At 33.1% G+C, this 144,179-nt stretch overlaps 12 protein-coding genes and 1 long non-coding RNA gene across 18 annotated transcripts; 6 read left to right on the forward strand and 7 right to left on the reverse strand.

Moving 5' to 3' along the window:
* Positions 1–4,606: 4,606 nt before the first annotated feature.
* On the forward strand, positions 4,607–6,235 carry LOC11407622 (F-box/kelch-repeat protein At3g23880). Its single transcript, XM_003594460.4, has one exon. It carries the CDS (start codon positions 4,766–4,768, stop codon positions 5,981–5,983), a length of 1,218 nt encoding a protein of 405 aa, XP_003594508.2. The 5' UTR covers positions 4,607–4,765; the 3' UTR covers positions 5,984–6,235.
* A 5,239-nt stretch (positions 6,236–11,474) lies between these two features.
* Positions 11,475–16,806, reverse strand: LOC11414411 (beta-glucosidase BoGH3B). 3 transcript variants are annotated; one of them, XM_003594461.4, is made up of 12 exons: positions 16,649–16,806; positions 16,028–16,281; positions 15,127–15,331; positions 14,863–14,953; positions 14,610–14,755; positions 14,183–14,426; positions 13,911–14,015; positions 13,583–13,765; positions 12,943–13,147; positions 12,270–12,762; positions 11,784–11,863; positions 11,475–11,668 (listed from the first exon to the last, which is right to left on the reverse strand). In XM_003594461.4, exons 2-12 carry the CDS (start codon positions 16,251–16,253, stop codon positions 11,664–11,666), a joined length of 1,983 nt encoding a protein of 660 aa, XP_003594509.1. In that variant the 5' UTR covers positions 16,254–16,281; positions 16,649–16,806; the 3' UTR covers positions 11,475–11,663. The 3 variants fall into 3 exon arrangements, with proteins under 3 accessions (XP_003594509.1, XP_024633024.1, XP_024633023.1); XM_024777256.2 differs by lacking the exon at positions 16,649–16,806 and adding an exon at positions 16,592–16,611; XM_024777255.2 differs by lacking the exon at positions 16,649–16,806 and adding an exon at positions 16,402–16,537.
* A 15,221-nt stretch (positions 16,807–32,027) lies between these two features.
* Positions 32,028–32,390, reverse strand: LOC11417427 (S-protein homolog 5). Its single transcript, XM_003594467.2, has one exon. It carries the CDS (start codon positions 32,388–32,390, stop codon positions 32,028–32,030), a length of 363 nt encoding a protein of 120 aa, XP_003594515.2.
* Positions 32,391–37,050: 4,660 nt separating this feature from the next.
* Positions 37,051–37,914, reverse strand: LOC11426603 (S-protein homolog 5). The gene has a single exon (XM_003594469.4). It carries the CDS (start codon positions 37,813–37,815, stop codon positions 37,384–37,386), a length of 432 nt encoding a protein of 143 aa, XP_003594517.1. The 5' UTR covers positions 37,816–37,914; the 3' UTR covers positions 37,051–37,383.
* A 12,787-nt stretch (positions 37,915–50,701) lies between these two features.
* LOC11412427 (homeobox-leucine zipper protein ATHB-14) lies at positions 50,702–56,029 on the reverse strand. Of its 2 annotated transcripts, none has more exons than XM_024776833.2 (18): positions 55,547–56,029; positions 54,701–54,866; positions 54,438–54,550; positions 54,245–54,335; positions 54,055–54,150; positions 53,846–53,959; positions 53,660–53,743; positions 53,421–53,576; positions 53,263–53,337; positions 53,078–53,184; positions 52,747–52,933; positions 52,454–52,642; positions 52,283–52,363; positions 52,038–52,172; positions 51,614–51,930; positions 51,415–51,526; positions 51,182–51,331; positions 50,702–51,076 (listed from the first exon to the last, which is right to left on the reverse strand). In XM_024776833.2, the coding sequence occupies exons 1-18, from the start codon at positions 55,741–55,743 to the stop codon at positions 50,930–50,932; spliced, it is 2,517 nt and encodes an 838-aa protein (XP_024632601.1). In that variant the 5' UTR covers positions 55,744–56,029; the 3' UTR covers positions 50,702–50,929. The 2 variants fall into 2 exon arrangements, with proteins under 2 accessions (XP_024632601.1, XP_003594520.2); XM_003594472.3 differs by having other exon boundaries at positions 50,930–51,076; positions 54,707–54,866; positions 55,547–55,743.
* Positions 56,030–64,902: 8,873 nt separating this feature from the next.
* On the reverse strand, positions 64,903–67,704 carry LOC11412928 (translocase of chloroplast 159, chloroplastic). Its single transcript, XM_003594473.3, has one exon. It carries the CDS (start codon positions 67,633–67,635, stop codon positions 65,071–65,073), a length of 2,565 nt encoding a protein of 854 aa, XP_003594521.1. The 5' UTR covers positions 67,636–67,704; the 3' UTR covers positions 64,903–65,070.
* A 3,024-nt stretch (positions 67,705–70,728) lies between these two features.
* Positions 70,729–78,215, reverse strand: LOC11413865 (nuclear transcription factor Y subunit A-7). The gene is made up of 6 exons (XM_003594474.4): positions 78,054–78,215; positions 76,568–76,627; positions 74,889–75,028; positions 72,312–72,416; positions 72,048–72,212; positions 70,729–71,409 (listed from the first exon to the last, which is right to left on the reverse strand). The coding sequence occupies exons 2-6, from the start codon at positions 76,593–76,595 to the stop codon at positions 71,224–71,226; spliced, it is 624 nt and encodes a 207-aa protein (XP_003594522.1). The 5' UTR covers positions 76,596–76,627; positions 78,054–78,215; the 3' UTR covers positions 70,729–71,223.
* Positions 78,216–93,706: 15,491 nt separating this feature from the next.
* On the forward strand, positions 93,707–97,245 carry LOC11414418 (ferredoxin--NADP reductase, root isozyme, chloroplastic). Its single transcript, XM_003594478.4, has 5 exons — positions 93,707–93,964; positions 94,154–94,210; positions 94,941–95,276; positions 95,510–95,729; positions 96,408–97,245. The coding sequence occupies exons 1-5, from the start codon at positions 93,941–93,943 to the stop codon at positions 96,905–96,907; spliced, it is 1,137 nt and encodes a 378-aa protein (XP_003594526.1). The 5' UTR covers positions 93,707–93,940; the 3' UTR covers positions 96,908–97,245.
* Positions 97,246–98,747: 1,502 nt separating this feature from the next.
* On the forward strand, positions 98,748–99,604 carry LOC120578037 (uncharacterized). Its single transcript, XR_005643990.1, has 2 exons — positions 98,748–99,180; positions 99,508–99,604. It is a non-coding gene; the product is annotated as an uncharacterized lncRNA (long non-coding RNA).
* Positions 99,605–100,170: 566 nt separating this feature from the next.
* Positions 100,171–100,797, forward strand: LOC11412249 (uncharacterized). Its single transcript, XM_003594480.4, has one exon. The coding sequence runs from the start codon at positions 100,225–100,227 to the stop codon at positions 100,654–100,656; it is 432 nt and encodes a 143-aa protein (XP_003594528.1). The 5' UTR covers positions 100,171–100,224; the 3' UTR covers positions 100,657–100,797.
* Positions 100,798–101,929: 1,132 nt separating this feature from the next.
* On the reverse strand, positions 101,930–109,896 carry LOC11412939 (probable ADP-ribosylation factor GTPase-activating protein AGD13). Of its 2 annotated transcripts, none has more exons than XM_003594481.3 (9): positions 109,738–109,896; positions 109,319–109,433; positions 108,521–108,602; positions 108,253–108,328; positions 106,864–107,027; positions 106,502–106,625; positions 106,100–106,216; positions 103,316–103,411; positions 101,930–102,528 (listed from the first exon to the last, which is right to left on the reverse strand). In XM_003594481.3, the coding sequence occupies exons 2-9, from the start codon at positions 109,365–109,367 to the stop codon at positions 102,247–102,249; spliced, it is 990 nt and encodes a 329-aa protein (XP_003594529.1). In that variant the 5' UTR covers positions 109,368–109,433; positions 109,738–109,896; the 3' UTR covers positions 101,930–102,246. The 2 variants fall into 2 exon arrangements, with proteins under 2 accessions (XP_003594529.1, XP_024632204.1); XM_024776436.2 differs by having other exon boundaries at positions 109,637–109,818.
* Positions 109,897–110,396: 500 nt separating this feature from the next.
* LOC11412250 (2-succinylbenzoate--CoA ligase, chloroplastic/peroxisomal) lies at positions 110,397–115,304 on the forward strand. Its single transcript, XM_003594482.4, has 10 exons — positions 110,397–110,687; positions 110,878–110,950; positions 111,088–111,256; positions 111,367–111,465; positions 111,831–111,928; positions 112,113–112,306; positions 112,519–112,646; positions 113,054–113,439; positions 113,768–113,970; positions 114,056–115,304. Exons 1-10 carry the CDS (start codon positions 110,503–110,505, stop codon positions 114,183–114,185), a joined length of 1,665 nt encoding a protein of 554 aa, XP_003594530.3. The 5' UTR covers positions 110,397–110,502; the 3' UTR covers positions 114,186–115,304.
* A 20,353-nt stretch (positions 115,305–135,657) lies between these two features.
* LOC11416789 (WPP domain-associated protein) lies at positions 135,658–142,536 on the forward strand. 2 transcript variants are annotated; one of them, XM_013607558.3, is made up of 6 exons: positions 135,658–136,002; positions 136,204–138,548; positions 139,023–139,149; positions 140,202–140,303; positions 141,354–141,434; positions 142,178–142,536. In XM_013607558.3, the coding sequence occupies exons 2-5, from the start codon at positions 136,267–136,269 to the stop codon at positions 141,414–141,416; spliced, it is 2,574 nt and encodes an 857-aa protein (XP_013463012.1). In that variant the 5' UTR covers positions 135,658–136,002; positions 136,204–136,266; the 3' UTR covers positions 141,417–141,434; positions 142,178–142,536. The 2 variants fall into 2 exon arrangements, with proteins under 2 accessions (XP_013463012.1, XP_024632029.1); XM_024776261.2 differs by having other exon boundaries at positions 136,257–138,548.
* Positions 142,537–144,179: the final 1,643 nt, after the last annotated feature.

Raw genomic sequence — 144,179 nt, forward strand, 5'->3', positions numbered from 1 at the left:
GGCATCAAAATCCGATTAACGGTTTGCATTTTACGCGCGAAATGGTGAAAAACGCACTTTTTGGAAAATCTGTAAGCGAACAGGCCAGAAGCATCCTTCAGAAGCACCCTTCAGAAGCATGCCAGAAGCTTCTCAAGAAGCGAAATTGCCAGTTCCAGCATTCCCTGTTTCGCGTTCTTGCGTCTTTTTCACCTATTTCTGTTTCGAATTGGCCTTTGGTGTAAACATGAAAGTTTTAGATAATTATGTTAGTTTTCTAATGGCTTTGGTTTGACGTCCAAATGATTTTTAGAACTTGAGTTATGATCAAATTACTACACATGGGTCATGTGAATTTTTGTGAAAACTTATCATAACTTTTTCTTTGAGCTGTGGAACTTTTCCAAACTTGAATTTGGGTTTAATAAGGTACTTAGAGTGAATAATTGAGTATGCATGTATATGTTTGAGGTATGATGACTATCGTGAGAAACGTATGCTAATTGCTTGGAATATAAGAATTCTTGAATTGGTAAAATCAAACGTGATGAGTGATGTTTGTTGATTATTGAAAATCATGTAATTGATGTTGGATGACATTGTTGATTATTGGTAAATATGTTGATGTGTGATGATGAATACTATGATTTATTTGTGTGGGCATGTTTTCTTGATAATGCAATGTTGTGGAGATAATCAATATAATTGGGTGTTGTCCTATATATTGAGTTGAGATTGTGAATTGTTGTCGCATTATCGAGTCCTTATACATGTCCATGCATCATAGTCGTTGTTGCTGTAAAAGAGTTGAACTCTTTTACTTCGAGATTATTGTAAGGCAGGTGTGAGCCCTTACATTCGATGTGCAAGTGGCATCGAAAGGTGACGACCTTGTTGAGATTTGGTACCGCATGCATTTATGTGTCCATAAGTGCATATCATAGCATGAGTCCTATGTGAATTGTGTGATTGGTGATGATTTGAGATGAATGAATGTTGATAATGATTGTCTATGATTGATGTTGTGAATGAATATTTATGATTAGATAATTATTCATGTGATTGATATATGTGGATACGAACTATCAAGTTGTGGTATAAGTATTTATGCATGATTAATATTATTCAAGTACATGATATTATTTGATTTGATTATTATCTGGATTATGATAATGTAATGCTTACCCCCAGTGGTTTTAACCGCCTACTTGCCTGTATGGGTGAGTAGACGTTGTGCAGGAGTAGTCTCGGTGAGTCTTTGCGTGGGATATCGGGAGCTTCATCCGATATCGGTGTTGTGTCGGCTCTGATCTAGGCTTGTCGTGCCGGTCTAGATTAGGTTGTTATAATTTTCCTTTGAATTATTATTTTGTTGATGACTACCCGTATGTTTGGGTTTTGAGATTTATCTTTGGGATATGATTTATTTGCTCATGGCATGTATATATTTGATCACTCTGATTTGTATTCCGCTGTAACTGTTGAGGTTTACATACATGTCTATCGTTTTTTGAATTTTGAATAAGACGTAATCTCTATTTCTTGAATAAATGTATTATTCGCATGTTTAATTGCTTTAATAGAAATAGGAGCGTTACATTAATATTTTTGAGTCGTGGTTGAATGAGGCGGCTTCGGTGTTAAGTTGTAAAGTGAGCAAGATTCCTTTCATGTATTTTGGTTTACCTATAGGGGGCAATCCGCGTCGTCTTTCGTTTTGGGACCCTGTTGTGAATAGAATTAAATCTAGACTGTCAGGTTGGAATAACCGGTTTCTCTCGTTCGGTGGTCGCTTGGTCCTTTTGAAAGCAGTTCTGACTTCTTTGCCTGTTTATGCTCTTTCCTTCTTTAAAGCTCCATCAGGTATAGTCTCTTCCATTGAATCTTTGTTGAATAATTTTTTTGGGGGGGGGAGTGAGGACCGTCGGAAAATTACTTGGATAGGTTGGAATACTTTGTGTTCTTCAAAGGAGTCTGGAGGGTTGGGGGTTAGGAAGTTGAGGGAGTTTAATTTTGCTTTGTTAGGTAAATGGTGTTGGACGATGTTGGTAGATAGAGTAGGTTTGTGGTATAGTGTTCTAGTCGCCCGTTATGGCGAGGTTGGAGGTTGGGGGCCGGAGTTGTTCTTATTGGTGAAGGGAGGTAGGGAGGATTAGAGATGGTGATGCTAGAGTAGGGGGTAGTTGGTTTGGTGATAGTGTGCGTAGGAAGGTGAGTGCTGGTACTGATACGTTGTTTTGGTTTCACTGGTGGTGTGGAGGGGCGCCTCTTAGAGAGCAGTTTCCCAGGTTGTTTGATTTAGCTGTAGACAAATATATTATTGTGGCTAACATGTTGTCCTTGAGGTTGACGCAGGGTGGGGAGGGGTGGAGTTGGAGGCGGAGGTTGTGGGCGTGGGAGGAGTGTAGGACTTTACTGCTTGATGTTTCTTTGTTTACTAATATTTCAGATTCTTGGATTTGTTTTCCTGACCCTATAGGAGGTTATTCAGTTCGAGGTGCTTATGAGGTGTTAACAGCGACTGTCAACTCCAACATGGATAGTACCGTGGTTTTGGTTTGGCATCATCAGGTTCCTTTGAAGGTGACAATATTTGCTTGGCGTCTCATTAGGGATCGGTTATCGACGAGATCAAATTTGGCAGCAAGAGGTATCTTACAGTTAGACACTGCTCTTTGTGTCATAGGGTGTGGTTCGATTGAAACATCAGATCATTTATTTCTTTCATGCCCGTTTTTTGCAGATTTATGGGAGCAACTACGACTCTGGATAGGTTTTGTGGGGGTCGACTCCAACATTATTTCTAATCACTTCGTGCAGTTCACTTGTTTGTCAGGTTTTGCCAAAGCTAGGCGATCGTTTCTTCAGTTAATCTGGCTTTTAACTACTTGGTTGATTTGGAGTGATCGTAATAATCGTTTGTTTAAAAATGTTGTAACTGAGGCTCCTAGATTGCTTGATAAAATTAAGTTGTTATCGTTAGTGTGGCTGAAAGCTAAAAATATAACTTTTGTTTTTGGAACTCAGATGTGGTGGTCAAGTCCTTTGGTTTGTTTGGGCATTGGCTAACCACCGGAGGGTGTTTTTTCTCTTGATATTGTTTCCTTGTGTGTTGGTAGTAGTCTTTTAAGCACACCTTGTGCGAAGAGATTACTATTGTTTTTGGTAATATAATTTCATTTTGCCTTGTTAAAAAAAAAAAACATTTTTACCACAAATCTGATATCATCTGTCTTATAGCCAATTTGGTTTGGCGGTATATCTACCAAACGTACGTCAAATGGTGAAAAGAAAGAAGTTAGAAATAGTGGTCTCTATATCAACGCGATTTCCTGCCACAATTTCTCACATTGCAATGCCACACCATACACAATATTACTTCTTCATCCTTGTACAACTTCTCTACAATTTGATCATTATGTTTCTCATATTTAGCTCGAACTAGTTTCATTGAATGACCCACTAGCCACAACTAAAATCAACTTGATTTGTTCAACAATTTTAAATGAAGATATTAGTAAAGTTAGAGAAGGGTTTGGAGGACTGAACTAAGGCATTTAACAAAAAGATTTTGAATGTTGAGGGACTAACTATAAATTGTTGTTTTATTTGATACTTTGATCAAACGAGTCAATTCAATTAATAAATGAAATAAATAATTAGACGGAGAAACGGTTTAAGAATATTTTAACTTTTATTATGCTTTGTTTAGTAAAAAATATGAAATTACTAATAAGCTAGTTAGTATTTGGTAAAATTATCTATTGAACTAGTTTATGAATATGAAATGACGAAAAAATAATAATATATTTTTATTTATTTATTTTACTTAAGATTTGAGGGGATATAATTAAGATGAAGGAAAATGATAGATGGACCATCTTTCATTTGTACAACCTTGTACCACTGCTGATGTAGTACAAGGGTGTATATTTATATAACTTCATCTCACAACGCTATCTTTCATCTTCTCTCAATTAACCGGTCCAAACTTCACTCCTCCCTCTCATGTCTCCTTCTACAACCCCTCGACACTCCGCCACCGCTGTGGCCGTTCTCCTCATTGATCCGTCGTTTTCAGATCTGTCGTTCTCCTCTTTCTACCATCGTTCTCAAATCTAGACAACACATCTCAGATCTAGAAAAAACAAACAGATGATTTGAGAGAGAGAGAGAGAGAGAGCAGCGATGAGAGAGAGGAGTTCGACAACGGAGAACAAAAATATGGTGAGTGCGGCGGTGACGAGGCGGAGAGTGGGTGGTTGGAGAAGAAAGTGGAATGAAGGGAGAAGGAGAGAAAAGATAACGTGAAAGAGAAGTGTGAGATAAAAACTGAATTGGCAGGGTTATGGTGATGCTGGTGGTGGTGAAGTGGGTGGCCGATGGGGAGAAGAGAGAAGTCAGAGAGCCGAGAGAGAGCACAGAGAAGGGACAATTAATTATTATTAATATTTTTGAGCTGGCAATGTTTGGAATATTTTATTTATTTTTTTGACATGTGGAAGTGTATATATGGATGGTACACCACATAAAGGTGTCCACGTATAATCACCCTTAAGATGAATATAAGTTATAAGTTGGTTAAAGATTTGAGCTTATATTAGTTGTTATTGATCCACCCAAAGGAGAAAACTACACTTACCAAACAAGTTTATTTTTTTATTTTATTAAAAATAAGCTTATAAAGTTATAAGACTCTTGAATATATTGATTCGAGTGATCAAAGATTCTTCATTTTGGTATGAACAAACTTCATTTGGGATAGTGTGCATAACCAGACTCAGAAATGGCGCCAAGTGAAGACGCCGACGCTGCTTTATCTGATCCACTTACGGAGGAAACAACCGCCACCAAGCGGCAGCGTTTGAACTCCTCCACCGAAACCCTGTCGTCCCTAACCTCACCATCTTCATCTTCCTCATCAACCATTCCGACTCTTCCATTCGAGATCGTCGCGGAGATTCTCTCCAGGCTGCCAGTCAAATACCTCATGCAACTCCAATCCGTCTGTAAGTCCTGGAAATCTCTCATCTCCGATCCCAAATTCATCAAAAAACACCTTCACGTGTCCACCACGCGCCTCCATCTCGTCTTAGCCTTCGCCAATTCCTCTCGCAAATTCGCCCTCTCAGCTTATCCTCTCTCCTCCTTCTTCACCGACGTAACTTCCACCGCCACACAGCTAGATTACCCTCTGAACAATCGAATTCGAAACCTTTTCGATCTCATCGTTGGCTCTTGCCATGGTATCCTCTGTTTCGCACTCGATCAACGTTTCGCTCTTTTGTGGAACCCTTCCATTAAGAAATTTACGAAATCACCATCTTTGGATAATCCAAAACGAGATGGGAGTTACACAATTTATGGTTTTGGCTATGATCATGTCAATGACATTTACAAGGTTGTTGCTGTTTATTGCTTTGAATCTGATAACGGGGATTACAAAACTCAAGTGAAGGTCCATACTTTGGGTACCAATTTTTGGAGAAGGATTCATGATTTACCTTTTGGTGTCCCTTTTGATGAATCAGGAAAATTCGTTAGTGGAACTGTTAATTGGTTGGCATCTAACGATTCGTCATATACTTCATCGATAATTGTTTCTCTTGATTTGGAGAAGGAAACTTATCAAGAGCTGTTGCAGCCGGATTATGGAGCCAAAGCGGTAAACGTGGTTACTAAGACCTTAGCAGTGTTGAGGGATCGCATGTGCATTCTTGCTCATAGTCATACTTTTTTCGATGTTTGGCTTATGGAGGAGTATGGAAATAGAGAAACTTGGACTAAATTGTTCCGTGTTCCTTACATAGGGAATGTTGGGCGTTGTCCTTATACCAATGCACTTTATGTTACTGAGGATGATCAGGTGCTGCTGGAGAATCAGTTCGAGTTGGTCGTTTACAATTCTAGAGATGGTACTTCTAAAACTCTTGAATTTCCAAACATCAAAGGTTGGATGGTCCTTGAAGTCTACCAAGAGAGTTTGATATCACCATGTTCTTAATAATAGTAGAATGCATGTAGTAATGAGGATGTTATATGCTATGTTATGTCACTTGTGCATGAGGTTTATGAAGAACCGGGATTCTTCAACTCCCTAACTGCAACCTGTATGTTAATTTCTATTTGTGTTATGTACCTTTTGTTTGCTGATTACTTCATGGATTATTGTTCATTATTAGACGATGAAATATGTTGCCTGAGGAATTGTGGTGTTAGATTTATTTTATTCGATGATTAGAGTTTTTTTGATCGATTCTTTAATTGTGCACTTCATTATGTGGTTAGTGATTTGGTTTTCTAAGATTGGAATTAGGTTCCATGTCCTTTGGCTGTCACTTGTCGTGTGTTAAAATGTTTGATGACTGTTACACAAATTTTATGATGTATGCTGCAAAACCGCTTGTTGCTGGGATTGCTTGAAGCAATGTGAAGTTTCTTTATCTACAGTTGGCATGACATATTTCTGCCAAAAACAATGAACTGTGATCCAAAAGCAATGAATTGTGATTCTAGATTATTCATTATTCCTCCACCATTGCAATGATAATATGTTTCCTGTCTTTCTCCCTCACTGAATTTCTTTTATTTGTGATTATTTTATAATGATTTTCAATGCTTATGTTGGATTTCATTGTCTAATGGAGCTTTGGTACCAAATATGAACCATATCCTAGAAGTGCTTGGTTCAATAGCCAACACTGTAATTTTATTCAATTGAATATTTATCACATTTATCTTCTGAAATCAGAGAAAATAGGGATTAGGTGTATGACTTCTGCAAATTGTGTCGACTGCTTGAATTAGTGGCAGTTGATTTGCTTGAGAAATTATTCTCTTTTCAGTTCTGTTAGCTCAATTCCTTGAATCTCTGTGCAACTTGAGTTTGTTGAAGTTATTAGACACAGAGTTTGTTTAGGCTGGTTGCACTTGTTATAAGTTTTGTCTCAACACTCAACATGGAAGTCACTTATATGCAGTCTCTTGATTGGAAAGTGCTCATGTGCCCGCCTTGCTCTCTCTTTTTTCGTTGCATTTTCAGTGGCAGATTTTTTTACAACCGCCATGACCAATTTGTGAAGGATGGCGGTGCCACGGGTGTTTTATGGCGGATAAATATTACTTTTGGGAGGTTGACTTTCTTCCTAGGATTTTAATTAGTTTTTGAATATTCAAGTATACAACATTGTAATGATGTGATGAACTATAAATTCTATATTTTTTATCATTAGGAATCGAACTCGTTACCCTGGTGTTCTTGACAGTTCTTTTTCTGTCACTTCCCTCCCATGCTTGACTGGGTTTGGTATGTTCTTGCTGATTTTTTTTAATCACACTGAGTACCCACTGACCTTGAAAATTTAAACTCCTCAAAACAGTCTAAATCTGCAAGCAATGTGTTAAGAACTATTATTATCACTGTATAAAGTTTGGACGGACAGAAACCAATTTATCATATAGGTTGTATTCGGTTAACAAAAGCTTCCAAGCAAGATGTTGACGTAAGTCATTCATATACGAAACTTGCTCTTTTAATTGGTTATGGGGTCTTCAATGTTTTATGCAGTAACTAACTGTAGTAGTTTTCAATTATATGTTTAGCGTGATGATGGCTTTTGGGCGTAATAATAGTCATGGATGGTGTCTTTACTAATATTTTGTGACATCTTTTTGCTTCACTATCTAGAGATTTTTGTGGATGAAGGTCTATTTAATGTCAATCCATAAGTGGTATTTTCAAGTTCTCCAACTCATAATAGTGGTTTTCTCTATTTTGACTTAGAAGTTGATTGAGTTTTGTGATCAGAAGTTGAAGATTAAGCTTGATAATGAGTGTCTTCCTATAGAACATCTAACCAAATGTATAATGTTTCTTGATCATGTGCTTTGGAGAAGAGTTGTTTATCCAACTCTTGGGTACACTGCAACTGATGGTAAGATCATTAGTGAAGTGCTCGTTTGGTTACCCATTTTGTGGCACAAACGTGAGTCAGGAGCACTCAAACGCAGTTTTTCTATTTTTGTGGTGTTTGGATAACTGCAAAAGTGATTTAGCCAAACGTGATTCAACCCCTCAAACTCACGTCTACCAGAAGCTAAAAGTTGGAGCTTTTCAAAAACAATTTAGGAATTCAATTTTTGGTGGCTAATGTGCTTTCCCAAATTACCCATGATATTCTTTTTCATTTTTCGACAAAGTTGTATAAAACACAGCCAAAGTGATGAATTTTTTGTTGCTCAAATTCTTTCTCGACCCTGTTTCTGCCTTCATGTTATCCTGCATACTTCAACATTCTCTCTCTTTCTTTGAGAAGAAGATGGAATTGAGTTTGTATTTATTTATTTTATTTTAATTTTCACAAAATGAAATTGGGTTCTAAAGGCCCGCTAGTTAATTTCTCCTCTTATGCAAGCCCGTTAAATTTTTTACAGATTATTTTTTAAGAAAAAACCGTTTGACAACATTTGTTATTTTTTTACAAGAGAAAAAATTTGTTAATTAATATGTGTAAAATATTTATATAATATACCTAATTCAAATTAAACTATCAAATTAATCTGCATTTTATTTTAGAAGTTTTACTAATCTACAAATAATTAAATTGATAATGCAACATAAATTTGAATAATTATATAAAATAGAAACAAAATCTAATTTTAAATAGATATTAATACCCATTTTGGTAATTATGCGTTCAAAATCAATTATGAGCCAAACTATCCAAACAACAAGAATTTTTAAGAATCAATTCTAAGTGAATGTATTCAAACATAAATCAATTCACATTCAACTCGCTTTTTTCCAAATCAATTTTGTTAAACCCAATTAAATCAAAATCAATTCTCTCCACGGCTGAACCAAACACAAACGAAAAGGTGTAGGATACTTTTGTCTATCACCGCAAGCTTAAAGCAATGCATTAGGCAATTTCAAAAGTTGAGTTTTTTGAAGGGTGATAGGGATCCTGATTCACAGTCTTGCTTGAGGATGTTTCATGCCACTCAAGCTCATACCAATGCTCAAATTAATAAGTTTTTGTAAACCATGGTTGAGTGGTATAGGTTTGCAGACAACAGGAAGAAGATTGTGAACTTCTGTTCTTATATCATAATAGGCTCACTTGCAAAGCGTGCGAAAGTATATAAGATTGGTGCTCGAAACCCGAACCTCATCGAAGCCTGGTACCTAAAAATGATGATAATGAATTTTTTTTTTATAAACCTTACCAAACAAAAACATTTAAAAATGAAGTCATTTCAATTAAATTATTTGCATTGTCTAAAATTTTAAATTATCTAAAATTTTCAAATAAACATGTGTAACTTACATATGATAGAGTAAAGTGTGCTTTATTACCATTCAGACTCACTTTATCTAAGTTAATGTTATGTTTATCTCTTGATAAATGGTGAGAGATCACACTTTACTTTTCTATGTGTAAATTACACGACATAAGATCCATTTTCATAATTAAGTGTGAATCTTCCCATGTTGAAACTTTGTATAACTGTCATGAAATTTAAAACATGATAGAATCATAACATTTTCTTAGATGAAAGACAAAAAATCATGACATTTAAACATGACATAAGAGAACTGAAATTGCCAACGGTTATAAATTACAATAATCATTGCAAGTAATTGGATACAAAACGATTCACAGTGAAAGTTCTATAAATCCAAGTAAACTCTGTGATACTCATCAGCGGTTGAGATGGTAACCGCAGTCACTGTAGACACCTTAAAATCTATTTCTAACATGTCAAATTCCAACATAAATCCATTCCTATATCATAATTAATAGTAATTTTTTGGGTGATAGTTCTTTTACGAGCATCTTCAATGGGCATAATTTAAGTAACTCATTCCGGATAATTTATCTTTTAATTAGTGAGTTTCATTGTGCCATACCATATTTATACAACCCGCTATAATTTTACTACAATGGTGCATATTTTCTTGGTTGACACACGGTGCATATTAAACCATAAATAACTCACGTTTTTACATGTTTTTATTGCAAGCATAACTAATATAATATTCCAATGAAATAATAGCTTAAATAATGTATTATAGATTTTTTTTTTCTTATGAAATTCACATTGCCTGCTGCTCCAACGGAAACAATAGATTGGAAGACTTGCATAGTGTTTGAAACTTACTAATAAAGAAATGTCCAAGTTCATGAATAATAATAATAATAATAATGTCACAATACAATGAATTGCACTAAAATAGGACTAATATAAAAAGTATCCCAAGTTAGTTCTCTAGCGTCCACCTCCAATAAGCTCTCTCTATCCTATCAAATGAACAAACAACCAACCATTTGTTGCAGCGATGCAGCAATTCTTGCTTCTTTATCCATACCCGTTTACACTGGTGTGGGAAACGATCTACTATTCACATTATCAATAGAGTTTCGATTAAATTTTACGTTTTTCTGGCGATCGTCTAACACAACCCTCTACTTTTTTTTTATCCGAACTTGAGTTTATAACTATACATAGCAAGATTAACACATGCTAATAATCGTGAATCAACATTAAGTGTGTGTTGATAATTGAATCACAAATATGATACCCTCTTGATCTCCCAATATAGTATCTTTCATTTGTACTTTCCATGTCATATGATGTCAAACAGATCCAACATCTCCATGCACAGCAGTAGGCCCCTTCAACACAACATCCAATCAACCTAAACAAGATTTTTGTGCCGACCAATTGTTTCTACCCCACTTTCAATTCTTTCTAAGCTTGGCAATTGGCACATGAGAAAAAGTTAAATATTTGCTACTACTTTTTTTCCTCTAAAATAAAAAGTACTACTTTTTTTCCTGACAGAATGAGTGTACTTAATTATTTCTAGGCAAAAAACAAATACACCAGGACCAATGAATTCACTAAGAGCAAGTTGAAATGATTAAAAAGAAAAAAATAGTGAAAGGAAAATTAACGATTTACAGGGGAGAATCTTTTGTTTTCCTTTATTAAATTGTTACGTACTTATATTTTATATAAGTTACTAGCTTTTTAGCTATGAACTAGTGTGTAGATTAATTTTATCAAACAAATCTGAAGTCTTAAAATAGTATATTATTAGTACTGTATTTCTTTTATTTTTAACTTGTAAAAAAGAAATTAAAGATAGAAGTGATTGTAAATTGTAATGCATGAGTTGCATTCAACTAGTACCCCAGACTAGTAATTAAAGATTGTTGTGAATCCTCCCATATTGAAATTTCACATAACTTTGTCATGAAATTTTTGATACACAATCCAATAGGACCAGAATTTCATGTAGTTGTAAACTTGAATACTCTAAGTAATTGGATACAAATTAAACTGCTCACATTGTAAATTCTCTATGTTAGTTCCAACATGAATCCATTCCTGTATCACAATTTTTTATTTTTTTTTGGGTGATATGTTCTCTTATGCCATGCAAATTAAATTTTCATCAAAAGGAAACCAATGCTTGAAGCATAAACTAAAGAAAAATAAATCAATAAATACCAGGGAATAAATAAATTATGTGTGTGTATAAAAAAAGGGTCCTAGTTCATGAATAAAATGTCATAATATAATGAATTGGACTAAAAAAAGCATAATCTAGAAAGTATCCTAAGTTAGTTCTCCAGCCACCAGCTCCAATAAGGTCCCTCCGATAAACGCATTGCTTAACCTATCAAAGTGAACAAACAATCATTCGTTAACTTAAGAGCATTATTATGTTGCTTTCACTTGAAGAAAAATAATAATAAACTTAATTTTGACTGAAGTAACAATCAGAAACATACCAATTAAATATAAGCTGGTGAGTAGTGTCGCCATAATGGTAACTATACAAGCCCTTACAAATTCAGCAGTTGAGGTTGACCTGCACAATTGATAATTTGATAGACCCATCAATATATAACAGAAGCAACTCTTGTCAAACGAATAGTTGTTAATGGCCAACAAAGATATCGAACAAGAATGAATTGCAAATGAAGAGTTGATTGATACAGATTTCAATGATATTTTTCAGTGAAATTAATTTTCTATGAGTATGGGACATGGACTGTCGGTGTAAATTTTACGTTCAATGAGAAACCAGTATTTTGCAGCATTTTTAAAACAGGGTTACAAAGTGTGCTTATATGGCAATATGATGCGTTCTCATTAGATGTCGGATTTACACTGACAGTACATTTTCGTTAAACTATAATTCTATTGTCATGTTTCATTGAGTTGTATTTATGTTTCTTTGGAAATGTTTTATAAGAAATGTCATTGAAAATTACCTTGTTACTAGGTCTCTGACAGATTCAGAAGTTAGTCCAAAACCATAAGGAAAAAGTGGATCGTAGTGAGGATCTCCAACATTCATTGGGAGTTGATCGACAGATTTGAACCATGTCCTTGCAAGTTTACCAGTGAAACCATAGTCACCAAAAAGAACATCTGCCACACCTTGTCCCTCAGATCCTGGTAACCATGCTGCAACCAATGCATCTATGGAGGAAAGATATGGTTCAATCACAACAGGTCTGCCAGTAACGGTGACAACCACACACTTGACAGCTCCACATACATTGTTGATGATATTTGGACCAGGATCCAAGATTGTAAGGGCCGTGCTGTCCCCGGCAGTCTCGGCATAAGGAGGCTCGCCAACAACAACAATGGCATATTCAAAGTTGTTGGATTTAACAAAACCAGCGTCAGGGTTCTCGCGAAATACAACTTCTGTGCTTGGATCAACTGTTGAATTTATAGCACTGAGAATAGTAGTACCTGCCCATGAGAAAAAATAGCTTCATTACTATTATAGCTTAGTAGCAGAAAAACAGGCAATGGCATGTCTGTTTGTCAACATTTTCTATATTATTGAAAAATAATTATGTAAAGCCTAGAATCTCATATGCTTCCATAGGCAAGACCTCAACTTGCTACGAGTGTCTAAGAGTCACTTACCGCTCGTGTCACCATTGCCGATGAATCCTTGCCATTTGATAGTCCACCCACCACATTGGTATCCCAAATTATCGGCATGAGTGCCAGCAACTAAGATTTTTCGGGCTTTCTTTGGAAGAGGAAGGAGTTGAGCACTTTGGTTTTTCCCATTTTTAAGCAGCACAAGTGATTTTCTCACCGCTTCCCTTGCAAGGTCTCTGTGTGCCTGATTAAACAGCATATTTGAAAATCTCAAAACTCTTGATGTCTTAATTGTGATAGGATATATTCTAAATTGTACAAGTAACAAGAAATATTGATAAAATTGCATGCTACTTTTGTCCTTAATCTACTTGTAGGAATTAGATTAACTTTATACAGGAAGGTATATTAGCAAAGAATGACAAGTTATAATGTTTAGTTTCTTAATAAAAAGTAGGATTCAAGACGTTCTTGGTTGTCTAAAACTGGTGTCAACTAAAACTATACGCAGAGGCTTATTATCGTTTGAGGAATTGTCAAGACATTTTCATTGAATTCAAATATACCGTGTTCATCGAGAATGAAATTGTCATCTTTTATTGTTCAGATTGAACTAAAAAACAAGTCAAATTTGTTACTGAATATCCATTTCAAGGTTGGGATGGTTTGAATGAATTACCTGGCTTCCAAGCTCATTGACCAAGCTGAAATCGGCTAGAGGATTCTCAAAAAGACCCATGGTGAACTTTACAACCAAAATTCTCTCAACAGCATCATCAATACGATCCATCGGAATGATATTATTCTTGACCAAGAGTGTAAGGTCCTTAATGAAATCTTCAAATTCGTATGGTACCATCACCTATAAGTTAATTAACAAGAAAAAAAAAATTGAGTTCTACAATCTCTTGTTCGGTAAGAATTACATTGTTTCATAAGCTACACTCGAGTAGGAACTTCATTCACTACAAGCATGCAGGCAATTTGAGTATAAAGAACGTACTAACCATATCAACACCGGCTTCAATGGAAGCCTGGACGGAGTATGTGTAGTTTGAACCGGGAGGTGTTGTGATTTTGTCAATACCTTGCCAATCTGAGATGACAAATCCCTGACAAATAAGTGAATAAAATTGAAGTTAGACTTAATACTGAATTCAATAGTTCTACTAGTTGATGATGCCAAATGATATTTTCTTTCCTAACAAAGAACTAAATCTCCGCGTTTATTATGTAATTATGTATAAGAAAAAAGGAAGAATATAGAGAGACCAATCACCTTAAACTTAAGAGTATTCTTGAGGTAGCCAGTAATTAGATCACGATTCGCATGCATCTTCACACCGTTCCAACTTGAGTATGAAGCCATAACTGTAGAGACCCCCTTAATAATGGAATCAATATACGCAGGCATGTGAAGGCTCATCAATGTATGCCAATCAACCACCGCGTTGTTCTCATTTAGTCCCTTGGTTGTACCACCATCTCCAACAAAGTGCTTAGCACAAGCCGCTACCTTTGTCCTACAAGAAAAGAATAACTTTATTAGCCTAGTGAATGATAGAGGAACAGCATGAACCATTTTTAATAAGTGACATAAGTAACTACATAAAAATACAAGAGAATTATTCAATCATGATCTTTTTGTTCATTTATGTGCAACATAACAACGGTGGTTAATGTTTGTGATATTAATAATGTCATACTTGCCGCCAACATATGGAACTCCCTTCCTAGCACCCGGCGGGATATCTCCTTGTAGACCAGGTATGATCTCTGTCATTTCTCGCACAATTTTAGGATCCTCGCTATAGCTTTCATAACACCGACCCCATCTAGGATCTCTACAGACCTATAGTTAGGAGTATCAGTAAAATTAAAGAAAAATAATACATATCTGTCAACCTCTGTCTAACAAATACTAGTTTTTAACAAGTTTATCATTAGTGTATAACTTACCGCAATGCATGGAGCAAAAGCATAAGGAATCCCTGTTGCTCTGATTTCAAGAGCAGTTGCAGCACCAATTCTTCGTGCCAAATCAGGGTCCCTGATTATCGAATATTATTAGAACAAAGAAAATATTGGATGCATCTAATAAATACACTTGCAATTTAAACAAAAATGATAAACATATATCGAGTTACATGAAAATTTTGGCATTAACGTTGTCCGTAATTCCTATGCCGAAAAAATAAATAAAAAAATAAAAAATCAACTTGCCTGGTACATCCAAGCCCAACATTATGGGGAAATATGGTAGCATTATAGACATTATTGTGTCCATGAACGGCATCAATACCATACATCATGGGAATGCCCAATCTACTTGCCAGAGACCCTTTCTGAAATTCATTAATCATATTCACCCAATCTTGAGCAGTAGCTTTTGGAAGCGGTTCACTGCCACCACCACTCAGTACACTCCCTGCACACATTTAAAGGAATCAGTAAGTACAAATAGAATTAAGGTAACATTCAAATACTATCCTAAGTTGGGATCCAATTAAAAAAGGGCAGTCCAAAGCTCCGGCATACGTAGGGTCCGGGAAGGGGTCACACACCACAATAATGAAAAACTAAATCACACAAATTTTAATTAACATTACAAGGGATATCAAGCAAATATTTAGTGACAGGATATTCATCATCACCACTAACACATTTATAGTTTAAAAGGTTTGAGTTGTCGAGTAAGGGTGACACAGATGCAAGTTAATGCTTCCCAAAATAGATCCGTGATTCAAACAGAAAGCTTTATATATACCACACAAAATTCATAGCCAATAAAACACACAGTTTAAAAGATTTATATAATGCTGACAATCACAGATTGCAGAAAATAACGGTTTTGTTCAAATTTTGCTATGCTACACGAGAGTATAGCACTATTTGACAATAGCGACCTGTTCATATTCTGTTATGCTATAGCATAGCTATTTTGACAAAACTGGATTTATCAAACAAGCAACAACCAAATGCATAGTGTGTCAAAATAAAAACATCACATAAAACTAAGGTTGATTAAAAAATTAATCTTTTTTATGACTGAAAACGAAAGTATACATATTTTCAATTAAAAAAACATTAATTATGAAAGTATAACAAAGTTCTTAATTCTCACCAATAAAACTATTTTTCATAACATTGGCATTGGCAACACTCCTATCAATCTGAGTCATCTGACCAATCTTCTCCTCCAAAGTCATCCTACTCAACAAATCCTTAACCCGAACTGCAACCGGTTGCTTTGGATCTTTGTATTTCATCTCATCAACTTGAGCATCAGCAGTTACCACCAACCAACAGCATAGCCATAAAACAACACCTAACAACCGAATCCTAGACATGTTGAAAATTTTCCACCTCTTGTATCACCTTCAGAATAAAAAACATCAAAGGTAAGAACACAACATATATAACATTATAAAGTAACAAAACAAAACAAAACAGACCCAATAGAGATTAAACAATAAAGATTTAATTTTGGAGTTATACCCCACTTGGTATCAAAGGAAAATCAAAAGAGAAGTAAAAGAAGCAAAAGAAAAGCATATCCAATGAAAAGGGTAATCAGAAATCTGAAACCCCATTACTTAAAAAAGCAAATTTTTGAGTAAGCAAGTAAAAGGGTATACGAATATAGTATAAATAACAAAAACAACAACGACAAGAAAATCAAACACACGTTTTTAACAATGTTATGCAGCAAAGTGCAAGAAGTGTGTGTGCGATGATGACTCACTATGAAAGCAGCAATGATGCGATCCAATGTGAAAAAACTGTGACTTGATGAGATTGAACGTGGAAAAGAGTGAAGTATTTATAGAAAGAGTGTGAAGAGAGAGTAGTGGGAAACATAAAGCACTTGTTTCCGATAGTTTCTGTTTGTTACATTAAACTGATAAATGGATAACGACAAAATAATAATGTTATCTTTTTTGTTTGTTACAACTTGAGTTGAGTTCATCAACCTCAGTCAAAACCAATATCAACGGTATAAAGAGAATGCTCCACGTTAAAACTTAATATTTTTGTTATATTTTTATAATTTTTTTTTTTTTAAAATATGAACAATCTTTGTGTGACTTTCACACGGTAACAAATTTTCTTCTTGAAAAAAATTGTAACAAATTTAACAAACTGTGTTTATCTTGTTCATAACAATAATTTATGGTACATGTTAAGAATTTCACTAATAATAATTGTGTTAATTTATTACTTAAGTTGTTTAATACTAATTCTTTTTATTAAATTCTTAATATTAATAGAATGAAATGCAAGTTAACATGACCATTTTTTTAATAACACACCAATAATATAAAGATTACTTTGATCTTATCCACTAAATATTTAATTTAAATTTCAAATTAAATTTTAATTTTTTTTTAGGGAAAATTAAATTTAATATTTAGTAGGTAAATATTCTTTCAAAAAAAAAAATATTTATTAGCATAAATATCTCAACAAACTAGACATAAATATTTATTATAATCAACCAAATATACATTATTATTTTTTCCTTTAAAAAAACCATATTTCAAATTTCAATTTTTTTGATGGAGTTAAATTTAAAATTTTGTTTTTATCACTTTTGTTTTAGTTTTTCTTTAACACAATATTTCAATAATGTTAATTATTTATTCTTTTTTTGGAAGGAATTAATTAATTATTTATTCTTAATCTACATTATAATTTTTCCTTTATTTAATTTTATTTTGTACACGTCTCGCTCCATTGAAAGGAAAAAAAATTGTTTTATTTTTTGTGAATTGGATATCTCGTCGTGCAACTACAGAGACTAACCTTTGAGCCGGATAAATTTATAATGAGTGACAAATCTCTCAAAATATATATGTTAATTTGATACTACCATCTTGATATTTTGTTTTGTTTTTTAATTGATTTCTAATATTTTATGTAGCATAAATATTTTTTATAAAATACACATAATTTTTTAAAAATACGAGTCATCTCTCTTATATATCCAACATTAAGTAAATTCATAATTGATATGGGACTAACCACTCACACTTGAACCCCAATCATTTTTCCTCAAGTATATCATGATGTACTCGAATTTCGATATTATGATCCAATACCATGATCTCACTCTCTCGCTTGTCCCACACGCTGGTAGAACGACCACGAACAGAAAAGCTATCTCTCAAGAGTTTTATGGATAAGATTATATTTGAATTCATAACATCTAGTTAAATAGAAGAGGCCTAAACCATCTATTAAGGAGCTTTAGGATTGCAAGATAATAACTTTGTAGTCAATATTTTACCACTTGAAACTTTTCTTCAACTTTGTAGCTACTTTTTTCTTCGAATGAGTTTAGAGGCAAAACACACAAATTAAGTACTATGATGTTAGAAATTACGTGTTAAACTCGTACCCCGACGTATCAAATGTTACCACAGGCTACCATCTAATCTGTACTTGCATGGCACTTTGTAACTAAATCCTATATAATAAGTAGGAATGTCACTATTTCGTCAGTAAGCTGGTTTTTTTTTTTTTTTTTTGGGTACCACAAGCTAGTATAATTACAACATGGAATGAAAGTGTTACTATAAGATTGGTGGTTTACCAACATAAAAAAATTAGCACAAAAAATCTTATGGTTATAACTTATATGGTATGTGACTGGGTGGTTTTAGAAATGTTCTATAACTTTAATTCATGTTTTGGCTTGGTAAAAGTTGAATGACTGTGCAACCAAAAGCTTCATCTTTTGAATTGATAAGCGGAAAAATTATAAAAAAAGGTAGATTCCTTAACATAAAAGACAAGTAATATTATGTAAAAAGTTTTTCATAAAAAAAGAAAAAAGATATGGATATGGATCTTGTGGTAAAAGTTTTAAATGGTTCCTGTAGTGTGGTACCATGTCCAAAAGTATGGAACATGCAAAGAATAACTTGATTAATGAAAAATCACCAGCTTTCATATCATGTTGACTTTAAATTAGAGAATCGGATTCTCCCATAACCTCATTTTAATTATGAGTTTAATTAACCATTACATTTCGTCATTTTGTTTAATAAGTTCATTCCCTTTTAGTCTTTGGGTTGGTCAGATTGTTTTCATGGATTTGTATGTAATAAGAAAGTGTGAAAGGCCTAGATGACGAACAAAATGATACATGAAAAAAAAAAGGAAAGGTAAATGATTTTTTTAATTTAAACAATAACTTTTCAAGAAACCCACTTAGGTTGGCTTAGTGGTATTGGCTTGGGACTTGGAAGTGTGCTCCTCCTCAAGGTCTCAGGTTTGATTCTCTCTGGTGTCAATTTAGGTGTGCTAATTTAACTTATTCAAAAAAAAAAAAATTCAAGAATTGTTTAAGAGCAGACAAAGTGTGCATGATTCTGTACTAAGCGCCATGGAGCCATGCGTTACAATAGAGGATGGTAAGGAGTTAATTAAGTCTTGGCCATCCTCTATTGTAAGGAGTTAACAGTGTATGTTGTAGAATTTTTAAATAGTGCTCCTTAGATAAATCTGGATGTACAAAAACAAGCCTTAGCCTATATAAATTCTTGAATGCATTTGATGTAGATTAGATTATTTTGGTTTAACTCTTGCAATCTATTTTCCATGTGTAATGGATTTAACTTTTAAAAAGTATGATCAAATTGAGTAGTTTCTATGACTAGTACACTCAATCCGATATGTTGTTATTTATCTTATTTTACAGGCAATAAGCATTTGATGTGATGATGCTTTCCTTGAGGACATGAAGTATTCTAGTTGTACTTCGATTGTACATGCAATTAGTATGTGAAACGTAAGCTTACTATGCAGAAGCTCTCTTTTGTAAAGGGTTGTTCACTGAAGTAGTATGGTTAGTAGGGTCAGCAGGTGTTTGTGTCTGGATCTGGTGTGTGTCGGTCTTGTTTTCCAGCTGCAGTTTTAGGTTTGGATAGCTAAGTTTTTTGTTTTCAACTATGTTTATGATGTGCGGGTTTTTGATGCTCTGACTGCGGTTAGTTTATGCTTCTCGAGGTTCTGTTATAGATGGGATGGTGATGCGGTTTTTCCATTTGTTTATGTTGATGTTTAGACTGGTTTTTATGGTCTGATGGTTGGATTTATGATTAGTGGGAGCTGCCTGTTTTTTTATCGTGTGGTGACTTAATGTCTTTTGGATATATTCTAGTTTTTGGATGTTTAATATTAATATCTTTATGTGGATCTTGACTGGAATTCTTTAGTTGGTTGTTATTGTCTTGGCATTTTATGTAGCTGTTCAGCCATTGATTCTTGTTAGTATTACAATATCTTCATTCTACATTTAAAGTCAATGACAATAGTTTTTAATTATTATTTTATTAGCATAGATATTGGTTTAGGCAACAGTAAAATGTGTATACTGGAAGCAATGGCGACATTTCTTTTTTCTTTTTAAAATTTATAGGCAACGGTTTTAAGGTGTTGTAATGCCCATATATAATAAAAGCGTTGATAAAATAAGACAACGCCTTAGACTACAACGGTGGAGAAAGCATTGTTGAAAGATTAAGCAACGGTTTTATCATTTTAGGCAACGATTTCAGTCGTTGTGAAAGACCAAAAATGATGTAGTGAAGTGTCTTAAGGGCATTCTTTAAAAACTTTAGCTAATAAGATTTTGAGTCTTGCTTATTTGTGCTTTTATGGCACAAGATAAGAAACTAAATGTGGTAATTTAATCTTAGAAATTGTGAATTCATAATCTTAAAAGTTTCAAAACTTATCTTTTCAATACACCATTTATTTTCTAATTCTATTTTTAGATCCTTATCTTGTGCCCTAAGGGCACAAGTTAACATTTTCTTAAGATTTTATGAAAACACATGCATTCAATGTATCGAAAATTGAAGTAGTAGACTTTTTCAATTAAAAGTTTCTTAATTATAAATTTTTAAAGATTTTTCCTAGGGCACTTGTTAGTAAGACTCTATATATTATTCATATCACTTATTTTGACCATATTTTTTAATTAATACTCTTTCATTCTAAATTTGTTTTTGAAGAAATCAAAATGGAATATATTAAACCTACATGACTATCCCTCCAGTATAGACATGGCAACGGGGCGGGACGGGGGCAGGTTTTAACACACCCGACCCCGACCCCGTTTGATGGTACCCAACCCAGCCTCCAGATCCGGCGGGGATAAAAAGTTCACCCCCAGACCTTCCCCCAACGAGGACGGGTTTCCCCGGCCTGCACCCACCCCCACCCGCGAAAAGTGTATTAAAAAAAAAATAAATACAATAAGCCTGTTTTTTCCATAAAGTAAGCCTGTTCGGATATTAGTGATGCTGCTTCCCATAAAGTAAGTTTTTTTCCAGTGTATGCATTTCAAGTAACAAAAATACTAATGTTGGTGTGAGATAATAATCAATCCCAAGAAATTACTTCAAATTTTGAACTGTAGATAATGATGTTTTGTTGTAACAAGTAGAGATGGTTCAAAGAGGATGGAGGACACCAATCAATATCTTATCACTATGTACTAATAGGCCATTTAGTTTCCAAAATTGCTAGTAATTAACAAGATCATTCAATTTTCGTGAGTGGGAACAATACTAGCTAGTAATAGTAATTTTCGTGAGTGGCAAAGGAAATTAGGTTTCAGACTTTCAGTTTCCTTCTCTTTATATACCCCTTTCTAATTTAAGAAAAATAAGGATAATAAGGTAAATTCTCATACACGGGTGCGGGGTGGGTGTGAGTATCCCCCGAACCCGCATTAAACCTGCGGATTTTCCCCGGACCCAGTTAATTCGGCTTTTCCCCGTTAAAATCGGGGCGGGGGCGGGTGGGACCCAGTTAATTCGGCTTTCCCCGTTATAACTTTGTTGTAGTTGTGGTTTGGTGTGAACTTTTCAATATTGATATTGATTTGACCATTAACTTATCTTTAAAAATATTTTATTTCACTTGAAGTTGTATTAAAACAACTTATAATTAGTTTCTTGCACATGTTTTATACTTAAGATATATGCATTAAATAATAAAGACACACACTTGCACACATACAAGCATGCACGCACGCACGTGCCCACACGCCCGCTCATAAAAAAGAGGGCATCAAAATCATAATTCATATGAGGCACTCAAACTTTCATGAACGACTCTGAGAGTATGACTATGTATACCCCTAAACATACCTATTTATTAAATAGTTGCATGTTGCATACACTAACTTGTACCACATATCAAAGATAGTTGTGAACCGCATGACTATGAGTTGTCACCCCTCCGACAAATACTTTTGGTTTGGGAAGCCTCGATTTGTTCTTTATCTTCTCCATTTTTCCTTGTTTGAGGTATTCAATCTGTTAAATTCATCTAAAAATAAGATAGAGGGAGTGAGAGAAGATCCAGTAACAGGGAAAGAAAACAAAAAAAAAAGTAGAAAATACCGTATAAATATACGGTGGTGTCTGTATTGTGTTGGTTTTTTTTTTGTGTTCACTTATCATTGCTGTTTCAAAAAACCATAATAATTGAATGTAACCATATGTATTACTTTTGTTAGTGTGCTACATAGTTTAAGATATGCTTTCAACATATGTTAGTGCTACATAGTTTAAGATATTCTAATGCACATGCAGACAAACAAGTAGGGAAAATTTCTAGTTCAATCTTTGCATTAATGAGAGCAAATTATTTTGAGGCGTTCAATTTTGGAGTTGTTAATATTTGTAACTAATTAATAGTCTCTAATCTTGCAGAGTGCTTTTCAAATAGCTTATTACATATGGCTATAAATAAATGAGCATCTTTACACCTTAAATATTGTTAATTTGTTATTTTGTAGTATGGTAATTGGCTAATAATTAATGATGATATCTTAATTTGCAGAGTTCATTCGGTCGGATTGCTTGTCTCGATGTTGGTATTACGCCTTCAATATTCAAAATAACTTTGGGGTATGTTTGATTTCAAATTCTATTTTTTCAATAAAATGGCATGCTGCAATATGCATTTCAAAATCTATACTATAATCTTGAAATGAATTTGATGAATGTTTTGAAGGTTTGGCAAGATATTCATCTGCAACTACGTTTCGCTGCCCTTGTATGCTCTGGTTACATAAGTACCGTACACACTTTCGTTTTTGGAAGTTATTTACCATCATTATTAATATTTCAAGGTTGTAAAACTTTTGCAGATCACAGGAACAAGGAAAAGATCAACATCTGATGAACTAGGAGTGTCAAGCGTGGGAAGCATGCACGGAAGCATCACCAATCACTCAAGCCGCTTTATTGATGGAAGACCAACATCAATGGCACTTATGAGATACATCTGGACCACAAGGCGCGGGATGAGGAATGAGGAATTCGTTGATGAGATGCAAGTAGATGATGACGTTGGGGGTTCCTATGATACCCAGACCCCAATCAGTAGATCCATCATTAGATGAGATAATGCTGACAAAGACTTAATAATTTGAGCTTAATTGAAATATAATTAATTAAATAATTAATGTTTTAATTAAATTTGAATTAACGATTTAATTAATATTTAGTTTAATTAATCAATCATTTATTTACACGTAATAAACAAAAAAACAAAGAAGGAAGAAAAACTAAAAAAACTAAATGAAAACAAAAACAAAAAAGAAATTTTACACAAAAAGACAAAACCAACTAATTCTTCTCCCTATTTACCTTCTTTCTAGTCAATCACGTGTCCCACCACTTCTTAATTACAAAAAGAGTGGTACTATGGTACTTAATTAGAAAAGAGTGGTATTCTGATACTTATTTTTCAAAATAAGTGTAACAGTGAAAAAAAGTCTGATGATGTATCTGCCTTGCACTCTTTCCACTCTTGTATCTACAAAAAAATTACCGCACTTGCACGCACGCACACATGTTCATAAAAATAGGGCACAAAAATCATAATTCGCACGGGCTCCTCAAAACTGTAGGAACGAATATGAAAGTAAGACTATGTATACCCTAAACATACCTAATTATTTAATAGTTGAAAATTGCATACCTGAACCCGTACCACATACCAAAGGGAGTTGTGAATTGTGTGACCATGATATAACCTGATGAATTGAATATTCACCCAAAGAAAAGTGAATTCAATATGAATTACTTGAGGAAAAAAGTTAATACTAACATATTGCCTAATTAATATTTTAAAGCAAGGGAAACAATATATGATGTCCAAAGTACAAGACTTTCATTAACACATTGTAAATTGTAACCATGTATTTCAGGTATGTGTTCACATGGGAAAGGTTAATCATTTCTCACCATGGTAAAGTTGGATTCAATGATTAGATTAAGTGAAGAACATATTCTTAACATGCTCTCTCAACACTAGATTTTTCTTCACACTATCTTCCAACAATTTAAAAATTCTAAAAATTAATTTTCAGAAATTTAAAAAATCGAAAAAAATTCAGATAATTTTTAAAAAAAATTATGTAATTCATTTATTGAATGTTAGAATTTTTTTTTTTGGAAAAAAAATTATTTCAAAAAAATTAAAATTTTGGAAACTAAGATAAGTTTTTATTTTTCTAAAAAGAATATATTTTTTTAATTTCATAATAAAATAAGATATTCTGAAAAATAAAATAAAAATCCTAAAAAAAATATTTTGAAATTAAAGTTTTTTATTTTTCTAAGAAAATAAGGTTTTTGAAATAAAATTCTGAACAATTTTTTAAAAAAAAAAATTCTAACATTCAATAAATGAATTACAGAATTTTAAAAAAAATTATCTGAATTTTTTTATATTTTTTTAATTTCTGAAAATTAATTTTCAGAATTTTTAAATTGTTGGAAGATAGTGTGAAGAAAAATCTAGTGTTGAGAGAGCATGTTAAGAATATATTCTTCACTTAATCTAATCATTGAATCCAACTTTCTCATGGTGGAAAATGATTAACCTTTTCCATGTAAAATGCCACCTATATTTCAAACCAGTTATCTTCGAAAAAGACATAGACAAGTAATGCTTCAAAATTCAAAAGCATAGTTTAAATATTGTACTTGACTCTCGCCAATATCTTGAATGTCATCATCTAAGTTGTCTATTCCTTAAAAAAACAATCTAGAGTTGTCGATTAGGCCTTCCATAAATATTTTTTGAAAAATGTTAATCAATGCCTCCGGGACACTGATTAAGAGTTAAATATAATAGTATTTTGTATTGAAAGTTATGATGTCATTGCATTAAAAGCTTAAAAAGTGTTACTTTTGACTTAAAATTTTCACTTTTAGCTTCCTTAACCAATGCCCCTGGGCACGGGTTAACATGATCCATATTTTTTTATAGTAATCCTTTAATAGTTGTTTATTAGGCCTTCCATAAATAATTTTTTATTTTGTCAAGTAGCTTAGTTGCTGGAGTTCACACATTTTAAATATGAAGAAGTAGGACGTCCCAAGTTCGAACCCCAACTTCTAATACTATATATGTAATGTCCCTATACCAATTGAACTAAGCTCACAAAAACTTTTTATTGTAATCCTTTAATACTTGTCTACTAGGTTACTAGGTCTACCCAATCGCTGGCTTTAGTTTTTTTTTCCCCTTAATCAGGCAAAATTTATTATAAAAGCTAGAAAGAAACATAAGCCGTGCTACAGAGAAACGTTGGAAACCTAGAAAATTGATTATAGTGGAATGTTAAGAAGACCGCACACAAGTAGTGCTATAGAAACACTAGAAATAAATTTCTTCTATCTCAATATTTTTTTAAAGGCTAAAGTGCACTTTTACTCCTCTAACTTTCAAAAACTTGCAATTTTAAACCCTAAGTATAAAAACTACAATTTTGGCCTCCTAAGATTTAGCCCCATTGCAAATTTGATCCTTTTGATCAATTTTGACATAGTCAACGCCTGCGTGGCATGCCACGTGTGTAAATAATAAATTACAAAAAAATTAAAATGTCATAAAATCATTTTATAAATTAAATAAATAAAAAAAATATTAAATTATAAAAAAAAAATAAGAAAAAAATTAAAATTAAAAGGAAGGGAAAATAAAAAGGAGGCGAGGTGATGAACTCTCGCCGGATCTTATCTGCGGGAAGAGTCTCCCCCCTTGGAAGACGCCGCTGCCGTTCCCAATGACAACCCCTCCTGATACAACTTCGCCGCCGTCAAGATCTCGTAGCTTCCGTGCACCTTCCTTGGACGACGGCCGCATTCTCGTCGATTATAACATCCAGAACGAATCCACTCTCCACCTTGCTCTTCGTCTTCGTGGTGGAGCTAAGAAGCGTAAGAAGAAGACCTTCACCAAAATTTCTCACAATCGGGTCAACATGAATCTGGGTCGGGTCAGTTTCTGGAATTGAAGCTGAAACTTTTGCTGCTGAAGAAGTGGATGATGTTGATGGAGAAGATGAAGATGGTGTTGTTGAACATTTAGAATTTGATGAACGTTTTGTAACTTTTCTTGTTCCAACACCAACTGGTATGTTCCTTAAAGCACCACCTTTTGCCCAATTTCTTTTGCAATGTTCTTGTTCTGGAAAATTTGGTTTCATGGGTTGAAATGTTGTTGGGTCTTGCATTTTTATGTCACTAAAAGGTAACAACTTGAATAAAAATAAAACTAAAAGGTAACAACTTTGATTAGAAAATGAATACAATTTTGTGCCTTTTGAATTATTTTTTTTTTTTTGAAGATTGTTATGAAGACATGAAAAATGAAGATTGAAGGTTTTTTATTCTGGGTTTGGATTGGAAGAGATGACAAATGATGAATGTGTATTATTTTGGATTTTATTTTAATTTTTTTTATATTATTTAATATCTTTTTTTATTTATTTAATTTATAAAATGATTTTATTATTTTAAATTTTTTTAATTCATTATTTGCACGCGTGGCATGCCATGCAAGCGTTGACTAGGTCAAAATTGACCAAAAGGATCAAATCTGCAATGGGGCTAAATCTTAGGGGACTAAAATTGTAGTTTTTGTACTTAGGGGGCCAAAATTGCAAGTTTTTGAAAGTTAGAGAGGGGAAAATGCACTTTAGCCTTTTTTAAATAAGCCAAAATAACCCATCAAAATTGGTATCAAAGAGAATCAAACTTAAGACATTAAGAGGAGTATACTCTAAAGTCTCAAGCTAACACTTTCAAACCAACTTAAGTCGGACTTTCTTCTATCTCAATTATAAATCATTTTGTTTATTTTACATAAATTAAAACATGTAATTAAATTGGGCTATGCCCCTTCTTTTTACCAAAGAAATACATGAGTTTGACCATGATTTTTTTATTTCCAATTTTACCCTTTTATTTAAAATATTTTATTTACTATTTTATTCTTTTTATAATATTTTTAAATTATTAATCAAAAAATAGTAAAATTCCATTAAAATAGGAACCACCTCGCTACAATAGCAACAATATTATCTATAACAATATATAAAAGAACAAGTGGGAAAAATTTTCATTATTCCAATTATACTCATAAACAAATTTTTCTATAATAATGTAATATTGTTGATGTCATTGTGATAAAAGTTTATATTATATATTTGTTATATAGTTGGTGTAATTGAAAAAAAATAAGTATGATGTTACAATTTTAAGTCACAAACATCTATACATATAATTTTAATCAAAATCTGATTAATTTGAAACAAAATCTAAATTTTATAAAAATAGAAATTGTTCGTGGTTTACATATGTTTAGCACAATAAAAAAGAGTGGACAACGCTAGTTTTAATAATGATTATATTCTATTGAAAAAATAAAAGTATTGATTTGGTTGGAAAAATAAAAATATAATGAATGATCAATATAGGTTTGATCTAACAAAAATAATGTATGATTCCCCTGAAAAAAGGCATGGTATGATTGAAATTTAAACAATAATACATTTTCATAAAAGAAGTTACTAAAGTTGTGCTTCTGATCAGTTTATTAAAGCCTTGGATTTCCCTTTAACTTGCCGTTTTAAAAAAACAAATTGAGCAAATGGTAGAGAGATTGAGAGGACAGTACTACATCAAAGAAGATTCTCTTACACACACAAGAAAGCACATAACACATGACACGAATGTGCTTATTTGTTCTTTATTAGTGACTTGCAACCACAACATTTTAATTGCATTGCAAGTCCTCATTTATTTATTAAATTAAGCTAACCATACGCTCCTCATATGATTATGTAGATATAACCGTGGCAAGTTCAAAAGATTAGTGAAATAAGTGTGAGACACTAAATATTTCAACCTTGTTACATCACCAACTATTAGTGTCAAGTGTGTGAAAGCTTCATGTATTCCTTTCTCATTTCCACTAGGTTGTTGGGTTGTAATAGAAAATTACAAGGTACGTAACAAACATGCATACAAAAAAACTTGTTGATAATGTATAGTTGGTTTGCAACAACCAATAAGCAGGCTCTTAATTATTGTCAATGTGTTCATCCTCATTAAGTGAGTCACTCAGTCTAAATCTGAAAAATCAATGACACACCAATTCCTAGTGGCAATTCCCTTTGAGAATTTTTCAGCTCTAAAGTAGTACTGATAGTGATAACTGCATAAAAACATGTGTATTCAAAACTTGTTCTAGTAGAACCAACAGCTGGTGCATTTATTCCAAATGAAAAATACAATGTACGATAGCTCCAAAAATTGCATGCATACTCATTTAGTTAGTCACGATCGTGAGGCAACTATATTGAAGTCCTTGATTCACATTCAGTTGAAAGTGTTTTCCAAATTAGAGTGGAAAACTTGGGGACTTTACTTCAAAGCTTGATTCTATCTGTGACATTTATAGTGTAGAACATCTTCGAAAGTCTGGTTATGTTACAAGCCTACAAACCCACAAATTCAAAATCGTAAAATCGCTTAAACATAAACGATTACAAACAGATTTTGCAAAATTTAGGATTCTACCCAGGATTCGAAAAATCACAAAATCGTAGGATTCTGATCAGAATTTTAACAACGATATTGCATTGTCATCATCTTATTAAATCTACACTCCCATTAAAGGTAACACTATGCACATTGCATGGTCATCATCATGTTTTTTTAGTAAATTGTCATCATCTTGTGGAATTGAAATATTTCAAATTCAATTCTAAATTTGTTGCGTATGTGTGCTTGTACTGCTGATGCATATGTAACTTAGCTTGAAGCTTGAAGCTTGAAGCATGAATAATTTCATTTCCCTTTGTATGATTAGAATTGCAATTAGCCGATGTTCTCACAAAAGGAGTGGCAAACCGAGTGTTTAATGAGTCTTTATTCAAATTGAGAATTTATGATATCCATGCACCAACTTGAGTGGCATGTTTGATTCCCTCTGATGTCAATTTAGATGTGCTAATTTAGCTTCTTCAAAAAAAAAAAAAAACTTTTCAAGAATTGTTTAAGAGCAGACAAAGTGTGTATGATCCTGTAGTAAGCGCATGGAGCTTCTTCAAAATTTTGATAAGGACGAATTTATCAATGTTTTGAAGGAAATTGATTTGGATAAAGCGTGGAGACTTCATGGTGTCAACTTTCAACCCATATTTTTTTCAAACATTTCTAAAGGATGGTGATGAATTTTTTGAGGCGGGTTGTTGTTGGTTTGATCATGTTTTTCTTCCACCTAAGTTGAATGATACCAATAATCCAATTATGCTTTAATTCCCAAATTTGATGCACCAATATCTAGAGACTGGCAGGTGGCAGCCTATCTCTTTGTAATGTGTTGTATAATGAAGTTCTTGCTAATAGACTTAAGAGTTGCTTACGCAAATGTATTTCCGATGTTCAGTCTGCTTTTGATCCGGGTCGGCCTATTCTTAATAACACCTTGATAGCTTTTGAAATTATCCATTATTTGATGAGTAAGACTAGTGGAAGAGTATGATACATGACCCTCAAAATTGATATGAGTAGGGCGTGTGATAGAATTGATTGGAGGCTATCCTAAGGGGTTATGATGAGGTTGAGATTTAATGGAAAATGGGTAAGGTGTATTATGATGTGTGTAGAGTCAATGAAGTACAAAGTGTTGGTTAACCAGGAGCCGAAAGGACCAGTCACTCTGAGGAGGGATCTTAGACAAGGGTTATACTTATTTATTTTGTGTGCACAATGATTGACTACTCTTATTGATAAGGCGGAAGGGAGGAAAAACTTGCATGATATTCGGGTGTGTAGGGGGCACAAAGATTCACACATCTTTTATTTGCCAATGACTCTTTTTGTTTTGCACGACCACTATTAGAAGCGTATGTTATCTATCTATGAAGAAGCATTGGGTCAACAAGTAAACTTTCAAAAATTCGAGATCTTCTTCATGGAGGTTAGATCAAATGTAGAAAATATTTTCCAAGTTAATAATGCAATGGTCATTGACAAGTACTTGGGTCTCCCATCTTTGATATGTAAGAGTAAGAATGACAAGTCCAAATTCAACAAGGATCACGTGTAGAGGAAGATTAATTCGTGAGGTGGTCGCTCATTATCCAAAGCGAGTAAAGAGGTAATGATTAAGTCCGTGCTTCAAGCTATTCAACCTTACTTCATAAGTATCATTTTAGTCCCTTCTTCATTAGGGGATGTAATAGGTAAAAAATCATGAATTCTTTTTGGTGGGGTAACGGAGGAGGCCTAAATAAGGAAATCAAGTGGTTATCTTGGAGCAAGCTTGATTTGAAAGAGAATGGTGGTATGGGTTTTAAGGATCTCTACATGTCCAACTTAGCATTATTGGGAAAACAAGTGTGGAGGTTGGTAACCAATCCAAATTTTTTGGTAGCTCGTTTGTGTTGGAGGTGAAAAAAGAGGAACAACTCAAATTTTATGTGGAAGAGTATTTATGAGGCTATACCTATGGTAAGGTAAGGAGCAATGTGGAAGATTAGTATTGAGGGTTAACATTCGAGTTTTTCATGATAGATGGCTAGCAAATGGAGCTTTGGTGCAACCTTCAATAATATATATGCATAGTACAAATTTTGATCTTTAAGCTTTATTGAGAAATGACTGCAAAGAATGGAACATAGAGATGTTGCAATTATACTAACCCACAATCTTTCATTGAGTTTATTTGAACACCTATCTTTAATATTTCTGCAATGCATGGTGAGTATCTGCTTGAATGAGCTTGTAGAAAGTGCAACATTGAGAGTAGAAGCTAATTGGAAGGTCTTATGGAAAATGATAGTACTACCTGAGGTTCGGAACGTTATATGTGGACAACAGTGTGCAATTGCATGCCAACACGTGCTAGCTAGACTACTTGACAAATGAATCATGATTAAAACAGTTGTTCGTAGTGTGAAAGATGCGAAGAAATTGCGGGTTAATTACTTGCTGTTCTTCTGTAGAAAAAGCGTGCAATCATGGCAAAACATAAACATGTGGCATAAGTAGTAGCTAAAACTGGTCAATAAATCTTTAGCATTTTATTGATGTTGTCACAGGAGCAACAAAATGTTTTTGTTGTGACCTGTTGGGGTTTATGGCGTAGTCATAATGAAACAGTTTGGAGTAATATGAAGAAAAGATAAGCTAATATTGTACATAGATGTAAGAGTTTGTTCGAGGAGTGGAGATTGGTACGTCCAAATACAATCGAATTTAGAATGGCCGCGTCCACTGAGGGATGAGTTTCAAATGTTTATGGGAGCAAATGTGCTGTGGTTTCAGCCAATTACACATTTTAGTATTGGTGAGGCGATGAGCTTGCTCTCAGCTATCAAATGGATGCATGAGCTGAATTTCAAACAAGTTATCTTCTCTTTGGATTCAAAGATTGTGTTCTGATTCTTTCACCTCGTCGCTTCTATCATTTTATCCGGATGTCATAGTATTCGGTTATCCTTTAGTAATAAAAAAACATATGTACGCATTCATTCGATAAAAATAATCTCATGTTCTTTTGATAAAAATAAATAAATAAAAATAACAATCTCATTAAAATTGCCACTAACTCAATATATCCAAACCAAAACATTTCATATCATGATTTTTCTTTTTGATAACATTTCATATATCTTTTTTTTGTTACATAACATTTCATATATCTGTATATGCATCTTCTACTCAAAAATCACAATATTTTCTTTAAACGGTCTAATCATATATCTGAAATGGCACACACAAAAAACACACTCACCAAGTAAAGTCCATCCTCCAATTCACTTCATCATTACTGAAATAAAATCCATCTTGTGTAACCCTCCAAGAACATATCCTATTTGTGCCACAACGTTCTGCGTCCCTAGAAGCCTTAAACGCATCAAATTTCTTCCTTGTGTTGTCATATTTCATGGTACACTTCATATGGTTGCTACTCCACAAATTGGGCCTCATGATCCAGCTGAAATCATCATGTTCTTGCATGGCTCGACTACCAAGATCCATTTCATCTGATGAACACCAAATGACCAAAGGCACAGATGAATTGTTTGTGAAGCCATTAATCACACGAACATAATATTCATCACTGCTAAACAAATATTGTGATTGTTGCATTACGACCATTACAATGATAATGGAGGCAGAAAAACATAGTAGAGGGAAAACACATGCTGTGAATTTCATGGTCTTTTCTTATGACTACAATTCAAGTGAATTTGTGATTTGTATGTTACATGTGTTTGAATGTGTCACTTATATGCTAGAGTTAGATACTAAAATATTTATTTATTGGGGGCTTGTGTTTTGAATGGATATCTTAGGCTATAATTTTTCACCTAATGAGGAGATCCTTACCTTTTTTTTTTTGTAGAAAGAAAGAGATCCTTACCTTTTGTGTGCTACTAAATTATGCATATTTTTAAACGTGGTCCTGAAGTTGATTTTTTTACTATGCCCCTAAAGAATTAAATTAATGTGGTCAAAAGTTTTATGTTGGTTTTTGTAAAAAAAAAAAAAAAAAAGTTTTACGATGATTGTGCGTGAGATCTATTTCAGTTGACAAATAACGATATTATTAGACTATACACCTTTACTTGAATTACAAATATTTACGGTCTTTTAAAATCTTAAAGGACATAAAATATTACATATTCTTTTAAAATCCTTAAAGGTTTTTTTTATGCAAAAATTGTTTTTTAAATCTCAATTCAATACAACCATCTGTTGTTTTTTTTCTTACTCTCAATTATTAATACTTGTTTGACAAACAAAAATATCCATAATTGAGTAGAATCTTTTTTTGGTCAAATAGCCTAGTGGCTGAAGCTCACACATTTTAAACGTGGAAAAGTGAGATGTCCGAGGTTCAAATCACAACCCCTGTATATATTATGCATCGTCCCTATCAACTAAGTTAAGCTTACAAAAACTTATCGAATAGAATCTAAATAAATTACTATTGTATGCGTCTCCGTAATCACATCGATTAACTATATAAATAATTAAGAATATTTACTAAAACTGAAATTTTAACTAAATTAAAAAAATTATTCAAAAATCCTTGATCGACTTAACTAATGAAGGATTAAAGAAAGATAGAAATAAAAGATATCAAATAAATATTCTATTATTTTTGCACCTTTCACCGAGGTAAACGACCATATACATTCTATTACTTTCGGAACAAGATTTTTGGCAAATGAGAAAATGATTCATTCATATGATTGTTTGAAAAGTTTCGAAGCGATGTGAGGACGTCAGCCAACTCTTCTAATAACTGATCACGATCCTGCAATGACAATACGAATGATTGAGGTACGTGGGTTATAGTGGATGTGTTTTTGGCTAAGAAGTGTAATGCTAACTACCAAGTGTATGGATTTGTTCGCTTTATCAGCATCACAAATATTGGAAAATTAAAAAAAGCCTTCAACAATGTTTGTTTTGGCCAGTTTCGTGTGTTAGTTGAGGTGGCTCAGAGGAAAATGATTTGGCTTGGGCAAGAAATGGTTTAGTAGCAACGGTGATTAATGGTGAGTCCATACTGTTACTACAATAACGCATCGCTGATGCCGGATTTGAGGAGCTAGATATTATTTCTATGGGACCAAATAAGGTGTTCTTGCGGTGTTTAGTGAATTGAGATGTGATGACAGTTCTTAATGGCACTAAGGATTTTTTTTTGTAATCTTTTCACTTCACCTACAAAATGGAATCACAGGGTTACAATTTTTGAAAGAGGGGCCTAGGTTCGAATTTATTGTGTTCCGTTGCATGCATGGAGTGAGAAGTTTTTTAATTGTGTTTTTTATTGTATGATGGACAAAGAAAGGTTAGATTACGCGTGTATTTTACTGACTACTTCTTCATTAGAGGTCGTTAATGCGATTGATAAGATTTTGGTTGATGGGGTTTTATTGGAAGTTAAAATTATGGAGGAGTCAGGTTTTTCTCTAGGTGAAGACGCGTGTTTGTTAAATGATGAATCTGATTCAGTTTCCTCTCACATGGAACTGAATGAAGTGTATGGCGAGAATGAAGACATTCATGATATTGATGTGTTGGTTGAAAAGATTAATGAAGACTGAGTCGAGGCAGAAAGGGGTAGGAAGCAGTATGATGCTCTTGTCGACAAAGGGAGAGTGTAGTGTCCCCTCCTTCGAAAAAGGGTGTTAATAGTTCATCATCCTTTATGCCAAGAGTGGATGAAGTGGATTTAAATGCAACAGATGCAATTAATGATAATATTAGGGTGGAGCAGCTTGATTTACACCAAGAAATTGTGGCTTCCTCCATGCCGAGTTTGGCCATGAAGGATGATGTTGTTTAAGAATCACATTCATCTACTAGAGTGGGAAGTGAGGAGTTACGGCCAAAACAGGTTTCTCAAGAAGTGTCTTCGTCGAGTAGTTTTCCTCAAAAGGCTACTCCTAAAAAGGTTCAACGAACAAATTCATGTCCTTCACTTGTTACGTGTTCTGTGATGTCTGGCCCTTGGAGTCTAGAATGGTTGAATGGTCATAATTCTGGTAATGTAGGTCTCATTTTCTCAACTAAGAAAAAGCTTAAACAAACATAAACTAATAGTGGCAGTCATATTAAGAAAAAGAAGAAAATCAGTGGGTTACTCAGACACTCTGTGCATAGTTTGAAAAGAGTAGCTCAACTTTTGGGTAAAGATAGAAAGGCGATGCTTAAAGACTTAAAAGAAAAATGTGAGAAAGCGCCGACTGGGTATTGATTATGAAGATTCGAATATTCCAGGTAATGGGGTTTCTCAATCTTCTGAGTCTTCTATCTCTTATGTTAATAATGATTGGAAGAACTGTGTGGTGCTGCATGGTAATGACGAGGTGACAATTGAAGATGTTTGAGGTATAGGTAAGGCAATCATAGTGAAATTTAATAGGGATAAAATGAATATGTTTAATGTGATGTCAAGAGCAGGGAGAAGTAAAAAAGAGGGTGGGGGCATTCATGAAGGGGGGGGGGGGGGGGGGGGTCAAGTAGGTTGGAGGGAGGAAAGGAGGGGGTATGTCAGGTGGCGATGGTTGTTAGTCTGTTGTGGTGGCGTGATGAGGGGTTAGGTTTGTGTGTTATGAAGATTATATCTTGGAACGTGAGGGGATTTGGTGCTTTCGAGAAGCGGAAGGAGGTGCGTAAGTTGGTAGGAGAAAACTTACCATCCATTTTGTGAATACAAGAAACTAAGTTTTGTTCTTTTGATGATTTTTTATCCTCTTCTTTATGGGGGGGTAATACGACTCATGGCTATTATTTTCGCCCTTCAATTGGTGCTTCATGTGGCTTGTCGATTATATGGAATTGCGGATCATTTTGTACAGTTTTGTAGCTTGGCAGGTTTTTCAAAATTGCAGCGGTCTATAATGCACTTAGTTTGGTTTTCTTGTGCATTGGTTATTTGAAAAGATCGGAACAACATGATTTTTAATAATAAAGGAAGCTCTATTAATTACCTCTTGGATAAAATTGAGTTTTTTCTTACCGGTGGCCGAAAGCACAATTTGCTCATATTGCCTTTGACTATTATAGTTAGTGTCGTAGCCTTTTTTTGTATGTGCATAGGTTAATTTCTGCCTTTTAGTTTTGTTTCGGTTGTTACTTTTGTAAGACTTTAGTGTTCTACTCTAGTACATCTTGTGCTAGATAGAATATTTTTATGTGTTAATATATTCAATTTTGACTTGTTAAAAAAAGAGTTTCGAGGATGGAATTTGAGTCCTAATCTTTAGTTATTCTATATCTTCTATACAACTACTAAAAGATGTGCAATTTTTTTTGGTGTAGCCTATTTTCAATGCATCCAAATTATCCTAAAACAATTTTACTTTTAAATTTGTTAATTATTTTTTGGTGTAACCTATTTTCTTAAAAATTTGTTAATTATTATTTGTTGCAAGAAATATGTCTTTGTAAACTCTTAAATTAATTAATTTTATTGTATTTATAAAATAATTAATATAAAATATGATATGACATTGAATAATTGGATGACAAGTACCCACTTAACCGTCCCTGTAAGTTTAGCGCAACGCAGTTGGTAGGGATAAAACATAATATTATACATGGGTCAGGGTTCGAACCTCGAACACCGTACTTCTCCATATTTAAAATGTGTGAGCTCCAGCCACTATGATACTTAAAAAAAGTACATACTAAACTAAACTTAGAGGATACATTGTGTTCACCATAAAAATGGGGCTTTGTTATCCAAGTGCGAGAACTTAAAATTTATGTTTAAGTCTAAATTTATGCCACAATTTGAAAACTATCTATTTTTTAGTTGATCATTTTTTTTTTGTTACAAATTTTCCTATAATTTTTTTTTTTTCAAATCTATTATTAATATATTAAAACTTTATGTCTGTCAAATTGTCTAAAATATCATCGGTTAAACTGTTTTTTTTGGGAGTCCATCGGACTTTTAATCTCATTAGTTTGGTGGACTTCATGATTAAGTTGTTTTTAAATAATAAGAAAAAACAGTTTATTATGACATAAGTATACAAAACAATGTATTAACTTATTTAGTTAGATTAATTTTTGTGTCAAAACAGATCAAAGCGTACCATGAACATCCTTACTTAAGAAAAATTAAGTACCATTTTTCCGGTTTAATAAGCTTTTTTATATCAAAATATTTTAATTACATTTTCTATTTTTTGACCGAATTACATTTTCTATTTAATTATAGCAATATTGGTTTTTTTATATATAGATAACAATATTGGTTTTTGTGTAAGCACCTGGAGAATACTCATTTATCCAAACACTTGATGATTAAGTTGTTTTCGCTAAATACACCTTAAAAGATGTTATATGATTCTACACATAAAAGATGGATATTGTGATCTTACAAAGCATATACTCTCTTATAATTATGCAAAATTACTTCCTCGCATAATTCTGTTAGGTGCTAACCTAGTTGGAATGCTTCAGACTCCTCCCGATGCCTAACCTTTATCTTGACCTTATTAAAAAAAAAAAAAAAAAACTTCCTTGCATCTCTTGTAAATAGATTACTAAAACTAGCAAACATGGTTTGGTGAATCCAAGCTAGGAGAAAACCTTGGCATCACACACTCACTCACCATATGAAATCTTTTCTCCAATTCACTTCATCATTACTAAAATAAAACCCATCTTGTGTAACCCTCCAAGAACACAACCTATGTAAGCCACAACGTTCTATGTCCCTAGAAGCCTCAAATGCATCAAAAATCTTCCTTATACTATCCCATTTCATTGTACACTTCATATAGTTGCTGCTCCAAAAATTGGGCCTCATGGTCCAGCTAAATTCATCATGTTCTTGCAAAGCTCGACCACCAAGATCCATTTCCTCTGATGAACACCAAATGACCAAAGGAACTGAGGAATTATCTGTGAAGCCATTAATCACACGAACATAATATTCATCACTGCCAAAAATATTATGTGTTCCTTGTACCAAGGCCATGACAATGAAAATGGAAGAAGCAAAACATAGTATAAGGTAAACACTCACCACAAATTTCATTGTTTTTTTAGTGATGTGTTATGATATGATATGTTTCTGACTTGCCACTAAGGCTTTCTATATATGGCTACCAATATTTCATACATTAATTATTTTATGCATAGAACATATTAACTAGCTCAACTTGACTTATCATTGCTGTTTAATTTAATAGTACTATGATAATGGTTGCATTGTTGCGCCGATTTAGTGCTTGGACAAATCCTTTTCATCTTTTCTTTTATTGATACGTGATCTCAATCTTATCATGTTGTATGATATTTGTCTCTATTGTCTTTTTCTTATGCTTATATAAAGTATCAATTGTCGTTTAATATTGACTAATCTGCTTTAAAAAATGTATTGGGTTCACAATCGAATTTTTACACAGATAAGGTTCGGAGAGCGAACATTTAACCACTTGATTGAAATGCAATAGTTTCTTACCACTCAGACCAATCACATGTTGACACCTTTGTCGCGGCTTTATGTTTGTGGTGTGGATATCTTATTTTAAAGCATATCCATGGGACTGTATGTCTGTTTATCTGCTAAGATATTGCTTTCAAGATTCTATACTTTTTCTTCTTTTGTTTGATGAAAAAATATATTCTATATAAATATAACAATTTGGTAATATTTTATAAGATACATAATTTTTATGTATTAATTTAAGAGATAAATAATTATATCGTACTTGATTGTTAGCCAGGTTCCACCACTTAGGACTTGTTGTTAGGTACAAAAAATACGTGGAGAAAAAGAGTGGAAAGAAAAGGAGAAGAAAAACAAAGACTATCTCTCATTTGTACGGAAGAGAAACAGACAAAAGAAAGCAAGAAGTATTGGTGGGGTTTACATATTATTTTTTCTTCAAATTGGGAATAAAGATAAGATAAAGTTATAATGCATTTCTATTCTCATCCTTAATAAGTACAACATGTCTTTCTATTCTCATCTCTTTTAGAGTATTTTTGTCCCATTTAAAATAATATATATGTTTTTTTTTAATACATGTATGTTTCTCTTTTAATGTGCTTAACAATAAAATAAAGTGAAAAAAAAAAGAAAACAATTACTTCTTTTTATCTCTTTCTCTCAAATCAAACAATAAATTGCTCTATGTGAAGTGTTATCAACACTCTATTCACCAATCTATATTTTCAATTCCTTGTATACTAGTTAAAACTTATGCAGCTTCATAAATTTATGTGAGACAAAAATGAAGAGACCATATAATGGTTTAAGTGGATTGTGGAATGTGTGAGTTAAGCAACGACCTTTGTTTTAGTTAATGGAAGTCCCAGTGGTAAATTTAATCTAGGGAAGGGGTTACATTAGGGTGATTCTTTTTTGTCTTTATTGTATCATAGAAGTTAAAGGTTTGAATGTGATTTAACTGCTTTCGTGAAGGCGGGCTATTTATCGAGTATGGTGTTGGTGGCGATTCTAGCTTTCAATCAACGGTGTTGGTGGCGATTTATAGACAACTTCCAATCAGAAAATCATTTCCAAATGATAACAATCAACGGTAGTTGAAAGACAAACAATGAAGGATACCACCACTAGGAAAATCAAAGTAAACGTCTTAAACGTTATTCCTATCTTTCTATTTATCCTTCTTGAAAATTCCGACTAAGGTGCTTAATATGGTTACCCAGATCCAAATAGAGTTTCTTTGGGGAGGTGTAGGAGGAGGCCAAAAAGTTTGTTGGGTAAAATGGAGGAAGGTTTGTCAACCTAGAAGTAAGGGATGTGAATATGGTGAATTTGAGTCTCTTGGCAAAGTGGAGCAGCCTCTTTGGAAAAGGGTGTTAGTGGAGAAATATGGTGATCATGTTAGAGGCATGGCACCGTGTGAGGGTGTTAGGTGGCCTAGATTCACCTACCTTTGGTGGAGGAATTTAATGTCTTTAGAGGAGGGTATTGGAGGAAATTGGTTCACAAATAAGGTGTGGAGGAAAAAAGGCAATGGAAGGAATACTAGCTTTTGGATGGATAGGTGGGTGAGGGAAGTGCCTTTATTTAACTTGTTCCCTAAGCTATATTCTCTCTCAAATCAAAAGGAAGCGAAGGTGTGGGAAGTGGTTACGTTTCAAGGAGTGGGGCGGTTTTGGAATATAACATGGAGACAACCGTTTATGTGGGAGGCTAATCTTATTGACAATTTGTTGGCACTCTTGGAGGATGTTGTTTCCGAGAGTAATGAGGATAGATGGGTGTGGCTTCAAGATGAGGGAGGGATGTTTTCTGTCAAATCCGTCTATTCTATATTGGAAAAAAATCTTTCATGTGGAAGAGGGTGTGGATGTGTTAGAGAATGGTTTTTTTTCTTTGCTTTGGAAGATCCCGACTCTGTCCAAAGTGGTGGCGTTCTCGTGGTCCTTACTCCTTGATCGTATTCCGGCGAAAGATAATCTTGCAATTAGGCACATCTTATAACCGATGCGTCTCTTCTTTGTGTGTTTTGTGGGAGGCAGGTGGAGACTCCTGCTCACCTCTTTCTACATTGTGATGTTTCCTCTTTAATTTGGCGTTGTATCTTGAATTGGCTTGAGATTCATTTTATCATTACACATAACTTATTTGTGCAATTTGAATGTTGGAATAATGAAGTTAAATCTAAGATACTTAAGAAGGGGTTTTGGTTGATTTGGCATGCAACAATTTGGTTGATTTGAAAGAAAGAAATGCAAGGATTTTCAATAATCAAAGAAAGGAAGTGGAGGAAATTGTGAATGAAATCAAAGCGGTTTCTTGGGTTTGGACGTTGAGTAGGTTAAAGATAGCTTCTTTCCTCTTCTATGAGTGAACTTGGATTCCTAGAGAGTGCCCAAATAGAAGATGAACGACGCTGTTTTTGGATCTGCTATGGGGTTTGCGGTGTTAGGCCCTTCAACTGTTGATGCAGGTTTTTACTTACTGGTTCGACTTTAAGGGAGGGACTGTGTATAGTTTTTTTTTTTTTTTCAGGCTTTGTTTGCCCCTTCCCTTCTACTGTATTTTTTTCTTGCATGGTCCCTGGCTGCTGCTGCGATTGTTACGGTATGCAAGGGCTTATTTTTGTTGTATCAGCTTGCCAGTTTGCACTTCTGGTGCTTGGCCTTATATAGATATGCCGATTAAAAAAAAAAACCAAGACTCCACATTAACTCTAACCAACAAGCTCTTGTGAAGAAAATTCATTTGCTTTTGATTAATATGTTCGATTGAATTTTCATTTAAACATAGATAAATTTCCATTTAAACTTAGATAATTCAAATTATTAAATAAAAAGTTGTAATCGACATGTATGGATCAAATAGTTTCATTAAGATCAAAAGAGCGGTAATATTAGACACAAATATGGATTCTTTTATGGCTTAAGTATGTTTTTGGTACCCATGAATATGTCAACTTTTTATTTTAGTTCCTTTAAAAGTTTTCTTCAACTTTTAGTCCTCCAAAAAATTTTCATCTTCACTTTTGATCTCTCCTTTAAAGTAAACTTGCATGTAAAATTCATATTTTTTAATAAAATTTTGCAGAAAATTTTATGATATTATAAGAATCTTTCCTAAAATAAATTAGTTGTTTTTAACAAAATATGATTTTTTTTTACGGTTAAAAGTTTATATTTAATTATGTTTTGTTAAAAAATTCTTTTTTTTGGAATGATTTTTCCAATATTCTACACATTTTTTCACAATTTCATTTAAAAAAAAAATACAAAAATTGATTTAAAAATAGAAACTAAAAGTAGTGATTGAAATTTTACAGGGACTAAAAGTTAAAGGAAAATTTTAAAGAGACTAAAAAAAAAGTTGATATATTTATAAATAACAAAAACATATTGAACCTTAAAAAAAATCTCATGAAAAAACATCCATAAAGAGGATAAATATCACAAAAGAATACAATCATTACCGTCGTTATAAGAAGATGAATCTATGATTGTTTTGCTATCTCACTTAAGGGAAATTTAATGGGAGAAAAAAAGAAGATTAAAGGAGTAGAAAATACTAAAACAATTCCAAATGTCAACTTTGACAAATTAATTTGTTAGTGGCCCTCGGTAATCTTTCTTCGATGAATCTACTTTTGAAGCAACTTTGAGGGGTGAAAAAAGAAACTATGCAAGAGGGTTCTATCATAAAAATTATTGGGCTAGCATGTGGGGTTTTAAAACCTAATGTTACGATCACATCTAAAGAGAAGGTAATAGATTGGATAAATTGCTCTTTAAACTTTCAAATTTTACTTAATTGTACCACGGCCCTTAAGTATCGTTAGTTTGCCCGTCAAGAACAAAATAGTAGAGTTTCTCCAAAAGGCACTTGATTTTGTATCTTATGATGCAAATTTTTATTTAATTGTATCTTATAATGCTTTACCGGCACTTGAGTAAATATTATATAATATTGTTATTAGCTGAGGAGCATGTTAAGGAATGCTGCGATTTATTATCTAATATTGTTTTGAAGCGTAATATTTTTGATATGTGGTTTTGACATTTACATCCTCTAAACAAATACAATATTATAAGTGTTTATAATTATTTCTTATCGTCGGTTAACATTATGGCAGTTGATCACACAAATGCAATTTGGAAAAAGGAAATCCATTTGAAGGTTATTTTTTTTGCTTGGCGTCTGCTTCGCAATAGCCTACCTACAACGGATAATTTAACTAGGAGACACGTTCTTCATCCTAATGCTCAATTTTGTACGGACGATGCGGCACTATGCATGATATTGATAATTTATTTCTTTCTTGTGATTTCTTTAGGAAAGTTTGGCTAGGTATCTATAATTGGTTTGGTTTCGGTACGGTGCATCCTGCACATGTGGCGAATCACTTTCTTCAATTTGAAAATTTAGGTGGGTTTTCAAAAAACATCTGCGGTTATCATGTGTGTTGGTGAGTTGATGTGAAAGAAATGCTCAGGTTTTTCTTTAAAAAGAGGAATCATTACATCAACTTTGCGACAAAATTAAACTACAATATTATTAGTGACCGAAAGCGGAACAGATTAATTTTACTTTTAATTATCATTTATTGTGACTTGATGCTTTAACTTTTTATTTGTCTTTGTTTATTTTGTTGTAATTTGACTATTTCATCCTGATTTTTTCGACAACCCTTGTACTTAAACTATCAAGGTCTCAGTTAATTTAATCCATTTTAACCTCTTAAAAAAACAAATTTTACGTGAAATAGCCAAAACAAAGATAGCCAAAACAATATGATATGTTACGTGAAATATTAAGTTGAACGCAAGAAATTTGTTGAATAAGCTAGCTATCATACCTATATTAAAGTTTATTTTTATCCAAATAAAAAGGTGCACACTTGCTTTTTTTTGATAAATAAGGTGCACACTTGTTAACTTAGATTTTTATCCTTTTATGTTTTTTTGTTGATTTAAGTTAACAAACTCATATATTTTTATTTTTTTTAAAATCTGTTTTTATATTTTATTAAATGTGTGTATGTTCAAATAGAGCGCTCAAATACTTGTGATCAGATAAAACTTCCTCCCACAACTATTCCTCAATCTCAAAACAACCATGGTTTTTTAACTCTCATTGCATACATGCATCTTTGATTTTGCAACGAAAAAAAAATTGCTTAAAAACAAATTGAAGGTAAAGCTTTTATGTTTGAATATATGTAAATAAAAGTGAGTTGAATAATAAAATTCAATGTAAAAATTCCATTTAAACTCGAAAGCTACAAATTTTAATTTAAATTCTGGAGATAAAATTAATTCTATTCGATAGAACATGTCAAAATTAATTTTTTACTCCAACAATCAATTATGACTGCCAAACATAGATTAAGTATTCTGAAAGGAATACCTTTTCAGGTGCAGAAAAATATTAAGCTGTCAATCAAAACAGGGAAAGGAGCTTATGAATTAGTTTGCTTCTATTACTAGTATCTTCAAATCTGTAACAAATGTGTCATAAATTTGTTGAGCACCATTTAGTAGTATCTGGCAATCTGCAGATAAAGTGTTGCTATATCCTGAAATTTGCTAATTATAATAGCACTGTTCACTGTACAAGCCATGCTTTAAATTGAACTAATGCTAGTTGGAGTAGTAATTAATTTTCCAGCTAGTTAGTGCAACACATCACAATGCAGCAACTAATGCTTCAACTCACACTTTATACTCCTTAAGAATTTTTTCAAAATTCAAATGGAATTTGTTTTATGAGAATCAAATTCAAAGGGAGTATTGAAAATGTATTTTGAAAAAAGTGAATATTAATATTATATTTTTTTAGGGTCATAGAATGTAAGTCACGGCATCTTCCATTTAGAAATCAACAAACTGAATGAAGATCTAACCCAAAAGATTACCAGCAATGATTTCTAATTATTTCTTGGATTTATATCACCTTCTATTAACTGAATAATTGAATGAATGAAATGATTATGTGAAAAAGGGGAAAATAAAATGTTATTTTTGGTATAAGTAAAAATAAAAAGTTTTATCTGAATTAAATAATTTTGAACAAAATAAAAAAGGCTTTTAACTTAAGAAACAATTAATTTTACTTCTACTTTTTTGGGATATCCGAGGTTCGAATCCCAGATCTTACAAATATCATGTCTAACTGAGCTAAATTTACGGGGACTTTAGTTTTATTTTTATAAAATCATATAATTTTCAAATGAAGTAATATGTTTTTTTTTTTGTGGTAGTCGAGATTTGAACTTTGGATCTTGCATATATTATACATTATTTCTACCGATTGAGTTAAACTATATTAATATGTTTTTTTAGTTATACAAAAAAAATACTTTAAAAATGTTTTACTATACCTATTTAAATGTTGAACCAAATCGGTGAAAGCCTAAAACCCTGAACCCCTATAGATCCAATTGACAAAACAGAGAAAAAAACAAATGACAGTCTCAGTCAACAACTTTCTCTAATTAACACACTAAATTTAACAGATCATGATAGCCTAGTGCAGTGCCCTACTATTACACAAATTTAATTTTTCCTATGCATGCCACCCTCTTTAATTTTTTCTGCTTAACTTAAATTTAATCCCTGCAAGGCTGCAACAGAAAGATATGTTTTTATTTTTTGAACCCCCCACCCTCCTAAATGCTAGTACTACCCCCACCAAAGCATCATAAAGCCTAGGGTACCCTATGTGACATAACATAGCACAACAAAAACCTAGCTACAGTAGTTAGGTGTAGGACTTTACCACTTTCCTTGGATTTTGAAAAGCTGAAGATCTTTAGCACTTTAACATGTTATATAGAGAAAACCAAACACCACCTTGAAACCACGCTTATTCAGAATCTTCTTTAAAGTAAACAATTAAAATTACTTAAAACAAATATTTTTTATTTTTTTCTAAATAGGTAAAGATAAATCAAACTATTAAACTTAAAGTTGTTAATAAACTTCGTAAAATGACAAATAATTTAGAAAATCAAAGTTTAATTTTTAAATAGAACAATTTTTTATCCTATTTTATTTATCTTTCAACCCAACTTTGGATTATCAGAACATTAAGTTAACGTGAAGATAGAGAAAGTGAAGCTAAGAACGCACGCACATGTGAAGCTAAGAACACACGCACATGATAACTGATGTATAAACAAAAGTAGAAAATTGAAGGGTCTCTATGGGGAACACAGATAAACACACACTTTTTTCGTCTTTCTGCTCTACCACTGCACTCACCGTAACATAACAACATTGAATTGACCTTCAACTAGAAAGAAACATTGTGTTTTGTGGTTATTTAGCTTTTGATATTTTCTAAACATTTTCTTATACTCTCCCGCAATAAATGACCTATTTGAAAATGTGCAATTTTGACATAACTTACTTTGATCATATTTTTCTACTAATATATAAAGATATATCGTTAGATTCGTCTCGATGAGTATTTTCAAAATATCAAATTTTCATAATTTTTTTCAATATATTATTCAAAATATTTAAACTCAAAATTACGCATTGGTATGCGTAATTTCATCAACTGTATCACTTATTAAGGGACGGAGGGAGTAATTACTGTCCTCATAATTTTACTTTTTGCACCCTTTTAATCAATTCTCATAAGAGACAAAAACCTATCTTTACAAGATGTAAAATGAATATTGATATTTTTCCATATAAGCAGTTAATATAAGTAAACAAATGAAAAAAAAAAAAAAAGAGTGAGCAAATATAATTAATTAATAAAATGTTGATGTGTAAAAAACTAAAGGTTTAAATATGTTTTTAGTCCTTGCACTTTCATCAGATTTTAGCATTAGTCCCTAAACTTTTTTTTGTTTAGAATTGATCCCTGCACTTTGTAAAAATATTGATATTGATCCCTCTATTAACTTTCTGTTAAAAAAATAACACAACTATTGATATTGGTCCCTGCACTTTGTAAAAATATTAATATTGGTGCCACGTGGCGTGAAATGATTGGGCCACGTGGCACTCCGTTGGTTTTGTATTTTTATTTTTAACAGAAAGTTAACAGAGGGATCAATACCAATATTTTTACAAAGTGCAGGGACCAATGCCAAACAAAAAAAATGCAAGGACCAATATCAAAATCTGATGAATGACACATTTAAACCAAAACTAAAATTATAGACACTAATAAGAAAGAAATAAAGGGTGGGAACTGGGAAGGGTAATGTAATGCTAGGGCACGAGGCTCGAAAAGAGAGCACAGTGCCTTTCGCACTCAAACTTTAAAACGCCTCGAATTTTCAAACGATGAAAAGGATATCTTGAACAAGCCAAAACGAATAAAACCTTCATTTGTAGTATTTTTGATAAAAGAACAAAAAAGATTCAATAAATTTGATTCCAACAACATGCATGATGTTCATAACATCAATACATTAGTAGTACTATTAGACTATGCATGCATATACATGTCATGTCTGTATCCATATACATTAGTATTTTGCTTTCAATTTTCAAAATTAAAATATTTAAAATTAAAAGAATATTTAAAAATAAAAATATTTTATAAAAAAGTTAAATATTTCAATTTTCAATGCATTAGTTACACATATTTTTATAAAAATTTATCATTTTAATGTATTAAAGAGTGTTTCGGAAATATTTGTTAACATTTCCCTTATTTTTTGGTTAAACAAATATTTTGCTCTTTTTTGTATAGAAAATAAATATTTTCTTCTAAGATTAAATGTCAAAATTAGAATTTTTTTTTTTTTTCCCTTTCTTTTGAGTGGAATGTCACATTTTGATTGTGATATCATCAGGGACGGATCTATGTGTAGAGGTATTGGGGTTGGTGCCCCACTATGTTTTGAATAACTTGTTCATACTAACACGCATACTTGTTCATAAATACTACTATGTTATACATATGATCATCTATTTATGCTTCATATATTTATGGAAAATATGTTTTATATTTGTTAATATATGTATTATTAGAGGTATTTTTTATATTGCTATTGACAACTATATAATAGAAGAGTGATTAAATGAAATGAAAATTTCATAAATAAAAGTATAATGTTCTATTAAGGTTCTAAAGTGACGATTATTTTAAGAATGAAAAAATATAAATGCAACTTCTTATTTTATGAGACAAATTTAGTAGTAAAATCTTAAAGATGAATCCCTAATTTCTACTTATTTATCAAGTCACTGAAACCCATTCAGAGATCCTAAGAGAAAATTTTGATCTTTCTTCTAATGAGATTTTACTACCTAAGGTGTATGAAATGTTTTTCAACTCAAGAATCTCACTCAAAAACATTTAACATTTAGCCTCTAAGTTTCCTAAAAAAATTCTCGTAAAAATCTCCAACTTCTACCAATTTATCAAGTTACTAAAACCTACACGTAGATACTAAGAGGAAGTAAGAAAGATAATTTTGACATTTCTTTCTTCTAATGTGATCTTACTATCTATCTAAGGTGTACGAAATATTTTTTCAAGTAAAAAATCTCAACCAAAGTCACTAAACTTTTAGCCTCTAAACTTCCTAAAAAATCTCTCCTTTAATTTTTTATAAGATTACACAACAAATATGAAGAATGCTTAACTAGTGATTCAAATTTCGAGCAAATCGCCTTGTTGCCCATCAAAACAGCCTTGTAGTCAACTGCAAACGGTCCCTATCGACTGGAAAATTGCTCTTCTCCTTTTTAAAATTATCCATTTCCTTGATTCAACGTTCGGCATTTTTTCGCGGAAGTAAATTCACGTTGACAATTTTAAAATCGGTTGAACCGACTTAAAAAGTGATTGATCCAATTTTAAAAGTGAATTAACTTGCACCAAAAAGTGTCAAGCGTGAGTTAACTTACATTGCAGTAAGGGAATGAGCAACAACAAAAAGGAGAAAAGCAATTTTCAACACCCCCGATGACCATAACCTTGCGGGCCAGGCTGCAAGAAATGGTCTTCCAAGGATGGTTGTTAAGCCTTGCGCCCCTCCTTACATAGCCTTGCGAATTGAGCTACCTTGTACAATTTTTCTAAATTTCAATCTTTGCCGGGTACGATTTTAAGGCACACACAACATAATCGTACATAAAAATTTATGTTATGATGCAACAAAGAGTGATAAAAAATAATTTAAAAAACTAACGATTTTATTAGTTAATACTTAATCATGTACATCTGAAATTATAAGCTCTAACAAAGTAATTTAATTTGCAATGAATTATTTTCAAAATTTCAATTTATACAATATTTTATAATATTTTATATTCTGCAAGATTAATTGGATACAGCTATAGAAGAAGAACAAAAATATTAAGGTAATAAGTGAATCAGTAACTCTGTAATGCAATCCAAGTATAGAAGAACATGATAGACAATTGATAGACAGCCCTAGCAGCGACATGAGCAGCTTGAATTAGAAAATGGCAACTGTGCAAAACAAGCCATATTGATATCATCAATGGGAGGGTGCTAACACACGTGTGGGGCCTGGTCCTCACATAATATTGATGGTGACTAAGTAATGAATTTGGTTTAAATAAAATTAATGTTTGAAGCATTTGATTTTACCTTTTAAAAGATTAACAGTATACTATACTATAGTACTAGTAATTAATATTAATACTAGTACTATATATAAGTGATATAAAAGACATTGGCTATTCAGCGTTAGTGGTAAATATAGATGAAAAAAGTGGCAGCAAAGCAATATAGCATGCAGAGAGGTGAGGTGTGAGAGGGACAGGATCCCTTGGATAAGGTCAGAATTTGACAGATAATACAGTCTTGTGATGAATCAAACTGAAACTATGTCGTCACCACTTGACCATATATATTTACTCTCTAGTAATTTGTAAGGGAGATTCTGTGGGTCCCACAGATCTCTATTCATCCAATTCAATACCCATAACTACAATCCACAAAGGAAGAAGAGACCCCTCAAAACTCAAACCGGCCACCTACTAGTATAAAAATTATCATTTTTTTTTTACGTTAACTAAGTTCGATCGTGAAGTAAGTATTACTTAACATGCACTCTTATTTTACGTTATCAACTGAGTTACCATGTCTTGTGAAGTGAAGACTCCTCTAATAGAGATATCTTAGTCCATGTTATGTAAAATTCAAAGAGTAATTGCTATTTTGGTACCTGAATGTGTAACAAATAATCACAATAATATTTCATTATATCAAAATTTTAAAATAGTTTCTGATTGTGCATCGTATTAGTCATTGAAGTTAAAAATTCTTATTAATATTATCATATTAGTCCCACAATATACTTACTTATGATCATATATAAATACTTAATTATTGTCATATCAATCCATGAATGAATATAGTTAATGTCATCGTTGAAGAACTATTTCAATGTTATAGACTAGTTTTACTAACAAAATGTACGATTAAAGACTTAAATTTTAATACATTAATGAACTATTGTAAGGACTTATTACATATTTAAAGACGAAAGTGATTATTATCCAAAATAAAATCTTCAAGGTGGTTGTTGGTTTCCTATGAGACAACATAATCTTTCCACAGTCCACAAATCAAACCCCCTTCTTGCACGTCATCATCATAATATTAAATTTCATTCACCAAGAAAAATCACAATATTTAATTCTCTTGCAGAATTTGAGCATATGTTGCTCTTCATCAACCTTTGTACTTTTTCTTCCATCAATAGGTTTAGATCTTGCTCCCAACAATTATTATTATCTTGACTAAATTAGCATTTTATACTCAAAATTGTAAGTGTTGTTGAGCAGTACCTTCCATTCGAAAAGTGCAATTTCATCTCTCACTCAAATAAAGAACCTTCAATCATTTTTAATCCATTCAATAAATCACTTTTATAGGAAACATATCATAAAATCAATGGAAAATACATACATATTGGTTAAATATATCCGAACACCATTTGGTATGCTAAGCTAAATTAGCTTCATATTTAAGCTTAGACCTCTTAATTATATCTATGGATATTTAGGTGTAGATAGCTAGCTGCTTGACCATACTCTTACACTTCAAATTTGGTTTTACAGCTAGCAATACCTTACCAACTCTACACCCTATTTCTAAAATTAATTAATCATATCAACCCATACCTTCATAAAAAAATGTCAAATTAAAATCAAAATCAAAATTTGAATACAAGTAGAATGATGTTACTATATAAAGTACAACACAAAAGTAGAATGATGTCTTGAAAGTTGAAAATAAAAGACAACATCATATCGTATAGATCTAATTTCATAACACTAGGCAAAGTTAAAATATGCAATCCTCATGCCCTTATTGGCTGAAACAAAACCAAAACTCAATTTTTTGATTTTTGCTTTAGAAGCAAGCAAAACACAATGATTATATCCTTGGTTACATCCTACTATGTGTCTACATACATATGGTCACATTATCACATTGCAAAAAATATATATACTCAAAATAAAACTTGCATTTTAAATATTTAAAGGATATTCATATATAGTCATAGAGGAGCATTAGAATAGTTCAAAAGGCACATAAAACAAAGCTGAAAATTAGTACAACTGTCTTTAAATAGTATCAGGTAGTTGAAGAACTGAAAATAACTTAATATATATCTTCATATAATATAATATAATATAATATAGATATAGATATAGATATAAAGTTAGGTTTCTTGATTATGGTTTCTCCATCAGACAAAGGACCAGTTGATGAACATGAAAGCTAAGCAGTGATTGGCATCATCATCATTAAGAACTTTCCATGCAATGGCTTGCTCATAAGACACTGGCCTATTCATGCTTGATACACAAATCCCTCCTGGCAGAGATGCATAACCCTGGAAAAAAATAACAGATTAACATTAAAATACTTAAGTTATTCTAAAAATTCCATGTTCAAATTAAATTGCATAAAAAAAAGTCTGATACAAATCTTCTGTTACCTGTTGCATAATCTTAGAGAACTCAGAGCAAAGAATCTTCCTGCCAGCTTCATCAAGAACTTTATCAAGCATAATATCTTGAAGAGCAACTAGAGTAGTTTCAAGCATGTCTAGTCCAGCCTGGTTTGAAAAGGTGAATATTGGAGATGCCTGCAATAATATTCTCAAAAGTCAGAAGAATGCTAAAAAGAGATTTTAAAGAACACAAGATTAAGAGCAAATCCAGTTATTACATTTGTTTTCACAGAACAGCACATAATTGCATCAGAATGGTGCCAAAGTTGTTTCAGTATTGCATCACTCGCTGCGGACTCGACTCTAAAAAGCTCGGCACCAGTGTGCATCCTGAAAAAAGACAACATGTAGAATAAGACTAAGCTGATTTGAGAATTGAGAAAGCTAATTAGTAAAATAAGAGATTTGTAAACAAACCTGTAGCTTCTAGATATCCATCGTGCTAAAGCATGAGCTTCTGGCGAACCAGGAAGAGACTTTGGCCCTAGCTGAGTACCTGGCCGAGAGGGCGCAATTGCCATGGCAACTCTTTGAACTGATGCCACAACGCTACGCACATACTGGCGAGCCATAGAAGCCACGTTGTCGCGCAAATGATTCTCAAAGGTAAATTGGAATGCAATTGTAAGGACAGACCTAAGGTTGTATCCATTTGAACCAGCACCTTCACCAGATGGACGAGCATTCCTAGATCCTTCAAGTAAATCCAAAGTTCTTGACGTGGTTGGACCATCCTGAGATGCACAATTCAATACATCAACATATGCTTCAGGAAAAGTAATATTTTTATGAATATGTTTTATTAAATTAATGCAGTGGTAGTTGATAAATGATACTTAACTGATTTAGGATCCAAGGGAATAACTCGAAAACCAGAAGGCAGTAAGAGGGCATCATCTGCAAAGGATTCATCTATAGGCGCAAACACAAGTTGAGCACATGCGCCAACTGAATTTTCATCAATTCCACTGCAAAGCTGCAATGAGTTTCATATACAGAAGGTAATTTAAAATCATTTCAAGAACTATCTATACCTTACTACTATAAAATATACAAAAATGAACTTAGACATTCACACAAGTTTACCTGCAAAAGATACATATCACGTGCCAGTGCAACATCTTCTGGGGAGAATGCATGCCCCTCTATACGAACTACCTCCAGAAACTGCCCCAATGCAACATACCACAAATAAGCACATAATAGTATTATGCAAATACAAAATACTAAAGGTCTGCAAATGGTTACGGACAATACCTCTTCATGCTCGATCGTAGGAGCAAGAGGTAAAATGACCTGGCTGCTGGGGAAGCCACCAGGTCTTGGACATGGAACCGCATAGGGGCTAGACTTGAGACAAGTAGCAGAGTACGCATCAACGCCATAATCAGCCCATTCTGATCGATGCTCCCTCAAAAATCGAACAAGCAAAGCAGGAGGAACATTCTGTGATAAATAAACAAACATTCAGAAAGTTCTCAACAAGTTGGTTATAAAGTTGGAACTGCTAACTGACATTGCTGATGAAAATATTTGCCAAGTGAAAATACCTGCAGCAGCATTGATGCCTTGGCACACAAGACACCACCTCCAAATGTTGGAAACATGGATGAATAATTGGACCCCAAAAACTTGTTTGGAGACGAGTTCACAGCAATGGTTACATCTTCAACACCATCATTTCCCAGCAACGACCAACCATCATCGACAAATCCATTCACAGCATCATTGAACCCCCTGAAAATGAAAGATGTCAAGGTAGATAGAATGAGTTAGAATTAAGTGAGTATGAATAATAAATTGACTTCAACTAAAAAACATCAAGTGGATAATTCAAATGCCAAATGACAATTGAATCGTGGCAGCATGTTAGGGCCCTACCTGCAAAGTCTCTGACTAAAAGTTCTCAAAACAGCTGGTTGGCGCCCGCCACCATACTGAATTTCTCCACTGGATTCTTGTGCTATCTGTTTTATGTGTTGCAATGCCTGCAAAGTGGAGTTTAAAATGATTAGAAATTAACTTTGACATGATTAGTTGTGTAACATCTATATAATCAATCTTACAGCAATAGTCAATTTCTGAGCTAAGATTTTTGATGATTCATAGAGGGGCCTCAGAACTTCAGGGACACTCCAAACCTGAAAAAAAATGTTAAATACTGAAGTCAGAAAAGTTCAACAGTAAGTTACGAAACAAATTTGAAATTAAATATACCCCTTACATCTAAATCCACGTGATCAACAATATGAATAATGGATCCACCCCCCTCGCATGGTCTAATAAGAAAACCACTTGGAAGCATTTCAGCTCTCACAAAATTAGACGGCGAAGGCCCTGTAGGGCCACCAGTAGAAGCATTCAACGATCTCTCACATATCTGCCAGCATAATCATTTCAATAAATTACAATTGTTCTAAATATCTCAATTGTAATAATAAAAGGATAGGTTCTTAGTAGTACCACAAGACTTCCATCTTCCAAACTTGTAGTATATCTCAGTGTCCAAAAGTCTCGTGCTGCAGCCAATGTTGTAGGCGCATACGTCTAATAACATAAAAAAAAATACATCAACAAAACATAAAAAAAGATACAAGTCAACAGAAATAGAAACGGCATTGTGAGTTCTTTTGTAGAATAAAATAGGACCTGCATGTACATAAGCTCTATTGTACCACCACCACCAGTGGGAACAATACTCAATACATCAACGCATCGGCAGTCACGATACCATGACAGTCTATCTTTAAGAATCTCAGCAACCTAAGACAAAGGGTAACACAGACAAGTTATTAAAAAGGAATCACAATTTCATTGTTCGACAGCAACGAGGAAACAAATCAACAACAAAATACTACCTTAGTGGGCTCTAGACTCACAAGGCCACAGGCTCGCGCCGCTATCCCACTAGAGTTGCGGGAAACAGCAACGATACCAATAGATTCCGGACCAGGCTACACAAAGACATTAAAATTGACTGTTAACACACTAACATCAACAAACAATTATAAAATTGTTCAATAGGTCATCGTTATCATTATATGATACCTTCATCCCAATCATCTGCACCCAGTCGACAGCAGTTCCAGTAGCCTTAGATAGGAACTCTGCCAGGGTCTCCTCAGCCACGGCGAGAAGACTGGTAGAACATAAAAACAATAAAATATGTCAACATTAAATTAAAATGAACAGCATAACAATTCATAACACAATGCAACAAAATAAAAAATGTGTTACTAACCCAGCTGGGTTGTTTGCATCCCTTTGAGGACGCTGAGTTGGGTTTTGCTGTTGGTTTTGACCACTCATTACCACAGAATCACAGCTATTGTCTGTGGTAGTTGCAGCAGAAGCCTATTCAAAAAGAAAAAGTTATAGCATGTGAATAATCAATGATTACTTCTTAACTTTTAACAACAAATATTTTTAATGCATTCAATGAACATTGAAACAATAAAAGCAACCAAAATTATTAAAAAAAAACAAAAAGGAATAGTATCTCACACTCACAGTATGAATCTGTTGCTTCATGTATCCATTCTCATAAACCAGATGAGAAACTTGCTTCTGCAGACGGTCATTCTCTTCCATTAAGAGCTTGTTCATTGCAGACAACTTCCTATTCACTGTCTGTAAACGTGAAGCTTCCTTTCTTTGCTTCTCACGGCATCTACACAAGCAATTCAGCAAAAGTATTGTAAGCAAAAAATACATAAAAAATAACTTTGAAGCCTTTATGCAGTAACCACAATCACCAATAAATGCAGAAAACTACATTTAAAAATATAGATCATGTTATACAAGAAATTAAAATGCAAAAGGGGTTTATGACTTTACTAGAGAAACAAAAAACAGGTTTGAAAAGCACATTTTTAGACTAAAAATGTTTAACCAAAAACAAAGCATTAATGTATTGTTTCCCATCAACATGAACCAATATTTATAACATTTACATTTATCTATAAATAAATGTTACTAAATTTTAAAAGGGTTGAACAAAAAAGACTAAAACAAACAAAAACACACACCATTATTCTCTACAAAGTTCATTTTTTTTTAATCTAGAATTATTACTAATTATTGAAAGAATGAACAAAAAAGGACTAAACCAATCAAAAACAAAACACCCCACAAGTTATTTCCTTCAAAGTTCTTTCTTTTATCTATAAATGTTACAAAATATTCAAAGGGTTGAACAAAAAAACACAAACCCCACAAGTTATTTTCATTCAAAGTTACTTTCTTTCATAATGACAAAAAAAAAATGGTAACCAACCAACCAAAAAGTGAAAACATTTTTTCAAACAAAAAAGCTTCATCAAAACAAAACAAAAAAGTTGAAATGTTTACCTTCGGTTTTGAAACCAAACTTTGATCTGTTTAGGTTCAATGTTAGAAAGGATAGGACATTCTCTAATGAGTTGTTGTCTTCTCAAAGAACTAGGCTTAGGACATTCTGAATAAACTCTCTCCAAAGCTTCAACTTGTTCAGGAGTGTACCTCACATATTTACCGGCATCCATTTCTTTATGCATAGAAAGTGCCATTGTTGAAGGAAAAAAAGAAAGTTTTTTATATGAAAAAAGGTACGAAAGTTTGTGAAAATGATGAAGCTAGTTTGGCTCTTCTTCTTCACTGTGCAGGCTCTCTTGACCAAGAGAGCCTCCACTCACTTTCATAGAAAATGGTTAAAGAGTTGAAAGAGAGGTTGAAGGTGGAAGATGGTAAGGTAGAGAGAAAACAAAGAGAGAAGGTGTTGGCAGAAAGAGATGGAATGGAACAAGAAACAGTGAAGGAAAGTAGTGTGTGGTTTTATCTATGTATTTGCCTATGTATATGAAGTTATGAACAAAAACAATGCAATATTTATGAGTAATACTACTATACTAGACTCTACTATGCCTATGAAGTAGTAGTAGTAACTTTTTTATCTCTTAAAAAAAATCTTTATTATAAAAAGTTATTTGTTTTGATTTTAAGTGTTTGATTTACAAATTTTTTTTTTTGTCAAGTAGTCTAATAGTTAGAACTCACACAATTTAATTGTAGAGAAGGAGAAGTGGGGTGTCCTAGTTTGAACCTCGACCCCTCTATATAATATGCAATATCACTATCAACTGAGCTAACTCACGCGATAACCACCAACAAAAGTTAACTATAAAACTTGTTAAATATATTTAATAACTGATTGGATCGATATAAAATAAAAAATTGAATGAGACATAACTACCGTTTTGTGGTGAATGATACAATTAGAGAATACCAAAGGAGCAAATCTCACCAAATATACATGGAACAATTTTACAAAATCAATTGATTCAAAATCAAATATTTTAACACAAACATGCACACAAAATATTTTGTGACAAAAGTAAAACAGTATTATTGCAATTATAAAGATGAGTGAGTAAAAAAACAAAAACATATGATAAGACATGACAAGAGAATAAGAGAAACAGTTTTTGGCAAATGGTTTATTTGGTGTTAGTATTTCCTAAACTATCTTTCTCTTTCTCTTTCTCTCTCTTGTATGCAACAAAAAGATACAGTTGTACAGCGGTCAGCAAGGCATACCAACAGGCAACAGTACTGGTAACACCCCATCTCTCTCTCTCTTCATGAAATCATGCTTTTTGAAATTCAACTTTGATTCTTAGGATATGTATGATGCATGCATGCATGGATGCCATGTGAAGATACATGCATGAAATAATCATACATGATACTAATATAATATGATGATTTAATATGCCAAACCAAGGATAAAAGAGAAAAACGTGACTTTGTTAGTGTGTTAGTACAAACGTAACCCCATTTGGTTGCTTGGTTTCATCATGTTTGCATGGTATATACTATATACGATTATTATTCATCCATTCATTGATACTACATTTTGTTTAAAAAACTAAAATAGGTTAATCATGAATATTAGGTCTCAAGGATATTGTACTTATATATCTATTTACATATTGATGATGACCCATATTTTACTACATAGTACTTTTAGTATTTTTGCATCATTGTACTTATTTCTTTGTCCCATTTTGACTTCAAATTTTTGGTGTTAGTTTTAATTCTATTTTGCTAGAACTTCAAAAAAAAAAAAAAAAAAACTATTTTGCTTGAAGGAAAAGAAATCAAATTTAATAACTTTTATGTCCTTCACCATAGATGAGAAAACCTTATTAATAATTTATTATAGACGTTAAAGAGTGTATTTTAAAATATTCATAAGGTTTTCTTGAGAGGAAATATTCATAAGTTATTAAAACATTAATAATTTAAAATCTATAAACTAATGTATCCCTTTGTAACATATCTAAAGATATATATAAAATAACAACCTATATAGTCATAAGTTTTCATCCTTAAAAATATATAGTTTTTATTTTAATCCTTATAAAATGGGTTATTTTCATCCTTTCAAAAAAAAATATGTTTCATTTTTCCTAATGGACAATTTGCGTTTTTTTTAAAGAACGATATTGTTATTAATGTCAAAATTACGACCTTTTTATATTTAAGATGTGTCCAAATAATGTCATTTTATTATGCAAAACAATTGCATGTTCCAAAAATATTCAAGCCATGTCAAAACTATGTCCATTAGAAAACAAAAACAAAACAAAATATTAAAAAGAACAAAAATATCACTTTTTTAAGGACTAAAATCAAAATTCACTATTTTTTTAAGAATGAAAAATTTATCTATGCCTATTTTAAATAACTATTTGAATCATCAACTAATAATATGCATTTTTTTTTGCTTGAAAACTTTCTGTGATTGACATGTGGATCTAAAATAAGAGTCGCCCGGTTTATACTTTATTTGGCACTTAGCGATATTGGATAAATTTATACTATATATAAAGAAAATGCATAAATTTAGACTATGTATAAAGAAAATGCATAAATTTAGACTTACTTTTTCTCTTTTCAATTTTAGGTTTCATTTAAAGTATTTTATTTACTATTTTATCCTATTTATAATATTGCTTAAATTATTAATTAAAAAAAAAGTTAAAATCATTAAAATATGAACCACCTTTGTACAAAAAAAAAATATGAACCACCTCACTATAACAGGAACAATATTAACTATAACAATATATAAGGGGAATGAGAGGTTTTGATTGGATTTTTCATTATTTTAATTATACTCTTAGACAAATTTTTATATAATGATATATTATTGGTGTCATTGAAAAGGATAAGAAGTTCAACATCTATACATATAATTTTAATCAAAGAGTTGCATAAAGTACTTGGAAGTGTAATTTGATATTAGCCTTTATTCAAGGTAGACACATTATGGGTGGCCTTCTTACAGCAAATGAAGTTATGGATGATGCTCGGAGGTTAAAAAAAGAGTTGTTGTTATTTATAGTCAACCTTGAAAAGGCTTTTGACTCGGTTGATTGGAAATACTTCGAAACAGTGATGGAAAAAATGAATATTCCTACCCTTTGGAGGAAATTGATCATGGAATGTGTGACAACAACTGCCGCTTCAGTCTTAGTGAATGGAAGCCCAACTAATGAGTTTAAATTTGAAAGATGGATTCGTCAAGGAGATTCTCTTTCACCCTTTCTCTATTTATTAGATGTTGAAGGCATTAATGTTATGATGAATGCAACCATGAAGGTTGGGCTCTTTACAAGATACCGAGTTGGTCGATCAGATAATATCTCAGTCTCTCATTTGCAATTTGTTGATGACACTTTATTTATGGGAGGTAAGAGGGAAAATACTAGATCCATGAAAGTTGTTCTTATCATTTTTTAGGCGATTTCAGGCCTAATGGTCAAATTCCACAAAAGCATGTTGGTTGGTGTTAATGTGGCTGCTTCTTGGTTGGTTGAGGCTGCTTATGTTGAATTGTAAAATCGGCCACATCCCTTTTCTTTAACTGGGACTTCATATTGGTAGTGATTCCTGCAAATTGAATTTCTGGCAACCTCCTTGATCGTATTAAACCTAGATTGTCGAGTTGGAATAGTAGAAACTTTTATTTGGGTAGTCGTTAGGTTCTTCTAAAGTTTGTTTTGTCCTTTCTTTCGGTCTACTTTATTTCCTCCTTCAGGACTCCCGTGTGCATCATTTCCTCCATCGAATATACTTTTAATTTTTATTTTTTTTGGGAAATGAGGATGTTAGGAAAATTTCATTGATAAATTGACATATTGTTTGTTATGTTAAGGAGAACGGAGGTTTGGGGGTAGGCGATTAAAGGAATTTAACAATTGTTCCGCAATATGTTTTAATTATATCATCTTAAATTAATAGACTTGTTGTTTCTTACATAACCTATAAGCCAATAATTTGGTCATATACAACAATTTCAACTTGTCCACGTCGTTGCCGTGGTCTTATACTTTGCAACTTCCCTCAACAATTTATCTTTGAAATAGAAGAAAACAACACTTTATCTTATCTATCATCTCGATCTTCTTTGATTATGACAGAGTGATTGACATCCCAACCCCACCCTCCAAAGCCTTCGCACCATTTTATTGAATTATTAAGATTCTTTGCATCTTCACTTTCCAAAACTCAAAGTCGGTGTTTCCGAAATAATTCTCAATATCACATTTGGTACCTAGGACGCTCACTTGAATAATTTGTTTTCTTTCCCCCAAATAACAATGATAACCAACGATCAAACAATCTAAGCCACAATATTCAGCCAAGAATAATTCTAGAAACGTAATTTTTTTTAACGAAGCAAAGTTATTTATTATCATTAATCAACCAATGTTAATACAGGAAGGATAAGAATAAAAAATACGGTGACTAGCCCAAGAACAAGCCGACCTAGCTAAAGTATGAGCAAACATGTTCGCTCGTCTCCTAACAAACTTCACCTTGAAGTTGAATGTATAGATAACTGATAAATAATACTATAAACAATAACATAAAATTTTGAATCATCATGGCCGAAAACGATAGAGCTTGCACTAGAGTAGATGAGTCGGACTCAAAGACAACCGTTCCATCTATTTGCATCAACAAAATCCAGAATTTGTATAAAAAAAAAATCCACAATCAAATCAAAGAACAAAGACAAAGAGAGTAAAAGAACAAATACACCAATATTTCTTAATCAATTCGGCCTAAATTCATTAGCGTATGGGAGAGAGCAGATACATAACAAAGTCTTTGCAAGTGATACTCACAAGAAATTAGCTTCAACAATAAACCCTGATTGCTACCTCTTTGTGCTTCTTCTCTCAATCTACAAGAGATCAAGAAAGAAAACTTAGATTCTTTCTCTAACGAAGTCTCACTATCCAAGATGTTTAGAATGTGTTTTCTCTAACCCTAAAATCTCACTCAAAAGAACTAAACCCTCAACCTTTAAATTTCCTATAAGTAATTCTCTCTTTTGATCTCTCAAGATTAGTCCTAAAAAAGTTGTCTTTTACAGGTCTCAATCCCATGTTGCGCGCCTCACGCGCACGCACCAGCCGTCTCGCGCATGAAACAAGCTTCTAAGGACGTTGTTTGGCTCTGCATCAGGTGACTTGCGCTCACTCTAAAGCGCCTCACACTTTGAACAGATACAACCTAGTTTTCTGATTTTTGTGATTTTAAGGCATAATATATACACACATTAATATTAATCCCTATTACTCTACTCTCTGAAAATAATTATTGTTTTATTAGTTTAGCAATTATCCTTAAATTATTTACCCATGATTTTAAGAGAATATAACAACTAATTCTAACAAAAACCAATAACATGATGGAACTTTTTGACGAGAGAATTTTTAGAATCGATATAGTATGACCAATTCATTATTGTATATACTAACATTTTCAGTAACATACAACATTATAGACACATCTCTATTTTTATATAGACAATATATTCAGTGTTATAATGAATCTCATGTCTAAATTTTCGTCATCGTGAAGTCACTAATTATATCTATCCATGCTAGCTTATAATCGTCTCGTCTAAGCATGCACGACAACAAATATTAGTTTAGCATTTTCACGACCTACTAGTACGTATAAGAAGAAATATTTAATCATTAGTAATGGCTTAAAGAACACTAGTGTATCCCATATAGAATCTAAATGCTTTAATTAAGATTAAGTGTTCAATAAGTTTTAGGCTAGCTAGGATGTATATCTGAACCATGAAATTAATCCAATATCCAACTTTTGTGGTAGAGATCCACCAAGCACCAACCTCTCTTCTCTTTTGTTGACAATTGAGAGTGTTTCCCACCTCTTTCCCTTTACTCATAAGGATCCAAGAGGAGAGATATAGAAAGTGAATGGAAAGATAATGCCTTAGAAAAGCAATTGACTTTTAAAATATTTACAAGGTTGACATTTACATTAAGGTACTTTCATTACATGTTTTTAAAGTATCCAATGATTCTCCAACATTCAAATTCAGTTTTTACTTTTTTTTTTATGTATAATTTATGATCTCAGTGGATAAAAATATGAAATCATTTGATATGTTAAAACACAAACTCTTATTATTCTCTTCACTAGTAGAGTCGATCTAAGTCCCAAGCTACTAAAGCTAGGGTTTTATGCTTCTGAAAATAATTGTGTTTTCATATATTGAAAGGCCTAAAAAAAATATAAAAAATAGTATACAAGTACAAAAAAATAAAATACCTCACAATTGTAAAAAATACACTAATTGACATGATTAATCACTATAAGAAAAACTGCATTTTGCGACTTTTAAAATTACTGATTGCGACTGTTAGAAAGTTCGCTTTAGGCCTTAATAAATATTGAACCAATTTGCTTATTAGTATGTGCGCGTTTTGTCTTTAGACTCTTTAAAAAAATGGATTAATCTATGATGGAGACTCGAGAGGAGTCAAATGGTTGGCTGGCTATACACAAACTCACTTGTGTTTTTTTTGTCTCCCTTTGCTATGTGCTATGATAATGAAGTCCTCTTTATGCATATAACTTTCCTTCTGGAAGAGGAAGAGTTTGGAACATGTAACCCTACCTTTGGGTCAGGTCCACTTTGTTTTGTTTTTCATATAACATTGCTTGATTTTTTTTTTTATTAAAAAAAACATACAAAGGTGGAGGTACCTTTCAATATTTCTTGAAATCCCATGCGGGGGACCCAAAAGGTTTTGTTTTTAAAAAAACCTTGGTGGAGGTGTGATGAACCCTTTTCCTTACATGCACCAAAAGAGTGTCATAGACATGTCCACCACCACATTTCTCACTCTAGAATTGTGTGCATGCCTTTGCTTCCATTTTACATCTCTCTCTCTCTTAGCAAATTGTATTTTGTTGAGGGTCCATGCATGATATAAGAGGTGTAAAGGTATGGATGAAGAAAAGGTATCCGGCCGGCATGATAGGATGCTCATGTGAGTGAAAATCTAATGTCTTTGTAGCTAATTATGGCAATATATATCATTTGTAATCGTTATCATTAGTAGTGGTATTTAAGTATATACTATGATTTTAAATTGCTAATTTGTACTTTACAAAAGGAATCAAAAGGGAAGGACATATTCCTTTGATAACAAAGAATCCCATGGATGGATCCATTTATGTGATCATGCATTGTTAGCTTGATTACCATGTATATCCGGTACACCAACTCACCATGCATTCTGCTTCTCTTTTTGTGTGTTCAAACTATGTGCCCAAATATTTGTGACCATATAAGACTTTCTTTCTCTTTTATAAATTTTATGTTTTTGTATAACGCGACAATATGTATCCATTGTATTAGAAATTTAATAGTAGATATGTAACATGGTTGAATTTTCTTTTGTTCTAAAAGCTTAGTGGCCAAACTCACACTTAAAATTTGGTAGTACTTTGTCACCCTAGTCCAACATGAACTTATTGTTCTCTCAAAAAGAAAACATGAACATTGATTCATCAAATTATACCTCCATATCTATTGTGTTTTTTAATTAATAAAACGGTGTCCACATCCTCTTGTGATTGTTATCTCATGCAAATGACCCTACTTTCTTACAATTTTTTGTATCTTTCCATTTTTACTTAATGTTACATTACATCACTATGCTATAAAAATGCAGAACATAACATGTCATTTTCTGAATTTTAATAACTACCTTACTGATTTAGTTTCAGTAAAATTCAATTTAGGCAGGAAAGTGATTAAATAGCAATAAGTTATTATACTATTTTTGAATAGGCAAACACTACCTTTCAACTGCATTATTCAACTGATGAACACCAGCCATATGCAGTATATTTGTCAGTTGTTCAAATTAAGGAACAATAAAAATAAACCCTTCTCCTAGCTAACAAACAATTACAATTAAAACACTGACATAAGGTTGTTGTGAACCATGCAATTGCAAGCATGCTACAATGTAGTAAGCATTTCTAAGACTTTCACCCTTCAGTGACATAAGAGAATTGTCAAAGGTCCATAAAAATATTTGAATTCTAAAATTTTTTGTTTTTAGTCCTTGAACATATATAACTTTGTTTTTGGTCCTTGATGTTTTGTTTTAGAAGTCCTTGCAAAATTTGTTCATATTGAAATTCGTCTCTATAATATTTATTTTAGACTTATTCTAAGAGACAAAAAAATCAAATCAAATAGTCTACACATATACCAGTATTTCCTCAAGAAATCATTAATTCATTTCACTTTCATAACATGGCATATTGGCATGCACATATTTAACCAGCAGAGGAAATACGTGTTGAAATTCTGACTTCTGAGTGTTTCACCTACTTATTAAATACTTGGGATACACATGAATATGATATAGTCTGCAAGTACTTGGTCTACCCATTTGTAAGCCACAGTTTTTGTGTTCAATTTTGCAATCCTATTCTATTTTGCTAGTTAATTTTGCAAAGCCAAAATTTTGAGAAAATGAATATATAATAATACATAGTGAAGGAAAAATGACACAAAAATATCCAGGTTAATTTGTTGCCAGGAAACTAGAGATGTATGTAAATGAAGTAGAAAAAGGAACAACTACGTATAAGAACTTTGTTTTTAACGGGACAATAGATATAAACTTGTTTGCAAATTACTCAAATCCATATATAGATTAAAACAGTTTAGTAGACAATGGTTTGCAAAATTATCCAATGCCTTAAAATTTCAAAAGGATATGTACAATCTTCTTTTGATCATTCATTATTTACTAAGAAATTTGGTAATTCTTTCGTAGCCATTTTAATTTATGTTGATGATATTATTATTGCAGGTAACAATCTTCAAGAAAGTACATATATCAAGGCCTTCCTCAAAAACAATTTCAAAATCAAGGATCTTGGAACATTGAGTATTTTTTTGGGATTGAAGTAGCTTGCACAAGCACTGGAATTCGCATCAGCCGGAAAAAATATACGCTTGACATCATGACAGAAACTTGACTAGTTGCAGCCAAGCCCGCCTCCACTCCCATGCGTAAAGGAACCTAACTTCTCAAAGACTCTGGCACCATTCTTCTTACTGATCCTGATGTCTACAGAAGACTCGTCGGCAAATTCATCTATTTGCTCGAATTCAAGATGCATCAGTTGGCAACTGTTTTTGGCAGTTTCTTTGAAAATCAGTGCCGAAGGCGGCACTATTGGTAAGTATTTTCCGAAAGTAAAAGTTCCAACAACAAACTGAAACATCAATAAGCACAATAGTAGTATAACATTATTCAACCAATTGAGACTAATAAAACAATTGAATACATTTTCTGTTGGTTCCATGAATTCACTATAGAATTTTGGCACACAGACTACACCACAACACATGAGATCTTATACTCTATACAAAATGAACAACATATTATTGAAGAAAATAATGAAAACAAACAATTGGATGTGTTCAACTCAAAAACTACTTAGTAATGACATGATCAAAACAACAAAACTTAAAAGATGGAATTGGGATCCCTATCACACGCCTTGGACCAGAAATTTGCATAGATAGCCCTGACAATTGGAAGAACGGCAACAAGAGCAATTTGAAGTTGTTCCGAGCTACTTGTTCTCACAGAAATTTGTCCACTACGTTTGTTGTTCAATCCAGCACGAACAGCCATCTTATAACTACGTCCGATAGAAAATTGAGACTGCAAATTCGCGCCTAAAGCCAATTCTCCTCTCCACTTCACCAGAGAAAGACTCAATGAAGATTGATCCTGACCTATTGGAAAATCCGCCTCTTTAAACCGCACTTCTACGTTCGTGCCATAAGCAGAATCACCTTGAGACCTCATAAGCCCAGCACTTCCCATTAACAACAAGCATTTTCCAAGAGCTATCTGATCCTCAACTTTCAATCCAGTAGATACATTTTCGCCCAAAAACGTCGCAGACACACCGGCACAAGTTTTATTTCTTTTGAAATTCTTGAATTCCGTCTCTCCCCTAACGACGTAGGCTAGTTGCTTTCCTATGTTTTGTATGTCAAAGCCAGCCATGCTTGAACCATTCTCTCCATGCTTTGCGGCAACTGAAGACTCCAATTGCATATTAAAGTCTTTCTTATCCTTTGCAACCTGAACACCAAAAGATGCTGGAAATTTATTGGCAATTGCTAGACTGTTTTCAATGGTTACTCCATCATAACCACAATCATGATCCCAACCATTCGCATCCAACACCGGCCTCGTAAGAAACTGTGAAGTTGATTCTAAGAAATGATATCTAAAGACCGGGTTGTCACCATCAAAGGATAGCGGCATGATCATATCATGCAATGGAGTCGGCACTGCATTTGGACTTTCCATATTCTGAGCACCTTCTTCTGTGTAGCCATATTCTGATTTACCTTTATTCTTCTTTATCTCCCTCATCCTTCTCAATTCCTCTTTCCATTGCTTCTTCTGTAGAAGTTTGACACGGCAATCATACTCTTCAAAGTATGCTTTCCGTTGTTCTCTACTTAGCTTAGCAACCTGAGATTTCTTAAGTGGCCTAAACGGCAAAAGCCTGTCATATTCATCTTCATCATCTTCTTGATCAGAATCAGACAACTCTGCAAACTCCATTTCAAAACCACCGATGTCATTACCACCTTGATTGGATGCGAGTTTTGCATGGTTACGCGGTTGCATCAACCAAGATAGCAAGTACGGAAGCGATGGAGTTCGAACACGAAAACCAAACAACTTATTGTAATTAAACATTTCTTGAGTTTTGGAAAGGCTAGTTGCTTCTGATAGAATCTTCATTGAGTAGCACAAGAGCAGCAAAAGAGGTCTCCAAGTTTGACCATTAGGAAGCACTTTGTGTCCATTTTTATTCTTTCTACAAGAAGGGTGATTCTCAACAAGTGCAACCGGATTCATCAAACTCAGATTATTAATCTGTTCGTCGCCAATAACCTGTCCAATGGCTTGTTGAACCGCGCGATTTCTCTGAGTCACAAACACATCATAACTCAATGGTGAACCTAATGGACCATCCGGAGGTGCAGTGGCAGCATGAGTCAATGTGATAACAGTATTCCTCCATATCAATGGACCAAATACATTACAAATTGTTCTCAACAGTGGTAAATCATTGAGATTCTTAGTTTGTATGTCGAGACGGTCGACATAGAGAACAATATCAAGTGGTTTTTTCTTTGTTAACTTTTGAATCATAGATAAAACTTTCTTGTTGTAACACTGTTCCAATGCAGAAGATTTCAAACCAGGAGTATCAAAAATCCTAATGCTAACTCCATCAACCATCCCAACAATCTCTTTAATAGAATTGGTTGCAGAACCATATGCACTAATTTTGGTCTTCACTTTACCAAAGATTGAATTTATAGTAGCACTTTTTCCCACACCTGATTTCCCGAGAACTAGTACATTCAAAGAATGGTTCAAAATTTCTCCCCTAGCTTCAAGATTGAAAGCACTTTCCTCAGCAGCATTAAGATTGAATATTTGACTAGTTTGTCTTGGATCCCTTCCAGAAGCAATAAGGGTTAACCTTTGAAGCACTTGGGCTGCAATTGATTCCTGTGTAGTCAAACCAAGCCTTAGAACTAGTCTCAAGAATTTGATTCTGATTTGCTGCAATTTCTCCAATTTCATTTTTTCTTCTTCATTCAATTGGTTATCAACAACAACGACATTGTTTTGTTCCACATCAATTGTTGATCTTACTCCTTTCAAAAGGGTGGCCAAGGCTGAAGAATCAAACACTTGCTTCCCTCCATTGTTGTTCTTGTCGCCATCCATATCGTTCACGTCGTCATCATCGACATCAGTACCAATTTCTGATTGTAGTTGTTCTTGTGCCAGCTTCTCAAACAATTGCTTGACAGCTTCAGAGTTTCCAAACATCATTTCTTCATCTTCTTCTTCATCTGATACAAAACCATCCCTTTCATGATGATCATGTTCAATGACACTCCCTTGTCTAAAATCATTATTGTCAAATTCAACCAAAGACGCAGAGTCTCGACCAACTGAAAATTTAACATCACAAACAATCATAATTCATAATCACACAACAACTAAACTACTCATTCAAAGAAACACAAACACTAAGACCAACGTTCTAACTAAATGCTTTTCATTATATTTTACAATTTTCTTACCATATTTTTGTAACATTTTAGATAAGAATGTATATTGCAAGTGTGCCAAAATTATCATACATAATGCATACGAAAATACCTACGAGAATATTGCACACGGTTACACTAAGACACATGTAAGACTATTTTATTGGTTATTTTTATCTTATTCAAACAGAAGTTTCTTGTAATTCATGCCAATAATATTTTCACATGTAAGATATTACAAAAATGTTTCATGTACATCCAATTTTCCCTACACCTACGCAAGTACGTTGTTTAATCACATTGAAAATTGTGGTTAATATGTAATTGAATTAATCACAATTTTGACCGTGAATTTAATTAAAACATCTATCCAACTAAATTAAAAACATATTTGAATGTGACGCCGGTGTAGGAAAAAATATGAGCCTGAATACACTATAGCCCCAATTCTTCAAATCGAATGTGTAATGTGTATCTTGTGTTCGATATGTGTCTATCATTGACGCGATATCGACACATGTTATTACAATGAACTAAGTCATTTTAAAATTATTATCCGTGTCAATGTTTCGTTTCTATGTCGTATCCGGTGTCATGGTTTTGTAAGTCTTACTGAATATCATTAATATTGTCGAAAAGAATCGTCTCTTCGGCAGAAATCAAAACCAGATAATATTAAGTATTAGTAACTTGTGTTTTTGGTGAAAACAATTTCGTAACAAAAAGGTTTGAAACATGGACACGGACACATGGTTTGTTAGAAAATCATGCATGTTTTTCATGTAAGTTTTCGTATCATATAGTTGATGTAATAACATTTCTCATATCTAAGTCAATGCATGCATGTTGTTGTGAACGAAAACGATATGTCATGTACGTACCATGTTTCTCTTTACCCACAACGTCAAGTACAATCAACGTCTTGGAATACTTCCGGTTTCTCCATACCAATGTTGTTGTCGTTGTCGTGAATGTGTTGTTCTGTGGAGTTGAAATCCATAGAAGAAGAATATAAGAAAGTGGAGTGGTTCAATTCATGAAAGGGTGTTTATTGGAACAGCTATGCTATATAGTACGGAGCTTTGAGTACTATATAGGCACCCGCTCATTCAAAACAGTTTTTGTTTCTCAACAGTGAAATACAATGAGACAACGGTTCAAAGTATTCATTCCCATTCATTCATTAATTCATTTTGTTTCATAAAGTTTTTAAATGCATAATTAAAATCTCACTATGGCTATTGGCATACTTGCTTATTTAGAATTTACATATTTCTAGACTTTTTTTCAACGATAATAAATGTGGTCTTTTATAGTAAAAAACAACCTTTAAAAATCTCATTTCTGACTATGAATTTTATTTAGAAAATAACTCTGCAATAACATAATAATTGATGATAATTATAAAAAAAAAAATATATTGATAATAAAATTATTCCTATGTAATCGTATAAATGCAAATAAATAACGATACTTGTCCTTTCAAAAAAACGATACTTGAATATTTTAATTAATATATAATTTCAATGTATCATTATATATTTATATGTAAAACTAATATAATTAATCATAGTATTAACAACAATAAATGCTTATATTAATTCTTGTCAAAAAAAATATGCTTATATTAGTTCCTAAAAAAAATGCTTATATTAGTTAACATATTAGATCCTTACCAAAAAAAAAAAAAGTTAACATATTAGATATTTATTTTCTTTTTGGAATTCTATACCCATTAATTTATTTGGTATAAATTGTTTTATGAGTGTTGCTACGAATGTTTTTATGATAAAAAAAATAGGGAGTAGTTATGAAGAATAAAAATTCGATAAACTTTTATATTTCTCCATTTAGACTAGAAGGAAGAAAAAAATGTATACTCGAGTATATGGTTGTTATCATTGATGAATCTATAAAGAGATAAACAAGTCCTTTGCACAAGAAAAAACATTTGAACTATTCAATTTTCTTACACTCTTTTTAAGAAAAGATGATCATGGAATTTTATTCATGATAAGAGCATACACATCAAAATAGGTCCTACTAATATGAGAAAAATAAGGAATGGATTTAATGTTGAACGATTATATTTTGTTTTCATAAATATTTTAATAAAGAATGTCAGAAAAAGGAAGTGGTTGTGCAAAGGAAACGAATAAGATGTTGATATATGTCTTAAACTCCAATTATCCATGACACCCTGATATAGTATTGTTGGTTAGTCAATCAACACTTGAGAGCTAGCTAAGGACATGACCACTCTAACGAAAACATGAGCAATCTTGCTTGCCTCCATAAAAATTGAGAATGATGCATCGATGTTACATTTATAGCGTCTTGCTACAGGTTTTTTCCGCTGCACAATGGTAGCAGCTGCTGTCCGGTTTTGTGCAGCAGGATATTCGTGATATTTCGCACTTCATTTGGAGTCAACCAACCCTCTAGAAGGTTGAACCCTATCTCACAAACCTGCCTGCTAGTTCCAGTAACATTATTCCACACCTTGTTATTGTGTTGTTTCTAGGGGTGAGCAGGGTTCGGTTAACCATATTTCGACATGAGAAAGTACTTCACTTGTTTCCAAATGCTCCAAATTAGAGTTGCAAAACAAGCACCTTCACATGTCGAAGACACATTCAGACTAATGAAAATAACGGTGATTTTGATATTAAATGAGATCAATTTGAAAAAAATCTTCCTACACATTAACTCTTGTATCTTCTTTTTTGTGGCACCTTATGCTGTAGTAAAGTAGTTTTTATGAATGGAAATTTTTTATTCTTTCAAAAAAAAAGTTACATTAATTTTATTCCCACATGAGACTTTTTCTCCACCTCTTTCATTGGGAATATAAAACATGGGAAAGTTGGTGGTTATTTATTCCTTGAAATGTTTTCAACCTCAAACAAATATTATAACCTTGAACTTTGCTTATTAAGCTACGTTTGATCTGACTTATTTTATTGATCCTACTACTTTGTTTATTTAGTACATATGCCACAACTTTACTCCAAACACTTGATAATTGAAAAATCATAAACATAATATACCTTGGTTGTTCAATCAATGCCCCTAAAGCAAAAGCTCTATCATGGCCTTCTGGACTTGCTACAATATTTAATCTGTTTCTCACAAGCTAAACAAACATGATCCAAACAAACCATCATGTCTTCTGATAATTCTAATCCCTCCATAGTACCAAATAGTACAAAGAAATGGTCATACAATAATGATCTCACCTATCACTCACCTCACCTACAAGGCTAGAAAGGATCACATTGGAGATAACATTTGATATAAATCACTTCATTTTACATTTTACTTGCTTTGTCTTGCAACCTCCCTAACATATCCCTACCACACAAAATCTATACCTATACATATGGGATTGTACACTGACACAATGAAACATCAGCAAGATATATCTGAGGTTGCTGTTGGTTGGTAATTTGTCTCATGATATGTATAGACAAACAGATCCATGCAGTCTACAGCATCGCCATTTCTTTGACTTTTTTCAAGGTTGTTTATCAGATTGTGCAAGATCATTTCTATCAGAATTGAGATTGATATTGGAATGTGAATTGTCAGCTGATCCAACCTCGTCTTGTTGATTCTCATCTTTCTTTGAATTCAGAAACCGGCCTCCACATCCTCTTGCTCTTTTCAGAGCGTGCAAATGCCGTGATTCATGCAAGTATGGCTGAAATATTTGTTTAAAGATCAAGTAAATTCATAGATGATGCATGGAATCATGTGAGTCAATAAATTCACGGGGAATCACAAAAACATCAAGAAGCAGGCCCATAATATAACTTAAGTAGGCTTTAAATCGGTGTTTTTAAAACCGGACCATAGATCAAACTGGTGAGACCTTCAGGTCATGGTTTAATTGGTTCAACCACAGTTGAACCAGACGACAAATAAATAAATGAAATGTTAAAAGTACTAAATAACATTTAAAATTTGAAAATTGGGATGTGTTTTAACCCAGTTTAACTAGACTGCAATATAACTGGGATCAGACCAACCACCAAACTGGCCGATCCCCGCTTGGTCTGGTTTTTTAAAACATTGCTTTGAATAATAGCGCAATAATGCTTGCCATCCTTTATATGGAGAAAAGGCACAGTCAAATGCAACTACTGCAGTCAGATTGCGGTCGTGTAAACATAAAAAATCTAGATATCAAGACCCAGATTGCGGTTGCAGATATTTTTCTAAGACAACCTCCAGAAAACATCTTCTCTCCATTATACATTTTTTTATAAAAAAAAAAAAAAGTCTCAATCAACTTTGCCATAGAAAGAAGCCACAAGAGAGAGAGGGATAATGGCATACCTTCCGATTCCGTGTAACTTTCTTTTCTGATTCAGCTTTAGCACGAGATTGCCTGCGTCTTAAAATACCATGATACTGTTTTGCATTGACAAACACAGGCTCCTCAACTGCATCAGTTGGCAAAGGAACTCCTGCATGCTGAATTCCCATTAACTGAAGATTGGCCTGGCACAGAATATGGTTCAACCATATAGAGATAAGAAAATAACTTTGACAAGAAACCACCGTATTACAAAGAATCAACACCAAGATATTAGAACGAACCATTGGATGTCCACCGTAGGGTTGCGGCGGATAAGGTTGTGCATCATAGGGAGCAAAGATGCTTCTGTAGTAGGGATCCGGATATGGATAAGCAGGTGGTGGTGCCTTTAATAAAATGCAAAAAGCAAGAGAAGCTGTTAAAGCATAAACAAAGTTTACATTTTAAAATAGGATAGAACATGAAAAACAACAGAAATGTGGCAAACACAACAAATTTCCAGGAACTATGGTAATTTAATCGCTCAACCAAGTCTGAGCAGCCACTTCTTAGTTCTATGACATTACATCAAGATAACAACTCGCAACACTGCACAAGTACTTGTTGAACAACCACTTAGTAACCTTCAATTTTAAGATTAAAAAACTATGGTTACTTCAAGAAATCAATCTCAATTCGCCAATCGCTGCCTCTAAGTAATGTTAATTTACATCCGAACTTCAGACAGTTTGCAATGTCTTTCAACATTATGTCAGATCAAAATTCTTTAAGTCATCCTAAGTGCTGAAAAGAAAAACAGTTTCCAAAACCATTGAGAAAATCCTAACATCAAGTAACAGTTCTTTTTATAAGAAACAATTATGTTTTTCTTTTTGTTCTAATTATAAGAAAAATGGACCAATTTCTGACATTAATTTTTGGAATTTCTTTTAGAACAAAACTTATATGCATTTTCATATATACGTATGATACTGTTTTACAACCAAAACATGACACGCTCATTGCTAATTCCAAGTCGTCTTCTAAGAAATTCAGAATTATGAATTTGTGATCATTCTATCACAGTAAAGAAAAGACTAAAACAGAACACACGTGCAACTTGATCCATAGAGTCACCACAAGACTACCGTTGCGTGCAGCACCGACACAGGACCTTGTCACAAGGTGGTGCACTTCCATCCTCGATAGCGAAATGGCATGTTCTCAATGCAAAACCACAGAAGGTCTCACCAGAACAACCATGATCCCACATGAACACTTTGCCTTACCATCTTGCAACCGTGTGGCTCTGTTCACCTGGTCGTCGTGATTCTCTGCCTAATGTTTGGCAATCCAGAACGAAAACGTTGCAGTATAGAATCATTCCTCAAACAGCTTATCATTTTTCAATTGCTAGGAACAATGAATTTCATTTTATGAAAGGCCCGACAAATGCAAACTGAATTCAGTAGATAAGCGATGCAAACATGTTGTGAAGCTGCACAGATTGGAGGGAACCAAGATGGGAGGATGAGGAAAGGATCACTTACTCTTCTCTCATTTTTTATGGTATTAGGAGCTGTCCCCTATGATTGCCTTCAAAGTCAAAGCAAAAGCAGGAATTTGGCTGCAGGAAGAAAGCTTCCACGGTGTTGCATTTGGGAGATCAATGGATGGTGAACATAGAGGGGGACAGAGTGGGGAGGAGGTTCGGAAGACAGCGGTGTTACACGGATATTAACTAATTTAAGTAGATCTAAATAAAAGTCTGCTTCCTCCATTTTGATTTCATAAAAACGCCAATAACACATAAGTAACTGCATATAAATTTTGTCTTTCTTTTATACCATTATTTATGTTATCTAGAAACCCACCAATTTTCCATGTAACTAGATGCATGTAATGAATACTGTGGATATTTTTGGGGGAAAATTTATATTAACTCCTTTAAGTGCACTTCCTTGATTTTGATGATTTGGTCTTTTGTTTCTTATAAAAAGAACCGGATGTAGTAATGTATTAAAAAAAATCTTTTAAATTTGTTAAGACACATGGGAAATTCATATCTTCACAGTGGTAGGGATTTGGGTATTATGGGATACCTATGTCCCACGTCGGAAGTATGAGATGCTCGGTGAAGCAATTAAGTAGTTTGGTTCTTCCCCCTTAATGGTTAACTTTTAGGCTTTGCTTGGGAGTAATGAGGGAAAGGGAAGACTTCGGGAGAAATGAAGAAGGGAAGGAAAGTGGAAGGGATGATAGCCCCCCAACTTGTGAGTTTTTTTTCTTCAAAAAACTAATTGTCTAATATGAAAGAACTGTAAAATGTACCGGGGGAAGATTTTCAAAGGTTTTGGAGGGCTTTATCAAATTCTTCAAATCATTTTTCTCTTTATATAGTACTCCCAAAACCAAAAAACTAATATAAAAATAATCATAAGCATTCTCCTTCTTTTCTGTCTTCTCCCCGCTCTCCAAGTCCTTTCCCTTTTTTCCCTTCTAACTCCCAAACAAATCCATAATGGAGGATCCCCCAATTTCTTAGATTCTTATCACACAGTTCAGAGGAATGCCAATAGCTAACTCATTTAAAAATCAGAGAAACAACTTGGAAACAAATTTCATCATGACTTCAGAACCAATTTTCTTCAATGACAAAACAAAATAGCCATAATGTGTATATGTGATAGCTACAACGAGACGGAGAGCATCGAATGGCTGTCGCCTAAACCAAAAACATTCCTAAAGATTTTGTGAAGTAATTAAACATTAAGACGCCATGTCTAATAAGAGAGGCAAGGATAGCAAACAGGTGAAGAAACATGTTTTGTTTTTTAAAGACAAAACAAAAGGATGCCAAATAAAATTGAAGTTCATACCATGGCATGCCCCGTACCAAGCTGTGGAGGTGCTGCATACTGAACAATCTGAGCATTATCAATACTGGCGTGAGAAATTCCGTTTGCAGATATTGGCTGCATCTGTGATTCTGACTGCTGCTGTCCATCAGCCTCATTATCTGGACAACAATTTGTTTGATAACTAACTTCAGGCTTCAGATATTACATTTTGCACGTTTTTAGGGCCAGGGAATAGGACTATTCAAAGGTATCGGTTTAAGAAACACATAAAACTTCAGATAGCATGGCAAAAAAGCTCAATACAAAAACTAATAACATAATAATGGAAAAGTCAACCTAGAGAATGTTGTTTAAATATAAACAGCTAAATTAAGCGCTTATCATAAAAGTGTTATGTATAAGCTATTTTTTTTTAACAAAGATAAAGTAAAGTCAAACTATTTTCATAAAAGCTATAACTTATCTTCATACGCTATCTTGGAGAGCTAATGAAAATAAGCAGAAAACAGCTCATGGACAAGTCATAATCGGTTTCCATAAGCTCTCAAAAACATTGTCACAAGTGCATAAGCTCAAATAAGTCAATTCAAACAGGCCCTAAATGGGTGAAGAAGCTAAGCAAAGAGCATGCACCGCAACCAGAATGCAGAAACATCTATTACACTTGAAACACAAAAGTCCCACATTTTTGTTTAGTTTTAAATAAATAGAGGCTGCTGTTTATATTCACTTTGAAAGAAACTGAAAGAGTAGAATAGATCTTCTTTGAATGGGACTTCTCTGCCCAAATCTCTCAACTTTTTTAATAAGGTGAACTTTTATGATTTAATTTCGTTCTAATTCTTTCTAAAATCTATATTTAGTTTGGTCTGAAGTGGGCTTTTTTTGGAGAAGGGGTATGAGTTGGTAGTCTACAAACGTGAAGGTTTTTTTTTTTAATGCATCATACTTCGGTCAAAAGATAACATTGTTGGCTGCATAACTTGTGTTGCTTCAAAGTTCAAACACCTTCAATCTTAAACTGAAGAGTTTCAGAATCACTGGGCAATTATATTCATTAAATAAGTCAAGAAAACTATGAAGCACGGACACTCCTCGGATTAAGTGTTTCGGTGTCGGACACGCGTCGGTGTCCAACACCGACACCGACACGACACCTATGATTACACTGAATTATGTCATTTTTTCAAATTATATCCGTGTCGGTATATCGGTGTTCGTGCCATGTCCGGTGTCCGTGTCTGTGTCCGTGCTTCATAGCAAGAAAACAAAGATACCTAAATAAAAGATGGATGAATAAGCCATTTATAAATTTCACTAAAAGAAACCGACAAACTGTAAAACTGAGACATAAAATGTTTTTGATAGCGGAAGAATCCCAACAAATCATCTAGTCTAGAAAGAATTCTAAACCAAAAGTTTGTGAAATATGTACTATTAAATATATACAAAGTCATAAATACAAGGATTTATAATTTTCTAGAATCTGTAATAAACTAATTATCCTATTTACAATCATTCTATCAGTACTTCTTCTATATATATTAGGAGTTTACAATTGTATTTATAATTCGACAACCATGATTTGAAGAAGTAATTCTTCTAGAATTCATGTTATGTACTTCTCCTGAATGATTCTGTTTTATCAATGACCACATCAGAAAATAAAAATGCCCAAGAGATTTTCCTGTAAATACCTGTGGGATCATGTGTGGAAGAAGTCATGGTTTCCTGATTCACATGCACTCTGTCCAAATCTGGAAGCAGAACAAACACTGTTAACGGAATTCAAGATAACAGCAGCTACATCATATGCAATGTGCAGGAAAAAAAACAGAATCCAGGAAAAGGAAATGAAGGACATCTAAGAAGCTAATAGTCCATTCAATCATAGATTCTTTTATTATAGTCTATACAGAAGCTAGTACTCTATGCAAAGTGATCATAATTCACAGCAATATCAAGAACTGCGACACGACTGCGCTTTAAAAATTTGGTTATAATAAGTTTCTAATTAGAAACATAAAAACGAGAGACAAAACTAATATCTAGGACAAAATGGAGCCCGCAAATGGCGGATGGAACTATGCAGGATTATGATGATACAATAAAGCTTGGTATTAATTGACAAAGTCGCCAGGTTGTTACGGTTGTTATTAAGTGTCCACTAGTTCCCCGAGCACAAGTGCACCGGATGATAAGAAAAGGCAGCTCAAGTTCAGATTTCCAAAATCAAAGAAAGGAACAAAAGCCAAAGGGCCCATACAGCACACACATTTGTATGCTAGTTTAGTATACCTAGTTAATCAATCATTGAATGCAGCAAAGTAATGTTATTGCAGCTAAGAGAGCACAGGTAAAGTCCACTAAAAGAGACAGCATAAGTCAATCTCAATTCTCAATCATTAGCATACATTCAAATTGTATAAGGGCCCTCTATTAATTATGTCATGGATCATATGGATTTTGGATTGGATTACGATGAATGACTCAAAATAAACCATCAATCCATTTAAGTTCTGTCAAAATTCTCAATCCAACAAAACAAATAAAGGAAAAATGTCATAATATCCTATGTTCACAAAAACTGACACTCATTCATTCCGCATAATAAGCTTTAACTAACATAAAAACAAGTGTCAAATAGCCTATGGATACTATTTCAAATATGCACACTCATAATCAATATATTAATTAACCTTGTTACCAAGATGACAATTCTAAATTTTCAAGCAAGGCTATGGTTAAAATTCACACTTGGTGTCTAATTCCAACATGTAAAATCTCAATCTCATGCCATCATATCCAAAATCAATAAGCATGACCATCTAATAAGCGTAATTAAATACTCGCAATAAGCCCAAAAATTGCAATTTTTCTCTTTCACTCAAAAATCATGAAATCAAAAACCCAAAATAGAAAATTGAGAAGGGGATGTTCAAGAAGGACATGCAACATAAATCAATAAAAAAAAAAATCCCCTTTTCGACCCAATTTTCAAGCACAAGATAAATCATAATTAAGTAATTGAAAAACAAAACCCAGAAAAATTGAACAAAACCCAGAAAGGAAAATCCAAAAAGATTCAAAATTTGGAATGAAAAGTCTTCGCTGAGACCAGTTACAGTTCATAGCAGTTAAAATTTTGAAAGAAAAAAAAAAACATAGAAGAAATAAAATAACCTTAGTGTTGTGAATTGAAAATGATAGAAGAAGGTTGAAGTGTTGTTGTGTGTTGGGGCAGTGGAGAAGAGAAGAGAAGTGTTACTGTGTTGTGTTCTGTCTGTGTGTTTGTGTTTGTGTTTTGTGTTGTAGTTGGAGCTGCTGCCACCAATCCACACGACACCCACCCAAATCACACAAATAATAGGAAACAAAAATTTAATTTAATTTTTTTTTTCTCTCAAAAAATAAATTTTAATTTAATTTATTCATTTATAGTGCTTAAATGATTATTTGAAAGAGAATATTATTGTCTCGTCTTGATCCTCAAGATATAACTCATTTGTAAAGGTAAATAAATCAAATATCAGCTATTAAAGCTCCAAACAAAATAGATAACCATGTTGGATAATCTAATACTACAAATGAGTTTCAATCATGTCTGGAGCATGATAGATCAATCGGTTCCAAATATAAAAAATATCATTGAATAAGAAAAGGAGCTTAAAGGAAAGATAACCCAACAAGGATACAAAAACTCTTTTAGAGTTTTATGACATAATTGATTATTTTTTTTCAGTTCGAGAAGAACTAATCAGATACTTGAAACTTATGAAATTTTAATAAATTATATCATGAATGAAATATCTCAATGAAATGAGATGGAACCGAAATAAAGTCAACGTCAACATGTTATTGGATATAATATAGCGCTATATGTGTGATAAGTAATAATGAGGATCATGGTTAAAGTCTATTAAAGACTGTAGATAAAGAAAAAAATTTCAAATGGAAAGAGACAATTCCGGTGAAATCAAACTCGTTTCATAAAGTATAATTTGTTTGGATTTGTAGTCCTCGCACTTGAAGGTGTGAAGTTAAATGGATATACATGATTTTTCGTGCGAAAAGAGAATTAGAATGGTAAAGTAAATATATATATTATGTAGAGTTTGATATGTTCACCTGAAGTGAATTGGTAAATGTCTATCATTTATTTTTAAGAGACGTACACTCTTTAGACACATATTCACCTGAAGTGAATTCAAGATCTTTTTCATACTTGATTAAGTTCAGTAGCACATGAAATACTCAAATTATATGAAAGATGTGCTATAATATATTTGTATGGCTCTCTTGATAGTGATATATGAAACTTCCTGAAAGATTTCATTTGTGTAATACATACTATCAAAATTATTGAAAAGATGACATCATTTGTCCATTTTAAGGATTTGGAAATAAATTCGTTATAATCGATTTTATGATAATGGTATAAAATATTATTAGAAATCCTAAAGAGATTCTAAAATTTGTTATTATATAAATGTTGATATGGACAAATCTAATTGATTATGTATTATATTGATTGTGATGTCACTTTATGTGAGTAAAGATCATGCCCTCAAGAAAGTTATGAACAAGTTGAATTGGTCATTTGTGGACACTAATGTATTTTGCTTATTAAAGATATATATCGTGGTATTTTAGTTTTGTTAATACAGAAATTGCAGCAAAGTCAAGCATACAATCTCTACCTTAGAGAAAGAACAATATCATTCATTGTTTGAAAATGCTAACACCACATCAAGGAAGTGGAGAATGTTCTTTATTAAAGATTATGATTTTATACACAAGAAACTTGTTATTTTCTAATTTTAAAAGGAGGTTCTTTCAACAACTCAATATGAAGATATCTCACGAGCCGCTAATTTGGAGAAGAGTATGGAGATAAATCATATTTTTCTACAGAGTCCCCGCCAGGTAAAGATTTTGAGTAACCAGTATAAAAGATTATTGAAATTTCTTCGTTGTCTTTATGAGGGGAGACAAAAATGTGTTCTGCATTTTTTTCCATTAACCATGGTTTTATCCCACTGGTTTTCCTGGTAAGGTTTTTAATGAGGCAGATTAAGACACAAAAGGTTGTTGTACTTTTTTTCCTTCACTAGAATTTTTTTCCTATTGGATTTTTCTCTAGTAAGGTTTTAATGAGGCACATCCTTCGTGGACATCCAAGAGAGAATGTTATGAATAAATGAAAATATGATGTGGATGTACATTGTCCCTAGACCTTCTATATCCCTTAACTACTATGACTTAATAACTTTATTTATTCCTATTGACATTTAGTCTCATGGCTCTTCATGTAATTGTAAGGTACAACTTTTGTATCCTATAAATAGGATCTACATTTGTCATGTAAAGAACACACTTGAAGAGTAATATAATATACTCTCTTGTTCTCTCTTTATCCCTTTTCTCTACTCTTCTATATTGTACAATATCTTATAATACTTTGGATCAATTTCATAACACTAATTTACCACTAAAAGAAAACTTTATTTTTTCTACTTTTTATTTTAAAATGAAATAATTAGCCATGTATTATAGATTCCTGAAAGAAATTTAAAAGGAAATTCTTGAAATAAAATAAATAAAAGGTTATTGTTTGAAATTGATTATTTTCAAGCATTAGAAAAATTCACCTCCGCATTTCTAATTCGTCGCGAATAAAAATAAAATTCCAACTGTATTTTAGAATTAGAAATCCAAAAACCCAGAGCTCATTGAATCAAAAGGCAAACATTAGATTGACAATGAAGGCAAACATTACTATGTTAGAGAAACTTGTGTAGGAATTGAATCAAAAGTATGATATGTCTTGGGTTCAAAGACTTCATGATAAAACATATAACTCTCATTTTGGAACTCAATTTCTAAATCAAGGCCAAATTTAAAGACATGTTTCTTCTCAATTATTAGCAATTCGAGCATTTCGTCGAGGATGTGCTAAACTCAAACATGATTGTTCTTGGTCCATGCACACCTATTCTTCCATCGTAAGAGTGAATCATCAACTTCGTCTTTGAATTTGGCCAAATTCATTCCATAATTTAACAAAATATCAAAATAATTTGTAAATGTCAATCAATTTAGTCCCTCCGTCCAATTGGAGTGTTAACGATGCTGACATAGTCGTTAACCTCTCACATGTCTGATGTCACATAGGCAGTGACTAATTTGGCCGATAATAACCAAAATTTTCAAAGACGAAATTGATTGATTTGCATAAAATGTTCTTTCCTCCCCAACGGCTATTTATTTCTTCCCCAAATATATAAAATTAGAACCCTAATTTTACAATCTTTAATGTACACTCCAAAATCCCCACAATTAGTGGTAACGTTCTTCCCCAATTAAAAAAACTCCAAACCCTCATTTTTTTTTATTGAATCCGAAAACTAGAATTCCCAAAATTTCTTCAAGCAAAACTGTTCAAATTGAATAGAAACTGATGGGGGTGGGCATATGGGCAAAAAGAGTCATCAAAGTCAAGCTTTATCTTCAAGCTCCATGTTTAATGGTGATGTGAGAGTGAGCTTAGGTTGATTAAGTTTTTGATAATTATAATTTGCTTGTTTGAGTTTTTTAACATGCTACTGTATTGTTCTAGGTGTGTGTAGAATTGTAATGAAAAGAGATTGAAGATGAATGAAATGTAGCCTTTTTGTAATAATTTTACAAGAGGAATGCTAGCTGCAGGCGCTAGCACACTCGCTGGTAAACAATCGCTTATGTATTGGGTCACGTGGCAATTTTTTTAAAACTAGTTACCGGTTTACAGGCACTTTAGGTTTTTTTTTTTTTTTTTTTTTCCTTCTTGCATTGCTAAATAATTCATCCTATACAATTCCACGTCTTATTATTCTGTGTCTTTTGTAAAACCCAGCCACCACTATGAACTTCAATCTCCACCATGAACTTCAAAGTGTATCTTAATCTAATTGTATTTTTGAAATGAAATTGTCATCATTGCTGGATAGACAATTGCAAGAAAATAATGAGATCTAGATCTAGAAGCATATGTAGCTTGGAATTTGTATTGATTTGTATCTTGCAAACTATGATTGTGTTTCAAATTAACACAGAAAATTATTGATTCCCTCTTCTCATTCATTTACAAAATCACTTTCCGTTTCCGGTGCCGTGACTGTTCGGCGGCGGTTTTTGTTGAGAACTTATGAAGATGAGTAAAAGGAACGAGTGGGCCGAGTTCACTAGTGATTATGTGAGTCATGAACAAGTGATATTTGAGCATGTTTTCATTTCTCTCTCCCTCAACACAAATGGTGATTGTGAATCTGGGCAATAGTATTTTTTTTTTGGCAAAGAAGACGTGAAAATGGTGGTAAAAGTGAAAAAGCATGTTCAGTTTATTATTTGATTTAAATAATTAAAAGATTAAAACAAATGGTTTTAAATCCCTTAAAAAAAAAAAAAAGAGCAACCGGTAACCAAAAGAAGGCTAGTGACGTGGCTTTCTAATTGAGAGAGTGCAAAAGCGCCTGTCGCTAGCACTGCTCATTTTACAATCATATTAGTCCCTGAATTATTTGTCTAACTGTCGAATAGATCCTTACATTATATTAAAAAACCATCAAATAAGTCCTTAAATTATATAAATAGAAATCAATTTGATCATTGAAGTAGCATCTGCAATGTCCCACAAACATAACTCATTAACATCCATTTTTTTCCAAACACATAATTCACCACGAACATTTGCAGCCTCCGATACCCATCTCTCTCTAAACGACCACCGTGATACAAGATTAGCGTGACATTGTTTTCCATCCTACGGATTTTGGCAACATTAGTCTTAATCGCAAACAAAACAACATCAAAATGCAAACCCTTTTCAGAAATTGTTTTAATGAATGAGTAATTTTCTTCATTACTAAGATAATTTTCATCAATTTTAGTAACCAACCAGAAAAAAAAAATCAAATTTTTAAGTCTTAATTTGAAAACCCTAAAATGAATAATCTAAACAACCGTCTCAAAAATACAACACTCACAAACAAACAACAAAGCAAGCATCAAATGAAGTTTAAAATTGAAAACAAAATGATAAAAACTGAAAACAAAATTTTTAAAAACAGACAAAAAATGGGTGAAAAAGAACAGAGAAAAAAGAAGAGGAACAACGTTACCTTAACCACACACGAATTCTTCCTTCAAAAATCCAATGTTGATCGTTGGAGATGATGATGATTTTGGAGAGGTGAAGATGATGAAGGTTTTAGCAGGAAGGAGAAAGGTCAGGGACGTGTTTGATGTGAAAAGAGTGAAAATTGAGGGTGGAAAGTAAGGGTAAAAGAGGGGTAAAACTGGAAAAACAGAAAAGAAAAAAATTGAAGTTGAAAAGTGAAAACTAAAATTTCATCGTTTCCATCAAATTGGTCCTTGTACATGTGGCTTCCTTGTTGACACGTGTACAAGACAACACAACATGTAGCAGAACATTTGGACGGAGGGACCATTTTGATGGACGTCTGACAAATTCAGGAACTATTTTGATATTTCGTTAAATTAGGGAACGAATTTGGCCGATTCATAAAAATTTAAGGACGAAGTTGATGATTCACTCTCCATTATAATGGAAAAAAAATCCAACCATAGTGTCAAACCATGCACAACAATTTACCTGTGTGCACATATGCACGACCAAAGGTTGAGAATTTTGATGTCCTAAGCCAATTTAAATAATGATGCCCCATCTTGATCATATTATTAGAATTATTTTGTTTGTGTACATTTGCAAGGCTTGAACAAAAAAATCGTGGAGTCAAAGTGAAGATAAACTAAGTTAAAAAAAAAATCAAAAAAAATCAAAAGGAAAATGCATAGCACTTGTAGGGCTATATGTAACATCATACAGAATAAAGAAACACACGTCACTACATAGGAAACAAATAAATCTAAGAAATGTCACAACAAATAACGCAAGATAACACAATCAATTATTGTTTTCTCAAAATTGACCAAGCTCCAATCTCAATAAACAACTAAATTTATTTTAGATTTTGATATGGAATATCCTAAAAAGTAAAACACTTAAGGCTTATTTAATTCATTGGTCCCCTAAATAATTTCAAGTTTTCATTTTGGTCCCACAATTAATAAAACGTACGTTTAAGTCCCTCAGGTTTTCCTCCGTTTGCCAAATAAATCCCGGCTGTTAAGTTTAATTCCAAATGTCTATGGTGGATCAACCTTAAAAATGGTCCACCGTAGACCTTATTAATTTTAACCATTCGATCTATTTATCGTGAAAGAGACCATTAGATCTTCACAAAAAACAATTGATTACCAAACTGCCCTTGTCATATCTTCATCTTCTTGTTCATGATCTTCATAATAAAACCCAGCAACAACATAGCAACTCAGATTAAACAATAGCACAACAACAACATCATCAATTCAACAACAACATCATCACCATCTATCAAAATAAACCATCTACAACTCTATATGTTTTTTAAATTCATGCCAAATACAATTAAAAGAGAATCTCGAGTGCCATTTTCTTTTTTGTTCTTCATCCTTAAATCTGTCTTCTTTGTCATCCTCCCATTCTTCTTCAAATCTGAACAGAGATAAATCCAGAGAGAGGAATAAGAGGGATTGAAGAAGGTTCAGAAGAAGAAGATGAAATGAATCTAGATTTTCAAATTGGGAATTAGGGTTCTTATAAATTGTTTCAATTTTTTCTTTTTCGTTTTTCTAATTTGAAAAAATTGAATTTTCAAAACCTGCTGAGAAAAATGGAGTAGTAGCTTCTTCGCGTCTGTGTTGCCTTCTTTCTTCTTCTTCTTCTTCCTCAAACCCCCTCTCTCTCTCTCTCTAAAAACCTTCACACTTTCTCTCGCTAAAAACCTCTCCCTCTCATTCTCTTACATCACCAATTTTGGATCCAACAATTTTCAAAAACTTTTAGAATTTCAAATTTCCAAAAATTGAAATTCTTCGTAATTTCAATCCACAGCTTCCAAATCCGAATTCCAGAACGATTTTTGATTTTATTAATAATTTTCTTTTTGAATTCTTTGAGAAATTTGAGGGAAGAATCGTAATTAGTGGTGGAATTTGAAATTGTGCGTTTTGGATTGAAAATTGTTGTGTTGTTTTAATGGCGGAAGGTGAAGGAGGAGATTATCCTCCGAAGAATGTTGTTCCGGAATTTATTTGAATTTTTTCTTTTTCGTTTTTCTAATTTGTTTGTTTTTTATGAATTTGAGTGTTTGATTTTTATTTTTGATTTTCTGGTGTCTAAAGATAACCATGAAGATGAAGAATAAGAAGAGGAGGGAGATGAAGAAAAAGAAAAAAAGTTAAGTGTTGATGGTTCAACCTAAGATAAAATACACCTACGGGATCCAACGGTCATCCTTTTTAAAAAATGACCAAACGATTTAAATTAAAATAATTAATAGGATCTATGGTAGACCACTCTTAAGGTTGGTCTACCATAGACATCATTTGAGTTAAACTTAACTGTGAGGATTTATTTGCCAAACGGAGGAAAAATTGAGGGACCAAAATATATGTTTTATTAATTGTGGGACCAAAATGAAAATTTGAAATTATTTGAGGGACCATTGAATCAAATAAGCCAACACTTAAATTGTGTTAAGTACACTGATGGGATAAAACCGCAAGTGCACGGTCTTACCGAAGTAGTAATGAAAAGAGTATCGTTCCGACAGGGAGTTGTTTAATTCAATTAACTTTAGTTGGTGATTAGAAGAGAATCAAGTTGCAAGATTGTTGTTTTCAAATGGTTGAAAGAGAAAATAATAATAAAAGAGAGTCTTAGGATCGTTGGTCCGTCATAGGCGACAAATCATTCACAAGTCAAGCCATTAAACCTAAGACCTTATTTTAGACCTAGTTTCTAAAGACGAGTTTCTCTTAAGTCTATCACATCTCATATCGGTCTCAGTGGGTGTGTTTATTATTAGAATCCTTGAAGTCCGAAACTCTACATGTCTCAAGGTTCACTAGACTATTTTCATGTTTCGCAATCCTTGTCTAAATTCACTTGATCGAATATTAAAGTTCCACTTTCGTTTTATGAATTAACATTTGGAATAATGGATTAACGATTATCAAACCCTCCACTTTCGTTTCCACAGTTTGATAATATTTAATCCATGTTAAAACGGTGAATTTAGAAGAGAAAATAGGGTTACATAATATTAAGGTTTAAGGCTTGACTTGATTAGGATTATGTCATTAGACCTATCCAACAATCCCAAGACATAAGAAATCTACTCACTCATGTTCATCGTAGACATGGAGAAGAAGAGAGAAAGCATAAAAGTAAATAACAAGAAAGTAAAAGAAAAGAAAAGAACTTTTATTCAAAAGACAATTGTCACTTATTGAATTCCAAAGAAAAGATGATTATTTGTGATGGCTAGCTACTCTATTTATAGGTTACATTCTACTTAAAATCTAAGCAATTACATCAATAGAATGTTCCACAAGCAAATGGCTTTGTGGTAAAACCAAATAGAGTAGCGTAGAATCTAAGCAAAAGGTTGTCTGGGAGGTGGCATGGTCGTGCCAAGCTTCTGACTTGGGGGAGATATATTTTTGTCTCCGAATCTTCGTATTTTCGCACCTAATCAGCTCTAAAACCCCTTTCTTTTGCTCCAAGACTCAATCCATCAAATATTCATTCCTGAAATATAATAATATGCAATTGAAGTAAAATAGCTCAAAAAGAAAATAATATAAAAAAAACTTAAATCTAATTAAAACGGAACTAAATATTAAACTAAAACATCTAATTAATAACTCATCATACACCTAAAATCCCCCCACCCCCCCCCCCCCCCCCCCCACACACACACACACACTTGGGCGCTAATATGTTATTATATTTCTCAACAATAATTCTATGTTATTATATTTCATCAATATTTTTTTAATACTAAATTATAATTATAATTGAAGACATAATGTATTCTGGTGCATGTGTGACCCAAAAATTTAAATTATAGGACATAGTGTCTATAAAAACACTCACTTTATAAACACTTGTTTTTTATGTCGCAATAGGAGTGTCTATTTGACACAATGTTCAACAGCAGAAGGACATCCCCTTGTAGATGTTTTAAGAATTTAGTCGAAAAGTTGTTACAACAATTAATATTGTTGTGAATTGATTAACAATTTTCTTGAATCGTTTAACAATGAAAAACATTTTAAAAACCTATTGCACCTTGACTCATGCATGTTTTATCAATTAAAGAAAATATAAAATACAACTAATATAACATTAATTTTAAATTAAAAAATTAATTTTGAATGTTAGATAAATCATACACAATTGAATTTCTCTCATTCTCATGAATTAAATAAGATTCTTGAAGTCATGAATTTGTAACAAAAAAAAAAGTCATGAATTTCAATCCCAGACAACAAAACCAACTACTTGCATGAACCACAACTATATCTTACAAATAACGCATATATCTCTCATTTTTCATGTATTAAAAATGACTATTTGAGTCAAGAATGTATTGTGTTTCAAATATGAGTACTTAAATATGTGAGTGATTAACCCTTCATCGTTTATGAGTGAGTAAAATATTAGATATATAAGAGAAGTGACCTCCCTACAAAAAAAAAATCCCGAACAAATTGCCATGTGAGAAAATTAACGTTTGTATATCAAAAATACAAATTAACTGTAATTTTATCCTTTATTGTACTTATGTATTATGTATGTATCTAATCAAGTAACTAATTTTTTTTCCAAGTGATCGCATAAAATTTCCATCGTTCTATTATCTACGGACAAATTATAATTTAAATTAGTCACCACTGTGGAATTGGACGAGATACACCAACAATGTTAATTATTTCTTTGATCTCTCGCTTTATTTTATATATTCTTTTGTGTTTTCTTCTTTTCATTTCTTCCTAATAATGTATATTATTGCAAAAAAATTGGTTTCTCTCTAAATAATTATATATTTTCCCATTATTTAATAAAAAATGTATCATTTTTTAGATTTTTTCAGTTTGATTCTTAATAAATCTTATTAATTTTTTCCTTTGATTATGAATTTATCATAGGAAAAAACATATGTGTATCTCCCATAGTTTTAAAAACCAACTCAGTAATCGACTCGGTAAAGGTATTGAGTTACTGAGTCATAAGTCAAATCATTGGGTCATTGATTGAACATCATGATTGAATTGAATTGAATCCAATAACTCGGTCTTCTTAAAAAAACTATTTATGTTAAATTGGACTAAACCGAATGACTTTGTATGTTTTTTTTTTCCTTTTCAAATTACACTTATAAAACATCACAAATTATCATATTCAAAAAATTCTAAAAAAATAACCAACATTTTTTAGTAAAATAAAACTCCTACATTTAGATGTATTTTGATGTAAATGACATTATTTACATATATATTCTTCAGGCTCATATTCACATCAGTGGACTACTGTATCCTCTTCTTGTCTCTACTTTGTAAAACGTTTTTTTTTTTTACTACAAGTGACTAATGAAATAATTTTATTTTAATCTCTTATAAATATGAGCATCAACAAGCAGGAATGACTAGGAGTTTCAAGCATATTCATGATACCTTGAATTTTTCAAGAAATAGCAAAAACCCTTTTTTCATCAATCACAATATTTGATTTCAAATAATAAGAACAAAAGCAAGTTGCTCATTTTAGTCTTGATTTTTCAGCTCAAAATATTGCACAATAAGATCAGGATGAGGATGAGGGAGTGTTGGAACCAAAATCTCACGATTCCACATCCTAACCCATGTTTAGACTTTGATGCGGCGTCCCTCTCAATTTCATACCAAGCAAAATTGTTTTTTGTACGGTAATTGAGTATTTTTAATTGATCCTAATTTTGTTATTAAATCAATTAGGCCATTACACCTTATTGAAACCAATAATTTGGAGGTTTATCCTTCAAGTCAAACTAATGTGGAGGTTTATTTCAAGAAAGAAAAAAAAAACCAATTTATTCAAACATTTAGAGACAATAAAAAACTTTGTTTGAAGGAAAGTTTGTTTAGAAAAACTATCTGATAAATAAAGTTAGAAGTTTTATTTGGAAAAAGTTACAACATGTCTCCGCCAACTCATGAGCAAATGGAAGAAGAAATTAGAGTGGAAGATGACATGGAGGTTCAAAAGTTGGATTCTGATTTCTTTACTTCCATACTCAAAGATTATATTTTCCATCTGAAAATTTCACAAAAAATTTATTTATATCTCTGTAAAGGAAATTTAAGTTTTTCTCATGCAAGCTTGATGATGATGTAACACTCTAGAAAAGTTTCCTAGCATCTCTCAAATCTCTTAGTTTTATCTCTAATTAAACACACCCACTATATCTCTTCATAGTCCAATCCAATAAATTACACATTAACACAATTTTGGTTATGGCATAACCAATTAAAACCACTAATAAATAAAAATTCATTATTTACTACAAATAATTATCAATTTATGTCTAATGGTTCATGAATTGATTAAAAAATTGCTCATTACTATTAGTGCTAACTTTCCAATATATATATATATATTAATGATACTCATCGAGAAGACACAAAAACTAAATTGCCATTGTTGTTTTAGCTTCTATGTATATCGTAACTTTTTTTCAAAAAAACCGTTCCCATTCCATTGAGTTGTATGAATACATATTTTAAAACACGGTTCTGCATGGATATATACTAGCTTAATTCTTTTTTAAGTTTTCAATATTTACTCCTATTACATTTATTTATTTTTATAGATTTTTACATCTTATATAATCCATAGTTAACGGTTATCCTTTTTATTCATTTTCATCAACTGATCAGTTTCATTTTGATTATGTTAATAAAATTTCTTAATATACCTTTTCATTCACCTTATTTAGCTAACCAATACTAAATTCATGCTATAATAAGCATTACAAGGACATGCAAAAACATGTTTACTCGTCTCTAAAGGGTGAGGAAGTTTTAAAGGGGAATTAAGGAGATGAATTTTATCTATTCTTTGAAGTAGTCGTCATTCATGAGAAGAGAAATATAATCTTCACCAAAAATGACTTTATTGGTTGTCCTTGCTGGTGCAACACTTCTTATAGAGAAATTGTTCAACAAAATAAAATAAAATATAACATTCACTTACATGAATAAGTTAGACAGCTCTTGCAATTCCTTTCTTGTATAAATTCCACCCCATTATTTATTTTATCGCGATGTTCATCAGTTGGTTCTTTCTAATGCTTTTGTTGTCACATTTGAACTAAATTTGATGGATAGAAATAGATAGTAGCTTCATGTATTTTCATAGATACAATGAAAATAAAATTTTCTTCGTATTTTCTAATAGTGATAAATTCTAAGTTGGTATATGAGATTTGTTTCCATAAGTTGAACCATGCCTCTCTTTTGAACTTTTAAATAGTAGTTACTATTTTTTATGTTTCTTGCATCTTAGCGGTATGATAAGCTAAGAAGTAATTTCTTCAAAAAAGAAAAACCTAAGTAGTAATAAAATAATTCATGTAAGTGTTTTTTACTTTAGGTGTGTTTGAAAGCGATAAGTAATATTAGGTTGAACGTCGAAGGATTATTTATTTATTTTTAACAAGGTTGAAGGGTTATTTACATCTACGTGTATCTAAGTAATCTAAACGTCATCTCAAAAAACTCCTTCCCTCTTTCTTAAGAAACTCTCAAGTCATATGCTTATTCACTCCCAACTATTTATTCTCTCATTCATTCATACTTGAAGCAAGTCATATAAAAAAAATCATGATTTAAATTTATATTGTAATAAAATATTTGCAGCAAAATCATTTAATCACAGTTATAATTTTTACTATTTTTGAAATAAATCATAAATCAATGATGAAGATTTATGTAGCTTTCACTCAGTCATTTTTTTATCCTGTGAAATTTCAAGATTTTTGTTAATTTGTCATTGTATAATTTCTATCATGAAGTACCAACCTTTTTTTTTTAGTACCTTGAACCTTATTGTTTTAGAGAGGAAAAAGAGAAGTAGATTCTCAAAGCATATGCAAAACATAATCAAATTCCATCAGCAGAAACGAAACAATGTTTAAAGAGTCAATCCCCTCAAAAAAAAAAAAAAAATTGTTTAAAGAGTCAAGTTGAAACGATATTTTTTAGTAAAAACATAAATAATCATCACACGACTTTCCTTCTCGGAGAATATGCCACAACTCCACACTTAAATTTCTACTCATTTTCAGCATAGTGTCATACAAAGAAGTACCTTCAGCCGTCTATTTTTTACTCCTCATATTCTAACTTATCAACTTCTCAATAAATCTCTAACTCCTAATTAGTATTTTTACTCCTCATATTTGTACTATAATTCACCTTTGTAATTGTAACTTCACTTACAGTTAAAAATGTACACTAATCGGTTTAAAAGGTTCTTATATGAATGCTCTTTTAGATTTAAAATATGATATATCTTTAAAAGTTTATTAAATATTATTATACATCAAACAAAAAATCATAATTATATTAAAAATATTTATCAAATTTACATCTAAACCAATACAGATTTTCATACTTCTGTTTGCCTGTGATTTTGGCAAACGAGGGCTAGCTCTGATTATTACAAGTTAGATCGAACTAGAAATCTCAAGAATGCTGTGCAAAGGTTTTTATCGAAAAATAGTTTAAAAAAAGGTCACGAAATGCACTCAGGTTGCTTAGAGAGCAGGACGAGTTTGATATAAAAAGGCACTGTCTCTCGACAGGTTTGAGAATGCGATAAAAAGGCTTAAAATAAAGCAAGATAAAAGTAAGTTTACCCACGTAAACTCAAGAAAAAAGTAAAAATGCAAATGCATTAAAATATAAGGGTGGTCTACAAATCAGTTTACATACATTCTGTATAACTCGTTTTCCTAGACGCCGGTAGTTTGAGTGTTGAAGAATTATGTATATGATTTGCGACCCACTTTCCGACTTGGAAACTATTATTTATACTAAATAACTAGATGGTGAACCACTAACTCAATGATCAACACTTCTTCCATCTTGGACAACCACTTGCCCCACGTTTTCCACTAAAAGGAAACCGCTTCCTTGCTTGAAATCGTGCTTCCCGCCCTTTTGCTTGTCTTCGACGCGAAACTGCCTTGCTTTGTCGAAACTCCAATGCGCCTTAGGCTTGATGCTTTGTCGAAATTTCTTCAATTTATATACGAAAGCTCTTCGATTCCTGCAAAGTTATAGGTCAAACAAATGTCGACCATATTAAATGAGCCAGTTAAATTTACAAGCTAACAACTTCTAAATGATTCGCCTATTTTAAATATAAATTAAAATTAAGCATAGTCGTATCGTCATGTTTTAAAACATTCAATCACTAAAATAAAATAATAATATTTTAAAAAATAAATATGTACTTTAATTAAACCCGTGCAACGCCAGGGTAGTATTCATAAAAGTTGCCTTTAACCTATGAAAACATAGTCAAAATTTGGAATAAAACACATAATTTCCTAATTATCGTCTTTTTTAAATTACAAGTATACAACCCCGCACTGTACAACTATAATTAATTAATTATATTTTATATACTGGGGTGAATGAAGGTAACTTTTCTTATAAGGTATCTCTCACTTCAATGTTGTAACAGAATCAACTTATCTTTTTCAATGGCATCAATAATATAAGAAATGTAATATAATATTTTTTTTAAATGAAAACATCAATATAACATTTTTATATGCAACTACTATTAATACAAACACTAACGTGTTCGTTTTCCGCTTTTATTGAAAATGACCGATAAAATGGTAAAAAATAATCAAGTGAAAGGTAACATGCGAAGAAAAAAAATATTATACTAAAATATAATATCTCTTTATATAAGATCAAAATACGGTTTTTTATAGTGTCTAATATTGTTCTATTGTCGTGGGTTGTTAATTATATATGGATTGTTCATATTTTAATGAGATTTAACTAATTTTTTTAATTGATAATTTGAACGATTTTATAAAAATGATAAAATAGTTTAAATGAAGGGTAAAAATGGGAGAAAAAGTCCAAAAAAAAAAATGCACTCTTTTTATATATTGGTATAGATTTTGTTTAAGAATATAATTGAAAGTGAAAAGCTCACCTGAAAGCCATGTATTCTCTTTTACATCCTCTAATCTCTATTATAAAAAAAAATAAAAAATCAACATGCAATTCTGGAGGTAACATTATACCCTTAACTGAATGGCCCATATTTGTCAATTTATCTGCGCAACAGTTTCATTCTTGGTAAATATATGATGCCAATACCAGGAAGGAACTTGAGAAAAAAAAATCATAGGTTCTGCAATAAAACACATGTTTATGAGACAAAAATAATTTTTTAGAGCAACTCTCATGTCGAGTTACCAAAACCTTGATCATTCCAATAAAATACATTTATTGGGCAGTTGGAAATGGCTCACCCATGGTACGGGTACGGTGGTTTCCCAATCTGAATTTGCTTTAATTTTTGTTTCTGCTTCTTCGATAGGACCGGTGTGAACGACAATTATGTTGTCTTCTTATCATACTCACATATCCTTCTTATCAAATATCTCTAACGGAGATAAAAATTTTTGTGGTATAAGATTCAAAGTCTCACTTAAAACATCAATTTTAAATGGTTTTTGAGATCTTATAAGATCCAAAGTCGCACTTACAACTCTATCTAAAACATTTGCGTAGGATATTAGGTCGGAAAAAGCGAATGCTTACCGGACACTTTTATTAAAAAATTATAAATGAGTCCGAGTAGATGGTCCTAGACAATTGCATAATAATCAGATTATTGGAGTTAAGAATTCCAAGTTGGCGAAGACTACTACACTCCGAGAAGCCAAAGGGAAGAACAAGAACCCGACCTTTCCCTCTCTCGAAAGGATCAATCAACAAAACAAACTGTGATTTGAATTGTCTTGTGTTACCTCGTTACTACTGCTATATATTCATCAACCAACTTCTCTTCCTCTTTCTCTCTATTCAATCACTTCTCATCATCAATCATGTCTCACTTGTCAGCTTCTCAGGTAATCAAATAATCTCACTTCCTTTTCATCCTTTTTGCGTTCTATGTGCTAATGGGTCACTCAATCTGCCATCAAAATTTCACCTTTTTTTTTATTTCTTTTTAACATGGCTTTTTGGTTGATCAATGAATATATTTATTTGCGGAATGAATGAATATATTTTAACATGGTTTTTTTTGGTTTTTGCAGATGGCTGTTACTGTTCCTGTTAGCAATGATTTCTCCGCCAGAAGATCTGTGTTTAAGGTTTCATATTTTTACTCCACTTTTAAATATGGTTGGTTATATCAACGATATGTCTTATGTTAAATCCATGAAACCCCACTTTACTTCATTTTTTTAAAAATTATTATCGATGTCTACGTGTTAGTGCATCTTCGGGTGTCCGTATATATGCCAGTGCTGGTGCTTCATAGGCCTCAATTGTATAAAGGATCTGTACTTTTTTAGATTTTTATGACTAATTTGATTTGGTAAATCTTTTGGCTCTTGAGAAACTTTGAAGGAACTGTTATTGTAATTGATGGGTGGTGGTTATACACCTTATTCAGTTCATTTCTGTATCTCCAATACTGCGACAGGTTTGAGTATTAGTATGGAGCAAATATGATTTATATTGTTTTGCCAAGAGAAGTAATTGCTTGTTGTTGTGGATGATCTTCCACTTTGATTTGATGCAAATGAATATTATTATGTTAGGCATGTAGTACTTTGTTGCATGTTATTTTGGTTTTGCAAGAGCTGTGGTTATCAAAGACCGTGTTTAGTTGTCAAACATGTGTAGCTTTGATACATTTGTCTCTAGTTTTGTTATACAGGAACTTGTTTTGATATATGTTAATTGATCTATGAGTGTGTAGTGTCTTATAACGATGTTGCATTCGAGATTGTATTAATATTGATATGTTTTGTAATTTTTATTCCTGTTAAGGTTTTATAGTGATTTTTTAAAAGAAAGTTGAACTTGATGTTGCAGGCATCTAACATAAACTTTCGGGATAAATCATGGGCACCTGTGTTTGCTTTGGACATGAAAGCAAAGAACTGTGGTTGGAGGAGAAATCAGAATGTGATTTGCATGTCAGTGCAACAAGCAAGTGTGCCCAAAGTTGCTGTCTCCCCTTTAGAATTGGAAAATCCTGCTGAGCCTCCATTGAACCTACACAAGCCTAAAGAACCCTATACGGCAACAATTGTTTCCGTTGAAAGATTAGTGGGACCAAAGGCTCCTGGGGAAACTTGTCATGTTGTGATCAATCATGATGGAAATGTTCCCTACTGGGAGGGACAGAGTTATGGTGTTATTCCACCAGTAAGTGACTTGTTAATGATACTCAGTTTATGCTTTTACTATTTTTTTCTATCCAAATACTGAATGTAAATTCATAACGGTACCTTTTTAGCTCTTTGATTAATGTAGAAAGCATTTTTTGTTTTTTTTTCTTTTCTTTCTGAGATGAGATCTTATATGTGAGTTATGAGTTCATGTAGTTAAATTCTTAAATAATTTCAATACTCATTAATACTATTGTACATGGGTGGCAGGGTGAAAATCCAAAAAAACCGGGAGCCCCGCATAATGTTCGACTATATTCAATTGCTTCCACAAGGTATGGAGACTTTTTTGATGGAAAAACAGCCAGCTTGTGTGTGCGCCGTGCTGTTTATTATGATCCCGAAACAGGAAAGGAAGATCCTTCCAAGAATGGTGTCTGTAGCAATTTTTTGTGTGACTCAAAGCCTGGAGACAAAATTAAGATCACAGGTAAGACAAAATCCTTTTTACTTAGGAAAAGTTAGAAATGTTTTCTAATTTCTTTTTCAACTTCTTGAAATTATATTCCAATTCCAACTTCCTATTTTCCAACAAAGTAATGCATTGGAGGATCTTGCCCAGTTGAGAGAATTTCTAATATCTTTTCTGTACATGCTTTCATACTCAGTTGTTTCTTGTTATTCTTGATGTCATAAGCATGCCCTGCACACCTTATTAGAAAGTTTGATGTGACCGGTTTGCAAAGTTTTGTCTCCTAAAAGTACTGCATGAATGCATCTTGCTTAGATTTTTTTTACTGTGTTGATTGCTATTTGTTGGCTGGTTTATCCATTGGGATTCTTACTATGGATGATGGTCTCTGTATCAATGTTGTTAAACAGCGGCTGTTGTGTAGCCAAATTTGAACATATCGCTATTGTCTCGCAATATGCTATTATTAGTACAAAATGTTGTCAAACAGTGGCACTATAGCATTGTTTCATGCCAGGCATTGAACAAACTGCTATTTTCCGCGATCCACAATAATGCTCTGTGAAAATATTCACTTGCTCAAATGATGAATGGGAACAATTGAGGGTATTTGATGAAGTTTCCTAAATTTGAAAACTTGCTTCTTGTTGTTGGGTAGGAATTGACTTATATTTATATCTTACAAATTTTTGACAGGCCCCTCAGGGAAGATAATGCTTTTGCCAGAGGACGACCCAAATGCTACCCATATAATGATTGCCACCGGCACCGGTGTTGCTCCATATAGAGGCTATCTTCGTCGAATGTTCATGGAATCAGTCCCTACATTCAAGTTCGGAGGACTAGCATGGCTCTTCCTCGGTGTTGCAAATTCCGATAGTCTTCTCTACGACGACGAGTTCACCAAATACCTTAAGGATTATCCAGAGAACTTCCGGTACGACCGAGCCCTCAGCAGAGAGGAGAAGAACAGGAATGGCGGCAAAATGTATGTTCAGGATAAGATCGAGGAATATAGCGATGAAATCTTTAAGCTCTTGGATAATGGAGCTCACATCTATTTCTGTGGTCTGAAAGGAATGATGCCTGGGATCCAAGAAACACTGAAAAGGGTTGCTGAGAACAGAGGAGAAAGTTGGGAAGAGAAGCTTTCACAACTCAAGAAGAACAAACAATGGCATGTTGAAGTCTACTGATATGTGTTTGTTTTGTCTTGCAGAAGAAAAAGACAAAATTGTTAGCATTTTCATTAGAAATTATTTTGATTAATAAACTTTCATTAAGCAGCTTGAGTAGCTGTATCTGTTCTGTATTGGTAGATTATAATGATGTATTGTTTTCTTGATGGATGCAACATTTGAAAATTTAAGTCATTAGCAGTGCTAGAGACATATGTTTGGGGTAATTTTTATTTTTTTTTAATTAAGGGAAGCAACATGTTTTCTGTTGCCACATCTTGAATTATCTTGTTAAACAACAAGGCTTCTTCTTGTCCAGTAGAATTTGAGCATGACCTATAGAATGATATCAAAAAGTGTGAAATTGCGAGGCTTGAGAACCTGAATGATGAAAGCATGTTTGAGCTTCTTGGTGATGTTGGACTTGAAGACTATTTTCTGTTTCTAAGTCATCCTTTTAAAAAGATTTTCTCAGTTACTTTTTCCAAGAGCATCGATGGTTAAAGTTAATTAAAATAATCAATTTGACTGCAATACTCACCGGCAGAGATCTCAGTTTCCAGTCTCCACCGGGCATGATATCTTTCTTCAACACTTACTCCATCTCACAGATTCCCTCCCTCCCTCCGTTTCTTTGGGTTAAAAGGATCAATCCTGCACGTTGGTCAAAAGTTGGGGATAATTACCCAACTACTGATCGACAAGATGAACAATTTTGACCAACGTTGGGTTGTTATTTTGATTTGGGCCCAACTACCACACAGCAGCTACATTATCCTCTGAGCCATCGAAGCGGTGTAAAGTTCGATCAAATCCGTGGCTCTTGCCATGGCATTCTCTGTATCAAACTCTATCACATGTTTCCCTGTTCTTTGGAACCCTTCTATTATGAAATTCGCAAAATTTCCCTCTTTAGAAATTCAAGGGAGTAACACAATATATAGCGGCTTTGGCTATGATCATCATTCCAAGGTGGTTGCCTTTTCAGGGGTTTACCAAGTCCAAACTTATGTTCATACTATGGGTACCAATTTTTGGACAAGGATTCAGGATTTTCCTCAGCATGAATCAGGAAAATTCATTAATGGAACTCTTAATTGGTTGGCATGTAATAATTCAACTATTGTTTCACTTGATTTGGAGAAGGGGTCTTATCGAAAACTATTGTTACCGGACATATAGGTGCACTTGTAATCTTGTATGCAGTCTCTTGATTGGAAAGAGCTGTCCCTCTAAATGTAAGTTAGATTATATATGAAAGAGAATGGACTAGAAAAAGATAACTATAACTGGTTTATCTGTCAATAGGACGCTCATTTAAGAAATTAATGAAGGCACAAAGATCAAATTTATCCTGGTTTTAATAATTCTGAGGTACATACTACATTGGAACAAGAATAAGATAATAGTTTGATTAAATTTTCAGTTGCTACTGATCATCTTATTAGATATAGCAAATGGAATAAGTAACATAACCTTTCAGAAAAGACTAATATTAACAATGTCCAATACTATGTTGAGCAGGTTAGCCTAGATATTACCCTAAGTAGAGTGCCTACTTAGATTATAGCAGTAAAATTCATCAAACTCTAAAGGGAAGTGAAATTGGACATTCATGCAGCAACTTCAATCAATAAGTATAACTTTTTTCTATAGGCAAATGTTAGTTGTTACTTGTTAGTAAATTTTTAGAGGGAAGGGGGCCGGGGATCGAACTCGGAACCTCCTTCTTAAATCTCCTTCAACGTCCCTTAGCTCACCAACCGAGCTACCTATGTGGGACTATAACCCAATTTAACTGAAGCTATTAGCCTAAAGTTTTTTTATTTTCCTCTACTGTACTCATTTAATATCCGAATTCTTTTGTTGCAGGTCCGGAACATTGCTTTGGGAATTGTATCTCGCAGGTTTAATTGGAAACAGCCGACTGTGATGGAGACAATTGATAGTAAGTAAATATTGCTAGCTCTTCTACTTGTTTTCAGGCATCATAAAAAAAATATTGTTTTGCTTGCTAGTCGCTTATTTGTGTTCCAACCAACTAGTTAGATGATAGGCACTTTCTCGATAATGAATGTACATAATCTCATTTAGATTCTTCAAGCTTTATATTTGATTGGTTTAAATCATGTAGTCAATAGAAATCGATACAAGGAAATGGTTATCCTAACATGCCTGTTTGCGTATTTCCATGATTCTTTCTTTTTCATGTTATATGACTTCACAGTTTTCTTTAACTACTTCCGGCGCATCATCAAAAATATTTCAGCCATGCAGAACAAATTTCTCAGGTTCGTCTTAGATGTTCAATGTTTTTCTACTTTATGTTTTGTTGTTGTCTCTTGAAGTGCAACAACTTTTTATCTTATTCTCGTCCGATTTTGAATTTGGTGAATATTATGAAAAGTAAAAAATGGTTAGAATTTTGTTTGTGTTGATTGCATATCTTATTAAATAATCCATGTATGTTACAAAACTCATTTTCTCGTGAGATAGACCTTATCGCAAACCGACATTTTGGAGCTAATTTACTGCTGGCATTCATATTCATAATCATAATCATCATGTACATATATATCATAGTTTATCTTCTGATAATTTTACATAAAATGTTGCAGGCTATGATAGCCAGAGGCTGTAAAGGGGACGTTGACACTATTTCTTGTCAAAATCATCTTTTGGGATGCCATATATAATATGTTTTGTTGAACTTGACACTAGCTTCTCTCCTGTTTGAGCTGCTTAATTTGTCTAATGATATAGATGTACCACTTTTGGTAGGCAAATCATTGAATTTGTTGAGTTTTAATGGGCCTTACTAAACTTTAGGAATGAGAGTGTGTATAACTTCTTATTATGGAGGAGTACTTTAGGAACAAGTTATACTGGTGATGAGATTTTTACAAACAAAATATTCAAGGTAGAATTTATGTTAGTTTAGATAGTAACCTTGCAGTAAAATACTATTGTGAAATTACATGATAAACTTTGAGTTCTATCTGCATTAACATTATATAAATTTCATTAGAAGCTTATCTCCCTTAATCTAAATTTTATTCATTGTCATAAAAAAAACAAATACTTAAAAGGTAAGGAACAAAAATAACCACATGACATACTCTCCACTACACTTGAAAAACAAGACTTTATCAATAGGCTAATATAATTTACATAATAATAATAATACTTTTTTATTAATGAAGTCACATAAAGGTAGTTAGTTAAATTTCAAATCACAATAAATATAAAGCAAAGTTTTTTGTCACATTATATATATTATATGTTTGTTGTTCATACACTACACCAATCCTTTTTCTTTTTCACATTACTCATCAATGTCATCCCACACACATTTTATCATCACCACCACAATTATGATAACTGCCATACTCGCCGGAGTCTCCACCGCCAGAGACCTCCGTCCCTCCGATCACGGCCTCAGCTTCCAATCCCCACCGCCAGCAAATTCTCCACCGGACATGAAATCCTTCTTCAACACCAACTCCAGCTCATCCTCCTCTTCTTCCTCCTACGACGCGTATCGGAATGTCCCTGATTCCCTCCCGCCGGCATATTGGAGCACCACCGGGAACGGCAGAGGAAAGCTGAGAAAAGCTTTAGTAATGGCGAGCTTGGTTTGTGGAATCACAGGTGGCGTTTTATTAGTGGTTTCTATTTTGCTTTGTTTGTTTAATAAGCATAGAAGAAAAAATTCAGAACGAAACGATTCATTTCGTGATGAAGATAATTATAATTTTAATAAGTGAGAAATTCGTGAGTTTTTTTTATTTTAAGGTTGTTGTGTTTTTATTTATTTATGTAAAGGTGAAAAGTCGAGGGTCATTGTGTAAATTCATTGATTACTACTACTAATACTAATACATACTTCTTTGTATATTTTATTATATTAATATGGGATTAAATTATTTCATTATTGAGATTACGTGTTTCAAAAGTTGTGGTTGTAGTAGTAGTAGATGGGTAGTGATGTTTTTTTTTCTTGCTGATAAGATGTCATGACCTGTTTGTTCTTGTTAGATTAAGGGTACTTTTATTATATCATTAATTTAAGGTTACGTATAAGATAGAAAATGGGCATGAGTATGACTAACCATCAATAATAGCAGTTGATATATTACTTTATTTGTTGCTAAATAATTGTTGTTCTAAGTTTTTTCAAATGAATAACGAATGTAGTTTTCACATCCGTGACTTGTCATGATTAAAGTTAATCAATTATTAGTTATGATCTGTGATGATAAATTGATGGTGCAAAAAATCTTTACATTCACATTGTGTATTATTAATGAATAAATTTCCACTTCTTCTGTTTTATTAATGATTTATAGTTTGGGACGCCAAAAGTATATGACAAGTTATTTTATTACTGAAATGCATGATAATTGTGTAAGTAAGGAAGCACACAAAGCCGTAAAGGTTTGGATTGAAAAAAGGTTACAAACGAAGCTTCATCCTTGGTGCTTTATTTGATACTTTGAAGTTGCAAATATGTACATGTCTCAATGTGGGGTATGCAATAAAGGGATGGTCTCACCCTTAGAATTTAGAAATACCCTCAACTATGACCTTTCATAAAGATAACTTATCGTTTTCATTGAACTAAGATTCTTTTTGGTTAAATGATGCTTGCCCGTTAAGAATGGAGGCCAAAGACCGCACCCTTGTTTTTGTGGGATTTCTATATCAAATAATAAGGATGTAAAGTTAATGCTATAATTTATTTATTAAATGGATTTTTTGGATTGCCCAAGGTATCTCGTAGCTAACAAAGACTAACAAAGCTCACCATTTTGTTGAAGAAATATTTCCAGTTGAATACTCCCTTTCCTATAGTAGTTTTAAACCTTTACTATCTAATTATTATAAAACTTCAATAAAAGGTAAAATAAGAATTTTGAACAAAATTTAAAGTCAATAAAAATGTTATTTAAATCTTCATTTTATTTTTTTGTCGTAAAATTTTATATTGAAGTGTACATAAAATCAAATATATAAAGTATTAAAAAAAGCACCAACAGCTTTCGGGACAATGATTAAAATTGGCAACAAATATTTTTCCGCCTAATGCATATAGTTTTACATAAACCAATTGACATGCACACCGGCAAATTCACATTTGCACATGAAAGTAAATATGTGATTATGAACACGTTGGCAAAACTACGTTTTTCTCTCGCTCTTTTCTGTGTAGAAAATGCACTCAATATTTTGTCCAATAAATTAATAGATATAATAAACACAAATAGGCATATTTATTTGTTCCTCTAGGATGATGAGCCAAAAGCAGAGGAGAAAAATTACACAGGTCTCTTCATAGGCTAACAACATTCAAGTAGCTAGTGATCAAGAGAAATCCATTCAAGTTCTAACTCTATTTCTCCACATTCAACGTTCTGGAGCTTGAGTGTCATCATTTGTTTAACCTTTCCATCAATAATTTTGACTGCACTATCCTCAATAAGTGCATTGTCGTCAGATTTCAACCATTTTCCAATCTGCATATCGCCAAACATTCCAGCATCTCCAAATGCCATGGCTGATGTTATCAGTGACTGAAGATCAATGTCTGCTTCTCCCATTATATCATCAGCAGAAAAAGTGTCATGATCAAATACTTTCTGCAATCATAGCCAGTTGATAAGATTAAGTGTCGTGTTCTTAAACCAGAAATCAAATATCTTCTTTTCTATGTTAGCATGTACATTCCCACATACACACGCAAACAAAGGAGGGAAGAAAAAGAACAAATATACAACAAGGTGCAATATAAATTTACATCCAAACATCCATCTCCAAAGAATATATTAAGCATCCATCAGTATGTAACCGATTTCAAGATGGCAGCAGCATGCAACCAATTTCAATTTTTGTTTTCATATTACACTGAACAGTGAATGTCGTTCAATTCTGATTTGATTTGAGATAAACAGGTCACTGACTAAAGATAAAATTGGGAAGTGAACAAAGAATAAAAAGAGGAAGAGGCTGATCCTCTAGTTCTATTCCTTATGGAAAAAGCTAATCTAATTTCTTGATACCAAGATAAGGAGGGTAAGCGAGGAACGCCTAGATATCAAATACTGTTTGTATACTTGGATCATTCTTTTCACAGATTCATACTTTTGTTTTTCTTTCAAGTTATTGCAAGTTATAACCGATTAGGAACTGTATTTGGAAGACATCTTTATTTGATTTCCAATGGCAAGAATGGGTGTAACTGTGCAAGAGAAGGTAACTTTTAATTGGATTAGGTTGCTTGCAATAAATGGAACTGGCTTTACAAGGTGTCAGATTTTGAGAAATGAGGATGGAGGAACTCATTTTTCTGCAATCATGGTGTCCATTATTATAGGATACAAAACAGAATTTAGTGTCTATCATTCAAAACATAAAATTCAATCATACCAATTTCAGCTGTCCATAATGCTCGGGAACAGACAGCATATGTTCCTCATTCCATACTGGGTTCAAATTACTCCTCATTACACTTGTCTGGACAGTCTGTATGCCATAGCACCAAATCAAATTTATGATTTTTCAACTGTAAATAAAAATAAAAAGCAGCAGTTTCCCAAAGAAATATATATTAATGTAAATGCTAGTTAGTGGCTGTAGTGCTAGTTTAATTTTTGCATTAGTTAGTGGTGGTTGTACAGCTTATTGCATTAGTTAGGCTTAACTATATATCTTCCACTTCTGTTACAATACATGTACAGTATATATATTTAGATGTGCCTCACTATTCTAATCACTCAATAATGAAAATTACTTTCCATTTATTCAAAGTTCAGTGTTTTAATATGGTATCAGAGCAATTGTTCTGGTAGCCATTGTTCATTTTTTTTTTCCTGTTCAATTTTCAATTCGATTTCTCTTGTGTTTCGAATCAATTTTGAGTACTTGATCATGGCTACCTACACTGATTTCTCTACCAATTCTGCAAATCCTTATTATCTTCATCCGAATGAAAATCCGGCTGTGATTCTGGTTTCTCCTCCTTTGGATCACAAGAATTATCACACCTGGTCGAGATCCATGCAAATTGCGTTGATTTCGAAGAACAAAGACAAATTCATCGACGGCACTCTTGTTAAGCCGTCACCTCTTGATCCTTTTACTCTCCATGGATTCGATGTAACACGATGGTTTTGGCTTGGATTCATCGCTCAATTTCTGAATCAATTGCTCGATCTGTTTTATGGATTAATTCTGCCGCTGGAGTTTGGAAGAATCTTCGCATTCGATTCTCTCAGGGAGATATCTTTCGCATATCAGATATACAAGAAGAACTGTATCGATTTCGTCAAGGTAATCTCGATATCTCCGATTACTTTACCAAATTGAAAGTCTTATGGGATGAATTAGAAAATTATCGGCCAATTCCTCTCTGTAAATGTTCTATTCCTTGTACTTGTGGTGTGATCGATTCCATCAAGCATTATCGCGAGCAAGATTACGTCATTCGTTTTCTAAAGGGGCTGAATGATCGTTTTTCTCATACTAAGTCTTAAATCATGTTAATGAATCCTCTTCCCGATGTTGATACGGTTTTCTCGATGTTAATCCAACAAGAAAGGGAAATTGCTTACTCCATTCTTGATCCAATTACGCATGACGCTCCCGAGGTCGAGTCTTCCGCTGCTCTTTTGGCAAATTCTCATTATGGAAATCAAAATGGGAAATCCAATTTTTATGGAAAAGGAAGAGCACATGCACCAAATTCTGCTCCTAAAGGACATAATAGGTTGTGCACATTCTGCAATCGCACTAATCACACTGTTGAGACTTGTTGGCTTAAACATGGCACTCCTCCTGGTTACAAGAACAAAGGAAAGAATTTTTCTCAGTCTTCTCATACAGTTGCAGCAGTTGATTCTTCTGCACAACCTGATTCACAGTCCTCCAATACAGCAACACCACCTTTTGGTCTCACTCAAGATCAGTACAATGGCATTCTTAGCATTTTTCAGCAATCAAATTCTCAATCAACACCCGCTGTAAACTCTGTTTCTACCACACCTCTTGCTCTTCATTCACAGTCATCCACTGGTAATGGTAAGTCCCCTAATTTTTGGATTCTTGATACGGGAGCAACTGACCACGTCACATAAATCCTATTCCTGTTTCATTACCAAATGGATCCCAAATTTTTGCTGATATCTCTGGCACTATTCAGATTTTACCTTCTCTCGTTTTGCATAATGTTCTTTACATACCCTCATTTCATGTTAACTTAATTTCTGTGAATAAATTAGTTAGTACAAATAACTGCTTTGTGAATATCACATCTAAATCATGTGAAATTTTGCAGATTGGTACCAAGGCAGTGATTGGTATAGCTAAACTTCAAAGAGGCTTATATGTCATAAGTACTGCAGACCATACTGGTTTTGTTTCTTGTAATTCTGTTTATAGTAGTTCCTATTTATGGCATTTAAGATTAGGCCATCTTTCTTATAGAGGCTTGCAAGCCGTTTCTAGGAAATTTCCTTTTGTTCCTAGCAAAAATAATATGTCTTCTTGTGATTCTTGTCATTTTGGAAAACAAAGAAAATTACCTTTTCCTCATAGTTTGTCAAAGTCTAATGCTCCTTTTGATATTTTACATGCTGATTTATGGGGTCCTTATTCTACTATTTCATTACAAGGCCATAAATATTTTTTAACCCTTGTAGATGATTATTCTAGATTTACTTGGGTTATATTTCTCAAATCCAAAGATGAAACCAGAAAGAGTCTTATTCACTTTGTTGCCTATATTGAAAATCAGTTTCATACTACTTTGAAATGTCTTAGGTCCGATAATGGCACTGAATTTGCCATGGGTGATTTTTTCCTTTCCAAAGGAATCATCCATCAAAAGACTTGTGTTGAGACGCCTCAACAAAATGGGGCTGTTGAAAGAAAGCATCAACACATTCTCAATGTGGCTAGATGTCTTTCTTTCCACTCCCATAGTGCTAGTTAGTGGCTGTAGTGCTAGTTTAATTTTTGCATTAGTTAGTGGTGGTTGTACAACTTATTGCATTAGTTAGACTTAACTATATATCTTCCACTTCTGTTGCAATACATGTACAGTATATATACTTAGATGTGCCCTCACTATTCTAATCACTCAATAATGAAAATTACCTTCCATTTATTCAAAGTTCAGTGTTTTAATAATATATGGCAAGAAAAGCAACCAACCTGCGTGCCAAGGTTCAAAACAACATATGGGTCACTTGACTTTATATCCCGGACGGCTAAATCTGTGCCTTTAATCACTTTCACCTTCAACATTCCAATGAATTCTACCATACCTTCCTGTTGTCACCACCAATATCAGTCACTGTCACTGCCCAACGAAATCACTAACGAAAGTAGCTGCAATGCTATTACTACAGATATAGTAGTGTTGGATAATAAAACATGTTTCATGTCATCTATATTAAATTATTTTTCACAATAAACTTGTAGGCTTTCATCTGGTACAACAATGATTCAACCCAGTGAAAATCTAGTTCCCAAAAAGATGCATACAAAAATTTGGTCTATGTTACTCATAAAAGCAGTTAGAAAAACAAAAGATTAACACATAATCAAAGTTACCATTCTCTCTGAATTAGTGCTTTTAAAACTATCCATAAAACTATTGGAAGAACTTGATAGATTGCTTTTTCCGGACACAATGCGCAAACTAGGCTTCAAAAATTCTTGCAACTCATACTTTGAACTGCAATCGAAATAACCACGATTAAAATGGTAGTTAACTAAAGGATTCACATAACCGGTTGAAAGAATAGCAGAATGTCAAGAAAATAAATGAATCAGCGCCAGAGAGCAAGAGAGGGGGAGGAAAAACAATCTTCATCATTGTCTACTTCATGGTGATAAAAGATATAAGATTTTCAAGAGGAACTAAATAATGCAGACTACAAACAATTCACGGAGTATATGAAAGCATGTCTAACCGTATAAACTTTGCACGCTGCTCATGACTGGCATCTGGTCCGGGTTTTGTATATCCTTCAGGAATATAAGCCTCATAAATTGAATTAGCAGAAGCATTTCCCCCAACTTCTATCATTGCATCTACTTCATCATCTGACCAATCATCCAATGTCACAGACAAAACCTGCAAGTAAAAAATAATGCTGTCAAACAAATACATTAAATTCAGCATTTGCACCATCAACTTGATAGACACATCCTATTACAAACAAAAATAGGTCACATTTTATGGTCCAACATCATGTTTATGTAATAGGAAAAACAAGGTCATAGCATAAGATCCTATTTAACGTGCGCGCGCACATTCACACACACACCACCAAATAGTAATGAAAATAAAAGGAAGAGTGAATGAATGAAACAGGAAGAACGACCCTAATCCTAGTTCATTGTGGTAACATGCAAATATTAGCTTGGCTTAATTGTATGCTAAACTTTAAGGATAGAAATGCATTCTGAATGAAAAAATTAACAGTCTAGGCTAGTTATGCTTCAGAAAAACAACCTTAAGTACACAAAATGAGAACTTAACTGAAGCTGAGTGACAAATGACATGGCTTACTAATTTATTTATTTTCTCAAAATGATCATCATGCTTTTAATATCGAGTTTGAACTCAATGACTTTGGTCAAGATAGTTAGTTTGCTTCCTTCTTTAGACCTAGGGTGTTAAAACCTTGATGAATACAACTAAAATTATAAACAGACCTAAAATGAGGAATAACACCTACTAAGAACTATGAGTTTAACTTAGACATATTTTCCATAACTAATGCCAAACTCTTAGAATTTGGGTTGGGCCTAACTAAACTTACAAAACCGACTTGTAAGGTGAGAGCTGCCCAGGATTTATAAACACTAGTACACTACATAGGCCTATCTCTAGGCAGTGTGGGACTAAATCCACCCTTTCGCACCTAACACAATGAAGGTGTTGGAGGCTGCAATAAAGGTGGGATTTCCAACACTAACTAATGAACTATCATGCATCTAATACATGTAACTGCAATTTAATGTACTTAAACATGTCTTGTGAATGTCAGATTGAAAGACAAACGTGTTTTGTAAATCATGAAAGTAAGTGACTATTTTTCTTTTCTGCCATATCACGTGATGCATTTCTTACACAAGTTTTGGAAAATGAACAGCCGAAACATGAGTAATCAATCAACTTTTTAAATTTGTTGAAGACAAAAATGGAAAAGATACTTGGTTGAAACTTCAAATATTGCACATTAAAAAGAATAAAAATTCCTGATTAAAGTGAACTAAGGAAACAATGCTTCCACAACAATGAGAAAACCAGTAAATAGTTTTCATTTTTATTATGGTACATATTAATGGTTTACCTTTGATATATGAGTACCAAGGCTTCTGTGCACACCACAACATTTTAAGCATATAAACACCCCAATGTTGGCAGACCTGAAAATTAACATAAAATTTGAATTCACGGTAGCAATGTTCACGTCATATTTCTCTATTTTATTTTTTACATTTAGTTATTTTGCTATAGCTTAAGGGCATATTCATTAAAGTTCACCCAAAAAAAGGATGAAAATGCCCACACATTTATATAAACCACAAAAATCATGAGTGCAGGAACGAAAAACCTACGCCCATTTAGGATCTGGAGCATTACAATCCGAACAAACACGATTATCCTTCTGATGCAATAAATCTTTCAATCTTCTTCTACCTGTAAAAGACCTTCCAATCATTCAACTTCTCAAAAAAAAATAAAAAATAAAAATAGCTTTGAAATAGGCATCAACCTATTTTATCTATACTAAATAATCTTAAAGCTTCAGGACTTAAGTTATTTGCTGCAACACCTAGAAAATTTACACGCATATATGATAAACCAATATCAGAAAGCTAGAGGAAATGATATAACCTAATATGATTGTCAGTAAAACCATCTTGCCTCAAGTCTTCCCCGTCAAGGATAGGGGACATAAAGAAACAAAGAAAATACTAAATATCCAGAATTTTTATTGCCAAAATGAGTTGGCATGCTATTTTGATCGCCCTTATTAATCCCTTAACTCAACCAAGTGCGCCACCCATCCCGCTACTGAAAAGATGAGTGATCCCAACCTTTTTATCTTAATATAACAATCACCCTTAAAACTTGCAGAATTCTTCAAAATTATGGTTTGGAGATTAGAAATAAGTTGCATTAAAGGAACTAATGGTAATTTTTTTTTTTGATAGATAGATTAAATGACAATAGCCATTGGAAATTCACACAGAAGTGGCGGAGCTGGGGTTCGAACCCCAGTTACAGTGTCCGGCCTAACAATTTTGGCATTCTCCACCTAACAAACTAATCACTAACATTTGCCTTTGCCTAGAGATAAAATAAAATAAAAAATTTTAAACTAGTTTAAAGTGACAATGCATGTTGGATACCTGAGGCGGGTCTTCCAAGATCCATTCGAAGATTATTGACTGATGACATGGTAAAAGTCCAGAATCATCCAATCCAGTATGCAACCTCTTTAACTAATATTCAAGCAACAATAACCTAAGAAATAAAAAAACATATAAATATTTTTGTAAGCAGAGTTATTTTCAGTACAGAATTATTCCAACAAAACAAAAACTAGAAAGAATCCTGTAATTGCAGAATTTATGTACTGCATTATTAATTCTTACAAAGCATGGAAAATACATGATTTAAATAATAATAATAATAATAATCATGCAGTGAATGAATAGAATAATTACATGCAATAACGCGCGATAAGTGCATAAGGTTTATAGGATTTGGATCGAAAATAAAAGATTAGAAAATGGAAAATTGTGGAATTGAGATCAGAAAGAGTTACCAGTGAGACACGATTGCGACGAACCCGGGTGGTGGTGATGACTTTGATGGATGACAACTTTGATTTATTACATTCATTTTTCAAACATATGCAATAAATCTATTTTTTTTGACATTATCAATAAATGTGTTCCAACTACACATCAACTTTCATATTTTTTTAAACCAAACTTTCATTTAATTAGTCAAAATAAAACTTTTATTTAATTAATAAAAAACTTTCATTTAATATTTTATGCAACCTCCGTCGTCACTGTTATAAGCAAAAATTAACATTTTAAATTTATTCATTAAATAATGCATGTGATTTTTAATAAAAATCATATACATCATTAATTAAATGAATCTAAAATATAGATTTTTGCTTATAATAGTGATCGGATAATGAACTTTATATAAAAAACTTTAATTTAATATTGATATATTTTTTTGGTCAAGTTATCTAAAATTTATTTTTTAAGATAAATAAGTGAAGTGTCCGATATTCGAAGTCCATACATATACGGGAATAATATTTAATATTTTATTCTTCTCAAAAAAAAAATCTTTTATTTATTTGAAACGTTGATGAAATTGAAAATATACTCCAATAATTTCATCTTAGCAGACAGACACAAGATGCAAGGACAAAAAGATAGAGAAATTTTGGAAGTACCAATAAAACAGTGACACGTAGGATAACAACATGGAGAAATTCGTTTTGTTTGGGCAGAGATAAGTTCGTTATAAGAAAGCTGTGCTATCAGTATCACTTTGTTTAATTATTATGGCTCATATTTGTCAATGTCTGAGTCGATTGTTAACTTTCCGGCGAGATTTTCCGGTCACCATTGCCGGAAACAACCGCAAGACAGGGCAAGAGTTGGTGGAGGAAGTGGTGTCACTAGCTCATGGTCTTCTCCAGCTGGGTGTCACACCAGGTGATGTTGTAGCCATCTCTGCTTACAACAGGTACTTATATATATATATATCATTATTAAACTATATATATTCAACTATAGCTGTTTTTATTGACTGTGATTGAGAGAGTCTTATATTAGATATTATATTATGTAAAAAATTATTAATGTGAGGAATAGTTCTTGCTAGATCATACTCAATGATTTTACAAATGGTAGATGAATTTTATTTTTCATTTCAGTGATTTGTATCTGGAATGGTTATTAGCCATTGCATTTGTTGGAGGAATTGCTGCTCCTCTGAATTATCGTTGGGTAAGCAAATGGTACATACATGCATAACAAAGCTCATCACACACCACTTAGTACTTTTACCTCAAAAAGAACAAAATGATTTGAAACATAATCTATTTAATTATGTTGTGATTTGAAACATTTTTCTTCTCCTAAAGAGTTTTGAGGAGGCAAAGTTAGCAATGAAAGCAGTGAAGCCAGTGATGTTAGTGATTGATGAGAGCTGCTATTCATGGTACTTCAAATTCCAACAAAATGATGTTCCATTTTTGAAGTGGCATGTTTTGTTGGATTCCCCTTCTTCAGATTTTACAAACAAGTGGAATGGTAGGAATATTTATGAGTATCTATTTGTATACCAAAGTAAAAAACTATCCATAAAATCCTTTTATAAGCTTGAAAAAAATCTATATCTTATTACTCTTATTGTTCTTCAGTGTTGACTCCAGGAATACTTAAGAGGCATCATGTAAAACCTCTAGAATTTAACTACTCATGGGCACCTGAAGGAGCTGTCATAATATGCTTCACTTCAGGTTAAGCATTCTCACTTGACTACCTCAAAAAAACATGGATATCAGACATGAAACTAACACTGATACGTCGATAATGTGAATAGCATAACTTAGAAACATAAAAGACTCGATAACATAAGCTTGATAGATTATTATCTAAAGTCGACACCGATAATAATTTGAGAAAGTTGAATATTTGAATGAAACCACATGTTGTGTCGGCGTGGCGTCAGACATGTGTCAAGTTCCGACATGCCTTCAATATGAAGTGTCGGTGATATCATTATGATTTTTTTTTTTTATAATAATTTACATGCTAGTGTTCAAATATTACTCTAGGGAATATACTCACAAGTTTCTGAAGTTGTTGTGTGCTTGACTACTAGGAACCACTGGAAAACCCAAGGGAGTCACAATAAGCCATGAAGCTTTGATCATACAGTCACTAGCCAAGATTGCCATAGTTGGATATAGTGAGGATGATGTATGCCATTCCCTGTTACATCCGGTTTATGTTAACTTACCATTATATCGTAACATGAGGTTGTCAACATTATCAACTATTAAGATTTTACATAATTGCATAGTAAATCAAGCTGAAACGAAACATTCACACGTCAAATAATGATTGAGTTCTCCATTTCTTTTTTTCATTTGTTCTATAACAGGTCTATCTTCATACTGCTCCATTATGTCACATTGGTGGTTTGTCATCAGCCATGGCCATGCTTATGGTTGGAGGTTGCCATGTATTCATGCCAAAGTTTGATGCAGAATTAGCTGTTGGGGACATAGAGCGATATAATGTGACATCTCTTATAACAGTTCCTGCAATAATGACCAGTCTTATTTCTATTGTTAGGTATGTTCCAGTTTCAAATAGGAACAAAACTTTGTCCCTTTCTGAAAACAATTTATAGCTTGTATGAAAACAATTTGACTTTCTTTTATCTTTTGTTATAGAAATATCTTATGCATAAGCACTTATATAACAAGTGTTATTGCAATAAACACTAGCTGTTTATCCAAAAAGGGCCTTTATCAAGTTCTAATTTGATGTTTTGATATTTTTAGGCGCAAAGAAACCTGGAAAGGGGGAGAAACTGTCAAGAAAATACTCAATGGAGGTGGAAGTCTCTCGTTTGAGCTTATCAAAGACACTCACATATTCTTCCACAAAGCTAAGCTTATTTCAGCTTACGGTAGGTCTTTCTTGACCCAATGTTGCCTAGAGGAAATTTATTGACTAAGGGTCTGTATGATTAAGCTTATTTACTAGTATAACTGTATAAGTACTTGTGAAACTGTTTGACAGACCTTATGGAAACAACTTATGACATGTCCATAAACTGTTTTCAACTTGTATCATAAGATCTCCAGGATAACTTGTGAAAAACAGCTTATATGAAAATAGTTGGACATTATCTTGTCTTTTGGTATGAAATAGCCTATACGTAAACGCTTGATTAAGCTGTTTATTCAAGTAGGGTCTAATTTTAAATGGAAAAAACATACTTACAAGTTACAATAACACATTTAAGTTGTCATATTTTTACATGTAGCAAGTTCATTTGGTCTCATAATCAGTAACAATTTTCATTTATCAAAGGGATGACAGAAGCATGTTCTTCATTGACATTCCTAACGCTGTATGATCCAATGCAAAAAACCATTAGCCATCCTTTTCAAACATATGGTGAAGAAGAATCCAAGCATCTCATTCACCAACCACAAGGTGTTTGTGTTGGCAAGGCTGCACCTCATGTAGAACTAAAGATATGCAAAGATGGTGACACTGGGAGAATTTTAACTAGAGGGCCACATTTAATGCTCAGGTATTGGGATCAAACCCTCACAAACACATCAAATCAGAGGAGTGAAGTCTGGTTTGATACAGGTGACATTGGATTAATGGATTGTCATGGTAACTTGTGGCTCCTTGGACGTACAAATGGTCGCATCAAGAGTGGCGGGGAGAACATTTACCCTGAAGAGGTAATAAAGTCGAGTAAGATTATATAGGCAGTAAAACACTTGGAAGATTTTTAGTGCTGGTGAAAGAATATGATGTTTTATTACAAAGTTTAATCCTTCAAAAGGGAAACACAAGTGTTTTGTTAAAACAAAATAATTATGTTATGTTACACTAGACATTTCTAGGATATAGATTCCTTGCATTAGAATATAACCTTCACTAAAATATCTTTAAACAATCTACACCTTTGATTTGAGATTGGATGACTAAGATTAATTAGTTATGCATTTAACGCGAGGCACCCGAATCCACATTTCTACTAAACATGAACATGTTATTTGTTTGTAGGTTGAAGCAATTCTACTTGAACATCCAGGGATTGCAAGAGTTGTTATTGTGGGAATACCAGATGCACGTTTCACAGAAATGGTAGCAGCATGTATCCAACCAAGAGAAAATTGGCAATGGTTAGAGCATTCTACTTCAAATGAAGAGTTTCACTTATCTAGAAAGAATCTTCAGCAATACTGTCTGGAAAATAATTTAAGCAGGTTTGTATCCAAACAAAAACTCATGTTTGTTAAGCTTTTCAATTAAAATAAGTTACAGATGTTACATTTTTTTTTCTCCCTTCAGGTTTAAGATACCAAAGATATTCATTGAATGGAGAAAGCCTTTTCCACTCACTACTACAGGAAAAATAAGAAGAGACCAAGTCCGAAAGGAGGTTCTGTCTGAGATACAATCTTTGCATAGTAATCTCTGATGGAAGTTTCTTTTTCCAATCCTGTTTTCTAGAAAACTACGCAAATTATTTGGAATTATACTTTCAGATAGAGGAAAAAAAGTTTTTCTGTCCAGAAATATATTGTGAGGAAAACTAGTATTTTTTTGGAAAGTATATTTCTAAAGTGACTGCACTCGCGGGATAAATCAATTGAGTGCATATTTTTTTCTTTAAAACTTTGTAATTGCATGATATAATTTTTATATAAAGATTATGCAATAAAATGAATACTGAGAGGTAGTACTCCAAATCATCAATTTTTCCTCAGGCAATGGACTCCAATCTTGGGTGAAACAAATAGGCCTCAGATGGAGACCATATTCTATAGCCTTTTACACCATTTCCTTACCCCAAAATAATCCTTTCTTAGATCTAGGTTCAAGTTTACCCTCATTAACATGGTAATAAGCAGGACAACCAAGAATTTGAGTAATTAGCAGGTTTATTAGACCATACCTCAAATGGAGTCTTACAGTCTATAGCAGTAGAGGGAGAACATTTACCAGATAACATTTTGTGCTTATAGCCTCTGCTTGGAAACTCCTATTCAGCCCGGCATTTGAAAACATACAACGAGCTCTTTCCAAAAAGTTATATTCATTCGCTCAGCAACACCATTCTTTTGTGGAGTATTTCTCACCGTATATTGCCTTGTAATGTGTTCTTCCTTGCAAAGTTCATTGAACTCGGCAGAACAAATTTCCAAGCCGTTATTCAGTTTGAAGACGTTTTACCTTCTTCCCTGTTTGACTCTCGACCAGAATCTTCCATTCCTTGAAAAAATAGAATGCTTCACTCTTATGTTTCATCATGAATGCCGAAGTCATTCTACAGTAGTCATCTATTATGGAGAGAAAGTATCTAGCTATGTTTGTAGATCCGATCCATGTTTTACAGCATGAGAAACTAGAGAAAATGATAACGGACTAGTGATGATGGTACCTTGAAGGAAATGCATATTTTTCTTTCTAATTCCAGAGATGTAAGGTCAAAGGGATGGAATGGAAGAATGGAGTGAGGTGTATTTGGGAAGGTCATCGGATGGTCTCGTGGATGGAAAACTGAACTTTAACTAATTTAAGAGATGATGGTTGATAATATTATGAGATGTTGAATCATCATGTTATTTATGCTTACATGTTGTATAATTAATTGAGTATCGCAAATCCTGTATTTTCTTTGCTGCACTAATCTAAGCTTGTCATGTGGTTTTAGCTCATAAAATTGATATGCTTCTTAAAAATAAAATAAAAAGGCTTTTATACGTGTTTAGTTCTTGCAAATAGGGATCATTTAAAATTTGGTCCCTGCAAAATTTAATCATTTAAAATTTCGTCTCTCTCCCTAATTAATCAGTGCCACGTCGCTAATTTACCTCTCCTCTTCTCAGACCATTGAGAAAAAGACAAAAATACCTCTGGTTTCTTGGACAAACACGAAAGGACAAAAAACCCCTGATGTCATTGATAGATATTTTAGCAAGTGTACTAAATACTATCAAAGTAGTAAAAATATCGTTCCCACGAGGACTGTGTTAATCTCAATTTAGCAATAAGGTAAATAATTAGGATGTATAAATTTCTTTTAGTTGCCCTAGGCAGTAGTTTTGGTTTGCTTAAAAAGTAAATAACAGAAAATAAGATAGAGTTGGAAAGAATGAGAGATAGATGAGATCAGGTCTTTCGAATCATCTATGTTCCCCTAATTGGTATACTGCATCTATTCTTATGAATGATTTTCTAGTTCCACGATAGTTAACAAAATAGTCATAATCAATCCCTTGAGTTAGGACCCTCTTCTCAAACTACAGCCCCTAATTTCTTAGGTGGTCTAATAATCTTTGAAGGTTTTAAGAACGTTAACCTAATATCACTAACAAACGATTATCCATTCCTAGACTAACCCTGTTTATTAGAACAATTCAATTCTGTCTAAGTAGAAAGCTATGGTCAGTAGTCATTCATTCTCACTAAATCATGTTTATATTTGATCGGGATATAAAAAGCATTAAGAACAATTGAATTGAATAAAAACTAGATTGTCATTCACAATAAATAAAGTTTCACAGCAACATGGTTCAATTAGGGTTACAAAGAATCATCTCAGACCTAATCTCTAAGAGATTTAGCTACTCATAATTGAGTTTACAAATAGCATAATCAATAGTGGAATCAAAACATACACGAACCGATAGAAGGTTGAAGAAATCGCCCTCCTAGCCGTCTTTAGGTCTCAAAATCGCACTTTGCTCTCTCCAAATCGTAACCCCTGTCTTTGGAATAGACTTCAGCTTAAATAGGCACAAAATTTCGCCTAAAATCGTGCCACGAATTAAGTAAATCGTGGCACGATTCTCCTTGAATCGCAAATCGCTGAATTAGGGTTTCCTCAGATCGTGTCACGATTATGCCATCGTGACACGATTTCTTCAATGTCGAAGCTTGATTTTGGTCTTCTAAAATTGTGTCACGTTTTTACCAAATCGTGACACGATTCTGTTCTTTGTATTTTCTTCAGTTTTCTACTCTTTTGCTGCATAAGTTGCCTTGTGAACTCCAATTTGTGATCAAAATACATATAAAAAGACTCTAGAATTAGCGAATGACGGACTGTCATCAGTCATCTTCTCAAAACCTTCATTCCTCTTCTCTTAATACAGGCGGCGTGCAGGAATAGTTTGTAGTTTGCTTGGTGTGTGCTTGAGGATAGCGGGAGCTACCTCCGTTATCTGTTTTTGGAGTCTTAGTATAGGGCTCTGATTGAGGCTATCGGTCTTTATGTTTATTTTGGATTGAATTATGTTGTTGAGGTTTTACACACATGTCGGAATTGGAGATTTTATTTGATGATGTATTTATGAAGCTTATGATGGCTATTTTGGAGATTATGCTATTTATCCGCTGCGACGTTTTTGAGATATTTTAATGTGCATGTTGTCTGAGTTTTATTGAAGACGTGACGTCTATTTCTTGAATATTTGTATTATTCGCGTGTTTTGGAAATAAAAGCAACAAACAAAAGCAAAAAACAAATATAAGTAAAATTGAAGTGAGATGAAGGTTTAGAATAGAAACCATTGAATAGAAGAATATAACTAAAGAAAAGCGGCAACACCAAATGCAAGTTCAATTTTAGCCTCTGGTATATTAAGCTCTTCAACTAAAGCCGCAATTGATTTAGCACACTCAATAGAACATGAACTAGGAGTTGAAGATAAAAAAGAAACAGATTTAAGGGTATTTTGGTCCGTTGACATGAAATTTTGATGAGTCGACAACTTACTTAACCAATCAGAGGCGACACGTCAGCTAATCAAAGACGTGGCACTGATTAACTGGGTTGAGGGACGAAATTTTAAATGATTAAATTTTATAGGTACAAACTGTCAGGATTAACGAATTCAAAGATCAAATTTTAAATGACTCCTATTTGCTGGGACTAAACACATATAAAAGCCAAATAAAAATAAAGCTTATTATGAACCAAATTACTTGTTATGTGGATGGATTAACGAGTTTTTGAGTCTTTGTTACAATCAAGCATGGATCATCAAATTATGTTGTAATAATGAAGCTATTCGTGTGTCAAAGGATATTTTAGAACTGTAACGAATATCAAGACCTAACTCATCCATACAAAATTGGCTTTTACGGTGAGGAGTGCCTCCTCTTTATAAACTCTTCTCAAGAAACCTATCTATCCGATGTGGGACTAAATCCCACCCGAGTGTTGGCTGCTAACACACCCCCTCACGCTTCGGCCCAGCCCAATGGGCCTGAAGCGTGGAGATGCAAGCCCAACGATGGACCCAATAGGCTCTGATACCATGTAACGAATATCAAGACTTAACTCATCCATACAAAATCGGTTTTTACACCAAATTACTTGTTATGTGGATGGATTAAAGAGTTTTTGAGTCTTTGTTACAATCAAGCATGGGTCATCAAATTATGTTGTAATAATGAAGCTATTCGTGTGTCAAATGATATTTTAGAACTGTAACGAATATCAAGACCTAACTCATCCATACAAAACCGGCTTTTACGGTGAGGAGTGCCTCCTCTTTATAAACTCTTCTCAAGAAACCTATCTATCCGATATGGGACTAAATCCCACCCGAGTGTTGGCTGCTAACACCCCCCGTCACGCTTCAGCCCAGCCCAATGGGCCTGAAGCGTGGAGATGCAAGCCCAACGATGGACCCAATAGGCTCTGATACTATCTGCTATTCTGTCAGATAGTGGAATTTGGCATCAAATATCTCTGGCCAAAATCAATGAAGACCATCTTCATCTCATTCAAGTTCTCATGACTCTTCGACCTGAATATGAAGCCGTAAGAGCCTCACTGTTGCATCGAAATCCGCTTCCATCATTGGATACTGCTATTCAAGAGATCATTTTTGAAGAAACCCGTCTGAATCTAGACAAAACCCCTCAAATGGATGCTGCTCTTGCAACTACTCGATTCTCACACCAGAAATTGAATCATCATCCATGTAAGAATTGCAATCGTACTGGTCATGTATTTGGTAATTGTCCTACTATAGAGTGTAGGTACTGTCATGGTATTGGCCATATTATTGAAAATTGTCCCACACGACCTCCAAAACAAAATCGTGGCTTTACCAAATCCAAGAATGTTCCAAAGTCTGGATCTTCCTCTATCTCTGCTGCTATCACTGAGGGTTCGGCTGCCATTACTATGAGTGACATTGAAGCTTTAATCAAACAGGTTATATCTTCCAACACCTCTACTGCCATGTCTGCTACTCACGGTATAGGATCCACAGACGAAGCAGATCATTGGGACGGGTCGCAGGGTGGGTCGGTTATTTGAGCTCCAATCTCTCCACCTTCCTAAAGATCATATCTCTGCTGCTACTGTGAACTCCCCCATTCATCAATGGCATCTTCGACTTGGTCACACCTTAGCAAGCAAAATTCAACCTCTTATCTCTCGTGGGTTATTAGGATCCACAAAGGATGCTCCTGCGGAGATTGTCTGTTTCAATTGTGGTGAGAAAGGCCACAAGAGCAATGTTTGTCCAAAGGAGGTAGAGAAATGTTTCTGGTGTGGCAAGAAGGGTCATACATTAGCTGATTGCAAGCATAGTGATATTGTGTGCTTCAATTGCAAGGAAGAGGGTCACATTGGTTCTCAGTCCAAGCAGCCTAAGAGGGTGCCGACTACTGGTAGGGTTTTTGCTCTGGCTGGTACACAGACAGAGAATGAGGATCGCTTGATCAGAGGTACTTGCTATATTAATAATACTCTTTTAGTTGCTATTATTGATACTGGTGCTACGCATTGTTTTATTGCTTTCGATTGTGCTTCTACTTTGGGTCTAGTTATGTCTGATATGAATGGAGAGATGGTTGTCGAAACTCCAGCTAAGGGTTCGGTGACTACTTCTCTCGTATGTTTGAAATGTCCTTTGTCTATGTTTGGTCGTGATTTTGAAATGGATTTAGTTTGTCTACCTTTGAGCGGTATGGATGTGATTCTTGGTATGAATTGGTTAGAGTACAACCATGTTCATATTAATTGTTTTAGCAAGTCAGTGTATTTCTCTTCCGTCGAAGAGGAAAGTGGTGCAGAGTTCTTATCTACCAAGCAGCTGAAGCAGCTGAAGCAACTGGAACGCGATGGTATTTTGATGTTTTCGTTGAGTGAAATGGTTTTTGATGAAGAACACTGAAGATGTACTTTGAAGCATGGCGTGTTGTTTCTATCGGTGCTTCACCCTTGAAGCATTCATGTAGTTTGAATTGTTATGCATCATAATTTGTTATTTTGTGTTGATTGTTTGGTGTGTTAGCTCTGATATCATGAAGGAGATTTTTCTGTTATCTTGTTTCTTAGCCTTTTTGTGCGTGAGCTTTTGAAATGCATATGGCTTATCATTACTTGGTCAAATCATATCAGTATTTGGAAAACATATGTAGGTATTTTATTTTAGTTAGTTTCTATCAAATCCAAGGGTAGATAGCTTGTTAAGACTCATTATGCATGTAAGTTATTTTAAAGTAGATTTTAGTATCATAATGACTCATTATGTCTTTATATATATAAACATGGAAAACACATGATCATAGTGTGTTAATGTAAAGTGAGGTTGAATGATTTTTCAATTTTTGACAGGCCTCTTATAAACATTGGCTCAATACCTTTAAGTTGCAAGTTTTTTTAGTTTGTGATGCAGAACCATATGATATATTAGCTTATGACTCTTGTCTGATGAGCATAAGTGAAAGGTGAACTATTGTGCATCTTTGACAGAATTTTGAAAACCTAACCAAAATAAAGATAGACTTAACCATGTTTTATCAAAGGTATAAACACTTTTTATCAAACTTGTTAACTAAACTCCTCTGCTCTTATGTTGCGTGAGGCAAATTTTTCCTGTAAAGAGAAACATGTATAAATGCAACCGTGTTGATAGTTTATTAATTCTTATATCGTATTAACCTCCACAGGTTATTGAAGAGTTGAGCGCAACTAAAGAAGAGGCTGCAGATGAAGTTGTTAGGGAGGCGTTAGAATGATCAGTGAATATATTAAATGGAAGCAAGATTCTTCTCACAGTCGGTTAGTTGCTAACACTCGGTAGTTGCTAACAAAGGGCTCGAGGCAAGGATAATAGTATTTGAATTGGAATGTAGAGAAATGAGGCAGTTGTTACCTCCATCCATAGATGAAGCTGCACATTCAGGTTGCATGGACGAAGATGTATTGAAAGAAGGAAATGGTGTGGAGACGTCTCAATGGAAGATATTGAAAGGGTTACTGAAAGAGAGGTAGCAAATGTTTCTTGTAATGAACATCTGCAAGCATCAACCTTGATCACTGGAATTAAAGATAAGTCAAGAAACCGTGTGGATAGTGGGTTTATGCGGACACGGTGAGTGAAAGGTGATATGAAGAAGAGGAAGAAAGATACTGAAGTTCTATGATGAAATGTTTAAGTAAATTATTTTTAAATGTTTTGAATTTCCTAAGACCCTGTCAAGGTGATAGTATTGGTGAAACATAATATGTTGTTAGCCAATGATATGCCTTTAATGTAATATCCTTTTAATTGGTGTAACTACTATTAGTTTTCAAGAAAAACTTAATTTTGTGCCATACAAACAGGGTATCATAAAACTTATGGCCCTCCTTGTTTCTTGGAGTCTAAATTGCATATTTGATCTCATCTGAGGTAAGCGCGCGTAAAGATGAACATTTTGAAAACCTGGATAAAATAATGGTGACGCCTATTAAATATTGTGGTCACATTGTTCATTGTTTTGGTTATCAAAAATTTTAAGATGGAAACCTGGATATATGGTAACTTTGGATGTCTCGCTGACAAATTGGCTTGAATTGATTTTTTTTTTTTTTTTGCACAGGTAAATTACAGCTAACCAAATAAACGAACAATATAACCATAATTTGTCAAAGGCGTAACCATTTTTTCCCAGCATTCAAAATTGGTCATCGTTCTCATATCCGACCTAACAACCTAAAATATGATACCCTTAGTAATCTGAGGCACATGGATGGTGGTAAAATTAAATGTATCACTGAGAAATTGGCTCCAATTAATTTTTTTTTCACATGTAAATTACAGATAACCAAATAAATAAACAATATAACCACAATTTTTCAATAGTGTAACCATAATTCTTTCTTGCGTTCAAAATTGATCGGATTTATCTGTTTCGACTTCACAACAAAAATTAGAATGTGTCTTTAATAATCCAACTGAACCAGGAATTAGCACAAGTTTGTCCCGAAATTGGTCATCTATAAGTTTAACCACAATTTAACAAAGGCGCAACCATATTTTTTTCCTCCGTTCAAAATTGATCATCTATAAGTTTACCAGTAACATAAAACTAATGCAATTACGTGTCCTAGAAAAATAGAATACAAGAAACATAATATCACTATTTACTGGTTGTGACTTTTTACTAATTATTGATAGGTAAATCCAATTGACCAAATCTATATAGTGATTACCCACATTTTAACAAAAGAGTGACCATATTTTTTTTCATGAGTTTAAATTGTGTTTCCTTGTCACTAGTTATCAATGACAACTACCATTTGAGTCTATAATTTAAAAAAGGATAATTTCAATATGCAAATTTGTACATTTTTTACAATTATAATTTATATTAGTAACAACTAGCTACAATATGACCGCATATGGGCTCTATGAAGAGTTGCATAGAATTACAAAAGTATGTGATAATACAGACTCCTAATTTGAGTTAATAATATGTTGTTACCACTCCTAGTATGCTAATACACCATATAGAAGTAACCACACCAGTAATGCTAAAATACCACAAGAAAGTACTTAAACTAACATTTCAAATTAAAAAGATATTGTTTTCACAAGAAAACTATATATAACCAAATATTTGAAGCGTGTAACCACAATTTTACAAAGGCGAAACCATATTTGTTTTCATTCGTTTAAAATTGGTTGTTTCTAAGTTTGCTATCCTCACATCTGAAAACTAATGAAATTGAGAGTCCAAAAAACATATAATATCGGTCACTTTTGATATTTCGTTGATAAATATCCCTAAAAATATATTGTTTTCACAACAAAACTGCAGATAACCAGATTGTTGAAGTGTATAACCACAATTTTACAAAGCTATAACCATGTTTTTTTCATGTGTTTCAAATTGGTCGTCTATATAATTATTGGAAAGTATTTCTCAATTTTGGTTAGTTTTTGCGAAGCCTGTTAAAGATGAACAATAGTTCACCTCTCACCCATGCTCATTAGTCAAGATTATCTAATTTACCCAAATGTATTCCTTTCACATAATTTAGGTGGATAAATAGTAAGAAAGAGATAAAATGTACCTCAAATCTCATTTTTGGATAAAACATGGTTCCACTTTTGATAAAACTTGCAGCTTATAAAAGTTGTTTATGGTCAGACGAACGTTGAATGTGGTGAACTAGTGTGCTTCGATGTTCGTTTGGCCTAAAATGTCATTCTTTTTAAACAGGAAGTTACAGTTAACCATAAATTTGGTATGTGTGACCACAATCTTTCAGTTGTTTGACCATTCTCTACCAGATTTTTAAAACAAGATTATTTATACTTGGGAAAGATAAACTAGTCAAATATATGGTTTGTGTAACCACATTTTTTAAGGTGCGTGACCACTATTTTTTCAGAAATTAGAACTTGTCCGTCTTTAGGCGTGATAAACTCGCAGATTGTAAAAGAAGTTATTTATGGTTGGAAAGGCTTTTAGTGCAATGATCAAATTAGATTATGTGTTCGATTCACTTAAAACAAGATTATTTATACTTGGGAAAGATAAACTAGCCAAATATATGGTTTGTGTAACCACATTTTGTAAGGTGCGTGACCACTATTGTTTCAGAAATTAGAACTTGTCTGTCTTTAGACCTGATAAACTCGCAGATTGTAAAAAAAGTTATTTATGGTTGGAAAGACTTTTAGTGCAGTGATCAAATTAGATTAGGTATGTTGGACCGTTACCATAAGTGATTAACGACTGCTAACCATGACAGTCTTTAGGAAAACTAACCATATTTCTGATGTAGTTAATCACTAAATATCAAATGCGTAACCACAATTTCTTTCCCTAACCAATTTGTCTTTCTCATTATTCATCCATGTGATATGATGGAAGATAATATATTTCGACACACTTGTGAGTAAACTGATGTTAATAAAGTGGGAGGTGAAGTATCTTGTAAGTTTGGCAGACTTTACAAATACTAACCAAATCGAGGAAGCATTTAACCAATATTTATCAAATGTGTAACTACTATTAGTTTTTAAGAAAAACTTAATTTTGTGCCATACAAATAGGAAATTGTAAAACTTATGGGCCCTCCATGTTTCTTGGAGTCTAAATTGAGTACATATTCACTGTTTTGATTTTTTTTTTCTTTTTTTGCGCAGGTAAATTGCAGCTAACCAAATAAATGAACATTATAACCATAATTTGTGAAAGGTATAACCATTTTTTCTCTACATTCAAAATTGGTCGTTATTCTCATATTAGACCTTACAACATAAAATAAGATGCCCTTAACAACAAAATTGGTCGTTATTCTCATATTTGAAGCATGGTTGTTGGGAATTACCCAAATGTTTGTATGAATTATTAATTTTCATAATTTAGTGATAAATTGCCTTACCTTAAAATGATATTGTTTTCACAAGAAAACTACAGATAATCAAATATTTGAAGTGTATAACCACAATTTTAGAAAGGCATAACCATGTTTTTTTCTGTATTCAAAATTGGTAGTCTATAAGTTTATCAACCTTATAACAGAAAACTAATCAATTAAGAGTCGACGAAACATAGAACCTATATCATTTTTAATAATATTTCAGTGATAAATTCCCTTAAAATGATATTGTTTTCACAAAAAGAACTACAAATAACCAAATATTTAAAGTCTATAACCACAATTTTGCAAAGACAACCATGTTTTTTCCTGCGTTCAAAGTTGGTCGTCTATAAATTTACCAACCTCATAAAATAAAATAAAAACTAATGCAATCAAGTGAAGATACACAACAATTTTAGTACAAGACATTATTAGTATTTCAAGATGCCTCAATCAAAATGTCTTTAATCAGTTGGTTGACATAACCAAAAAGACCCTGAACTAACAACACTAGGTTCAAGCAATACAAAACACCAAAGAAATACCACCTAAAATAAAGCAAAATCATTTTGGTGGGGCATTGTCAACCATTAATGACAGCACCACAATGTACACTACGTAAATAAATGGCACACAGAGACTTCTTGTTAGGTAACTCCATTGATCATGAGCATTGGACCACGACCTTCTTAAACTTCAACACCTTAAATTTTCCATGTTCCTAATATATAGTAGCATATTCCGCTTTATCCATCAACCAACCACTCATTGTTGCAAAATTCCAACACCTTGAGTTATAAGGAAGTCTCTCTTATCAACAAATAAGCAGCACTAAAAGGCTGGTCACCAAAGCACACATACATAAGTTAAGAAAATAGTAGGCATAACGTTCTCAAGAGTGACTGCATTGTTTGATATTGACAATTGGAGTTTGTGTGCTGCCATGATAGAAAATGACCCTAGACTAGTAGAACCACAATTCAACCATCATTTCTCGTCTCGTTGGCCACGTCATGACATTGCCATGATCATCAACATCGGAATGCTCCAATCAGAAACTATATTTCAAAACCATAACTAGAATCAAAATATATTCCCATCAACAATCAAAATGTCACACCAACTTAACATGGTTAAAATTTCCATTCATAATGCACAAATGCAATAAGGAAAAAAAAAATAGTCACATGTAACAAGACACAACATTCACACCATGATCCACTTGATTATTACATCGTGTATTAATCAGGGAGCATAATTTGCCGGTCTTTATCTTTACTTGCCAAATTATTTCACCCATTCCTGACATTGAAGAGTTGAAGAAGTTGATTCTTGAGGAGAGTCACAAGAGTAGTTTGAGTATTCACCCAGGGGCTACAAAAATGTATCATGACTTGAAGAAACTGTTTTGGTGGTCCGGTTTGAAAAGGGATGTTGCTCAGTTTGTTTATGCCTGTTTGATTTGTCAGAAGTCCAAGGTTGAGCATCAGAAGCCTGCAGGGTTGTTGGCACCGTTAGATGTACCGGAGTGGAAGTGGGATAGTATCTCTATGGATTTTGTGACGAGTTTACCGAACACTCCGAGAGGGCATGACGCTATTTGGGTAGTTGTCGACCGGTTGACGAAGTCGGCACATTTCATTCCTATTAATATCAATTATCCGGTAGCGCAGTTAGCAGAGATTTATATTCGCAGTGTGGTAAAACTTCATGGTGTTCCGTCTAGCATTGTGTCGGATAGGGATCCGAGGTTCACTTCTAGGTTCTGGAAGAGTTTACAGGACGCCTTGGGTTCGAAGTTGAGGTTGAGTTCGGCTTATCATCCTCAAACAGATGGTCAGTCGGAGAGGACGATTCAATCATTGGAAGATTTGTTGAGGGTGTGTGTGCTAGAGCAAGGTGGAGCTTGGGATAGTCACTTGCCTTTGATTGAGTTTACTTATAACAACAGCTATCACTCGAGTATTGGTATGGCACCGTTCGAAGCCTTGTATGGTCGGAGGTGTAGGACTCCTTTATGCTGGTTTGAGTCGGGTGAGAGTGTTGTGTTGGGACCGGACTTGGTTCATGAGACTACTGAGAAAGTCAGGTTGATAAGAGAAAAGATGAAAGCTTCGCAGAGTCGACAGAAGAGTTACCATGACAAGCGGAGAAAGGATCTTGAGTTTCAGGAGGGTGATCATGTTTTTCTGAGAGTCACTCCTTTGACGGGTGTTGGTCGTGCTTTGAAGTCGAGAAAGTTGACTCCTAAGTTCATTGGTCCGTATCAGATTTCAGAGAAAGTTGGTACAGTGGCATATAGAGTTGGTTTGCCACCACATCTTTCGAACTTGCACGATGTGTTTCATGTTTCTCAGCTTCGGAAGTATGTTGCGGATCCTTCTCATGTGATTCCAAGGGATGATGTGCAGGTTAGGGACAACCTGACAGTTGAGACTATGCCATTGAGGATTGATGACAGAAAGGTGAAGTCCTTGAGAGGTAAAGAGATACCTCTTGTGAGAGTCGTTTGGGGTGGAGCGGCTGGTGAAAGTTTGACTTGGGAGCTGGAGAGTAAGATGCGGGAGTCGTATCCGGAGTTGTTTGCTTGAGGTAAGATTTCGAGGACGAAATTCTGTGATTTGGGGAGAGTTGTAACGCCCTAGTTATTTATTTAATTAATTTGAAACTATGTGGAGTATATATATATATATATTTATATATGATGGTTTGATGATTTATGTGGAGTATATGCATATGTTTATATATATGTGTGATTTTGGGTGATTTATGTGGTGTATTATTTTATTATGTGGTTTATTTAATAATAATTAGTATAAGTATGAAATAATAATTATTTTGGTGTTTGGGGAAATAATAGGAGTTATTAGAAATTATGGGGAGTTAAGTGTAATTAGGAGGGAGTTACTTTTAAGAGGGAAGTTATCAGAGAAGTTAGAATCAGTTTTACGTAGAAGCAGTTTTGGGAGCAAACAAGAGAGAACCAAGGAGGAACCAAGAGTGGATTTTTGCTGCACATTTCTTCTGCAAATTTAAGGTAAGGGTGGGGTTTACTTCAATAGTGTAGATTTTAGATTCTGATTATTGAGTTTAACAGGTTTTAGTGAAATTTGGGGATTTTGGATTTTATGTTGGAAATTGTGGTTTTTGAAGTTGTAAGCAGGAATTTGGTGTTAGAAATAGGTTCTAAGTGTATACAGAAAATTAATTTGTATCTGTAAACTGATTTGGGGAGTGATTGGAAGGAAAATGGGATTTTTGGGTAAAACCAGTTTTCTGCCCGTACAGAAGTTCATCGCTCGCCTCGCGAGCAGCTGTGCTCGCCATGGCGAGTGAGCAACTTCATAGCTCGCCTCGCGAGCAGTCCAACTCGCCATGGCGAGTAGCCCAGATCAAAACTTGATTTTTGAAAAGTTGTTATAAGATGTTTTGGGGATGGTTTAAGGTACCTAGATGATAATAAAGAGGAATGGTGAAAGTTTTAGGTTAAAAAGATGAATAGGGAGCTTAGAATTGGAGTTTGAGTGAGAAAATGTCACTTTTTCCCGAGAGTACCTGATTTTCACTCGCCTTGAGTTCGCCTTGAACTCGCCACGGCGAGCTACTGTTTTTGTGAACTCGCCATGGCGAGCAGATGCGCTCGCGAGGCGAGTTGCACAGTTCCTGAGTGCTAACTTGCTTGTATGATTAGTAGTGGTTTAGGTTGTTGGATTTGAGCATAGTTATATTTAATTGTGCATTATTATGGATTGATGAATTGCTGGTTGTTGTTATTGCTGATGGCTATGATGTATGATTATTTATTAAACCATACATGTTGTATTAATTGGAGTCACATGGAGTTGCATTGCATGGTCAGTTGTATATAGATATACACAAGTAGGTCCATTGCATATAAAACAGCGGTGAGGGCTTCGGTCCTGGAGTACTAGTTGCTCAACAGCGGTGAGGGCTTCGGTCCTGATGAATGCTTTAACCATTCAAAAGCGGTGAGGGCTTCGGTCCTGATTGGTACCACATGCATAATGCATTTCATTAAGAAGTCTAAGATGGTGTCTTAGCAGTGGTCATGTCATTTGCATGAGTCTTGGTTGTTGTTTCGGTTTTATCTGATGTTGATGTTGATGTTGAATATACATTTATTTATATATATTCATTGTGATCTTGGTGTGTTGTTGATGTTATTGGTAATATGTACATTGTATACATACTTGCTAAATGGATTATTATGATGATGTTGTTGTGGCTTGTGAATTAAATATTGATATTTGCAAGATTAATATGTTTGAAGTTATAGGGTGTTAGATTCATTTGATGATTTTAATATCTATATTTATTGTTGTGAATCTCACCCCTTCTGCTTGAAAATGTTGCCCTTCCTATGGGTAACTTGCAGGTGATCCTGAGTAGTAGGTGGTGGCTCAAAGTCGTGTTTAGGGCTCTGATACGTGGGATGGGATTTATCATTTTTATTATTGTTGCTTTTCCTTTCCATGTATCAAATTTTGGAACTTATGGTGTGGAGCCTTTTGTTATCTTTGAACTTTGATGTTTTAATTATGTTAAGGCCTTTAATGCCTTAGACTATTGTTGGATGTTCATGAGATTATGGATTTTGAAAACTATTCCGCTGCTATGTTTTCATAAATAATAAGTTGCTTGATTAAATAGTTTTATTTTCTATTTAAGAAATTTTGAAATGACGTGTAGCATGCCCGTTGTGGAACTACTCTGATGTATATTTGCTATTTAATTGCTTTTGGGTAACGGGGTGTTACAATATTCACTAGTAGTTTACACTATAGCCTTTTTGGAATCTGGTTCTAACATCACTTTGCAAAAAATATTATACAAAAGACGATGTTGGCATAGTTGTATGAACGACAGAAATCACTCAATCTACAAAAACTAGAAATTGAGAAATTCAAATTTAGTAAAATTTAAATTTATTCAAATTCACTTGATTAGGAAATTCATAATATGCATACACATAAACTAGAAATTGAGAAATGAAACAAAAACTCATAAACCCTTAAACTCAGGAAATGCAGAAAACAAAATTTTTAAATGCTCTCAACTAAGTGAAACTCAATTAGTACATGAACAAAAAGTGAATCACAAAATACAATGCAATACAGAGCTCACCTAACTCTCTGCCATAGACATCAGATCTAGAATGCAAACCAAAACGCATGGAGGTGGTGATGGACAAACGACGACGATGAAAAAGAAGGAGTTATGATTCGGTTGTGGGAGTTGATGGAGGTGACAGAACGATGGGGTTGCGATTCGGAGCAGCCGATGGTGGTGGTGACAGAACGTCGTCGACGGCGACGGTGAGACCAGTGAGAGAAGAGGAAGAAGAGAATTTCGTTCTGGTGAACCGAGAAGAGGAAGGGGAGAAAGTTGTGTGGTTGTGAGTGAAACTATCAAACTACCCATATTGCGTGAAACTACCAAACTGTCCCTGCCACATCAGCAGTGGTATAAAGGGGTGGATATTAAAAGTGGTCTATGTATCTTTTTCCTAAATTTTCTCTTCAAATTCAGTTAGTATTGGTTCATAGTAGTCTTTTATGCTAATTATCTCACACATGAAGAATCAAATTCACCCTTTCACACGAACCCTTAATATTCATAACTCCCAACTTTGACATGGAAGCTTAAATCCATTGAAAATATCAAAATCTTCATTGGTGTGCTTGCCACCATGTTATTCCTACTCCTGGTTTGTTGAAAAATATGAACATGACTACTTCTAACTTATGTGCTACATGTCAGACAAGTGAGGAAATTGTCCTTGCATTCATGACTGCTCTTTTTCCATGAACTTGTAGAATGTTTTAGGATTTATTGATACCATAATTTTTAGCAACACGAATTTGCTTCTCGTTTCAATCAGACACCTCGAGCACAAGATATTGTCAAAACAAAAAATAATTTCTCACCTACAAAATTTAACACGTTCATACAAAAACATCAAACTATGTAAATTTGGGCTGGGAAAAGATAAGCAGTCTATGCTCCATAGTTAGTTAAAAAGACTCAACAAATAAAATACATTAATGGTTGAACCTAATTAGAATACGAATAATGATTCAATTTGATCTCTCACGATTTTTTAGCAGCTTAATTTAATTTATGATAAAAGTAAACTTCAATTTGGTCATTTACATTTTATACGGACGATAAATTAGTTTATATTTTTTTCTAGGTTTAATTGCACTTTTGGACCCCTATCTTTTCAAAAGTTGCGGTTATGGACACCTAACTAATTTAAATACAAAACAGCCCCCTATGTTTTGATTCTTTGGCAGTTTTAGACCCCAAGGCAAAAAAAGAAAAAAAAAATTGACACGTGGCACCTCACTTAGGGTGCCACGTCAACATTGACCGAGTCAACAATGGTCTAGGAGTCCAAAACTGTCAAAGAATCAAAACATAGGGGGCTGTTTTGTATTTAAATTAGTTAGGGGTCCATAACCGCAACTTTTGAAATGATAGGGGTCCAAAAGTATAATTAAGTCTTTTTTCTGTAATAGAGGGACTATATTTTATCAAACTATGTAAATTTGGGCTGGGAAAAGATAAGCGGTCTATGCTCCATAGTATTCTTAAAAAAAAAAAAAAAAATGTCAGACTATCTTATACTCCCTCCGATCTTATTTACAAGAGAAAGTTGACTTTTTAGATGCATTGAATAATGTATCTATCTAGTCAAGAACCTAAACCAAATACATAAATTATTTAATGTATCTAAAAAGTAAATTGTCTCTTGTAAATAGAATCTTTTCTTGCCGATGACTAAATTTGATCGCGACAAAATTGTAAATGATCAAACTGAAACTTTTTTCTTAGTTCGGCTCATAAATAATAATAATGAATTTTGTATTCCTTTATCCAAACAAAAATATCAAGAAACGAAGACATTTTCATTTGAATTGTTAGAAAATCAAATTCTATAAAAACTTTACTAAAAAAAGTTCTTTAGTTTATCCGTTTTATTAAAGTCAGTAGGTCATTTTCAAAATAAAGTAAAGACAAATTTTTTAGACAAATAATTTAAGCCAACTGTTTTTTAATTAAATATAGACCTGTACTTTTTTTAGAGGAAATATATAACACTACTTGCTTTTTTTTAAGGAATATACTAGTACTTTTTTTTTTTTTGAGGTAGCAGTACTTGCTTGCTAATCAAGGGAAAATGATGATAATATATAATGGAGAATTAGATGGCCGTTGGGCCAACTATCACTTTCGCTTTTTCTAAAAATTATATTTATTTCATAGAATCTGATCCCAACATATCACTATGAACAAATATGATCACATTCTTAGTCAACAGCCATATACAAACAAATTAAAGTAGAGAGTACATACCACTATCACTTTTATTATAATAATATATAATATAACAATAAGGGGTATTAAGTGTTCCAAGTATTCTTCTTTCAAAAATTAAAAAAGTATTCCAACATACTTCTAAAAAAAAGGATTCCAACATAAAAAATTATCCTATAAAGAGGTTTTTTTGGCTTAATTGCATTTTTGGCCCCCTATGTTTCAAGAAGTTGCGATTTTGGCTCCCTAACTAATTAAAATACAAAACAGCTCCCTATGTATTGGATCTTTGGCAGTTTTGGCCCACTAGACCAATTTTGACTCGTTCAACGCTGACGTGGCACTTCAAAGCCGCCACGTGTGCATTGTTTTAATTAAAAATAAATAAAAAAACCACATATAAATTAAAGAATTAAATAAATGAAAAAGCAACAAATAATTAAAAAAAATAAAAAAGAAAGAATAAAAAGAAAGGAAATCGTGTTCCAAAATCTGATTCTCCCTCTTCTTCCTCTAATCTCTCTCTAAAACACTGATTCTCTCTCTCCAAAACCCTTTGTTCCAAAATCTTGAAGCTTTCTGCCACTGCTTCATCACCACCATGGATTTGCTCCGATTGAATCTCTCTCGTATTCGAATTGTAACCAGAAACACGAGGAAGTAAAGTGGCATTCTAATTTTTCAATCACAGGTAAACTAGTTGTAGCATTCAGGAACAGAGTTGATGAGGAAATATAAATAGAAACTATCATTATACTTTTAATAATGTAAACAGTATGTGATTGTTCTGATTTTTTTTTGGGAGATCATCAGATTGATAATGGGGGCCAAAACTGCCAAAGATCCAATACATAAGAGGCTGTTTTGTATTTTAATTAGTTAGGGGGCCAAAATCGTAACTTTTGAAAAGATAGGGGGACAAAAGTGCAACTAAACCTTTTTTTAAAGGATCCTATAAAGAGGTTAAATATTTCAATTTTGGCACCAAAAAATATTTCAATTTTTAATTTATTGATTATACAAATTTTTATAAAAAGTTACCATTTAAAGAGCTTTTAAGAATTTTTCACATGCTCTTGTTAGCCTTTCTCTAATAATAACTAGTTACTAATTGTCCACAAATCTTTGATCGGACGCCGTGATCAAAGTTTGAACTTTAACTCTTTTATTTAGGTGTATAAGTTTTTAGTTTGTAATGTCATTTTGTTTATTAAAAAAACAGTTACTAATTGATCAAAAATATATCATTAGTTCAATCAAATTTTTGTGATTCATAGTTAATATAGAACTTCATAAAAATTATAGATTTTTTTATAATTTGATATTCATTTATTTTTTATATAATTTATATTTATTTTTGAAATTGAAATATATTTTCAATCATTTTTTCATGTAAAAAAGAAATCAAGTTATGAAATGAAATGAGGCAAACTATCACCTTTTACCTCATCTTATCCTCAATCATTGTATTATATGCTAAACATGTTTTTACTCTTTAACACACTTTTTTTTAATAGAAAAAACCCAAATTACATTAATAAAATCCCTCAAAGCACAAATTGTGACAAGAGCAAATACAAAATACAAGAATCATAAACAAAATTTTAGATTCCAACATAAAATCAACTAGGCATGACAATGGGATGAGACAAGTCTTACCTTCGTCATCTCTGTCTCTGAATCGATATATTTATCCATTGACCTACTCGATCTCTGATGGAGATGAGAAATTAAATCTCATATATGTTTCCGACGTGTTTGAGTATCCCCACCCGTCTTCATTCTTGCAGTGAAATATATTTTTTTAATAAAAAAACAACTTTTTCTGCTCCAAACCCAAACCCAGAATTTTCCGCAAAATTGAACTTACTACTAGAAATTAATTTCCACCATTTTCCTAATAATCTAATGTATTTGGGGGTAGGAAAACACCACATGTATTTGCTAGTTGTAATATAGGAAAATGTTCAAATTGATTTAAAGTTAAACAATATATCAAAACTAAGAGTGACATTTAGAGGCTTACATGTCGCATATCAATAATTAATAGTTTTTTACATTTAAGACAAGTTTGGGATGAATACTTTTATCAATGTTATCCATCCGTACTCGTATTTTTGAAATTGAAAAACATGCAAAATCATATTCAAACTCAATCAAAGCAAAAAAAAAAAAAACTCATTAAATCAAAGTGGGTTAGAGAGAACCCATCAAAGCAAGGTGGGTTATGAGAATAAATACAAGTGGATACAAGTTTTGCTGACATGCCTACAACCATCCATGTGGTGACAAACAAACCATCATAAAAACAAATAAAAAGATCATTCTCAACCAAAACAACTTAAATTAATTCAAAGCCCTTTTCTTTTCATTTTAAACCACCGCCAAAATCATTCTTTTATGTAATCAACAATATCATTCTCCTTTTGATTAACATATTGATCAACGAGAAAAGATAATATAACTAAGGGAGCATCTACGGTGCAGTCAGAAAATTGATTTTTTTGAAAAAGTTAATTTTAATTTTAATGTTTGATTCATTTTTAAATTGTTGATTACTGATTAATGATCAATAGTATATTCATCTAGTAATGCTTGCAACATCTTGGACTTACAGGTACTATTTTATCGTTGAAATCTTTAACATGCAAATAGAGTTGATGATATTATGTGATAGTCTTAAGTGTTACACTTTGTAGGGTGTTATGTTTAGAACAAGATATGATAAAATTATATTAAATGTAGTCTTGTTAACCTGATGAATTGATGATACTATGAGGGCTGAACTTTTGATGTCATTATACAAATAGTGAGATGTTACTCATTACATTTTTGATGTTATAGTGTTAATTTCACCAAAAAAGTCATTCTTATGATTTCACCATAGAATTTTCCTATAACTAACTCAAACTTACTACTACATGTGGTTGTTCCACGTGGCCGTAGACTTACTCTATCAATCTTCTTATTTTTACTGCTACTTTATCTGTCTCACAATAATTATATATTTAGCATTTTTTTCTTTTTTTTCAAAATATTTGTCATTTTACAATATCAATGCAACATTTATTATTTTTTTCCTATTAATTATATCCTTATTAATTATAAGGCTTAATTACACTTTTGGACCCCCTATCTTTCCAAAAGTTGCGGTTATGGACCCCTAACTAATTTAAATACAAAACAGCCCTCTATGTTTTGATTATTTGGCAGTTTTGGACCCCCAAGGCAAAAAAAAAATAAAAAATTTGACACGCAGCACCTCATTTAGGGTGCCACGTCAGCGTTGACCGAGTCAACAATGGATCGGGGGTCCAAAACTGCCAAAGAATCAAAACATAGGGGGTTGTTTTGTATTTAAATTAGTTATGGGTCCATAGCCGCAACTTTTGGAAAGATAAGGGTCCAAAAGTGCAATTAAGCCTAATTATAATTAATAAAGGTATTTAAGTAAATGACATTAATTTTACAATTAAAATCAACACAATTAATCATCTTCTTACTAATCTTGCACGAACTTTAAACTATTATAATTTAGAGATGAAGGGAGTACGTGTGTATTCTAACTACTTATTAATCTCTTTTGAAGTTCTTGAGAATATTATAATGTTAAACATCTTTTAAATACTTTAAAATAAAATTCATATTTTTATATTTCAATGAATGTATTTCATAAGAATAAATTTAATAAACACACATCCTATTTAAAGAACAAATCGAAGGTTGTATTAGTGTTAAACAACATTGGATACCGTAAGTAAATAAAAGAACAACCTTGGATACTTTGTTGGAGATTTTTTTTGTTTGTTACAAATACGTACTACTTTGTAGATCTATGCATACAACAAAAAACCAACTCCAAGCATTAAAATAATATAAGTTATTTTTTTCTTACAATCATCAAATTTTTTAAGTCAATGCTTTGAGATTTTTGTATTTAGTATTTTTGTATAGTACATGGTTGCATACCTTTCTCTCTCACTCCCGCTCTAACCAAAATCTCTGTCGATGCAATGTTTACAATCCTTTTCTCACTCTCATTTATTATTATTATTGCTAAACCCTAAAATCGCCACCACCGCATCACTAATTATTTCACACCCCCTTTCCCAACTATTCACACCTCCCAATTCTTTTTCATTCTTCTCACCGTTCCAGATTCTCTCTTTCCATTTTTGAACCTTCAACCTGCATTGGAGCTTCAACATAACTCACACAGAATCTTGATTTTCAACTCCCTCCCACAAATTTCAGCTCCAGTGTTCATTTTCACTCCAAAAAACAGGTAAAAGGCTTTTTGTTTCATTGATTTTTATTTTTATTTTTGTTAAAAAGCCATAACATGATTAAAGTTTGGATTTTTAGCTATTTGGGTCAAGCCCCTTTTGTTTATTTTTATTATGTAACTTTTTTTTCTTCTTTCTGGATTCTGTTTGTTAAGTTTAAGTATATCTAAATTTTCATGTTTTATTTTTTGTTATGACAGTGTTCTGTGTTTGGATTGTTTTGAATGGTTGAAAATTGGTGAATCTTGTTTAGGGAAGTGGAAATGATGAAGGAGGGGTTTGTTGTTATGAATGGTGGTGAAAAGGTTTTTGCGAATGGTGTTAAGGATGATGATGAGAGTCTTGGTGAGCACATACTTGAGGAAATGGAGTCATTTTTTGATGATATTGATGAACGGTTGATTATTTCTAGGATGGTGAGTGATTCTGTTATAAAGGGTATGGTTAATGCTGTTGAGGAACAGGCGGCTGAGAAAATTGCGCAAAAAGAATCGGAGGTTGTTGGGTTGAAGAAAAAGCTAAGAAGTTTATGTGTTGGTTCGGATGAAGCTAAAATGATGTGGTCTTCAGTGCGTTGTAATGAAACCCATGAAGGTGGTAAGCGTCATTTTTTAGACGGTGTTATGGAGACAGATAGAGTTGTGAAGCCTGTGGGTAGTCTTAAATTTGAGATACATGAGCAGTTGAGCCAACTCAAAAAGGAAATAAATAAAATTAGAGGACTTAGTTCCACAAGAAGATTTAGTTCGGGTTCGGATTTGGTTGGTTTAGGTGGTATTCTGCAGGAGAATGTGCCGGAAAGATGGATTTATGTCGATAAAGCTTTTGAAAGTCTGAAAGATACTATGGATTCTTTATCCAGAAGGATAGAAATTACGGATCAGTTATCGAAGGCAACAACACTTTCTGATTGGCAGGAGGAGCAGGAGTTTCGTTTGGAAATTGAGCGGAAGGTAATTCGCAATTGTATCCGGAGTTTGCAGCAGGAGATTGAACGAAAATTATGCGACGTTTGTGAATCTGAAAGTCGAATTAGTTTTAACCAATATAAAGAGATCTCAAGTTTGCGTCAGGATTTGGATTCAATTTTTAGAACACTGTCTGTTTTCGAAACTGGGACGCTTATTTCTCATGGATCCTTGGAGCATACCGATGATTGGTGTCATAATAAGAGAGCTGACCATGTCCACTTGAAGCTTTCAACAGACCTTTTGACGGTTTCAACTTTGGAAGAAAATGGGAAACACGAGGATTCAAAGATCAGCAAGCCTGATAGTTTGGATTCTGGCTCACTAAAGGACATGTCTAAAGATGATTTGATTACTTATATAACTAAGATGAGAAGAAACCATGAATCTCAAGTGCAAGAGAAGACCGAAGAAAACTTTTGTCTTAGGCGGGAACTATTGAATCTGAAAGAAAGAGGTTCTTCCTTTTCATTGAAGAAAGACAAGGACTTTGATTTGTTGAAGAAAAAAATCCCTGATGCCATCTCAAAATTGAATGAAGTCCTCGATGGAAATGAGAAATTGCGTCAATTCAGCGAGAACATTGAATCTCTTTGCAGTTTCAAAGATAGATTGGATTTCTTACAATCTGAGAATTATCAACTGAAGGACATGCTAACTGATAAGAATAAGGAAATTAAGAGTCTATCTTCTCAGCTTTCTGCTGCTATGGAAAAATTGTCACAGCAACAACTGACTGAGGAAAATTTGTTACAATCTGTTCAGAAGCTTGAGGATGATGTTGGAGATGCACATGTTGAAGCTTCGGTTATTCAAGACGTGTATAAATGTCTCTTTAAAGATATGGAAAGTGAATGTAGATTCATTACTGAAGACTTGCATCTCAAGTATGGTTTTATGCAAGAAATATATGAAGTAATGTTGAAAGATACTGTTGACAGTGCTCAAGTTTCTAATGGGTTGGAAATAGAAGAAGAAAATATCGAGTCAATTATGATTGAAGGGCTACTGGATATTAATCAAATTATATTCAAAGGAGCTTTGGTAGATGCGGACGAAGCATTAAAATCCGAAGCTGTCGAGAACAATAAACTAAAATGTGAAATACTTACGTTGAAAACAATAGTGGCAGAAAAGGATAATTTAATACAAGGGGCGACAGATGCTTTGGAACAAGAAAAGCGGAAGATGGAATCTGCCTCTGAACAGCTCAACAGTTTAAGAACTAAGACAGATCATCAACATAACTGGATTCTGGAGAACAGTAAAGAGTTGGATGTTACTAAGGGTAACCTGGATGCAGCAGCAAAGGAAATCGAACAATACAAGGAGCAAATGCTGAAGTTACATCAAAATCTTGAACAGAAAGTGCATGAGCTTAGAGAAGTTGATAAAGAAAGAAGAGAGCTTTGTGCTCTTACAAAAAAGCAACAAGATACATTGAAGTGTATTGAGGCAAAAGAGAGAGAAACCAGGAAACAAATGGAGTCAACCATTAATCTCATCCGTAAATTGTTGACAATGGTTAACGATGTAGAAGCTAGTGTAAATGAAGATATTTCAAGAAATCGTATGAGGTATGCAATAATTGTCAAGATCCTTTTCTAATTTAACGTCTCATGAATTTATGATAAACTACTTCTTCTCTGATTTCTTCTGTTTTTTATGCCATTTTATGTCGCCATCCATCAATAATGAAGTGTTTAAGTTTATTTTAACCAGCAAGTACATAAGGTGTACGATTACATTACCTTTGAATTATTTGGGACGTGTTTCTAATTTTTTGGAGGGATAATTTTGGGAGTTAAGTTTGTTTGTTTTTTTTTTGTTTTTTTCCTCTCCAATATTGACGTGTTTCATATTTGTGTTCAACTTGGTTCTGTTAACTAACAGCCTGAAAATTTTGTGAAGAAAAACCAATTTACTTCATAGTTCATCCTTATATCAAATTATCAATCAATTCAAACGGTTTTAAATCAGATTTTATCATTTTAAACTCGATTTCATATTATTGTAATGATGACAAGTCATATATGTAACCATCTTTACAGGCTTGAAAGCATGAGTTCTGAGTTCTGTTTCCTCAAGAACAAAGCCAGTGCACTTAAAACCATGGGATTGGTTTACAAGCAAAGGTTTGAAACAAAAAGTTCTGATCTTGCAAAGGCTGAAGCAGAGGTACGTAACCAGAAACATCACATAATTTTTTTTTTCATTTTCTATTCTATGGGAAATATGCATTACTTGTTTATTTCTCAATCTTGTGGAGAGGATGCACAAAGGCCCTCGTGCTGACGTGGCAAGAGGTGGATGTACATGTATAGTTGTGGGGGACAATTTCCCCAACAAAAGTGATTTTTTCTTCCTACAAATTTTTATCTATTCCCAGAAAAATATAGGTACTGCCATGGTAGTCAAAATCACATTTTTAATTGTAAAAATGCATGGTTTTGCGATTTCGCTTGGCCTTTAGCGATTAAGAGTCTACACAGGAAAAAAGTCATGGTTAAATCCGGTGGTATCACAGTTGTTAATCGTTGAATCGTAAGAATAAATTGGATCTGCCCCTATAGGATATTTTTTTAAATGAATGTAAATGTATATGTGACAAAAGGAGGATAAATCGTACTAATTTACTTCTTTACCCTTCTAATTTGTATGGCTGATCTAGCACTGAAGACACCCTAAATGTTAACATACACAGAAAATAGTTTTGATATTATTGACAATGAAAAAATCATAACATTTTGAAAATATGAAAATGCATTGAGGACAATTGTAATTTGTAAAAACTTGGGCATGTTGAGTTTTTTACGAGAGATTACGTATTATATAAAAACCTATACTATTTTCTTATGCAAACATTCTATTGTTTCCCCCAATAAAGATCATTTTTGGATCCGCCATGCGTCGTGGCCAGATAATTAATCTCATGGTTGGTTCAAATGGGCCAAATTGTGAGGATACATTACGGTTCCAAAAAAATAGTGCTTTTGTAAGAAGAAAAAGAAAGATTTCGAATCAATGACCTATGTATAAGCATACCAGGTCTACGCTGCGTCGCTGCCTGTAACATTTTGGTGAACCAAGATACATGGTTTACTACCCAATTAAAAAAGATATCCAATCTTCACTAGGAGAACACTCTTTTGATTTTACTTTTTTTATCTATGATAATACCTAAGTCTAGTAATTGACCCCATATATGTTCGACTTATTTGGAGTTTCAGGTTGATCTTTTAGGGGACGAGGTAGATACTCTTCTTAGACTCCTTGAAAGGATATATGTTGCACTTGACCATTATTCACCTATATTGCAGCATTACCCTGGGGTGAGAATCTTTCCCTTTCTGCATATGTTTTTAATGTTTGTACATAATTGAGGTGTGTATCGTGACAATAGCTGTGATATTATTATGAAGAGTCTATTTGTATCATTTTCCCTGTTTATTTTACAATATTGACATTTTTGTGATTATTATCAATTGAAATTGAAGTAGAAAATATCTTCACAAACCAAAAAGGCCTGAAGTTTGCACATTTCTAGTAGAAAACTATTCATCAAGGTGCGAGTTATAAAGGGTTGTAGAGGGTCGGGAGCTCTATATTGCATATACAAATGGGCATGACTAATGTAATCAACTGTGGTGTGGCAATCAGGGGTTTCAATTGCCCTGATGTTTTGTTCTAACGTTATTTCTGCATTTTCTATTGCAAACCCAGCTAGGGTCACTGATATCAGTATCTTCAGCTGAATGGTACTTAATTAGTTTTTGCTACATTACTAAGCTTTGTAGAATTGGACCAGAAATGAAATTTTTGTTATTGCAATGAATGCTAATTTGTCATCCCATGGAAGGAACATGGAAATGAATCATAATCATGTGTATCCAATATAATTATGTTATAAGATATGTGGCTTTGTACAACCTGGAAGGGCGACATTATGATAGCTGTACTTGCCGGAGTAGAACCGTGTAGAGCTAGCCTACCTGCTCAACACTGCCATTCAGCTAAGAATTGTCTCATTAGATAGCTACTGATGAAGTTCCATGTGGAAGTTTGTACTGTTTTGAGTGTCCAATTAGATTTATTAAGGATGCCTTCCGAGATGGATAAGGCCATAATGGCATATTTTCCTTACTGCTTGTGTGTATCCAAAACTAGCAATAGTAAACGGTGTTGCTACATGGGTTTGGAGAGAATGTCACGTGTTGATTAAATTAAGGATGTGATGACATGTGGCGGAGCAAAACACAGCTTTCTTTTTTGTAATTTGTAATATATAATTAGTTGTCTTCATGAAGAAGGTTAAAAAATGATTTTATTTTCATGAATCAAATGTTGTGAACTGTTTCAATAATTAGTCATTGATTTTGCAGATTATCGAGATTCTGGAGCTTGTAAGAAGAGAATTAACTGGAGAGTCTAGAAAACTTGTTTAACCCTTATGTTCTGGCCAGGTAAATTGAAAGACATCCTTTGCGTGCAATCTGTAACTTTCCATGTTCTGGATTCATAAACTGCATAAGTATTGACAAGGAAATAATTTCTGCGATCTCGCACCTGATTAACTTTTGGATGTGGAGAATAATCAAAAGTAAATTAGGGAGCTCTATAGCGGTATTAAGAGAATTTTCTAAAGACTTCAAGAATTTATCTAAGTCCTCTAAAACCCCTCCAAACTTAGGGGGGAAGAGAGGGAAAAAGATAGAAATCTTTCACCTTATGTGAGAGAGTAATTTTCTAAAGAATGACAAGAGAATGCTTATGATTAATATCTATACTTCTTTTTATTGAGTATTATAACATCATGTAAAAGACTTGAAGAATTTATCTAAGTCCTCTAAAATCCTCCTCCAATGCACTTTTTTAGTTCCCCCAAATCAGGGGGATTTGGTATTATGAAGAAAAATGAACCACCTAAGTCCTCTAATAGTTCATGTAGTTTCATTTTCATCATTCTTTTGGTTTCTCATTATGAATTGAGCCCTTTATGAACCATGTTATCATAGTAGCCTTACATTACTAGGCTATCCTTTCTGGGTTCTCTTTTCCAAGTTTGTTTTAGCAAAACAGTGGCAATGCTATTGTATAAATTATTTAGTCCATGTCTTTGTCTGTTAAATTACCTTGTCAACTTAGAAGCCGTATGTGTAATTTGTAAATTAATCCATTTTATGTTTAAATCTTGTAATTGATACAGGTGATGAGTTGTACAGCTATTCACATGAGTTACATGCAGCTAGGGATGTGTTGTTGCCGGTATTTTCGTTCCCCGTAAAACAAATTATGAAGAAAACAACAACCGAAAGGAATCAAGAGCTTATGCAGCAGTTGCTAATGCACCTTCCTTTTTGCCATACACAAATGCTTTATACACTTAGTAGGAGACAGCCTTGTTTGTTTGGCTCTAGTATACCATGAATTTGCTTTCACTCTTTGTAATGCATAGTTTTTTTTCCTTTTCTTTTTATACTAGCAATAGCATCTGTATATGTTAATTTTTTGGAATGAGTTTTTTTTTTTTAGTTTTTATTTATAATGTGAAATGAGTTTTTTAAATGACTTATATCTATAGTTTTATGCTGTTTGCTTTTGCTTTCACTGAGTTGTGTTTAAAATGTTATCATCAATGTTTCTGTACCAGTGTGTGCTTTTTGAATGAAATATGTTTTTGAAACTACTACTAAGATAGAAACATTGCCACCGGCATACCTAGTTCCCCAATTCCTATTATGTCCTTAAATAATACACTTCCATTACCACCGGCACTACCTAACTTGCTTATTGTCAACCAAACCTGTCAATTCTCAAATTGTTGGCTTTTGACCTTAGGTATCAACTTTGTCTATTTTAAAAATAACTTAAAGAAAAACCCATTTACACAAATTTGATAATAAGAGCAAGAAATGCATGCATTATAGGAATGAAAAGAAGATAAAAAACCTAATGTGGATTAGTACATTGAACCAATCCACCTAGATACTAACGACAGATTCCAACCTGGTTACTAATTTGAATTCTTTCATGATTTAAGTACATATGATAACATAAAAATAATACTAATATGTAGAAACACTGATTCTGGTCAAGGTTAAAATAAAATAAAATAAATCCTTGAGCTTTTGAGTGATGGCATTGTCCCACTTTGAAGCAAAAATACAAGGACCCTTGAAGGGGTACATTTAAGTACGGAATAGCATAAGACAAGGTACGTGGTACATGTTTTTTGTTTTATTTCATTTATTATAAAGATTGAAAATAGGATATGTAGGGTTAGTTTGGGAAAACAATAAAATAATTACGATGCTTATCTTGTGTTGGAGGTTGGACAATGCCATGTGTGAATGAAAGAGTTGGTCCACAAGTGAGAAGATTGTGTATAAATAAAGAGATTAGAATTGTCTCTTTGTTTGATTTTGTTTGATTTCCTATGAGAAATAAATCATTTTTTATAAGTTGAAATCATATAATACTTATTGCTCTCAGCTTCAAAGCTCTCGTGTTGTTACATAAAACCATCAAAGTCATAATCGTTAACTTCAACTAGGATTTCATTGTCAAAAGAAAACTTCAACTAGGATTATGATGTAACTTTTTTTAGGGGAAGGATTTATGATGTAACTTATGTAGTATAATCTTTCAACAAATGCATTTCAGATTTAAGAGCTTTGGTGACCTTCGGAACAACTATAACTAGAGAGAGAAAGATAAAAGAAAATTTATGTGAGGGAAAGCAATGGTGAGGGAGTCAATACACTACAGGAGTGTAGAAATGGTTCAGAGGATATAGAAAAGAGTAATATGTTTGGACAACTATTTAAACGATAAGAGTTGAGATTATGTTGTTTGTTTTAAAATAGTTTTACAAATATTTATGTAAATAAGAGATCTAAATCAAATTGCTAGGGGTGTTCGCGGTTCGGTTTTAAGCATAAAAGTCATCCAAACCGCGAGATAAAAAAACATGCAGTTTGGTTTGGTTCGGTTGATTTTTAAAAAGTCATCCAAACCAAACCAATGCGGATTGGATTGATTCGTTTTGTGCGGTTTATCGCAAGATAAAAAAATATTTCATTAACTCTAATATTGTCAACTTGTTACAAAATAAACATAAGACATTTTATTTTGATGTTTATATGATAAAATATTAGGTAAAACTTATATCAAAATAAGAAGAAACATAAGCATGAAACAAATTATTG

Source organism: Medicago truncatula, chromosome 2 (genome assembly GCF_003473485.1).
Source record: "Medicago truncatula cultivar Jemalong A17 chromosome 2, MtrunA17r5.0-ANR, whole genome shotgun sequence".
Classification (NCBI taxonomy): domain Eukaryota; kingdom Viridiplantae; phylum Streptophyta; class Magnoliopsida; order Fabales; family Fabaceae; genus Medicago; species Medicago truncatula.

Coding starts and splice junctions, on each gene's coding strand:
- LOC11407622 (XM_003594460.4), top strand. CDS start 4,766: ATGGCGCCAAGTGAAGACGCCGACGCTGCTTTATCTGATCCACTTACG.
- LOC11414411 (XM_003594461.4), bottom strand. CDS start 16,253: ATGTCTAGGATTCGGTTGTTAGGTGTTGTTTTATGGCTATGCTGTTGG. Junction 14,756..14,862: donor CTTTTGCTCCATGCATTGCG/GTAAGTTATACA, acceptor TCCTAACTATAG/GTCTGTAGAGATCCTAGATG. Junction 11,864..12,269: donor GTCAGAGACCTAGTAACAAG/GTAATTTTCAAT, acceptor TCAATTGTGCAG/GTCAACCTCAACTGCTGAAT.
- LOC11417427 (XM_003594467.2), bottom strand. CDS start 32,390: ATGCAACAATCACAATATTTGTTTAGCAGTGATGAATATTATGTTCGT.
- LOC11426603 (XM_003594469.4), bottom strand. CDS start 37,815: ATGAAATTTGTGGTGAGTGTTTACCTTATACTATGTTTTGCTTCTTCC.
- LOC11412427 (XM_024776833.2), bottom strand. CDS start 55,743: ATGGCACTTTCTATGCATAAAGAAATGGATGCCGGTAAATATGTGAGG. Junction 54,151..54,244: donor TGCAGATGATTGGGATGAAG/GTATCATATAAT, acceptor GTCTTTGTGTAG/CCTGGTCCGGAATCTATTGG. Junction 51,527..51,613: donor TGGATATCTAGAAGCTACAG/GTTTGTTTACAA, acceptor GTCTTTTTTCAG/GATGCACACTGGTGCCGAGC.
- LOC11412928 (XM_003594473.3), bottom strand. CDS start 67,635: ATGATTGTTTGTGATGTTAAATTTTCAGTTGGTCGAGACTCTGCGTCT.
- LOC11413865 (XM_003594474.4), bottom strand. CDS start 76,595: ATGACTTCTTCCACACATGATCCCACAG. Junction 75,029..76,567: donor TTCCACACATGATCCCACAG/GTATTTACAGGA, acceptor ATTGTTGTCCAG/ATAATGAGGCTGATGGACAG. Junction 72,417..74,888: donor TTGGTACGGGGCATGCCATG/GTATGAACTTCA, acceptor ATTTTATTAAAG/GCACCACCACCTGCTTATCC.
- LOC11414418 (XM_003594478.4), top strand. CDS start 93,941: ATGTCTCACTTGTCAGCTTCTCAG. Junction 94,211..94,940: donor CCAGAAGATCTGTGTTTAAG/GTTTCATATTTT, acceptor TTGATGTTGCAG/GCATCTAACATAAACTTTCG. Junction 95,277..95,509: donor GTTATGGTGTTATTCCACCA/GTAAGTGACTTG, acceptor CATGGGTGGCAG/GGTGAAAATCCAAAAAAACC.
- LOC11412249 (XM_003594480.4), top strand. CDS start 100,225: ATGTCATCCCACACACATTTTATCATCACCACCACAATTATGATAACT.
- LOC11412939 (XM_003594481.3), bottom strand. CDS start 109,367: ATGTCATCAGTCAATAATCTTCGAATGGATCTTGGAAGACCCGCCTCA. Junction 108,329..108,520: donor GCTCCAGATCCTAAATGGGC/GTAGGTTTTTCG, acceptor GTTAATTTTCAG/GTCTGCCAACATTGGGGTGT. Junction 102,529..103,315: donor ATTATGGACAGCTGAAATTG/GTATGATTGAAT, acceptor CTATGATTGCAG/AAAGTATTTGATCATGACAC.
- LOC11412250 (XM_003594482.4), top strand. CDS start 110,503: ATGGCTCATATTTGTCAATGTCTGAGTCGATTGTTAACTTTCCGGCGA. Junction 112,647..113,053: donor TAAGCTTATTTCAGCTTACG/GTAGGTCTTTCT, acceptor CATTTATCAAAG/GGATGACAGAAGCATGTTCT. Junction 113,440..113,767: donor AGAACATTTACCCTGAAGAG/GTAATAAAGTCG, acceptor ATTTGTTTGTAG/GTTGAAGCAATTCTACTTGA.
- LOC11416789 (XM_013607558.3), top strand. CDS start 136,267: ATGATGAAGGAGGGGTTTGTTGTTATGAATGGTGGTGAAAAGGTTTTT. Junction 138,549..139,022: donor ATTTCAAGAAATCGTATGAG/GTATGCAATAAT, acceptor CCATCTTTACAG/GCTTGAAAGCATGAGTTCTG. Junction 140,304..141,353: donor TATTGCAGCATTACCCTGGG/GTGAGAATCTTT, acceptor TTGATTTTGCAG/ATTATCGAGATTCTGGAGCT.